A 123483-nucleotide genomic window follows, 5' to 3' on the forward strand; every position below is an offset into this window, starting at 1 on the left:
ATCACTGGAGGCTTCGTGCCATGGATCATCACTGGAGGCTTCGTGCCATGGATCATCACTGGAGGCTCCGTGCCATGGATCATCACTGGATCATCACTGGAGGCTTCGTGCCATGGATTATCACTGGAGTGGAGAGACACACAGGAGGCCTGGCTCTGGGAGAAGGCACAGGACTCACCAAGCTGGAGAGACATGCAGGAGGGTTAGAGTTTATCACAGGCACAGGACTCACCAGGCTGGGGAGACATGCAGAAGGCCTTGTCCTTGACCGAGGCACCGGATGCACTGGACCGTGGAGGCGCACTGGCGGTCTCGAGCGCAGAGCTACCACCACTCGTCCTGGCTGGATCCCCCCTGTAGCCCGGCAAGTGCGGGGAGTTGGAACAGGCCGCACTGGGCTGTGCTGGCGAACTGGAGACACCGTGCGTAGGGCTGGTGCAGTATACCCCGGGCCGAGGAGACGCACTGGAGACCAGATGCGCTGAGCCGGCATCATCCCTCCTGGCTCGATGCCCACTCTAGCCCGGCCGATTCGAGGAGCTGCGATGTAGCGCACCGGGCTATGCGTGCGCACGGGGGACACCTTGCGCTTCTCCGCATAACACGGTGCCTGCCCAGTCACTCTCTCGCCACGGTAAGCACGGGGAGTTGGCTCAGGTCTCCTACCTGAGTCCGCCAATCTACCCGTGTTCCCCCCCAAAGAAAATATTCTGGGGCTGCCTCTCGTGCCCGTTAACCTCGCGCCAATTCCTCGTAGTGGCACCGCTCCGCTTTAGCTGCCTCCAGCTCCTCTTTCAGACGGCGATACTCCCCCGGCTGTGCCCAGGGTCCTTTGCCGTCCAAAATTTCCTCCCATGTCCAGGAGTCCATGTTCCCATGCTGCTTGGTCCTTTGTTGGTGGGTGTTTCTGTAACGATTCTCGTCTGGTGAAGGAGAAGAGGACCAAAATGCAGCGTAGTAAGTGTTCGTCATAATTTATTTGAAAAACTGAACACTACCCAAAATAATAACGAGGAGAAAACGAAACAGTTCTGCAAGGTGAACAGACACTACACAGAAAATAAACACCCACAACCAAAATGGGGAAAACAGGCTACCTAAGTATGATTCTCAATCAGAGACAATGATCGACAGCTGCCTCTGATTGAGAACCATACCAGGCCAAATACAGAAATACAATAACATAGAAAAAAGAACATAGACAACCCACCCCAACTCACGCCCTGACCAACCTAACACAAAGACATAAAAAAGAAACTAAGGTCAGAACGTGACACCCCCTTCGTGGCACCTGACCACACGACTGAACAGTAGTCCAGGTGTGACAAAACTAGGGTCTGTAGGACCTGCCTTGTTGATAGTGTTGTTAAAAAGGCAGAGCTACGCTCCCCATTTTAACTACTGTTGTGTCAACATGTTTTGACAATGACCTCAACTTGCTCAATTTCCACATTATTTATTGCAAGATTTAGTCGAGGATAAGGGTTAAGTGAATGATTTTTCCCAAATACAACGCTTTTATTTTTTTTTATATTTAGGACTAACTTATTCCATGCCACCCATTCTGAAACTAACTGCAGCTCTTTGTTAAGTGTTGCAGTGATTTCACTCGCTGTAGTAGCTGACGGGTATAGTGTTGAGTCATAGTGTTCAGCCTTTGGAACTTTGGTTTTCCTAGATGTGGCTACTGTATTGTGATCACTACATCAATGGATTTGGATACAGCTTTAAAGAAAATGTCTGCAGCATCAGTAAAGATGTGATCAATACATGTTGATGATTTCATTCCTGTGCTGGTTGTAACTACCCTGGTAGGTTGACTGATAACCTGAACCAGGTTGCAGGCACTGGTTACAGTTTGAAGCTTTTTCTTGAGTGGGCAGCTTGTAACTAACTTGTAACTAACTAGTAACGAAATAAATTGTCACTTTATGGCAATGATAATCATTTTTGGGACCAAATTATAAAGATTGTCTAAGTACACCAGACATTAGAGTTGTGTATATTTTAAATTGTTCTAAATACATTAACCAATGAGAAGCGATTGGGAAGAACTCTTAGATTTCATTGGTGATCTTATTTAATCAGACAATATTTTAGCTTGCCTAGCAATATGTCCTCTTCAGTATTTGTCGGTCTACTAGATCAGCGTTAGATTGTATATTACTCACTGTGATACTTCAGAGGGCTGTACATAAAGCTTTTGTATTATTATTATTATTATATTGTACATCTAGTGAAATAAGGCTTCGTTGTTGATGATGCTATTTATTTTTAACCTAGCTTTGAATTATGACAACATCAAGAACTGAATCGAGTGAAGTTAATCACATACAGTTGAAGTTGGAAGTTTACATACACCTGAGCCAAATACATTTAAACACAGTTTTCACAATTCCTGACATTTAATCCTAGTAAAAATTCCCTGTCTTAGGTCGGTTAGGATCACCACTTTATTTTAAGAATGTGAAATGTCAGAATAATAGTAGAGAGAATGATTTATTTCTGCTTTTATTTCTTTCATCACAATTCCAGTGGGTCAGAAGTTTACATACACTCAATTAGTATTTGGTAGCATTGCCTTTAAACTGTTTAACTTGGATCAAACATTTTGGGTAGCTTTCCACAAGCTTCCCACAATAAGTTGGGTGAATTTTGGCCCATGCCTCCTGACAGAGCTGGTGTAACTGAGTCAGGTTTGTAGGCCTCCTTGCTCGCACACGCTTTTTTCAGTTCTGCCCACATATTTTCTATAGGATTGAGGTCAGGGCCTGGTGATGGCCACTCCAATACCTTGACTTTGTTGTCCTTAAGCCATTTTGCCACAACTTTGGAAGTATGCTTGCGGTCATTGTTCATTTGTGACCAAGCTTTAACTTCCTGGCTGATGTCGTGAGATGTTGCTTCAATATATCCACATCATTTTCCTACCTCATGATGCCATCTATTTTGTGAAGTGCACCAGTCCATCCTGCAGCAAAGCACCCCCACAACATGATGCTGTCACCCCCGTGCTTCACGGTGGGGTTGGTGTTCTTCGGCTTGCAAGCGTCCCCCTTTTTCCTCCAAACATAACGATGGTCATTATGGCCAAACAGTTCTATTTTGTTTCATCAGATCAGAGGACATTTCTCCAAAAAGTATGATCTTTGTCCCCATGTGCAGTTGCAAACCGTAGTCTGGCTTTTTTTATGGCGGTTTTGGAGCAGTGGCTTCTTCCTTGCTGAGCGGCCTTTCAGGTTATGTCCATATAGGTCTCGTTTTCTTGTGGATATAGATACTTTTGTACCTGTTTCCTCCAGCATCTTCACAAGGTCCTTTGCTGTTGTTCTGTATGTTACTATGGAGTCTATGACTCCAGGATGGTCTAAATGAATAACACTTTAATGACTATTGGCTATGCAGCCTAAATGACAACCCATTAATTGTTAGGCTATAGCCATGATCTATTTGTTTAAGTAACTAACTGACAAGTGAACAAGACAACATGATGATTGCTATGATCTGGACAATTATTTTTGAATGCTCCCAGCCAATAAAAAGACCTGAGTTGGTGAGAAGACTTTAAATGGCCCATATGTGAAAAAAGACTGGGAGAGATCAAATGTCATGCAGCAATTGTAAATAAAGAAGTGCCTCTAGTCCTAGTTGGGCAATATATGTTGGACTTACTAATGAAATCATAAGTTGTATTATTATATATACATTTTGTATTTATACATGTTTCTCCTTCACACCACACCTTACATAAAATAGGACATTTATGGTTGACTTAAGTGCATTTTAGTCTGGCCAAGACTATACATTTTTTTATTTGTATTGCATAGAGACATGTCACTGACCAATCAATAACCTGCATGAATGACCACGGGTTGTGGATAATACTTAAGATATGACTACATTAACAATGTCATTAACAACGTCAAATTATACCAACATCTGTTTTTTTTACAATAATTTCACCTATGAGCAATATTCCTCAAGATCCAGAGGAGTATCAATTCTCATTGATAAAAAAAAGTCCCATTTAAGTCTACAGAAATGACTAAAGACCCAATTTACATTTTAGAATGGTAAAAGGAAACCTGGCACAAGAAAAAGTCACTTTAATGAATTGTCATTGCCCAATTGAAGAAGACCCAGTCCATTAATTGCCTTATACTAAAACTATCTCAATGTAACTGGAATTTTATATGGCGGGGTGATTTTAACTGTCTGCGGGATTCAACACTAGACAAGTCATCAACTAAACTATAACCTCTTCCTAATATGTCTAAGGTATTAAACCACAACATCCAAGAGCTGGGTCTATGTGAACTGTGGAGATAGAAACATCCAACTGAAATATAATACTCTTATTTATCTCATGTCCACAACTCATATTCAGAAATTTACTTTTTTATTGTAAACTTTTCTTTAATTGATTGTGTTTCTGAATGTATATACCTTCCTAGAATAATTAAGGACCATAGCCCATTGTCCTTCATGTTTAAGCTCAAACCTCCTATGCCAATAGCAAAGACATGGCGATTCAACACAATGTTACTTGGAGATAAGGAGTTTACCTGATATCTCAACACATAGATAGACATGTTTTTGTAAATAAATGTAGACAATGAAGTATACCCAGCTGTTCTCTGGGAAGCTCTTAACGCATATATGAGAGGTTGTATCATGTCTTACTCTTCACATAAGAAAAAGAAGACCCATGAAGAATTTAAATACTAAAACAGAAATCTATGACTTAGAAAGAAAATACAGTTTAGATAGAAATATTAACACTTTGAAGCTTGAATATAACACAAACTCTCGATCTGCAGAGATTGCTGCCATGAAATCCAAGCAACAATATGTTGAGCAAGGTGAAAGTGCAGGGAAAACGCTTGCTTGGCAAATTAAGAAAGAGGAACGTACCATCCATAGCATTCAAACCCAAGATGGTAGCATAACAACGGATCCTTGCACACATTATTAACTCAGTCTTAAGACATTTCATCATAAACTGTATCAATCCGGGGAAAAAAGTTCATAGGAAGTTATAGACATTTTCTTAATAATTCCATTCTACCAATTATAAGTGAACCAGAGAACATTTATATAGATGGAAACATTACCCCAGGTGAAGTGTCAGAGGCCATCAAAATGGGAAATCTCCTGGTAATGATGGATTCCCAGTGGAATTTTATAGACACCGTCTTCCCAAATTACTAAAGCCTATGTTACTTATGCTCACAGCAGCCCTAGAGAAAGATTTACTTCCCCAGTTACTACGTTTGGCTACAATCCCCCAACTTAAAAAGAAAGATAGGATCCATTGTCATGAGGATCCTTCCGCAAATTATCACTTTTGAACGCCAAGAGTGTGCCAAGCTGTCATCAAGGCAAAGGGTGGCTACTTTGCAGAATCTCAAATACAAAATATATTTTGATTTGTTTAACACTTTTTTGGTTACTATATGATTCCATGTGCTATTTCATAGTTTTGATGTCTTCACTATTGTTCTACAAGGTAGAAAATAGTAAATGAATAAAGAGGAACGTACCATCCAGTAGGTGTGTCCAAACTTTTGACTGGTACTGTATATATATAAAAGTGCCCCTTCAAATTAGTGGATTCGGCTAGTTCAGCCACATCCATTGCTGTCAGGTGTATAAAATCGAGCACACAGCCATGCAATCTCAATAGATAAACATTGGCAGTAGAATGGCCTTACTGAAGAGCTCAGTGACATTCAACGTGGCACCATCATAGGACGCCACCTTTCCAGCAAGTCAGTTCGTCAAATTTCTACCCGGCTAGAGCTGCCCCGGTCAGTGCTGTTATTGTGAAGTGGAAACGTCTAGGAGAAACAACGGCTTAGCCACAAAGTGGTAGCTCACACAAGCTCACAGAACAGGACCGCCGAGTGCTTAAGCTCGTAAAAATTGTCTATCCTCGGTTGCAACACACTACCGAGTTCCAAACTGCCTCTGGAAGCAACGTCAGCACAAGAACTGTTCGTCGGGAGCTTCATGAAATGGGTTTCCATGGCCGAGCAGCTGCACACAAGTCTAAGATCACCAAGCGCAATGCCAAGCGTCAGCTGGAGGGGTGTAATGCTCGCCGCTATTGGACTCTGGAGCAGTGGAAACGCGTTCTCTGGAGTGATGAATCACGCTTCACCATCTGGCAGTCCGGCAGACGAATCTACCTGCCCCAATGCATAGTGCTAACTAAGGTTTGGTGGAGGAGGAATAATAGTCTGGGGCTGTTTTTCATGGGTCGGGCCCCTTAGTTCCAGTGAAGGGAAATCTTAGCGCTACAACATTCAATGACATTCTAGAATTCTCAAACTCAACTCTGGACCTCAAATTTTTTTTTCATTGTTCCCCTCTAGTCAGGGACTGATTTAGACCTGTGACACCAAGTGTGTGCAATTCACTATCAGGTAGAACATAAAACTAGCAGGCTCCGGACCTCATAGGGTAAGAGTTGAGTACCCCTGTTCTAGAAGATTCTGTGCTTCAACTTCGTGGCAACAGTTTGGGGAAGGCCCTTTCCTGTTTCAGCATTACAATGCCCCTGTGCACAAAGCGAGGTCCATACAGAAATGGTTTCATGAGATCGGTGTGGAAGAACTTGACTGGCCTACACAGAGCCCCAACCTCAACCCCATCGAACACCATTGTGATGAATTGGAACGCCGACTGCGTGCCAGGCCTAATCGCCCAACATCAGCGCCTGACCTCACAAATGCTCTTGGTTGAATGGAAGAAAGTCCCCACAGCAATGTTTCAACATCTAGTGGAAACCCTTCCCAGAAGAGTGGAGGCTGTTATAGCAGCAAGGGGGGACCAACTCCATATTAATGCCCATGATTTTGGAATGAGATGTTTGACGGGCAGGTGTCCACATACTTTTGGTCATGTAGTGTATTTATTTTCTTTAGCCACAGAACCCTTAGTATCCATAATTAGAACTCATGGCTTAATCTGGGGCATAGAGATTGGTGGAGATCAACATGCAATATCATTGTATGCAGATTACATTTTATTTTACCAGAACATTCTCTCTCATTTATTTTACTACTGTTGGACACATATGGTGCTGTATCAGGACTCAACATGAATTGGGAGAAAACTGAAATCATGCCCATTTCTAATCATAACCGAGGGCACTATGGTAGAGGGCACTATGGTATTGAAGGCTGACCTGTAGTTGATGAACAGCATCCTCACATATGCATTTATTTTGTCCAGATAGGTGGGGGCAGTTATGGGATCAACATCATACCAAATGTATTCTCGCAAATGTAAATCACCAATCCACAAAGGTAAATCACTTTCCACAAAAGTAAATCACCAATCCACAAATGTAAATCACCAATCCACAAATGTAAATCAACAATCCACAAATGTAATTCACTATCCACAAATGCAATTCACTTATTCACAATTCACTTCCAAGATGGCATAGCAGTCAGACGTCCTTTGTCCTCGTCTTGTCGTGTACCGTGTATATACATATTTACATCTTTCTTCGCATATCTTTTATATATTTTCTTTTCCAAAAACTCAACTTCAAAACACTCTCCTGCAACCCGCCTCAACAATTTTTAAAAAAGTATTATTTACCTCAAATCTGAAATCCACAATAGAAGCTAGTCAGAAGCTAGCCAGAAGCTAAGCTAACCAGAAGCTAGCCAGAAGCTAACCAGAAGCTAACCAGAAGCTAGCCAGAAGCTAACCAGAAGCTAGCCAGTTTACTGGCTAACGTTAGTATTCAGCTAACCACGGTTTGTGGTCATCAGCTATCCTTTAGCTCGAAAAGCTATCACCAGTTTTGTACAACGCGACTCAGACCAGAACATACCGGACCTATTTTTCTCTCTATATACCCGGATTTCAACCGCAAGCTCTGGACATCTGAATCCTGGCTTAGGAAGACCACCAAAAATTCTGAAATCTCCATTCCTAACTACAACATTTTCAGACAAGATAGAACGGCCAAAGGGGGCGGTGTTGCAATCTACTGCAAAGATAGCCTGCAGAGTTCTGTCCTACTATCCAGGTCTGTACCCAAGCAATTTGAACTTCTACTTTTAAAAATCCACCTCTCTAAAAACAAGTCTCTCACCGTTGCCGCCAGCTGTGCTCTGGACACCATATGTGAACTGATTGCCCCCCATCTATCTTCAGAGCTCGTGCTGCTAGACGACCTAAACTGGAACATGCTTAACACCCCAGCCATCCTACAATCTAAGCTTGATGCCCTCAATCTCACACAAATTATCAATGAACCTACCAGGTACCACCCCAAAGCTGTAAACACGGGCACCCTCATAGATGTCATCCTAACCAACTTGCCCTTTAAATACACCTCTGCGGTTTTCAACCAAGATCTCAGCGATCACTGACCTCCACTCATCACTGTCAAACGCTCCCTGAAACACTTCAGCGAGCAGGCCTTTCTAATCAACCTGGTCGGGGGTATCCTGGAAGGATATTGATCTCATCCCGTCAGTAGAGGATGCCTGGCAAATTTTTTTTAAATGCCTTCCTCACCATCTTATATAAGCATGCCCCATTTAAGAAATGTAGAACCAGGAACAGATATAGCCCTTGGTTCTCTCCAGACCTGACTGCCCTTAACCAACACAAAACATCCTATGGCGTTCTGCATTAGCATCGAACAGCCCCCGTGATATGCAACTTTTCAGGGAAGCTAGAAACCAATATACACAGGCAGTTAGAAAAGCCAAGGCTAGCTTTTTCAAGCAGAAATTTGCTTCCTGCAACACAAACTCAAAACAGTTCTGGGACACTGTAAAGTCCATGGAGAATAAGAACACCTCCTCCCAGCTGCCCACTGCACTGAGGACAGGACACACTGTCACAACTGATAAATCCACTATAATTGACAATTTCAATAAGCATTTTTCTACAGCTGGCCACGCTTTCCACCTGGCTACCCCTACCCCGGTCAACAGCACTGCACCCCCCACAGCAACTCGCCCAAGCCTTCCCCATTTCTCCTTCTCCCAAATCCAGTCAGCTGATGTTCTGAAAGAGCTGCAAAATCCCCGTACAAATAGACAATCTGGACCCTTTCTTTCTAAAATTATCTGCCGAAATTGTTGCAACCCCTATTACTAGCCTGTTCAACCTCTCGTGTCGTCTGAGATTCCCAAAGATTGGAAAGGAGCTGCGGTCATCCCCCTCTTCAAAGGGGGGGACACTCTTGACCCAAACTGCTACAGACCTATATCTATCCTACCCTGCCTTTCTAAGGTCTTCGAAAGCCAAGTCAACAAACAGATTACCGACCATTTCGAATCCCACCATACCTTCTCGGCTATGCAATCTGGTTACAGAGCTGGTCATGGGTGCACCTCAGCCACGCTCAAGGTCCTAAACGATATCCTAACCGCCATCAATAAGAAACAATACTGTGCAGCCGTATTCATTGACCTGGCCAAGGCTTTCGACTCTGTCAATCACCACATCCTCATCGGCAGACTCGATATCCTTGGTTTCTCAAATGATTGCCTCGCCTGGTTCACCAACTACTTCTCTAATAGAGTTCAGTGTGTCAAATCGGAGGGCCTGTTGTCCGGGCCTCTGACAGTCTCTATGGGGGTGCCACAGGGTTCAATTCTTGGACCGACTCTCTTCTCTGTAAACATCAATGATGTCGCTCTTGCTGCTGGTGAGTCTCTGATCCACCTCTACGCAGACGACACCCTTCTGTATAAACCGATCGCTGCCTGCACCTGCCCGCCCGTCCAACATCACTACTCTGGACGGTTCTGACTTAGAATATGTGGACAACTACAAATACCTAGGTGTCTGGTTAGACTGTAAACTCTCCTTCCAGACTCACATCAAACATCTCCAATCCAAAGTTAAATCTAGAATTGGCTTCCTATTTCGCAACAAAGCATCCTTCACTCATGCTGCCAAACATACCCTTGTAAAACTGACCATCCTCGACTTCGGCGATGTCATTTACAAAATAGCCTCCAATACCCTACTCAATAAATTGGATGCAGTCTATCACAGTGACATCCGTTTTGTCACCAAAGCCCCATATACTACCCACCACTGCGACCTGTACGCTCTCGTTGGCTGGCCCTCGCTTCATACTCGTCGCCAAGCCCACTGGCTCCAGGTCATCTACAAGACCCTGCTAGGTAAAGTCCCCCCTTATCTCAGCTCGCCGGTCACCATAGCAGCACCCACCTGTAGCACGCGCTCCAGCAGGTATATCTCTCTGGTCCCCCCCCAAAACCAATTCTTCCTTTGGCCGCCTCTCCTTCCAGTTCTCTGCTGCCAATGACTGGAATGAACTACAAAAATCTCTGAAACTGGAAACACTTACAGTCGTATGAAAAAGTTTGGGCACCCCTCTGAGGCTGCATAATAATTTACTCTGTCGTCACAGAAAATGATCACAGTGGCATGCCATTCATTTTCTAACAAAAGCTGAGTACTGGGGTATTGTCCAGACAAAGATGTTTAGTGTAGCAATATTAAGTTGTATGAAATTAAATCAGATGTGAAAAATAGGATATGCAAAAATGTGGGCACCCTTGTCATTCTGTTGATTTGAATACCTGTAACTACTTAGCACTGATTAATTGGAACACACAATTGGTTTGGTGAGCTCATTAAGCCTTGAACTTCATAGACAAGTGCATCCAATCATGAGAAAAGGTATTTAAGGTGGCCAATTGCAAGTTGTTGTTCTCTTGGCCTCAAAACAACTCTCAAATGACCTGAAAACAAAGATTGTTCAACATTATGGTTTAGAGGAAGGCTACAAAAAGCTATCGCAGAGATTTAAGCTGTCAGTGTCCACTGTGAGGAACATAGTGAGGAAATGGAAGACCACAGGCACAGTTCTTGTTAAGGCCAGAAGTGGCAGGCCAAGTAAAATATCGGAGAGGCAAAGGCGAAGGATGGTGAGAACGGTCAAAAACAGCCCACAGACCACCTCCAAAGACCTACAACATCATCTTGCTGCAGATGGTGTCACTGTGCATCGTTCAACAATTCAGCGCACAAGGAGAAGCTGTATGGGAGAGTGATGCGGAAGAAGCCTTTTCTGCACACACGCCACAAACGGAGTCGCTTGAGGTATGCAAACGCACATTTGGACAAGCCAGCTTCATTTTGGAATAAGGTGCTGTGGATGAAACAAAGATTGAGTTATTTGGTCATAACAAGGGATGTTATGCATGGAGGTAAAAGAACACAGTGTTCCAAGAAAAACACTTGCTACCCACAGTAAAATTTGGTGGGGGTTCCATCATGCTGTGGGGCTGTGTGGCCAGTGCCGGTACTGGGAATCTTGTTAAAGTTGAGGGTCACATGGATTCCACTCAATATCAGCAGATTCTTGGGAATAATGTTGAAGAATCAGTCACAAAGTTGAAGTTACGCCGGCGCTGGACATTTCAACAAGACAACGACCCAAAACACTGCTCAAAATCTACCCGGGCATTTATGCAGAGGAACAAGTACAATGTTCTGGAATGGCCATCCCAGTCCCCAGACCTGAATATCATTGAGAATCTGTGGGATGATTTGAAGCGGGCTGTCCATGCTCGGCAACCATCAAACCTAACTGAACTGGAGATGTTTTGTAAGGAGGAATGGTCCGAAATACCTTCATCCAGAATCCAGACACTCATTAGAGGCTATGGGAAGCATCTAGAGGCTGTTATTTTAGCAAAAGGAGGCTCTAACAAATATTGATGTGATTTTTTCTATTGGGGTGCCCAAATTTATGCACCTGTCTAATTTTGTTTTTATGCATATTGCACATTTTCTGTTAATCCAATAAACCTAATTTCACTACTGAAATATTACTGTGTCCATCAGTTATTTGATAGATCAAAATGAAATTGCTGATCCAAACACCCAATTATTTATAAATGGAAATCATGGAAATTGTCAGGGGTGCCCAAACTTTTTCATACAACTGTATCTCCCTCACTAGCTTTAAGCACCAGCTGTCAGAGCAGCTCACAGAGTACTGCACCTGTACATAGCCCATCTATAATTTAGCCCAAACAACTACCTCTCCCCCTACTGTATTTATTTATTTAGCTCCTTTGCACCCCATTATTTCTATCTCTACTTTGCACATTCTTCCACTGCAAATCTACCATTCCAGTGTTTTACTTGCGATATTGTATTTACTTCGCCACCATGGCCTTTTTTTGCCTTTACCTCCCTTATCTCACCTCATTTGCTCACATTGTATATAGACTTATTTTTCTACTGTATTATTGACTGTATGTTTGTTTTACTCCATGTGTAACTATGTGTTGTTGTATGTGTCGAACTGCTTTGCTTTATCTTGGCCAGGTCGCAATTGTAAATGAGAACTTGTTCTCAACTTGCCTACCTGGTTAAATAAAGGTGAAATAAAATTTAAAAATTAAAAAAATCCCCAAATGCAATTCACTATCCCCAAACAAACAACTTTTGATTTCTATTTGTAAATGGAGGGCCTTAAGTAAAATGACTGCCATAAAGATTTGCACATAAAGTAGGAGAAATACGCAAACATGACAGATAAGGCAAACCTGCAACTCCATATTTGGAAGCGCTTAGGTCACCTGACTTTTGAAAGCGATTTCTAGAAATCGCTGGCAGCCTCTCGTTCGGCCTTGTTGATGACTTCCTTTCAAGGCTGCAGAAGTTATAGTATGGTAACCATAATAACCATAACCATAAATAAAAGGTTAAATAAAAAAATGAAATGTTAACCATATGTATAACCATAATATATCCAACGTAAATAATTGAAACCCTAGCCCTAGATTACTCTATATTTGCAACACTATTGCGGTGTACACCCGTTCATCACACAAATAGTTGAATTAGCTGGCCAGTGTGATAGCACCACTAAATGTAAAAGATATGTCATACATTGTAAGTGATTATAATCCATCCGCTGTCTCATGTTGCACAGACAATGAGCATTAAGGAGACATAAGTATTCCTGAGGCCTTTAACAGTTTACCCAGGAGAGGCATGCAAAAGGTAGAGAGGTGTATGACATGGGATCAGACTTTGTAACAGTATATAAATAAATAAAACATTTTCCTTCTCCAGAAGTTCCAGCTAGGCAGGCTAACGTTAGTTAGCTAATTCATTTGCTAGCTATCATACAGTAGGCGTATATTAATAATAATATATTTAATATAAGTAGGCACTCAAAATTGACATAAGCGCATATAAAGCACCCACAAGCTACTGGTGGCTGAAAACACAATCATCGCGGGATGAACGAGTGATGAATTTCCGACCATTACATAGTAACATACAAAACATTTTTGACATTTTGTTTTGAACACAGTTGAACTCGGAAGTTAACATACACATAGGTTGGAGTCATTAAAACTAGTTCAACCACTCCACAAATTTCATGTTATTAACAAACTATAGTTTTGGAAAGTTGGTTAGGACATCTACTTGGTGAATGACACAAGTCATTTTTCCAAAAATTGTTTACAGACAGATTATTTCACTTATAATTCACTGTATCACTATTCCAGTGGGTCAGAAATGTACATACACTAAGTTGACTGTGCCTTTAAACAGCTTGGAAAATTCCAGAAAATGATGTCATGGGTTTAGAAGCTTCTGATAGGCTAATTGACATCATTTGAGTCAATTGGAGGTGTACCTGTGGACGTATTTCAAGGCCTACCTTCAAACTTTGTGCCTCTTTTCTTGACATCATGGGAAAATCAAAAGAAATCAGCCAAGACCTCAGAAAAAGAATTGTAGACCTCCACAAGTCTGGTTCATCCTTGGAAGCAATTTCCAAACGCCTGAAGGTACCACGTTCATCTGTACAAACAATAGTACGCAAGTATAAACACCATGGGATCACGCAGCCGTCATACCGCTCAGGAAGGAGATGCATTCTGTCTCCTAGAGATGAACGTACTTTTGTGCGAAAAGTGCAAATCAATCCCAGAACAACAGCAAAGGACCTTGTGAAGATGCTGGAGGAAACGGGTACAAATGTATCTATTTCCACGGTAAAATGAGTCCTATATCGACATTACCTGAAAGGCCGCTCATCAAGGAAGAAGCCACTGCTCCAAAACGCCATAAAAAAGCCAGACTATGGTTTGCAACTGCAAATGGGGACGGAGATTGTACTTTTTGGAGAAAAGTCCTCTGATCTGATGAAACATAAATAGACCAGTTTGGCCATAATGACCATCGTTATGTTTGGAGGAAAAAGGGGGATGCTTGTAAGCCGAGGAACACCACCCCAACCGTGAAGCACGGGGGTGGCAGCATCATGTTGTGGGGGTGCTTTGCTGCAGGAGGGACTGGTGCACTTCACAAAATAGATGGCATCATGAGGTAGGAATGTTTTGTGGATATATTGAAGCAACATCTCAAGACATCAGTCAGGAAGTTAAAGCTTGGTCGCAAATGGGTCTTCCAAATGGACAATGACCCAAGCATACTTCCAAAGTTGTGTCAAAATGGCTTAAGGACAACAAAGTCCAGGTATTGGAGTGGCCATCACAAAGCCCTGAACTCAAGACATTTGTGGGCAGAACTGAAAAAGCGTGTGCGAGCAAGGAGGCCTACAAACCTGACTCAGTTCCACCAGCTCTGTCAGGAGGCATGGGCCAAAATTCACCCAACTTACTGTGGGAAGCTTGTAGAAGGCTACCCGAAACGTTTGACCCAAGTTTTAAAAAAATAAAAAACTACCAAATACTAATTGAGTGTATGAAAACTTCTGACCCACTGGGAATGTGATGAAATAAATTAAAGCTGAAAAAAATCATTCTCTCTACTAAATTGTAATTATTTTTGCCTTTAGGGCCTATTTATTGCCTACCTCCCTACTCTTACTACTACCTCCCTACTACATTTGCACACACTGTACATAGATTTTTCTATTTTTCTTTTGTGTTATTACGTTTGTTTGTGTAACTCTGTGTTGGTGTTTTTGTCGCACTGCTTTGCTTTATCTTGGCCAGGTCGCAGTTGTAAATGAGAACTTGTTCTCAACTGGCTTATCTGGTTAAATAAAGGTGAAATAAAAGATTTTAAAGAGACATTTCACAGTAAGAACCTCATACCAACGATCAAGCATGGGGGTGGTAGTGTGATGGTTTGGGGATGCTCTGCTGCCTCAGGACCTGGACAACTTGCCCTAATAGAAGGAACCATGAATTCTGCTCTGTATCAGAGAATTCTACAGGAGAATGTCAGGCCATCCATCTTTGACCTGAAGCTGAAGTACAGCTGGGTCATACAGCAAGACAATGATCCAAAACACACAATCAAGTCTACTTAAAAATGTCTAAAAAGCAACAAATGTGAAGTTTTGGACTGGCTAAGTCAAAGTCCAGACCTAATCCCAATTGAGATGTTGTGGCAGGACTTCCTCCACAGCGATGTGAGAGACTGATCAACAACTACAGGAAGCATTTGGTTGCAGTCATTGCAACTAAAGGTGGCACAACCAGTTTTTTAGTGTAAGGGGCAATTACTTTTTCACACAGTGGAATTGGGTGTTGCATAACTTTGTTCATTAAATAAATAAAATAATAGATTTTGTAAACTCAGGTTCCCTTTATCTAATATTAGGTTTTGGTTGTAGATCTGGTAACATTCAGAAATAGAGAAAATAAGAAAGGGGGCAAACACTTTTCTCACAGCTCTGTAGCTATGATCCCCCTTAAATCTTAATGTAATGACATGAAAAAAAATTGGCAGATTATTATCAATGACTTAACAGCTGTAACAAGTTGTCCAGCGTAGGAAATCCTCACTGGCACCCTAGTTTATAGAAAGACCCATTATTACTAGTAATTCATGTTATTAATAGTGTTAATGTTACTCATATTTATTCTAAAACTTTAGTCAATAAAATATTACAGTTCATTGTTGGGAGGTTCAGATTTGGTTGTGAGACCAGGCAGCATAGATTTGGATAGAGAGAACCTGGCTCAAAGCCTGTTTAGCATGTTTTTTATTATTATTTATTTTATTTTATTTCACCTTTATTTAACCAGGTAGGCAAGTTGAGAACGAGTTCTCCTTTACAATTGTGACCTGGCCAAGATGAAGCAAAGCAGTTCGACACATACAACAACACAGAGTTACACATGGAGTAAAACAAACATACAGTCAATAATACAGTAGAAAAATAATTCTATATACAATGTCAGCAAATGAGGTGAGATAAGGGAGGTAAAGGCAAAAAAAAGGCCATGGTGGCGAAGTAAATACAATATAGCAAGTAAAACACTGGAATGGTAGATTTGCAGTGGAAGAATGTGCAAAGTAGAAATAAAAAGTAATGGGGTGCAAAGAGCAAAATAAATAAATAAATAAATACAGTAGGGGAAGAGGTAGTTGTTTGGGCTAAATTATAGATGGGCTATGTACAGGTGCAGTAATCTGTGAGCTGCTCTGACAGCTGGTGCTTAAAGCTAGTGAGGGAGATAAGTGTTTCCAGTTTCAGAGATTTTTGTAGTTCGTTCCAGTCATTGGCAGCAGAGAACTGGAAGGAGAGGCGGCCAAAGGAAGAATTGGTTTTGGGGGTGACCAGAGAGATATACCTGCTGGAGCACGTGCTACAGGTGGGTGCTGCTATGGTGACCAGCGAGCTGAGATAAGGGGGGACTTTACCTAGCAGGGTCTTGTAGATGACCTGGAGCCAGTGGGTTTGGCTACGAGTATGAAGCGAGGGCCAGCCAACGAGAGCGTACAGGTCGCAGTGGTGGGAAGTATATGGGGCTTTGGTGACAAAACGGATGGCACTGTGATAGACTGCATCCAATTTATTGAGTAGTGTATTGGAGGCTATTTTGTAAATGACATCGCCGAAGTCGAGGATCGGTAGGATGGTCAGTTTTACAAGGGTATGTTTGGCAGCATGAGTGAAGGATGCTTTGTTGCGAAATAGGAAGCCAATTCTAGATTTAACTTTGGATTGGAGATGTTTGATGTGAGTCTGGAAGGAGAGTTTACAGTCTAACCAGACACCTAGGTATTTGTAGTTGTCCACATATTCTAAGTCAGAACCGTCCAGAGTAGTGATGCTGGACGGGCGGGCAGGTGCAGGCAGCGATCGGTTGAAGAGCATGCATTTAGTTTTACTTGTATTTAAGAGCAGTTGGAGACCACGGAAGGAGAGTTGTATGGCATTGAAGCTCGTCTGGAGGGTTGTTAACACAGTGTCCAAAGAAGGGCCAGAAGTATACAGAATGGTGTTGTCTGAGTAGAGGTGGATCAGAGACTCACCAGCAGCAAGAGCGAATTCATTGATGTATACAGAGAAGAAGGTCGGCCCAAGAATTGAACCTTGTGGCACCCCCATAGAGACTGTCAGAGGCCCGGACAACAGGCCCTCCGATTTGACACACTGAACTCTATCAGAGCTGTAGTTGGTGAACCAGGCGAGGCAATCATTTGAGAAACCAAGGCTATCGAGTCTGCCGATGAGGATGTGGTGATTGACAGAGTCGAAAGCCTTGGCCAGGTCAATGAATACGGATGCACAGTATTGTTTCTTATCGATGGCAGTTAAGATATCGTTTAGGACCTTGAGCGTGGCTGAGGTGCACCCATGGCCAGCTCTGAAACCAGATTGCATAGCGGAGAAGGTGCGGTGGGATTCGAAATGGTCGTAATCTGTTTGTTGACTTGGCTTTCGAAGACCTTAGAAAGGCAGGGTAGGATAGATATAGGTCTATAGCAGTTTAGGTCAAGAGTGCCCCCCCCTTTGAAGAGGGGGATGACCGCAGCTGCTTTCCAATCTTTGTGAATCTCAGACGACACAAAAGAGAGGTTGAACAGGCCAGTAATAGGGGTTGCAACAATTTCGGCAGATAATTTTAGAAAGAAAGGGTCCAGATTGTCTAGCCCGGCTGATTTGTAGGGGTCCAGATTTTGCAGCTCTTTCAGAACATCAGCTGACTGGATTTGGGAGAAGGAGAAATGGGGAAGGCTTGGGCGAGTTGCTGTGGGGGGTGGGGTGCAGTTGATCGGGGTAGAGGTAGCCAGGTGGAAAGCATGGCCAGCCGTAGAGAAATGCTTATTTAAATTCTCAATTATAGTGGATTTATCAGTGGTGACAGAGTTTCCTATCCTCAGTGCAGTGGGCAGCTGGGAGGAGGTGTTCTTATTCTCCATGGACTTTACAGTGTCCCAGAAATGTTTTGAGTTTGTGTTGCAGGAAGCAAATTTCTACTTGAAAAAGCTAGCCTTGGCTTTTCTAACTGCCTGTGTATATTGGTTTCTAACTTCCCTGAAAAGTTGCATATCACGGGGGCTGTTCGATGCTAATGCAGAACGCCATAGGATGTTTTGTGTTGGTTAAGGGCAGTCAGGTCTGGAGAGAACCAAGGGCTATATCTGTTCCTGGTTCTACATTTCTTGAATGGGGCATGCTTATTTAAGATGGTGAGGAAGGCATTTCTTTTAAATAACCAGGCATCCTCTACTGACGGGATGAGGTCAATATCCTTCCAGAATACCCGGGCCTGGCCGATTAGAAAGGCCTGCTCGCTGAAGTGTTTCAGGCAGCATTTGACAGTGATGAGTGGATGTCGCTTGACCGCTGACCCATTACGGATGCAGGCAATGAGGCAGTGATCGCTGAGATCTTGGTTGAAAACAGCAGAGGTGTATTTAGAGGGCAAGTTGGTTAGGATGATATCTATGAGGGTGCCCGTGTTTACGGCTTTGGGGTGGTACCTGGTATGTTCATTGATAATTTGTGTGAGATTGAGGGCATCAAGCTTAGATTGTAGGATGGCTGGGGTGTTAATTATGTTCCAGTTTAGGTCACCTAGCAGCACGAGCTCTGAAGATAGATGGGGGGCAATCAGTTCACATATGGTGTCCAGAGCACAGCTGGGGGCAGAGGGTGGTCTATAGCAGGCGGCAACGGTGAGAGACTTGTTTTTAGAGAGTTGGATTTTTAAAAGTAGAAATTCAAATTGTTTGGGTACAGACCTGGATAGTAGGACAGAACTCTGCAGGCTATCTCTGCAGCAGATTGCAACACCGCCCCCTTTGGCCATTCTATCTTGTCTGAAAATGTTGTAGTTAGGGATGGAGATTTCAGAATTTTTGGTGGTCTTCCTAAGCCAGGATTCAGACACGGCTAGGACATCCGGGTTGGCAGAGTGTGCTAAAGCAGTGAATAAAACAAACTTAGGGAGGAGGCTTCTAATGTTAACATGCATGAAACCAAGGCTATTACGGTTACAGAAGTCATCAAAAGAGAGCGCCTGGTGAATAGGAGTGGAGCTAGGCACTGCAGGGCCTGGATTGACCTCTACATCACCAGAGGAACAGAGGAGGAGTAGGATAAGGGTACGGCTAAAAGCTATGAGAATTGGTCGTCTAGGACGTCCGGAACAGAGAGTAAAAGGAGGTTTCTGGGGGCGATAAAATAGCTTCAAGGTATAATGTACAGACAAAGGTATGGTAGGATGTGAATACAGTGGAGGTAAACTTAGGCATTGAGTGATGATGAGAGAGATATTGTCTCTAGAAACATCATTGAAACCAGGTGATGTCATCGCATGTGTGGGTGGTGGAACTGAGAGGTTGGATAAGGTATAATGAGCAGGGCTAGAGGCTCTACATTGAAATAAGCCAATAAACACTAACCAGAACAGCAATGGACAAGGCATATTGACATTAAGGAGAGGCATGCTTAGCCGAGTGATCATAAGGGTCCAGTGAGTAGTGAGGTTGGTTGGGGTCACGGCGATTCAGACAGCTAGCCGGGCCATCGGTAGCAAGCTGGCAGAGGATGGAGGTCTGTTTTTAGCCACCTCGTGCGTTTCCGTCGGTAGATTAGTGGGGTTCCGTGTGGTGGAGGGGACCAATCAATTGGCAAAATAGATATAGTTATAGTGACCCAAGAAAATTGTCTGATAGACCTATTCAGATAGCAGCCGATAAGACAGCTAATGATTAGTGGGCCGCAGATGGGCGTTCAGGTAACGTCGCGACGGAGGGGCCAGTTGGATAACTCCCTCGAGCAGATAACGTCGGTAGTCCAGTCGTGAAGGCCCGGTGGGGTGCCGCATCGGCAGTAAAACGCGTCCGGATAGGTGATTGTAGCCCAGTGTGGAGTGCCATTGAGGGCTTTCACCATTTTGAAGTAGTCAACTACGTGGGACTTGCTATGAGTTAAGGAAGAATCACAGAATTCAGCAGGAGGGGTCAGACAATGAAAAATATACTCCTGAGCAAACATTCCATAACTGCAGATGTTAGTAAATCAGCAACCTTGTTTTTATTTCTGTTCAAACTATATAAACTCCAGCACAGTAGGTGGTTGTATGCACATTTTCAGTTTACTTACAAACTGCCAATACACTCATAAAAGTAAACAAAGAAGACTTTAAAATGGAGATAGCATCAATGGTGCTGCCCATGCTGTCACAGAAGCAGCCATTGCAAAGGTAAGAGATGAGCTCTCTAGTACATCTGTATGCACAGCAGCCTTCTATAAAACAAAACGTTAATCGTCACATACTCAGTTAAGAGCAGTTATAAAAGGTGCAGTGAAATGGATGTGTGCTAGCTCCCTCAACAGTATTACTGAGATTGAAAATTATTTTCATATCTGTCACATAATTCAACTGTATAATTATTGTCACTTAAGGTAATTTGTTGTCTATTTCAGGAGAGGACGGACATGCATGACTTTCTTTCTGTCTCCCCTCTCTGCTAAGACCGATCCGGCCCCTGCAGCGCAGACCTCTGCCAGCCACACCACCACTGCCCCTGAAAGCTTCTCCCTGGGCCCATGAAGACAGGAGTTTGTCCTGGACCACTGGTAGTGGACAGAGCCATTGAGAGCTGCTATTAATGGGCTACTGGCCAAGCACAACAGGAAGAAAGAGATCCAGAAGCAGTTGGATCTGCTATTAACACCAGCCCAGAGAACTCCTGGAGTCACTCAGCTCTGGCATTATGTTACTGCAGAGAGTGAAACGGTCAGTTTCCCAGTCACGTACACTGCCATCTGCACTTACAAAACAGAAGGCCTCATCAACTCAAGGATGCCATTTGAGGATTTTGCTACCTTCCTTCAGTGGAAGCTGGAGGCCACGAAGCAGAGGGGGGCAGTGTGGAAGGAGCAAACAGAGGAAATAGAAAATCCCCAGAACAGCATCCCTCCGGCCGTCTGTCCAGGTTCTGCCACCAGACGCTGAAACAAACCCCCAACAGCCCTCACACACATACCGGCTTTCCTGGAGTGGCAGGAAAATATCTACTTGCTAACCAAAGTGTTTTCCCTGTACCGGGCACAGGAATTGGAGGGAGCTTCAACAGTGTGCCTTCTGATAGACTAGAAAGCAGAAATGGATGGTGGAGAAGGTGGAGGGACTCTAAAGACACATCAAATTCTTTGGGTCAGATACACATGGTTCGCAGATGTTAATGCGAGTGTAGCGAAATTCTTGTGCTTCTATTTCCGACAGTGCAGTAATATCTAACAAGTAATCTAACAATTCCAGACACACAAGTGCAGAAATAAATAGCTGAAAATCTATTTCCATTGAGTGAAGTGGATTGGACTCGTTTGATTTGTGCTTATTTCAGTTACTTTTCATTCTATTACATTACTGTGCATACATTGCCGTTTATCTATTTTGTGTAAATGTTGAACAAAGACTAACATTTTAAGCTTATCGCTGTGATTAGGTCTTAAATTATAAACCAATTGCTATAGTTAGTATGTGAATGTTTGTTGAACAGAGGATTGCACTCCAACACTATCATAAATATGCCTTTGATTTCATCAAAGTAAACCATTCTTTTTTATGTTGTCTTTATAAGATAGACATATATACATTACGATTGTGCTCCAACATTATAAATATACCTTTGATTTCAGTAAAGTAAATCTCAACGATTTGAGAGAAACATGGTAATGTTTCACTGATTGCCCATAAAGGAAAATGGTTCCTACATGATAGTGCTGCTTTGTTACCCAACTGATCTGGTGTCCTTTCTGTCATCCTGTGAACCCTGTTCATTGCTGCTCGCAGCTATATTTCGATTCATTATATTTCTGTGGTTACAATTATGACTGAGGCATCAGAACAAACGCAGCGAAGTCAGAATCCTGAAAAGCTAGTTTTATTTACAGCAGAATATACTGTACATGAGAACAGGACTTTACATGACAAAGACAGGACATAGAATGAAACAATACACACTTTATTGCCTGTAAAACAAATTATATTTAAGGACAATGTAAGATAAGTTCATAAATACAGTATTTATTTTACAAGTTGCTATTCCCGACATACATCAAATTACTTAGCACAGATGACATGCTTCAATGAATAACACACACAGTATGTAGACTACCTACATTAAAATATAAACATTTACAGAGTATTGATGCTGAACATGAGAAAGAATAATAAATAGATACATGTATAACTTTCAAGTGGATTGCCCTGAAGATGTGGCTGTTACTCTGACTTGTAAGAACAGGAGGTTATTCTACATGGCACAGACACAGAGCCATGATACCAGACCTAAACCCTGCATAGAGGGGCTCAGCGAATTGTAAATTTCCATTTTAGTCATTTAGCAGATCCAGAGCGACTTACAGTTTGTGCTTAAGGTAGCTAAGACAACCACATATCACAGTCATAGTAAGTAAAACTTTTAAAAACAGCTATCAGCAAAGTCAGTGCTAGTAAGAAAAGACAAGTGTGAGTGTTAGTGCAAGAAAGGGAAGGTAGATGTTTGTTTTTTTATTTTCAAGGGGGAGGTGTGCTGGGGGCTTACTGGGCAGGGACTCTAAAGATGGGCAGGGACAGGACTCAGATGAATTGTAGGAACGGGCTATTCTATCTGGCACAGGGACACTGCGGAATCATGACACCAAAGCCGAATTCCTAAGTAGAGTGGCTCAATGAATGTGGTGTGGAATGTGTGCAGGTGGGTCAGTGTGTCAGAGGAGACACTATAGAAGGACAGAGTGCCGGCCGACCAGTCCAGATACACTCCTACTCTGTTGGTGCTGGAAGGAGGGATAGGAATGGTAGTGGGAGTCTTATCATGCCTGGTAGTGAAGTAGTTTTTATAACAACTGAGAGCCCAGGAATTGCCATTGTATCCAAGCCCACACTCATCACCCCGTCCTTGCCTGTCAAGTCCATGGTAAGCCACTCCTATGTGAGCCTCTAGGCCTCTCCACTCCATCTCCCAGTAACAGCGCCCAGTCAGACGCTCTCTGCACAGCACTTGTTTCCAGAACAGAAACCTCTCTGGGTGATCAGGATACGACTGCTCGTCTTCAAGCCGTGTCACTTTCCTGTTCTTCTCAGATAGAGTCATGTCATTGTGTGCTGTGTTGGGGTCCAGGGTCAACTCACAGGCATCTGATAGAGACACAAATACACATTTAACGTAAGACAACAGATTTGCACCTCAAATCTGAATAGGTAGAATAAAAACTGGATGATGTAAGGTTAAGAGTTTTGTTCAAATTTCAAGACTTAAATATAGTCATTCTTCACTGCAACCAAGACTTACATTTCTTGAGTGCTGATTTCAAATAACACTCTTCATTATGGTCCACACTGTGACAAAACAGAACACCACCATATTTTATGGTGTGAGACACCATTAGAATCATAGGGTATGTTTTGTCTATTCAAAAATACAAAAGATATCTTTCAATATCATACAATTGTTCGCAGTAGTTGTGTCAAAAAAGTACATTCATCAACTTTAGTTCTATGATTAACATCAATTACATTTCTACCTGAGTTTCTTCAGTCTGCAGTTTGGATCCCCTCTTACAGCAGTGAGCAGTTTCACTCCGAAATCGCCTGGGTGATTGTAGCTCAGGTCCAGCTCTTTCAGATGGGAGGGGTTTGTTCTCAGAGCTGAAGCCAATGACGCACAACCTTCCTCTGTGACCACACAGAATGACAACCTGCAAAAAGACTGGTCACTCTTAGAAATAGACCTATTGGTTCTGTGACATCCCAAGTATTATCCATACCATGTGAAAGGCTGCTACACATCAAGGTTATGTTCATTTATGTACAAATGGGAGAAGTACTGACCTCAGTTTCTCTAGTTTACAGTGTGGACTCTCCAGTCCAGCAGAGAGCAGCTTCACTCCAGAATCTTTCAGGTTGTTGTCAGTCAAGTCAAGCACTCTCAGCTGTGAAGAGGTTGAGCTGAGAAGTGAGGCTAATGGTTCACAGCATCGCTCTGTAAGGTTGCATCCATTCAGCCTACACAATGCGAATACGAAAACAACACAATATCACGCTTTTAAAGTTCCAGTCATATGTTAATATCCCCTTGCTGTGGTTTTTCAGCTATCTTAATGGAAATAATACAATGTCACTTTAAAGGAGTACTACCCTACCTACTCCTCTTGAGATCAAATGTGGTATTCCACAGGGATCGATTCTTGGACCTCTATTCTTTCTAGTTTACATTAAAATATCTGCCAAACAAAACTACTTTCAAAACTACTTTCTCAGATACCTTATGAAATCTGTCTCTATTTTAAAACAAAATATTGTTTCATATATGTATACTTACAGAGCTGTACTGGAGGCTTTGACCACTGGCAGCAGCCTAAGAAGACCTTCCTCTGATTTTGAGTATTTCTTCAGGTCAAACACCTCCAGCTCCTCTTCTGAAGTCAGTAATACAAAAACCAGAGCTGACCACTGTGCAGGTGAGAGTTCGGCTTCTGAGAGACTTCCTGAGCTCAGGTAGCTTTGGATCTCTTCCACTAGAGAATGGTCATTCAGTTCGTTCAGACAGTGGAACAGATTGATGCACCTCTCTGGAGAGGGATTTTGCCTGATCTTCTCCTTGATGTACTTGACTGTTTCCTCATTGGTCTGTGAGCGGTTTCTTGTCTGTATCAATAGGTCTAGTAAGTGAGTGTGATTGGACTCCATTGAGAGGCCGAGAAGGAACCGGAGGAACAGGTCCAGGTGTCCATTCCCACTCTGTAAGGCCTTGTCAACAGCACTCTTGTGGAGGATGGTTGCAGACGTGTCTTCAGACATCTGAAGTATTCTGGTAGTGGTTTCAGGTTCTGCCATTAGATTTACATTGTCATTGTTGAATGTGACAAACACATACACAGCAGCAAGAAACTCCTGGATGCTCAGATGCACAAAGCAGTACACCTTCTCCTGGTACAGCCCACTCTCCTCTCTGAAGATCTGTGTGCACACTCCCGAGTACACTGAAGCTTCTGTGACATCGATGCTACACTCTCTCAGGTCTTCCTCATAGAAGATCAGATTGCCTTTCTCCAGCTGTTGAAAGGCTAGTTTCCCCAGTTTTAGAATCATCTCTGCATCTGCTTTCATCTGTGAATCTGTCTCAGCTTTCTCTGGTCCCTCTGGATATTTCTGTGTTTTGCGCAGTATGTTGCAGATCAGGAAGTGGTTGTACATTTCAGTCAGAGTCTTGGGCATCTCTCCACTCTGTGCTTCCCCCAGCTTCTCTAGAACTGTGGCAGAGATCCAACTGAAGACTGGTATGTGGCACATGATGTAGAGGCTCCTTGATGTCTTCATGTGTGTGATGATTCTGCTGGCCAGGTTCTCATCACTGAATCTCTTCTTGAAGTACTCCTCCTTCTGTAGGTCATTGAACCCTCGTACCTCTGTCACCTGGTCAACATACTCAGGTGGGATCTGATTGGCAGCTGCAGGTCTGGAGGTTATCCAGAGGAGAGCAGAGGGAAGCAGATTGCCCTTGATTAGGTTTGTCAGCAGCACGTCCACTGAGGTTGATTCTGTGACATCACAACAGCCCTCGTTGTTGTTGAAGTCTAGAGGAAGTCGACACTCATCCAGACCATCAAAGGCAAACAGAACCTTGCATTTGTCAAAGTTAGAGATTTCAGATTCTGCGGTTTCATTGAAAAAGTGATGAAGAAGTTCCATCAAGCTGTATTTCTTATCTTTCATCAAATTCAGCTCCCGAAAAGGTAGAGGAAAGATTAATTGGATATTGTGATTTGCTCTTCCTTCAGCCCAGTCCAGAATGAACTTCTGCACAGAGATCGTTTTCCCGATGCCAGCGACTCCCTTCGTCAACACAGTTCTGATATGTTTGTCTTGTCCAGGTAAGGATTCAAAGATGTCGTTGCATTTGATTGCTTTTTCTTGTGCTGCTGGTCTCTTGGATGTTGTCTCAATCTGTCTCACCTCGTGTTCTTTATTGACCTCTCCACTTCCACCCTCTGTGATGTAAAGCTCTGTGTAGATCTTGTTGAGAAGAGTTGGGTTTCCTTGTTTAGCTATCCCCTCAAACACACATTCACATTTCCTCTTCAGATTGGATTTGAGTTTATTTTTACACACAGCAAGCTCACCTAGAAGACCTGAAAATGCAGACATCACTCATGTGTTACCTTAGTAAAGGGTTGAGAATCAAGTGGACATTTATGATAACCTATTCTCTTCATTGAGAAGAACATGTAAAAAGAAAATGAAGTATTAAAAGGGGAAGTTCACCCATAAACACTTCTGGGCCCTTTTGCCCACCCCCCCCCCCATCCCATGACTGAAATCGTCATTTTAATGACTAACTCGACATCATTTTTCTGCTAACTTATTTCAGTAGGCAAATATTTAACAATTTATTTTGTTATTTTTATATTGAAATCCAGGAAGTAGATTAATACGCACCATGAGTCGGGACGTAGGTCAGGACTACTTATTCGTATTATATAAGTAATGGAAAAGGGAATTTCAACACAAAGCAAAAAACTAAAAAAACAGTCAGTAGGACAGGATAACGTTACAGTAGCAAGCCAAATACATCACAAGCTACAGTAGCTCGCCGAATGGCAAACAAATAACGTTATAAATTACATTGTAGTGACTACAGGTGTTAGCAATTTAGCTTGGTAGCAACCTACTGTACCTCGAATGGTTGCAGATTTTCCGTCCATAGTGGAAAGACGGTAAACCCCCCCAAAAAATGCTGGGTTAAAAACAACCCAATTTGGGTTATTCGGTAACCCAGTGCTGGGTAAATATTGGACAGAACACACACGGTTATTTTGACCTAGCCTGTTGGGTTGTTTGGATTACCCAAACATGGGTTAATTTAATGAGGCTTACACAAGTGTATCAGTGTTCAACCTTAACATGTGATAACAATACAACAGAACAGATGAACTGGAATGACATCTACTCTCACAGGTGGTCAAAAATAACTATATGATCCATATCTCAATAACCCAGCATCAATAGCCAAGCGGTTTAAAAAAATTCAATAATAATAAATGACCCAATGCCTGCAACAAATGCATTTTAGGTCATTTCGGAAATGTACCATCTTGATATAAAAACACAGAAAACTATATACCAAAGCAATGGACCTGTGGTGGGGGGTAAGTTGAGCCAAAGGGGGAAGTTGAGACACCCTTGTTTCTAGGAAACCATACGCAAAAATTAATCGTTTGACCAAATATTTAGGAAGATTTCATGGAGTCTGTGATCATTTCAGTCTGTGAAGGAAGAAACCACATGGAAAAAGTGGTAAGCAAGTTAGGTGATTTTTTAAAATCACCAAGTCAAATGAATTTATTGCGTTAGAGGTTTCATGATGCTTGCATCTAAACCAAAGTAGATCATTTTAAGATTGTTCTATACATCAGTTGGAGTCTCTATAAGCTTCAATATGCGGTCTTAAACCTAACATGAAAGTGCACCGTTGTAGCTGTATGGGGCTAATATAGTCAAAATGTATGCCTTAGGGTAAGTTGAGCCAATGGCCATGCAATGTATTATCACTGGGATATGAGGTAACAACAGGACCTGGCCTATGTTAAACGTTTTCTTTTTTAAGTACCAAATGTTTGTGAGGTGTTAAGCCTGTGTTGAAAGATGCTTAAAATTATTAAAAAGACAAAAAAGCAATTGTGTTTCGGAAATAAAGATACACATGGTTTTAAAAATGTAATGGTAATATTCCATTCAGTACAGAAATTTGTAGGAGCTTAACTTACCCTGTCCCGTGGATCAACTTACCCCATACCCAGAGAGATCACTTTTTTTGGACAAGCTATGTTTTCAAAACTGTAATGTTTAAATGAATTCTGATTATTTCCAGGGATACACAAAATCCTGAAATATATGTAGATCTCTTTATTAGAAATAATACTATATTTCCCTCGACAGAGTGATGTTGAATAAAAAAAAAAAGGCTCAACCCTACTCTCCCCTACTGACAAACAGCCAGGCAAGCATTATAAATGGTCCAGAAGTATTTTGGGGTGAACTTCCCCTTTAAGGAATGAAGCCAGAAACCACTTACTGTTCTCCAGTGTGTCAGCAAGCTCCTTCTGGTTCATTTTCCTCAGAATGTGCAGTGTGATCTTCAGCGCCCCCTCTCTGGGAATGCTCTCCTGCTCCACATCTTCAGCGTCCACCAAATCCTTATCCTCCATCTGACTCTCAAAGCATTCTGGGAGATCTGGACACAGAATCTTCTTGAACTTCTTCAGCTCCCGTTTTACCAAAGCAATGGCATTTTTTTCAACCAACTGAAATGGATCAAAGGGTGTGAAAACTAATACAGTATGTATATGAATACAAAGATATAATACAAAATACTGAGGTTGGGAAAGTAAGGGAAATTGTAAGTAAGCATAAGTAAGCATTTCACGGTTGTATTCGGCGCATGTGACAAATAAAATTTTATTTCATATGCAACCAAAAATACATTATATGTTAATGAGATAGTTTGGGAATTTGGCAATGAAGCCCTTTTATGTCTCTGCATCCAGTATGAAGGAAGTTAGAGGTAGTTTCGCGAGCCAATGCTAACTAGTATTAGTGCAATGACGAAGTCTATGGTATCTATTAGCATGCTAGCAGTTACCACAGACTTCCAGCCATTGCGCTAACAGTAGTTAGCAACTGCGCTAACGTTAGCAAATTCCTTCAAACTGCATGCCGAGACATAAAAATGGTATCCACAAGTTCATCTGACTCTGGGGAAGTAGATTAAACACTGCCGAATAACACATGTGAGACATAAGCCAGCCCACCCTGAATATGGAAGACAGGTCTGTTTGATGACTCTGGGCAGACTGGCCACTGGGAACTTCTGACTCTGATCTCTTCTTTTTGTCTCTGTGGACAAAACATGAGATTTCACTTTACTACAACTGAAGGAAGGCCAGCTACAGTGGGTGGCACAGAGACGCCCCTGGCACTGCTCCGCCACCAATAGATGTACAAGGAGAAAAGCATTGAGCAGTGTTGGTTCCCTGGCTGATGACCATAGATGTCCAGAAGGAAATCACCCGCCCGGTACAAATAATTTTTGTGTTACATAAATAGTCCACCCACCATAAAAGGCTACAGAAAAGGTGTTTTGTAGTCCAGGAAGCGAAACATGTCAACATCATTATGTAGAAAATTTGATTAAGATGAAGAGTTTGACATTCAACTTGTAAAAGTTGCACATTAATTAAAATGTACATATTTGAAATCGTTTTGGGTTATTTCCCATAGCAACGTTAATTAGGTTGCCATGTTACATCTTGGTTACAATTGTTACACATGTTCCGTTGTCCATGCTTGCAGAAAGCAGTGCATGTACAATCCGTCCAATCAAAGATGGCGTAGCAGTGCAGACGTGGTTTGTCGTCCTCTCGTGTACTTTTGTATTTTTTGTATATATTTCAATTTATTTTCAATCTCTTCTCCATTTTTAAATTAGATATACCTTCCGGTAACCCGCCTCACCCAATGTGATACGGATCCGTTCATTTTTAGACCTTATAGCCAGAACCTCCATCAGAAGCTAGCCATCAGAAGATAACCAGCTAATTAGCTACTAGCTATTTAGTCATTGTTAGCCACTGCTAGCGGCCTTTACCTTCTGCACAGACACCAGACGTTTTTTTTAGCCTGGATAATACTTGCCAGGCTGCCAGTATCAGACTGTTTTCTCCACTACAATGCCGGATTCCTGCCGTAAACCCTGGACCATTACTCCTGATCATCACAGCTAGCTAGCTGCCACCGAGTGACCCAGCCCCGAAGCTAGCCCTGAACCAGGCCCACCTCCCGGCCTACTCTGTGATCACTCGGCTACACAGCCGATGCCTCCCGGACTCTACCCCAACACGGCTAGAATCCACTACTCCTCCGGATCCTTGCCGTAAGCTCTGGACCTTTGCATCGGATCATTGCTGCTAGCTAGCTGCTACAGAGTGGCTATAGTGGCTAACGCCCCTGCCCCGAAGCTAGCACCAGTTAGCCGCGAGCCAACTGCATCTCCCGGCTAGCAAACAAAATTACTACAACTACAATACCTCTTTCACCATCTGGCCTGGACCCTTTGTCGACACGGCGCCCCGCCATACCACCACGACTGGTCCGCCGACGTAACTCCATCCACTGTGCCCTCAACCGGCCTTTGCCGGACGTCGGAGCAGACGCCTCTACTTACCCGGGCCTGCTAACTTTAAACGCTGTGTGCTAGCGTAGTAACGACTAACCTGTACCCGGCTTCCCTGTTCCATCTATTGCTGTTCACTGGACCCTATGATCACTTGGCTACATAGCTGATGCCTGCTGGACTGTTCATTAATCACGGTACTCCATTTTGTTTATCTGTTGGCTCAGGCCCTGTGTGTAGTTCACTGACCCTCTCTGCCCATTCATCGCCATTTTACCTGTTGTTGTTGTCAAAGCTGATTAGCTGTTGTTGTCTTACCCGTTGTTGTCTTAGCTAGCTCTCCCAATTAACACCTGTGATTGCTTTATGCCTCGCTTTATGTCTCTCTCAAATGTCAATATGCCTTGTACACTTTAGTTTCGTTTACTGCGGAGCCCCTAGTCCCACTCAACATGCCTCAGATACCTCCTCTGTCCCACCTCTCACACATGCGGTGACCTCACCCAGCATAACTAGCACGTCCAGAGATGCAACCTCTCTTATCATCACTCGGTGCCTGGGCTTACCTCCACTGTACCCGCACCCCACCATACCCGTCTGTACATTATGCCCTGAATCTATTCTACCATGCCCAGAAATCTGCTCCTTTTATTCTCTGTCCCAACTCACTAGACGACCAGTTTTGATAGCCATTCGCCATACCCTCATCCTACTCCTCCTCTGTTCCTCAGGTGATGTGGAGGTTAACCCAGGCCCTGCGTGTCCCCAGGCCCTCTCATTTGTTGACTTCTGTAACCGAAAAAGCCTTGGTTTCATGCATGTTATCATCAGAAGCCTCCTCCCTAAGTTTGTTTTACTCACTGCTTTAGCACACTCCACCAACCCTGATGTACTTGCCGTCCGTGTCTGAATCCTGGCTTAGGAAGGCCACCAAAAATTCTGAGATTTCCATACCCAACTACAACATTTTCCTTCAAGATAGAACTGCCAAAGGGGGAGGAGTTGCAATCTACTCCAGAGATACCCTGCAAAGTTCTGTCATACTTTCCGGGTCTATGCCCAAAGAGTTTGAGCTTCTAATTTTAAAAATGAATCTCTCCAGAAATAAGTCTCTCACTGTTGACGCCTGTTATAGACCCCCCTCAGCTCCCAGCTGTGCCCTGGACACCATATGTGAATTGATTGCCTCCCATCTATCTTCAGAGTTCGTTCTGGTAGGTGACCTAAACTGGGATATGCACCCCGGCAGTCTTACATTCTAAGCTAGATGCCCTCAATCTCACACAAATTATCAAGGAACCCACCAGGTACAACCCTAAATCCGTAAACATGGGCACCCTAATAGATATTATCCTGACCAACATGCAGATATAACCCTTGGTTCACTCCAGACCTGACTGCCCTCGACCAGCACAAAAACATCCTGTGGCGGACTGCACTAGCATCGAATAGTCCCCGCGATGTGCAACTTTTCAGGGAAGTCAGGAACCAATACACGCAGTCAGTCAGGAAAGCAAAGGCTAGCTTTTTCAAACAGAAATTTGCATCCAGTAGCTCTAACTCCAAAAAGTTTTGGGACACTAAAGTCCATGGAGAATAAGAGCACCTTCTCCCAGCTGCCCACTGCACTGAGGCTAGGTAACACTGTCACCACCGATAAATCCACAATAATCGAGAATTTCAATAAGCATTTCTCTACGGCTGGCCATGCTTTCCACCTGGCTACCCCAACCCCGGCCAACAGCTCCGCACCCCCCTCAGCTACTTGCCCAAGCCTCCCCAGCTTCTCCTTCACCAAAATCCAGATAGCAGATGTTCTGAAAGAGCTGCAAAACCTGGACCCGTACAAATCAGCTGGGCTAGACAATCTGGACCCTCTCTATCTAAAATTATCCGCCGCCATTGTTGCAACCCCTATTACCAGTCTGTTCAACCTCTCTTTCATATCGTCCGAGATCCCTAAAGATTGGAAAGCTGCCGCGGTCATCCCCCTATTCAAAGGGGGTGACACTCTAGACCCAAATTGTTATAGACCTATATCCATCCTGCCCTGCCTTTCTAAAGTCTTCGAAAGCCAAGTTAATAAACAGATCACTGACCATTTCGAATCCCACTGTACCCTCTCCGCTGTGCAATCTGGTGTCCGAGCTGGTCACGGGTGCACCTCAGCCATGCTCAAGGTCCTAAACGACATCATAACCGCCAGTGATAAAAGACAGTACTGTGCAGCCGTCTTCATCGACCTGGCCAAGGCTTTCGACTCTGTCAATCACCGTATTCTTATCGGCAGACTCAACAGAGTTAGATTCTCAAATGACTGCCTCGCCTGGTTCACCAACTACTTCTCAGACAGAGTTCAGTGTGTCAAATCGGAGGGCCTGTTGTCCGGACCTCTGGCAGTCTCTATGGGGGTACCACAGGGTTCAATTCTCGGGCCGACTCTCTTCTCTGTATTTATCAATGATGTCGCTCTTGCTGCGGGTGATTCCCTGATCCACCTCTACGCAGACGACACCATTCTGTATACATCTGGCCCTTCTTTAGACACTGTGTTAACTAACCTCGAAACGAGCTTCAATGCCATACAACACTCCTTCCGTGGCCTCCAACTGCTCTTAAGCGCTAGTAAAACCGTTCAGTGCCCGCACCGGCCCTCCCGACTAGCATCACTACTCTGGACGGTTCTGACTTAGAATATGTGGACAACTACAAATACCTAGGTGTCTAGCTAGACTGTAAACTCTCCTTCCAGACTCATATTAAACATCTACAATCCAAAATTAAATCTAGAATTGGCTTCCTATTTCGCAACAAAGCCTCCTTCACTCATACCGCCAAACATACCCTCATAAAACTGACTATCCTACCGATCCTCGACGATGTCATTTACTAAATAGCTTCCAACACTCTACTCAGCAAACCGAATGCAGTCTATCACAGTGCCATCCGTTTTGTCACCAAAGCCCCTTATACCACCCACCACTACGACCTGTATGCTCTTGCCGGCTGGCCCTCGCTACATATTCGTCGCCAGAACCACTGGCTCCAGGTCATCTATAAGTCTATGATTGGTAAAGATCTGCCTTATCTCAGCTCACTGGTCACGATAACAACACCCACCCGTAGCACGCGCTCCAGCAGGTATATTGCACTGGTCATCCCCAAAGCCAACACTTCCTTTGGCCGCCTTTCCTTACAGTTCTCTGCTGCCAATGACTGGAACGAATTGCAAAAATCGCTGAAGCTGGAGACTTATATTTCCCTCACTACCTTTAAACATCAGCTATCTGAGCAGCTAACCGATCGCTGCAGCTGTACATAGCCCATCTGTAAATAGCCCACCCAATCTACCTACCTCATCCCCATATTGTTTTTATTTACTTTTCTGCTCTTTTGCACAACAGTATTTCTACTTCACATCATCATCTGCTCATCTATCACTCCAGTGTTAATTTGCTAAATTGTAATTACTTCGCTACTATGGTCTATTTATTGCCTTACCTCCTCACGCCATTTGCACACACTGTATATAGACTTTCTTTTTTTCCTATTGTGTTATTGACTGTACGCTTGTTTATTCCATGTGTAACTCTGTGTTGTTGTTTCTGTCGCACTGCTTTGCTTTATCTTGGCCAGGTCGCAGTTGTAAATGAGAACTTGTTCTCAACTAGCTTACCTGGTTAAATAAAGGTGAAATAAAAAATATAAAAAATATAAATGTGACCGAAGGAATCCTGAAATAATACAAGATAAGAAGCTGTTGAAACATGCTAAATATATTTTTTCTCAGATGCCAGAACAGCTCTTTATTTAGCTTGCCAGGACCTTGATTGTTTTGAGAGCTGGTCTAGCAAACGTTGTGCTGTCATTATACAAAAGTAGGCAAAAGCAATATGGCCCTTAAAGGCTAAATACAGCTGCAAAAACATATTATATTCACTAAGAAAATCATGGTAAATCATGTTTATTCGTTTCGCGGTTCCTCCGGATCAGTGAAGGTAACATGTTGGTTCTTGAGTAGATGCAAGGACAAACAAATAGTTCTGTGCACCAGTGTGAAACAAAAGTAACCAAGGTGAAACACGGGAAATTACCCAAGATGTGCAACTTTTACATGTTTTGAATCACAGTGTTCATGTTAATACAATTATCTATATAATGATGTTGACATTTTTCAGTTTACGCTTCCTGGACCACCGAACACCACAACAGGCCTCTCAGATCACTTACCGTTGTCTTATGGTGATGTCTCTGAACTCTATTGGATGCCCGATAGACTTGACACTCTGCATGGACACACAGCTGGGTGTAGAGGAGTCTGGTCTCTCCATCTGGTTCCTGTTGAAAGGACACAGTAATCAGAGCTGTTAAAACTATGTTCAGAATAAGTAAATATTCTGCTAGTTTCACAACATGGTAATAAGGAGAGGGTCGAGGAAATCGTCAAACACAAACTTGTGATCAGTAGAAACATCTCTCCTCTGGAACTCTATTGGATGCCCCATTGACTTGTCACTCTTCATGGACAGGCAGCTGGGTACAGGTGAGACTGGTCTCTCCTTCTGGATTGGGCTTTAACACAACAGAGACAGATCTTCAGATAAGCTAGTTTAGCACACTCTGAAAAGTACAGGCTAATTTAATTTCCATCCCTGCATATTATCACTGCTGAGCTTTGAGATGAATACACAAGATAACACCATCTCTTTTTTACTCACCTTTCTGTTACATTGGTGGAGTCAAGTTCTCCACAGAGACTCATTTTAGAGGCAGTGCCCCCCTCCTCTCTGTCCCCAGAAAGACTCATTTTAGAAGCAGTGTCACTCTTCTCTTTCTCCCCAGAGAGACTCATTTTACAGGCAGTGCTACCCTCCTCTCTGTTTTACTGTAGAAGAAAAAAAGGAACAAGTAAGATGAGATTCAGGGCAGCCTTGAAAATAAATCAAGAAAACAGTACAGCGTTTATATTGATAGTAAGCCATACCAGATACAGTAACTCGCAGCAATGCCTATACATTCAGCTTCTAAGTAAATTGGGTCTGGACAGTCAGACACTTGTACTGAGAGTGTTCTGACTGGGTGCATTACAGTATGTTTGGTATGGCAAATAACTGTAGCTTACACCGCCTTAAGGCTTATACAAAGGAATGTGAAAACAACACAGAAAATCACTGCAACAGAGCTGCTATGCATAAATTACCTTTTCACCAATCACTGTCACAGCAAGGCACTCGTTCTGTATAGCCTAGTTAAGGACGGCCATTCTCTTTGTATTGTTGTGGCAGAGCCCCACCTGTTTAGCTACACATATACATTGTGGTATCCCGGAAGGTCACCCTCTTGGTGATAGAGGGGAGGTACGTGCCGCGACGCTGGCTCCCTCTGCTGGGAGTACACGGGCTGGGCACCCCGACGCTGACGGCTCCAAGTAGAGGTAATTAGGGGAGTGTGCAGGCCACATAAAGGGAGCACCGTGGCACACCACGAGGGAAAACAGAGAGACAGACACGGAGCAGACCCTGAGAAGAACGACCGAGCCAAACCTACGTTATTTTGTTGTTATGTTTATTTTGTTGTCAAGTCGTGTTTTCTGACTAGAACCTCCCTGTCTCTGTATTAATCTTTGCGCGCTCAACCCAACACCCCACGGTTTACCACATATGGTGGAGAATGCGGGCATCTCAGTAGCTTTGGGTGCCGTGCGGTCGAGAGTACAGAGATTACCATGGAGGAACTGGTGGCTCAGTTTATCCTCAGCCAGCAGAAGCAACAGGCTCTCCAGGAGCGAGCACTGGAGGAACAGCACCAACAAAATCTCAGACTGGTAGCAGATGTAGCCCAGATGAAGGATGGGATGGCTTAGGAGTCTAGCCCGAATCAGTTCCTGGTTAAGTTAATGGAGGAAGATGATGTGGAGATGTATTTGTGCACCTTCGAGAGGACGGCGCAGAGGGAAGGATGGCCCGACCCCAAGTGGGCCAGCCTTTTGGCACCCCTCATAATTTGCTGCCTGGTCGGCGTTCAAGTCGAAGTAGACCTTCTGGGCTTTCCCGGAGAGACCTCTCCGGGAAAGCCCAGAAGGTCTACTTCGACTTGAACGCCGACCAGGCAGCAAATTATGAGGGATTCAAATGCGAAATCCTGAGCCGTTATGGATTCAGCTTTGCACGCCATGCACAACTGGTACACGACTGGGCCTTTGACTCCACCGTCTTCCCCCGCGCTCAGATGAGCGAACTGGTGCCCCTGACCAAGGGTTGGCTACGGACCGACGTACCGTCCCTCCCAATAATCGATAAGGTCGTCCTGGATCGATACTGTCGGACCCTCCCATATGAGATGAAGGCGGAGAGTATGCAGAATGCCCAGAGCCTGGAGGAATTGCTGACAGTGGTGGAAACCCACCAGAACACCCAGGACCTGCTGAAAGGGGCCCGGGATGAGAGAGTGGACACGGGGAGTGGGAAGAAAAGCACAGAGAGAGGCGAGGGGCTGAAGGGGGCCCGGACGGAACCAGCCGAGGCTGTGACGCGGGAGGGCAATCCCCTGCTGGACCTAGATCAGAGGCGCTGCTATGAGTGTGCCGTGCCGGGACACCTCGCGTGGAGCTTCCCCGGTCGGGAGGAGTCCAAGCCCTCTGCATCCCCCCAGCTCCGGGGTAACCCGAATGGCGAGTTAAGTCACCTCCTGTTGGGCACCCACAGACAGCCCCTCCGGTGGTTCCTGTACGAATCAATGGCATCGATGCCAGCGCTCTGCTGGACTCTGGCAGCATGGTGACCCTGGCCCAACCGCAGTGGCTCACACGAGAGGGGAAAGACAAACCAGGGGACGAGGAGGTGACAGTGTCCTGTGTACACGAAGAGGTACCCAGCCGTGCCAGTGTGGATAACCGCTCCAAAGGGGGGAGTGCCAGATGCGCGCAGGGGCTGTTCCTAACCTGCCCGTGCCCATTCTCTGCAGTAGAGATTGCCCTCTCTTCCAGGCACTGTGGAGGCACGCGAATGAGGTAGGAAGGAGAGGAAAAAGAATGGTCGCCTGCATAACCCCCGATCTGCCGCGGGAGGTGTCCACTGGGTCCGAGTCGAACTAGGAGGAGGGAGACAACACCGTGCCGGGAAGCGAGCCATCGTCTGAGAAGGACCCTTTATGGAGTTGGAGGAACCTGAAGGACCGCCTGACACAAGAATCACGGGCCAGTTCGGGATGGCCCAGTTAGAAGACCCCAACCTCCAGAACGCAAGGGGCCAGGTGATTGCGATGGATGGCGTGCTATTACCTGGGTAAGTGGGTGGCACTACCCCCACTTCGCAATCAAGCAAGATTTATTGTATCAGGTAGTAAAGCACAATGGAGAGATGAAAGACTTGTTACTCATACCCACCCAGTATGTTAGGACTGTCTTGCAGCTTGCCCACACCAACCTGTTTGGGGCACAGCTGGGATGGAGAAAACCAGGGAGAGGATCGGAAATCGGTTCCACTGGCCCAGACTCAAGCACGCCGTGAAGGACTACTGCCGTACCTGCCCGGAATGCCAGATCACAGCTCCGAGGGCACATTATAGAAACCATTTGGTTCCCTTGCCCATTATAGGGGTGCCGTTTGAGCGGTTGGCGATGGATCTGGTGGGTCCGTTGGTGAAGAGGGGACACCAATACATCCTGGTAATCGTGGATTACGCCACTTGGTATCCTGAAGCTATCCCGTTACGCACGGTGGAAGCGAAAGGTATTGCACAGGAGCTCTTCCATTTATTCAGCCAGGTGGGCATTCTGGGGGAAATCCTGACGGACCAGAGCACCGCATTCATGTCTCGGCTAATGAAAGATGTCTACAATCTGTTACGAATCAAACAGGTGAGGACCAGTGTGTACCATTCACAAACGGATGACCTAGTCAAACGCTTCAATAAGACCCTAAAGCAGATGCTGAAGGTCATCAATGGAAGAGATGAGGGAGAGGATGTGGTCATGGAGGAGATGAGGGAGAGGATGACTGCGATTTGGCCAGTAGTGAGGGAGCACATGGCCCAGGCGCAACATGACTGCTGATCCCCACAATGGAGAGCAAATTCCTGGCTACGTGGCATGGGCCCTACGACATCGTCGAGCTGGTAGGTGACGTCAATTATAAGGTCCGCCAACCGGGGCGCAGAAAACCCCTCCAGCTCTACCATGCAAACTTATTGTAGAAGTGGCATGCACAAGAAGTGCTGTGTGCAACGTGGACCCGACCACAGCAGAACCCGACCTCTGTTGAAGTTGCCATGGGGGAAGACCCCAACCCGACCCAACGACAAGAGCTCCGAGAGTTGGTCCAGCGGAATACGGCCGTGTTCTCCAAGGTGCCGGGGCGCACAGATCTCATGGGACATCATATCCACACACGTTGGGGTCTGAATAAAAACCGAAGCCAGACTGCAACATTTTAGTAGCCTAGCTAGGTCTGTGGCATGTGTCTGTACACTTTCCCTCCGCTGTAAATGGGACACGAAGAAGCAGCGCAATTGAATTCACTGATGTGAGCACATCGCACTGTAATTTCATAAAGTAGATGACTCAAATGTTAGCTCCTTTAGGCTCGCTTGTGTATCCTATTCGGCCCGCAGGCCTTGTTTGACATGTGCGCTAGCGTATTAGCCACGTAAAGACTGACTTGTGATCATTGCCCTTGCTAGTTTGATTGTATTGACATTCCCAGCCTTAGTTACAGTCGTCTGTTTTTGTTCAAAATATTGAGTCATTAAACCTGAAACGGTGCATCCTGAATGGGTGGAGGCAGCAAACAACGTACCAGGCCAGCTGGGATTTTTAACCTGATGGCAATGTTTTTTGGAGTACCAAGAAATGTATTGGTGAAATATATTAACCATACATTGAACTGCTTCCATCTTTTCTGCCAATATTGCCTTGCTGCATGTCATGGAATTTTTAGTCAAATATAACCTATTTTTAAACCTCTTAAAGTTGGGTTTGAAGCATAAACTGGGAATTTGATATATCTGAGGATTGTTTCTTATCTGCAAAGTAGTTAAAACGCTGTCAGTTCCACTTTAAGAACGGGCTGCATAGAAATAGCGCACATAGAACATATCTACTGCTTCTTAGACTTGCTTTCAATGATAATGACAGATCTACAGTGGCAACCCGTCATTCAGGGTTTTGAGCCCCACATTCTTAGCAAAAAATTAATTAATTAAAAAATTGGGTGGGGGGGCTTGCCTGTTTTGCATGTTATTTTGGCATTAATACGTGTCTCATATCAGTTAGCAAACAATGTAAAAATAACATATATCATTGAGTTAATGAAGCCACATACAAACATGGCCTCTTTTTTTCTTTCTTGAGTAAGGCAGCTTGAAAATGCAGGTGTTTCAACCTAGCTCAGTGCTTTCTGTGGTGGTGGGGCAAGCCAGCAGAAAATATGGAGTGTTGCGTCGTGATTGGCTCAGTGTTCTGTCACTCATGGGGACTTTATGTCACTGTCAAGTGTAAGAGGAGACATAAGGAATTTCTATCCCTTCGGATGCTTCCATAGTTACATTAGAAGTGCCCATCCAAAAAGGCTCAAGGTCAATGGCCACAGATAAAATGACGTCAAATGTACAGTAGCTTTGATTGGACTTATCATGTCAACGTCATACTTTCACAATCTTAGCTAGCAGTCATCATCATGAATCAAGTCGACAATCTACTGGCAAATCCTTTTTAATCCTTGTCATATGAAGAGAAATAATGAAGAGAAATTATAGATAAAATGTATCGGTGCTCATCGGCCATTGGACATAAACATTACACAACAAGTTGGAAATCGTAAATTCAATGAGTGGTTTGGAAGGAATCAGTGACAGTGGCTGTGTGGTCCCAAATCTGGGATTAAGGGTCTCTTTTCAAAGTTTAAAATGATAAACATTTAACATTGGCCATGCTGTCAACGAAGCATGATTTGTGCCACGCTCAAAACAACTGTTAACTCGGAACTGCGAAACTTGATTTCAGTGAGTTCAAGACAACTGGGAAGTAAGGAATAAACGCTTTGAATGGTCATCCAACTCGGAATTGTAAATCTGGCCTCCAGTTGTTTTGAAAGCACCATAAATCCAGAGAATGCCAGACTTTGATGACAAATTTTGCCCACAAAGGACCGCCGTTCCACCTTCCTGTTCAAGTGAGCACAGCACAACAAGGGGAGTCCCAAAATGTATTGTATGCTGCTGCATAATGTATGTAATATGCCAGGGAGATATGTATACTGTAGCTAAGAAAGTAATACTAAGTGTATGTTGCGTAGTAAGATGTTAGTAGCCCTTGTGCCTCACCCTAATAATTTGGTATATTTACCTTTCTTAATTTCGCCTACTGTTCTGACCGTTCTACTGTAGCCTATAACCTGTGTAAGAGAAATGTAATCATTGAATATTGTAAGAGCTTTCATTGTCTGATTATATGCCCCCTTTATTTATCCTACGGTTCTGACTTGGTGTACAGGGAGAACACTGTAAGAACGGCCCATGTTCTGAATTCTGTTGCTGTACATTTCAAAAGGGCTAAACAAATAGTTATTGAGTAACGTTACATCCGTCCTAGCTCGCTCATTAATGTCTTATTCGAAATTACGGATGCCTCTTATCCACTTGTCGTCCCCTTATGCCATAGTTTGTACATCTCAATTGTCATTAGAAACCACATTTGTTTAGGCAAGTCAACCATATCTGCTATGTTTTTTAAAAAGGCAGTAAATGAGGCTGAATGAACTGTTTCGCTGCCAGACAAGGCTCCGCATATAGCCAGTTGTTGCAGTGCTAAGATGTTGGGACAGCTTTATGTAGGCCCTAACAGTTTGTGGGCACCGTTTGTCACCGTTATAGTGCAAGTAATGTGTTGTGTAGTGTCTTTGCTAGTGTAACAGTATCATTTTAGTACGTCCCCTCGCCCCGACCTCGGGCGCGAACCAGGGACCCTCTGCACACATCAACAACGGTCGCCCACGAAGCGTCGTTACCCATCGCTCCACAAAAGCCGGGAACCACTACTTCTAGGTTTCAGAGCAAATGACGTAACCGACTGAAAGGCTGCTAGCTCGCACCACCGCTAACTAGCTAGCCATTTCACATCCGTTACACTAGCATGCATCCCACTTTTTTTTTGCCCCACCAAGATTTACATGCTAATATCGCAACTGCAGATGTTTAACTCCCATTTCTATGTGAATTTGGTCATAGTCCAAAAAGTTCTTGCAGCTTTGACCAAGTGATATTTGCTGTTATTTTAGAAATTGACATCTACAAAATGACTTCGACAGTCTATATTAGTCATATCTATTACTCAAAAGAGAAGTCGTTTTACAATCGGAGTAATTTTTATCTCTTCTTATGTCAAACACTGAAGGTAAATTATTTGTCCATATAAACCCACACCCTTAGAGTGCAGTTCTGCAGCAACAAACATTGACGGTTTTAATATTAAAACGTATTTTAAAGCCTACCTTTCATCGTGTTCGAGTGAAGTTTCACTTTCAGATGAATGTGTTTCTATGGGCGCACGTCATCAAACATAGGCGCTAGTGGAATGGAAAATAAAAAAAATAGGCTGCGGATTGTAGTTAGTAACCCTAACCATTTTATATTTCAACCTGAATGCTAATTCTTCAAATTTTACTGGTGAACCGTCTCAACCTGGACTCAGGGGTAGACGTAACATAGTAAAGTAAATCTGGGACAATCCATTTAGTATAGGTTACATATTAATTTGTGGATTTCCATCATCCATTTCGTATGCCATGTTATGAATTGCAATTCGTAGAATATGTTCCGAATTTGCTAAACTTATTTCTTACGAATTTCAATATGTTGTGGGTAATGTTAGCTAGGGGTTAAGTGTTAAGGTTAGGTTAATTAGGGGAAGGTTTAGCTAACATGCTCTAGTCTGAGACCAGGCTGAAAGTCTATGCAGCATCTGCATGCCAACCATTTGATCCCAATCAGTTTCATGGAATATGCATTTAGATCTTCTTAGTTATGTACAGTGTTGTTTCGAATTATATAGTGAGCAGACAGTGTTAACTGTATCATAGACTACCTGTGTTTTGTTTAATTGACAGCACATATTTGCCTAGTGGCACGTGTTGTTGAGTTGTGGCATCATGAGAGAAAAATGTGACCATTCACATAATCATCCTAAAATCTCATAAGATTTTATTTTTATTTTTTATGCATTCTTCCCAACCGAAACAGTAACGGGAGAGTTGTGACGTTTTAGACATCGGTAAGGGTTTTTTCGGCTGTTCGGACACATTTATTTTCTCGAGGCCAGCGGAAGATCGGGAGTCTACGCCCATTCGTAAGCGATTGGTCAACTTTAGGAATTCTTCAATAAAGTGTTTATCGTTCAACGAGAGACGACTCGTTTTCATTTAGAAATACTGCACCAAACATCGTAGTTTGATTTAAAATTGCGCGACTAAGATCTCCTAGCCAAAAACGTAAAAATGAATAACAGATGTCTTGAGTTATCTTAGATTAATGCTGACTAATTGAGGAAGCGTATACTGACTACGGCTTCTCAAAATGGACAAACAGAACTGAAGCATGCTGACGTCGTTAGGCTATGCTACTATATTTTCGGTTCTGTTATATAGAATACTATTATTATGATTGTACCAGTAAAATGAAATTGCGTTCGTTCTAGCTTGTGGTGTGGATAATTTTGATGTTCATGACAAAAACGTAATGTTGTTAATGTAGTAATGACTATATATGTGCAGTGGTAGAGCCAGGGTGAACTTTCCCTTTCGATCTATCCATAGTCACATTACAAATTACCTAACCTGTTGTACCCCGGCACATTGACCCTGTATATAGCCTCGCTGTTGTTATGTACTTTTCTTGTTACTTTTTGATTTTATAAAAAAAAATATATACTTTAGTTTATTTAGTAAATATTTTCTTAACTCTATTTATTGAACTGCATTGTTGGTTAAGGGCCTGTAAATAAGCATTTCACGGTAAGGTCTACTACACCTGTTGTATTCGGCGCATGTGACAAATACAATTTTATTTAATTTGACAAAAGCTGTAGTATTTCTAGCCATGGCCATCTTCTCTAGGCTACACATCGTTTTTTGTCTGCACAAGTCGCAAAGCGCATGTTTGTCAAAATTATTCTCCAACAGGTGGCGATGATGCTTCTTCAAACTCCCTGAGTGTGGCAGTGGTCTAAGCATTAACAGATGCATCTACTTGAAAAACTTTAACTTTCCAAACATACATACAGACAGTAGCTTTAGCTTACACTGATAGGCTACACGAATATGATATTGCTCCATATTAATTAAAACCGACTTCTTAAACGCAGCTCAATGTCATATGTCAAATTAAAACATGTGTATGCTAATAGACCCGCCATTGCACAATTTCATATTAAGTGTGAAAAAAGTGAACTGTCATAGCCGATCCAGATCCGATCATAGCCTATAACGGGGCGGCATGTAGCCTAGTGGTTAAACCGAAAGTTTGCTAGATCGAATCCCCGCGCTGACAAGGTAAGAATCTGTCGTTCTGCCCCTGAACAAGGCAGTTAACCCACTGTTCAAACTGTAAATAAAAATTTGTTCTTAACTGACTTGCCTAGTTAAATAAAGGATAAATAAAAATAATAATACTCAATATAGAAATGCAGTCAAAACAATAACATATGGTCAATTGTCTATGCTAAACCACGTTTGTTCCCTTATCTTGGACTGGTGTCTAATTTACAGTTAGCCAACCCCTGAGCAGGTGGGAGTTCCTGCTCTTGTTTCTTGGAACTGATGCAAAATGAGCAGCAGCAATGCAGCATCCATCCCAACCGGACGCTAGCGATAAGGAGCATTTGAGAGGTAAGCCACATATTCATTGGGCGTTTAAATCAATTTTTGCATTTGTGCAATCTAATTCTATTTGGCGAGCGGTGGCTGGTTTTGGTTAAGTTATACAGCTTTTAAAAAGTGGGCGGATTGACTGTTTTGATTGTAGCTTGATAGTAGCCTACAGCAGTGAACAGCTAATAAAACCAACGGAATCACAGAGGAAATCGAAAACCCTGTCTCCTCATGCATGCCAGAATAATCCACATTTCCCTAAAAGGTTTGATGTGCAGCACTGGAGAATTGATGAAGACATCAATCAATATGTAGGCTATTGGTTCATTTGAAGAACTTGTTGTAGTCTCTCGGTCTGTTAGGAAACAACTCTTTTTTTCATAAAGGACCTATTTAGTTACGATGCGTGCCAGTACGTCAGGATAATGTAATATTGTGCAGGAGTCAGTCGGTTAGTGCGACACTGAAGGTACATTGCAGAGATTTACACCACTGACAGACACACCCCTCACTATACCGTCGCCGGCATTGTGTTGATTAGTGCCCATGCACAGCCTGTTACTCTCGGGTCACTTTGAATACATTTAGGTTGAAGGCTATAACCTAATTAAATAAAACCAGCAACGGTTACATCAGCTTCTTCTTCTAAGATGTCTGATAAATGTGGTTTAGATTAGATTGCCATATCAGTGTGTTACTGCAATCACCAGTGGGATGTAAACTCAAACATTACCAATCCCCAAAGCAACATGCTAATTGCTACTCCACCTTAAGTTATTTTATGCTTGCAGTCACACACGAGGCATTGAGAAGCCATTATTAGCAGCCATTATTAGCCCCTTTCTTAATTTACTGTGATTTTTTATTTAACTAGGCAAGTCGGTTAAAAACAAATTATTGTTTACAATGACAACCCACTGTTTCTAGGCTAACTGCTTTGTTATTAAGGGGCAGAACGACAGATTTTTACCTTGTCAGCTCAGGGATTCGTTCTAGCAACCTTTCAGGTACTGGCCCAATGCTCTAACCACTACGCTACCTGCCGCCCCCTGCATTTGGAAAGTATTCCGACCCCTTGACTTTTTCCACATTTTGTTTCGTTACAGCCTTATTCTAAAATGGATTTAAAAAGAAATCCTCAATCTACACACAATACCCCATAATGACAAAGCAAAAACATGTTTTTAGAAATGTTTGCAAATGTATTAAAAATAAAAAACAGATACTTTATTTACATAAGTATTCAGACCCTTTGCTATGAGACTTGAAATTGAGCTCAGGTGCATCCTGTTTCCATTGACCATCCTTGAGATGTTTCTACAACTTGGAGTCCACCTGTGGTAAATTCAATTGATTGGACATGAGTTGGATAGGCACACACCTGTCTATATAAGGTCCCACAGTTGACAGTGCATGTCAGAGCAAAAACCAAGCCATGAGGTTGAAGGAATTGTCCGTAGAGCTCCAAGGAAGGGTTTTGTCGAGGCACAGATCTGGGGAAGGGTACCAAAAAATGTCTGCAGCATTGAAGGTCCCCAAGAACACAGTGGCCTCCATCATTCTTAAATGGAAGAAGTTTGGAACCACCAAGACTCTTCCTCGAGCTGGCCACCCGGCCAAACTGAGTAATCAGGGGAGAAGGGCCTTACTCAGAGAGGTGACCAAGAACCCGATGGTCACTCTGACAGAGCTCTAGAGTTCCTCTGTGGAGACAGACATTTCTGCAGCACTCCACCAATCAGGCATTTATAGTAGAGTGGCCAGATGAAAACCACTCCTCAGTTAAAGGCACATGACAGCCCGCTTTGAGTTTACCAAAAGGCACCTAAAGGACTCTGACCATGAGAAACCAAGATCGAACTCTTTGGCCTGAATGCAAAGCGTCACTTCTGGAGGAAACCTGGCACCATCCCTACGGTGAAGCATGGTGGTGGCAGCATCAGAGACTGGGCGACTAGTCAGGATCGAGGGAAAGATGAACAGAGATAAGTACAGAGAGATCCTTGATGAAAACCTGCTCCAGAGCACTCAGGACCTCAGACTGGGACCAAGGTTCACCTTCCAACAGGACAATGGCCCTAAGCACACAGCCAAGACGACGCAGGAGTGGCTTCGGGACAAGTCTCTGAATGTCCTTGAGTGGCCCAGCCAGAGCCCAGACTTGAACCCAAACGAACATCTCTGGAGAGACCTGAAAATAGCTGTGCAGCGATGCTCCCCATCCAACCTGACAGAGCTTGAGAGGATCTGCAGAGAAGAATTGGAGAAACTCCCCAAATACAGGTGTGCCAAGCTTGTAGCGTCATACCCAAGGAAGACTTGAGGCTGTAATCGCTGCCAAAGGTGCTTCAACAAAGTACTGAGTAAAGGGTCTGAATACTTATGTAAATGTGATATTTCAGTTTATTTGTAATAAATTAGCAAAAACTTCTAAAAACCTGTTTTTGTTTTGTCATTATGGGGTATTGTGTGTAGATTGATGGGGGGGGGAACAATTTCTTCCATTTTAGAATAAGGCTGTAACTTTCGAAATGTGGAAATAGTGAAGCGGTCTGAATATTTTCCGAATGCACTAGGCCTATATATAGAGAAACAGTGCCCTAGAATGCATCACATGTGATATGCTGAGATGTAAACTCAGAAAAAAAGAAAAGTCCTCTCACTGTCAACTGCGTTTATTTTCAGTAAACTTAACATGGGTAAATATTTGTTTGAAGATAGGATTCAACAACTGAGACATGAACTGAAGAAGTTCCACAGACGTGACTAACAGAAATGAAATAATGTATCCCTGAACAAAGGGGGGGGTCAAAAGTAACAGTCAGTATCTGGTGTGGCCACCAGCTGCATTAAGTACTGCAGTGCTTCTCCTCCTCATGGACTGCATCAGATTTGCCAGTTCTTGCTGTGAGATGTTACCCCACTCTTCCACCAAGGCACCTGCAAGTTCCCGGACATTTCTGGGGGGAATGGCCTTAGCCCTCACCCTCCGATCCAACAGGCCCCAGATGTGCTCAATGGGATTGAGATCCGGACTCTTCGCTGGCCATGCCAGAACACTGACATTCCTGTCTTGCAGGAAATCTTGCACAGAACAAGCAGTATGGCTGGTGGCATTGTCATACTGGAGGGTCATGTCAGGATGAGCCTGCAGGAAGTGTACCACATGAGGGAGGAGGATGTCTTCCTGTAACGCACAGCGTTGAGATTGCCTGCAATGACAACAAGCTCAGTCTGATGATGCTGTGACACACCTCCCCAGACCATGACAGACCCTCCACCTCCAAATCGATCCCGCTCCAGAGTACATGCCTCGGTGTAACGCTCATTCCTTTGACAATAAACGCGAATCTGACCATCACCCCTGGTGAGACACAACTGCGACTCGTCAGTGAAGAGCACTTTTTGCCAGTCCTGTCTGGTCCAGCGACGGTGGGTTTGTTCCCATAGGCAACGTTGTTGCCGGTCATGTCTGGTGAGGACCTGGCCTACAAGCCTTCAGTCCAGCCTCTCTCAGCCTATTGCGGACAGTCTGAGCACTGATGGAGGGATTGTGCGTTCCTGGTGTAACTCGGGCAGTTGTTGCCATCCTGTACCTGTCCCACAGGTGTGATGTTCGGATGTACCGATCCTGTGCAGGTGTTACATGTGGTCTGCCACTGCGAAGAAGACGCGCTGTCCGTCTTGTCTCCCTGTAGCGCTGTCTTAGGCGTCTCACAGTACGGACATTGCAATTTATTGCCCTGGCCTCATCTGCAGTCCTCATGCCTCCTTGCAGCATGCCTAAGGCATGTTCACGCAGATGAGCAGGGACCCTGGGCATCCTTTCTTTTGGTGTTTTTCAGAGTCAGTAGAAAGGCTTCTTTAGTGTCCTAAGTTTTCATAACTGTGACCTTAATTGCCTACCATCTGCAACTTGTTTGGAACGGTCGTTAAGACACACAGGTGCATGTTCATTAATTGTTTATGGCTCATTGAACAAGCATGGGAAACAGTGTTTAAACCCTTTACAATGAAGATCTGTGAAGTTATCTTATCTTTGAAAGACAGGGTCCTGAAAAGGGGAATTTTTGTTTTTGTTGCTGAGTTTATTACTGTGACTCCTCTCTTCCAGTCATATTTTGAAAGCCCCCAAACCCTCCCCCATTACCTGTTCAATCTGTGGAAATCAAATATTTTTCACAAACATCGTGTGATTGTGTAACGTCCTCCTCTGCTCTTTTTTTTTTTTGTATTACCGTTAGGGTTGCAAAGGGTCGGAAACTTTCCAGGAAAATTTCCAGAATCTTTTTCAGAGATTTTCCATGGGAAGTTAAGCCTGGGAATTTTGCTTAAATTCATCAAAAAAGTTAGCTTATAATAGTGAACCTTTTTTTGTGGGATACACAAGGCAATTCTAGGTCTTGTGACATATATTGGTTAAACTATCCCTAATTCAATGGAATTGCAACCCTCTGCATGTGCAGTCCATTCTTCCATCACATGTACAGCTGATTCTCAAGATCTTGCACACTAATGAGATGCTATTGAGCCCACACTACTACACTGTCTGAGACAAGGACTACATGCTTTCTGGTAAGTTTTGATTATTTTACTGGGTGGGGTGAATATATTTTATGACATTATTTTTTTTGTTAACCAGTAAATGGTAGCCTACAGCAAAGTGTTTAAATCATTTCTAACTTGTTATCAATTTCTGCTAGATAGTTTTTGCTACCATGTGGGTTTTAGCTTGCTTGAGCCTGCTAACTGAGGAGCGTTAATTCCCCTGTTTCCATACATGTTTCATTTTAAAACATTTATCTTACAAAGGAATTGTTTAATCTAACTGCTTAACTATTTATCTGTACATGGAATTGTATTTGGGGTTTTTTACCCCCCAAAATTATAATCTTTTACAGGAAAATGCCACGGGGAATCTGATGTGTGGAGACACTTCACTGCAGCTAATGTAGAAGGAAAAGCTGTGTACATTTGCAAATACTATGCCAAATCATATGTGAAGAATGCAACAAAGATGCAGAATCATCTGGCCAAGTGCATAAAGTTCCCTCAGCGCTCACAACAAGCAACCTCTGACAAAAGTCCCTCTACTTCTATTTGAGGTGAAAATGATGAATCAGACACCTTATCGATAGCAACAGCTCATGGTCCTCCTGGAATCAGATTTTTTTTGACTCAATGGAGGAACGTAGTCAGAGAAATACTGATGAATGTCTTGCTCGAGCTGTGTATACAACTGGTTCACCTCTGCTCACAGGCAATGTGTATTGGAAGAGATTTCTGAATGTTCTTCGCCCAGCATACACCCCTCCAACCAGACATGCTTTATCTACTCATTTGCTGGATGCAGAGTTAAACAGAGTTCAAGTGAAGGTCAAGCAAATCATAGAGAAAGCAGACTGTATTGCAATCATCTCTGATGGGTGGTCGAATGTTCGTGGGCAAAGAATAATTAACTACATCTCTACCCCTCAACCAGTGTTCTACAAGAGCACAGACACAAGAGAAAGCAGACACACCGGTCTCTACATTGCAGATGAGCTGAAGGCAGTCATCAATGACCTTGGACCACAGAAAGTATTTGCACTGGTGACAGACAATGCTGCGAACATGAAGGCTGCTTGATGTAAAGTGGAGGAGTCCTACCCTGACATCACAACCGTTGGCTGTGCTGCTCATGCATTGAATCTGCTACTCAAGGACATGGCACTGAAAACAATGGATACAATCTACAAGAGAGCCAAGAAAATGGTTAGGTATGTTAAGGGTCAGTAAGTTATAGCAGCAATCCAACCTCACCAAGCAAAGTAAGAAGAATAAGAGCACCACATTGAAGCTGCCCAGCAACACCCATTAGGGTGGTGTTGTCATCATGTTTGACAGTCTCCTGGAGGGGAAGGAGTCTCTCCAAGAAATGGCCATATCACAGTCTGCCGATATGGACAGCCCCATCAACAGGATCCTCCTGGATGATGTGTTTTGGGAGAGAGTGGTAAGCAGCCTGAAACTTCTGAAACCTATAGCAGTAGCCATTGCACGGATTGAGGGAGACAGTGCCATCCTATCTGATGTTCAAACTCTGCTTGCAGATGTAAGAGAAGAAATCCGAACTGCCCTGCCCACTTCACTGTTGCTCCAAGCAGAGGAAACTGCAGTTCTGAAATGCATCAAAAAACGTGAAGACTTCTGCTTGAAGCCGCAGCGTACATGTTGGACCCCAAGTATGCTGGCAAGAGCATCCTGTCTGGTGCAGAATTCAACACCTATGGTGTCATCACTACCGTGTCTCGCCACTTAAGCCTGGATGAGGGCAAGGTTCTTGGCAGTCTGGCGAAGTACACTTCCAAGCAAGGGCTTTGGGATGGAGATGCAATATGGCAGTCGTGCCAGCATATCTCATCAGCCACCTGGTGGAAGGTACTTTGTGGATCTGAGGCTCTTTCCCCTGTTGCCTCCATCATCCTCCAAATCCCACCAACATCAGCCACCTCAGAGTGCAACTGGTCCTTGTTTGGGAACACACACCAAAGCACGCAACAGGCTGACCAATACAAGGGTTGAGAAATTGGTGGCCATCTGGGCAAATTTGAGGCTTTTTGAGCCTGACAACGAGCCATCTTTAACAAGGTTGGAAAGTGACAGTGAAGATGAGGCCTTAGCATCTGATATTCAAGAGTTGGACATTGAGGAGGTCCAGGGAGAAGACATGGAAGCATGAGAGGAAGATAACCAAAGCTTTAGTTTCTAGACTATCATGTATGTTGGAAACATTTCTGGGAGATGCGATGGGTCATTGGGATCATTCAATATTCCCTTTTGTTGTTCAAGAGTCAACTCATTTAATTAAAGTTCGATTTGTAACTAGATTTTTGTTTCTATTGGAGGGATTTAATAATTTGCAATTGTCTACTTATGATAAGGTAAAAGGTTTATGTTTCCGTCTCCATATATGGTATATATTTCCAATGCAAAAAAATCAACATTTAAATGGTATTAATATTAATTTGCATATATTTCTGTTAATTCCTGTTAATTCCATGGAAAGTTTCCACTTCTGAATATTCCCCAAAATGTGCAACCCTAATTACCATATAGCTTCCCTGTGACATTTCATGCTATTCAATAGGAATGCACGATATATCGGTGAGCATATTGGAATCGGCTGATATTAGCTAAAAATGCCAAGATAGGCATCGGCCCAATGTCTAGTTTAACAGCGATGTCAAAACTGACATGCATACCTAACGTAAGTAGATGCCGTAATGACGCCATGAAAAATACAGCGCTACACAGAACAAAAGCAGAGACAGAAACATACTAAGGGAACACTTCCAACAACTAAACAAGTTCAAGTCGAGCAGTCATTTGAAAGAGTAAGAAAATTTCAGCGAGACAACTCAAAGGCGAAATCCATTAACGCCAAGATAATGGAATTCATTGCCCTTGACAATCAACCTTCCTCTGTTGTGGATGATGATGGTTTTCGCCAACTGGTCAAGCCCCGGTACACACTATTTTTCAGATGTTGCCCTACTTGTGTTACACAGTATTGTTGAAACGTACAGCCATGAGCTACTTGCTATGGGCGTCACTGCTATTAGCTTCAAGACTGACATTTGGACCAGCGACGTCAGCCCCATGAGCATGCTGAGTCTGACAGCACAGTGGTTCGACGAGGATTTCGTACTGAGGAAAGCCGTATTGCATGCTCATTAATGTGCTAGTTCTCATACCGCTGCTGCCATTTCAATGGTATTTGAGGACATGTTTGAAACTTGGAAACATGAACACACTCCTAGTGCCATTTGAACAACTGACTCGAGAGATGAGCTAATCAATTGCGTCTGCAGCAGACGTGAGCAGACGCTGGGCCAATTGTGCGCCACCTTATGGGACTCCCAATCACGGCCAGATGTGATACAGCCTGGATTCGAACCAGGGACTGTAGTGATGCCTCTTTCACTGAGATGCAGTGCCTTAGACCGCTGTGTGTGTGTGTGTTAACTATTTAACTGTACTAGAATGCTTAAAAATGTTTAATATCGGTTTTGTTTTTTGGCAAGGAAAATATTGGGTATCGGCCGAAAAAGTCATATCGGTACATCCATACTATTCAACGTGGGTCCTCAGGGACTCCTTCCATCACAACCCAACTCACAGTTAGCATGATTACTGACAGAGGGGAGGTACAAACACTATACTATAAGCCTACAAACCAGAAATGTGTTTCTCGTAAATCCCCTATTTTTACTCAAACTTCCTCTCTCATCAAATATATCCCTTTTCCCCATAGACATGTACCGACAGTGTCATGTATCTACCTCACATTTGCCTTTGGAATGATACTTATATTACCCTCTCACAGGTCACAAAATTCCCAATCCATGACTCCCTACTGCCTAGGGCTATGCTGTCTGTATTGGACTGACCCCTCTGCCTCAGACTTGTTTAGGCCTCATATTGGGGCTTGGTCTAGTTCTGAACTGTGGGACTCTGCTCCACTCACAGAGATGCAGTCAGACAGCCCAGGAGCCCGGAGAGAAGCCTGTGATTTGTGGGTTTTACTGAGTGCCTCGAATTGGCTTCATTCATGTAATTCATCTGTCTGCCTGTTACATGGGTGATATGTGAGTTGTGTTGATTAAAAACATTAATGAGATTGCTTGCCAGTGCCATTTTTTTAAATATGTCATTTGTTTGATCATAATCTCTTGATGTCTGGCAGATTTGATTTAGACATCACTGACTAGGAACAGAACTCTCTCAACAGAAATGTGTTATGAGGTTGTATCGCCACTGTTTCTTATTCGAATCTAAGACAGTATATCTAGATGTTTATGTAAGTAGCCTCTAGTTTTTATAGTAGCATGAATGATCTTCCTTTGTAGCCTACAAAATGAGAGCTACTTAAACTGCCAGCCTGGCCATAATTATCAATGGCATAGTCTATACAGCAGGCTGGGTATACACACAGTGACAGTGCTCCTTAGGGAGCCTACTGAGCATGTTCAGTGCAAACAGGAAACAGGTGTTCAGTTTGCTGAACAAGGCCAGTGTGTGCAGTCATCACTCCAGTCACGTTATGGATCACCCAGCCTTCAGTAAGAGGCTGCCTTGGCCAGAAAAGTCCTTTCAGCAGCCATTCTGAGTGTGTGTGCATTTGTGTATGAGAGAAAGAGTGAGAAGGTAGTAAATAAGGAGAAAGCCCCCCTCCACCCCCACTTTAGAACAGGTGGAACAGCAGATTGTATCCCATTTGCCTCCTCCAGGCTGGGCCTCTTAAGGACTCCCTGTCTTCCCCATCTCTATGGACAGATGGACGTTCCTCAGTAGCCTGTGGTCTGCAGACAACCAGAACTGCTCAGGCCTAAACCAACTGTGATACAGAAATAAACCGGACATAAAAACTAGCTTTATAACAGCCTTTTGCCTTTTCCAATAGAACCTACAGTATTAGTAGAAAGATAGTCTTATGGCTTTAAATTCAATTGCATAACTAATGACCATTAACATAATAGGAGCTATTAGGGCTAGATTCAGTCTTTATCACAAGCTGTGTGATGCTGGTCATGCGTATATCACATCCTTCTGTTATCAGAGCTCTGCTGCTCTGTTGCTTTGATATGGCAATATTCACTCATCTCAATTCTTTCATTTGAGAGGATTATCGAAGGGCTTTACTCTGACCTGTGAAAAGTGAGCGATGTCAGAAACCACCCCCAGGAGTCTTTTGGTGTGTGCTTCAAAATCACTCTTTCATTTCAATTAGGGTGCTTCAGAACATTTCTGTAGCCTGTGGGGAGGATGGGAGTGGTGAGTCCTATGGTCTGACGGCATGCCCATGTCAGCAGGATGTCACTGGCTGGTTGATAGTTCAATGGACTAGAAATACAGTGAATTGAGAGGGGCTTTTTAAGAGTGGCTATTTGAAGGTCTTTTTTTACATGATAGAAAATGCTGAGGAAATTTATCAGAATCGTAAATTGAGGTTTATAACCAAATTCTGAACATTCCTCATCTTTCTCTTTTATTAATTCTAGTGTATTCATGGCACCAAAGACACATCCCATTTTGACTTCACCTCAGTGATTGTAGCTTTTCAACCATGAGAATGGGAGATATATATACCTCTTTTCCCAGCTGTAGCCTTTTCCAGGAAAAGGAAACAACTCCCCCCAACATAAACAAACAGTGGCAGGGCAAGAAGGCACAGCATCTCTGGATCTGCTATTGTTTTATTTATGCTAATTGCAAGCCCTCGGAGAGTGTCCTTTATCCCAGAGTGACAGACAGTTGTCGGTGACGAAGGTGGTTGAGTCCATTTGAGTTCACACTTTATTTATGTTTAATTTCTCTGCCATGGCAGGACTCTCTTCCCCTGGTGACATCTGCTCGCTGAAGCAGGTCGCGTTAATGAATCTGGGTCTGACAGAAGGTTTTACTGTCTATGAATCCTTCTCTTTATTTTAATCTGCATTTAATACGTTAGGCAATGTCAGATACTGCATGGAGTCAGGTGTGGAGAATTAGTTTATTCTTTGGGCGCAGTATGTCTTTGATCTGCCGCCAAAATGTTTCAGCACTGTTGTTACCCATGGGCTGACCCTTTGCAACATGTACAGTATTTGTCATTGTCATCACTGTCATGTACAGCTATATTTTTGTTGACCTCTTTAGAAGTGAGATATGCCTACTGTATATCAGTGCCTTACTTATAAGATGAATATTGATTGGGCACATCTCAGAATCGTTGGCTGCTTTGTGTGATACGTTTTGAACATCACTCTCTGCTCCTTGTTCTACTTAATTTAATGATTGAATCAGATTCAGATGGCATGCCTACTAATAATTCGATATTAAACTGATTTATGGCAGAATGCCGAGTGTGGCATTAGTCATGTAAACACCTTACTCTGCTTATCTGGTTTTCTGAGCAATGTTTTGATTTATTAGGACATATAAACAGCTTAATCGGTGTTCCAGTTGTGTATTTGATCTGCGCATGTGCCAGCACCGGATAGCGCAAGCTTCCCTCTTATGCGCGACTGAAAGGTTGCGTCTTATAAATTGTTTCCACACACAAACTTTATATAACCAAACTTAACCAAGTTTATTTTGATTTATCAAAAGTCCCATCAGTAGACAAGATTATTAGGGAAATCGTACTTCTTACAAAGCATGTAAACATTTTAAACAAACTATTATATTAACCTAACTATCCAAAATATTTGCATCATTGTGTGTTACTCTCATGCACTGGCAGAAACATTGATCAGAAAACCAGTCATGATTACAACCCACTCCAACTGAAAATTGCTTTCAATCAGTATCCTGAGGTACAAACATGGACTAGACCTACCTCAGTTGGCCTTTGTAACATAATGTGCTGTTTGCTGGCTTGATTGTGTTTCACAATAACCTATTGAAGGGGTACTCTAATTGGAATGACACAGCTGTTGGTCAGAGATGCAGATAATGGATTTCAGAGAATGATTTGACTGAACTGGTTGTGAGTAATGGGTAGAAGCAGACCCATTGAACTGTTTGCATTGCAGGTTTAGTGTTACCCAGATTTACCTTTTCAGGGTTTGTTTGTATAAAGTATTTTTCTGAGCATCATGGCAGCAAAACCTCAGTTGAGCGCGCACGCACACATCCACTTCTGCTGTTTTTCTGGTGCATTGAGCAGATTAGCCGGTCTGAGCTAGCGTTGCTCTTTTTTAAATTGCCTCCTCGCCTTAAACTGAGGTTTCAGGATCAGCTCTTTGCCCATCCACTGTTTGATGCTCCGGCCAGTAGAGCCTCTGTTCCTAGTACTGCCTGCCAGCCAGTCATGGCACAGAGGCACTTTTATAGCCAGAGCCAAAATCCAGATTCTAATCTGCTGCATTGGCTCATTGTTCTTATTCGGGAATGAGGATCAGAGGAACGACCAGAACACCCAAGGCTCTAATATTCCCACAGCAGGCAACAGAATCGGAAGGACTTATAGGAAAATGTTTGTACATTTTACTTGATTGCCTTTTTTTAAACCAGGCTGCCGTTTTGGAGGTGGTAATTATAAGTGAGTGTGTGTGTTTGTTCATTTGTGAGGGGTGGGGTGTAGTACTGTACAAAACAGTGTAGCGTATTCTGCTGAGTGACCCATGACCTGACACAGTGGGTAGCCCACAGCATCCTGCCCTGTAGTGTGGCGCTTCTGTACAGTACAGTAGAGGAGTCACACTTCACATCAGGAGCAGGATCCAGCCCTCTGATGATGAAAGACTCAGGAGGGATGCTATAGCTAGCAAGGAGTGGCTATGGAGGAAGGGGAGGGACATCTCAGTGAGCCGATGCAGGTCTGTCTGAACTACAGTATGTTAAGCTCTTATTTGTTGAAGAGTGAGTATCTCTACCTTAGATTGTCGGGCTGTTTCCCTGTGTATTGTATACCTCTATTGTATATCTCTCCCTGTGCACGGGCGTTCAGGTTTGTGGTCTGCACTTGCTCACCAAGTGATGCAGTCACAGCTACTGTCTTTAGGGAATGCTTATTGGTTATGCTTATTGGTTATATTTAATTTATGTAATATTCACCATCCTCTCGATCCTTATCATTTCATCTATAACTAGTATGATAGAGCATCACCATTATACACTAAGGTAATAGAAAATATAATTTTAATACATGTCATGCAATTCTCTCTTGTGCTTTTGGTTACTGATAGGTTGGGCCACAGTTGGGCATTTGTGTGTTATTCCATCATCTTGTTTGTGTTTGCATAAACAGCAGTGTTCATTGTTGGATAGCCCTTTCTGATATCACATTACTGTGTCTCTGGCAGTATTGCTTGTTGGAAGAGAGCTTTTGCATCAAGTCTGTGGGAAGCTTATTTTTTACTGTGCACGGCTGTACTGTAGTTAAGTGGTTAGAACTCTTATTGGAAGTGAACACTCATTTAACAGATAATGAAAATGACATGCTGGGACAGTGAGGAGGGCAAACTCGATCACTAGTGTAGAAACGCATCTCCTCAGAGACACCGTGTTGGGTCTGATTTGGTCCTGTATCCATGGGAACTTCCCTCCCAGTGTTGTCCTCAGAGAAACCCAGATGCTCTGGGTGGCAGACAGATGCTGCACAATGATCTGAAACCAATCTCTTCACAGATAGCTCTCTACATGAGTGCGCCCAGTGTGAAGTATATGCCTAGTGGTCTTATAGCTTTTAATGTAATTTTCAAATCTCCATTCATGTAGCCATGTCCCAGTCTGATTTTTGCATCTGCTAGCAGTTCATCAGCTCGCCCACTGATGCTTGCAGGAAATATCTGCTTGTTGCTCCAGCTCTCCATCTACACAGCGAGCGCCCCATGGTGCACTCTGACATCACATACCGTAAAGTGCCCGAGATTCACAGGAAGTGACGTCATTGACGCAGTCAAATCACACCAAAGTGCAGTCCGTTAATGTTTTGGCAGTTTGGATGCCTAATAGCGTTTTCTCGCTCTCTGCCTTTTTACTGCTGCAAATAACTGACTCGAGGTCTGAGGAACCTCAAAATTAAAGCATAACCTTGTTAAACATGTCTCCTACTCATGTCTAAGTATTAGTTTGCAGTACAGCAAGGTTCAGATGGGGCTCAGATGATGATATTGACTTTACTGTGGCCATTTGTATGGTGAAAAGTGTATACAAACACTGTAGAGCTAAGAGATTGGTCTTGTATTGATTGGTCAGAGAGCTTGGGAGTGTACGTAGCTGCAGTTAGCTTGCTCAGACCCTGACCGAGGCCACAGCAGCGTGAGTGATGTGCTTATTTGTGTTCTCATCCATACCCGGGGAAATCCACAGATACCGTCAATAAACTCTGTACCTCAGCAAGCTGCTCATGGATCAGTTGAGTACACAGTGAAAAGCCTCTAAGCTACGTAGTATCATGGATTGCTTCATTTTTATAATACCAATTTAGTGTACTTCACCTCATTTATTGGAAGCAGTGTTGTGGTGCATACTCTAATCAATATTTTCCTGCTCCTGTGGTCAAACGATTCATCTCCTGCTCATGATTTGCGGTTCTTTAACAAGTCTTTCTGCTGAGAATGAAGCTGTATCTGTAGGCTACCCCACTGAATTGTTCACAGCAGCCAGGCTATGTGACCTGTCCACTTCCTGTCTGTCTGTGGGCCGGTGAAGATTGACGGCCGCTCGTTATCTCCACATGGCGCTCCAGTCCACTGCTGCTCTGCGTTCACACGGCTTTATAGAGGCCATCCATGGCTTTTTAATAGACCTTCATGACTTCCTCATACTCAGCTCATGGTGAAAGCCACACGCTTGTGATACTAGGACTGGCATCACTCCGCCATGGCCTGCTGACAAGACCAGGGAATATCATTATTGCTTGATTACCACTCGGTGGGTGCTTCACCAGTCATAAATGTCATGATTGACTGTTGATGGGGTGAAAAATAGCGGAGGCACACGTTAAACCTATCCTAGTTTTTAAGATCAACTATAACCAGAATGTTTGATTTTCGGCTTAGTTTTCTCTGAGAGAGGAACAATAATAAGCCTCGGTATGATGACAGCCTACGGCCTTTTGACAGGTTGTCTGTTTTTATCACTGGGAAGATACTTTAGATGATGGCTGTGCTGTTTAGTAAGACATCCAGGCTATTGGATATGCACACTTACTGCAATATCCCCAAGGATAGAAATGACTCTACAGAGGGTGTTGGGTTACAGTTTCAGGAGTCACTTCTTGTTTAATGTGTGTGTGTGTGTGTGTGTGTGTGGGGGGGAGGGGGGGGTGCTCTGGAATCAGACTAACAAATAGGCCTTTGTATTGGGGTGAATGGAAAGGACAAACTACTATGGCAACAAGCGACATGAAGGAAGCACATGCCAAACATTATCTCATTGGATTAATGGAAGCTATTAGTTTTCACCGGGTCCTTTGTGACCTCCAGATAAAATGTGTAGGCACACAGACCAAGGTCAATGCCATGTCACTTGGGCCTGAAGGCATTGGAGGGATCCTCTTTGTGCATGTACAGACAAAGGCTGAGAGTGGCCCTTAGGGAATCCACATTGTTGTCCTATTTTATTAGTATTTTTATTAGTTGTATGTACAGGATACACATGGTGTTCACCGTCAAACTAAATGCTTATTTGTTGTTTCCTTCTTTAAAATTGCATACCTTTTCAATACTAATCACTTTACTGTTTCTCTCTTCTCAGTTGTGGTTGTATGACTTCAGCCCCTGAGACGTAGGCCGAGACTCACTCATGGCGGACTCTAAGCTGTTTGTGACGGGGGCGCCCCCTCTGGATGAGAGGGATATGGAGCTGGATGTGCTGGGCTTCCTGGACTCTCTGGGGGAGGACAACATCACTGCAGCAGAGAGGTGCTACCGCTCCCACTCCCGCAGCAGTGTCCTGCAAGGCCTGCCCTTTGGAGGGGTGCCAACGGTCCTCGCCATTAATGTTGTCATGTGGATGGTATGTTGCTGACAGAGAGATATGCACACACACACGGATACATGTATGTTTGCGCACGCACACTACAGTGCTACGACAATCTCAACCTTTAATTTGAAATCTGATGCCATGATAGTAAACATTGTTTAGTATCACGTTTTAGTACACTTTCTTATCCTTCCCAGATAGCGGAAGTGGTATCATATGAAAAGAAAGCCAATAAAAAGCTAAGCCTCTATCTTGACAACTCCACTTACTCTACCTACAAGCCTTCACATTCGTATGCACATGATGCATGATGCATAGACTGTACTCATTCTCCTCTCTCTAGCACAGTATGTCGCCATGCTCATACTGTTTATAAATATGCAGAAGGATTACCCTCCCCACTCCAGGATGATAATAATAGATATAACATTTGTGAATGGACACCTCTGTTCCACTGTCAGTTCTTGTCAAACTAGATTTCCTCTCTGTTTATCAGTCTCTCTACCAGCCCTGTTTAATTGACTCACTGTGATTGTTCCCTGGTTGTCAGGACAACACAGAAGGTTAATAGCAGTGTCTTAACGACGGGTCCAAATGAAGTCAACTTGATTACCCTCATGTGACGGCAGCATGCCTCTGCACCAATTAGAACTTCACACAGAATAATAATCTGTGGGGCATCAGCAGAACATGGACACCCACGCAGGGACAAGAAATAGAAGACAGTAGAGAGAGGCGGAGAGAAACAAAGGGATATCATCTATGCAGAGAGCTTGCGAATTGCATTTGGCTATGAAAGTAAAAGCAGAATTTATTATTAATCTCATCACAGTTTAGTCCAATACCTTGTTAAACATTGTCCTGATTACCCATGCATGGCTTTAGACCATTAGGAAATGTATTGTACAACCTCTTTAATGAGAGATCTTGCTTTTCTTCTAACAACATTATACTCATCCTTACCCAGTACCCAATATCTCATCTAGCCAGCAGATGATTTACAGTGCATTCAGAAAGTATTCAGACCTCTTGACTTTTTCCACATTTTGTTACGTTAAATAAAGCCTTATTCTAAAATGTATTAAATCGTTTTTTACCCTCCGTCAATCTACACACATTACGCCATAATGACAAAGCAAAAACAGGTTTTTAGAAATGTATCACAAGCCAGAAAGGTTTCCTCCAGATGTGACGCTTGGCATTCAGGCCAAAGTGTTCAATCTTGGTTTCATCAGACCATATTATTTTTTTTACTGGTTTTTGCTTTGTCATTATGGGGTATTGTGTGTAGATTGATGGAGGGGGGAAAATTATTTAATACATTTTAGAATTAGACTGTGACCTAGAGTGTAACAAAATGTGGATAAGGACAACGGGTCTGAATACGCTATTCATTTTATAGATCTATTTCACAGGATATTGTGTAAAATGAGAGATGATCATGTTTTTCCCATACAGTGTAATATGTGCTCTCCAACACATTCTCTCTCTCCTTCGTAATGATTCCCTGGTTCTCACTTCCTGTGTGTTTTGAGAGTAGGGGACAGGGGTCTATTCAGTTGTCTTGCTATTGACCAGTGAGCCCAGATGTTTTTGTTCCAGCCCCAAACCTTTATTTTTTTTAATGTTTTGTCTGATATGAAAAGACACATTTTAATGACAAAAATAAACAATACAATGTGCTGCGCTAGTCAGTAGCAGGCACTGCAAGAAGCCTCTTTAGTGACCTACTGACTGGTTGGCTAGCTGAGACCGAAGAGACGAGAACGTTTTTCTAACTGAAGTATATATTCTGACAGTGACACAGTGCCCTCCTGTGGACTGAAGCAGAACTTTACTACAACATATTTACCCTGTTTTTAAAATTAGCAATGTTGAGGTGGTAGAACTGGCTAAATGAAGTGAATCATAGAGGTCTTGTAACCTATTCCATTCTACAGGTAAACATGCATGGCTCATGTCTGTTATTTCCATATAGGCTATGTAACTATTTGTAAAAAAGAAAGAAAAAAAAGATCTTTATTAAATTGGTGAAATTATTTAATTGAGCATTTATTTTTGTTCCTATTTTATTCACTTAGTTATTTACTTTTTCTAGTGTTGCATTGTCGAGAGGGTAACCTGCAAGTAAGCATTTCATTGCAGTGAGTATTTCATGTGTATATGAAAAATAAACAAACTTGAACTTGGGGATGGGGAGGGCAGCCAGAAAGAGGAGAAAATATGGCCATTTTAGTGTGTTAGATTGTATGTGAACAGAATATTGAAAATACATAGGCCCTTAAGTTATGTGACCTCAGATGTTGTCATTTGAAAATCTCACACTAGCTGGTAGAACTGACGAGGTCTTATAACGTATCCATTCTACAGGTACATTTTTCAGGGGCTTATGTTTCTTTGTATTCATATAGCCTAGGTGCTATGTTGCTTCTTATCTGTCATGTTCAGAGTTGTGTTATGCGCACACTTGAATTTGTCTTTACAGTTGAGATGCCCTGGTCATGTCAGTATACAGTAACTTTAAAGAGCAACTGGCCCTAAAAATCAACTTCTCCTTTAGAAAACAGCATGAGGCTTCGATATGAGTCAGGATCATTTTGGTCAAACTGAGTTTTGTGAGACTTGTGGTCATGACTGCATCACAACGTAAATTAAGGTTGGTTTTGTTTCAATCCTGCCCACAGCTGGCAGCACACAAGTAATCATCAAACTTAAAGGTGTGCAACATGAACATATTGTCTTATTTCCATTGTAAGTTATTCACCATCTCTAACTAGCCCTGGAGATAGGCTATCCAAAGTCAGTCAGGTCGCACAACAGCCGGCTGACGCTATCAGGCGAAATAATTTGGCTAACTCTTCCCACCTGCGAACACACGAGACACCCACATCAAGCCACACCCCGAAACTTACTCACGTTTGAATTCAGTCGTGTGACCGCCAGTATTTCTTAATGAATCAAATTTAAAACGAGGACAAAGTGCATTTGCCCGTTCAAACTAGACAAGACACAGAGACAGCAACAGAAGAATAGGTGCTGGAGAAAAACCCCAGACAACACAGACCGCTCAGGCTAGTGTAGTCAATAGCAGGGGCGTTTCTACGATTTGAAGACATTGGGAGCTTAGCGCAAAGACAGTAAAAGAGACAGTTCCTTCATTCAGAGACCTATATTTGAAGTTGTCGAGTAGTTTTTGGCAATACACTATAGATGTATGTGTTCCAGAGTACAGAGACCCACAATAGCAACTAATTGAGTACTTCCAGTGTCTGCTGTGGGAAGGTACAAGTTACCTGAAAAATATCTAATCTCTCAATGTTCATCTCAAAGTGCACCAAATTCATGCATTTTGCTGTTGAAATTCCATACTAAGCTCCCAATGTCTTCAAATCGTAGAAACGCCCCTGCTATTGACTACACTAGCCTGAGTATACATGCTGACCTCTCCTTGGTAGTTTCCAAGACAACCAACCACATACAACTCTTTGGAAAATATATTGTTATTGCTGTTGAATAATATTTGTGCATTCCTCATTAGATTTATTCCATCTGCAAATCCATGATGTACATGCAAGTCAAAATATATATTTTTATGTTTAAGACTTAAAAGAGAGATGGGTGAGTGTTCTGAGGAGCTCCCTATGTCCTATAACTCATTCTTTATATTGCAGTTTCTTTTGCTGATCTTCTCCTGTTTGAGGAAGGCTGCTTGGGACTATGGCCGTCTGGCTCTATTGATGGAGAATGACAGGTACAGTAAAGCCTTTGCTCTCATCCTCCATTCATACTCAGTATGTTATAGGTTTGGTATATGAGTTCAGGCAACACTCAAGATCTCCATACCAGACCTATAATATACTGAATATATTGAAAGCATAATTCATGACCACTTGACAATGCTCCTTGATATTAGCTCCCCCTCCTGAGAAGGCATGGTACTGCTCAGGCATTCTCATACTAATAATAGCCATATCTGCAAATAGTCATATCTAGGAAAACCAAAGTTCCAAAGGCTGGGCCTAATATAGTGTATATGAGGTCATACAAGAAGTTTTGTAGTGATTCATATGTTGATGATGTAAAGAATATTTGCTGGTCTGCAGTGTGTAATGAGGAACAACCAGACGCTGCGCTTGATGCATTTATGAAACTACTTATTCCAGTTACTAATAAGCACGCACCCATTAAGAAAATGACTCTAAAAACTGATAAATCCCCTTGGATTGATGAGGAATTGTATGGTTGAGAGGGATGAGGCAAAAGGTATGGCAATTAAATCTGACAGCCCAACTGATTTGGCAAACGTACTGCAAATTAAGAAATCATGTGACTAAACTAAAAAGAAATAGAAAATATACTCTGAAACAAAGATGAATGATAGTAAAAAGCTTTGGAGCACCTTAAATGAAATTTTAGGACATTTTTGGTTCCTTCATTCATTGAATCAGATAGCTCATTCATCACAAAGCCCACTGATATTGGCAAGATTAGCAAATTTAGGGACGACATGCCAGCAACAAACGCTGACACTACACATCCAAGTATATCGGACCAAATTATGAAAGAATTGTACTTTTGAATTCCGCAAAGTCAGTGTGGAAGAGGTGAAAAATGTGTTGTCTTTCAACAATGACAAGCCACTGGGGTCTGACAATCTGGATGGAAAATGACTGAGGATAATAGCAGACAATATTGCCACTCCTATTTGCCATATCTTCAATTTAAGCCTGCTAGAAAGTGTGTGCCCTCAGGCCTGGAGGGAAGCTAAAGTCATTCCGCTACCCAAGAATAGTAAAGTCCCCTTTACTGGCTAAAATAGCCGACCAATCAGCCTGTTACCAACCCTTAGTAAACTTCTGGGAAAAATTGTGTTTGACCAAATACAATGCTATTTCATAGTAAACAGATTGACAACAGAATTTCAGCATGTTTATAGGGAAGGACACTCAACAAGCACAGCACTTACACAAATGACTGATGATTGGCTGAGAGAAATTGATGATACAATGATTGTGGGGCCTGTCTTGTTAGACTTCAGTGCCGCTTTTGATATTATCGATCATAGTCTGCTGCTGGAAAAACGTATGTGTTATGGATTTACACCCCCTGCTATAATGTGGATAAAGAGTTACTTGTCTAACAACTCAGAGGGTGTTCTTTAATGGAAGCCTCTCAAATATAATCCAGTTAGAATCAGGAATTCCCCAGGGTAGCTGTTTAGGCCCCTTGCTTTTAATTTTTTTTTACTAACGACATGCCACTGACTTTGAGTAAAGCCAGAGTGTCTATGTATGTGGATGACTCAACACTATACACGTCAGCTACTACAGCAACTGAAATGACTGCAACACTCAACAAAGAGCTGCTGTTAGTTTCAGAGTGGGTGGCAAGGAATAAGTTAGCTCTAAATATTTCTAAAACTTAAAGCATTGTATTTGGAACAAAACACTCACTAAACCCTAAACCTCAGCTAAATCTTGTAATAAATAATGTGGAAATTAAACAAGTTGAGATGACTAAACTGCTTGGAGTAACCCTAGATTGTAAACTGTCATGGTCAAAACATATTGATGCAGTAGTAGCTAAGATGAGGAGAAGTCTGTCTATAATAAAGCGATGCTCTGCCTTAACAACACTATCAACAAGGCAGGTCCTACAGGCACTAGTTTTGTCGCACCTTGACTACTGTTCAGTCGTGTGGTCAGGTGCCACAAAAAAGGACAGGAAAATTGCGAAAAAAAATGCAAATTGCAATTGGCTCAGAACAGGGCAGCACGGCCCTTGGATGTACACAGAGAGCTAATATTAATAATATGCATGTCAATCTCTCCTGGCTGAAAATGGAGGAGAGATTGACTTCATCACTACTTTTATTTATGAGAGGTATTGACATGTTGAATGCACCGAGCTGTCTGTCTAAACTACTGGCACACAGCTCGGACACCCATGCATACCCCACAAGACATGCCTCAAGTCCAGAACAGACTACGGGAGGCACACAGTACTACATAGAGCCATGACTACATGGAACTCTATTCCACATCAGGTAACAGAAGCCAGCAGTAAAATTAGATTAAAACAAACAGATAAGCACATTATGGAACAGCGGGGACTGTGAAGCAACACAAACATTGGCACAGACACAGGCAGATACACACGATAACATGCGCACTATACATACACATGGATTTAGTACTGTAGATATGTGGTATTGGTGAAGTAGGGGCCTGAGGGCACACAGTGTGTTGTGAAATCTATGAATGTATTGTAATGTTTTTAAAATTGTATTAACTGCCTTAATTTTGCCGGACCCCAGGAAGAGTCGCTGCTGCCGGGGATCCGTAATAAATACAAAATACTCACAAAATACTTTGTTTTCCCTGGCTTTCTTGCTTTGAATGAGCTGTTACAGTATTGCATTGCTTTACTATAATTCGTTTTTAATCACTTTTTACACACATCACAATCTGTGAGTATCTCTATTTTTGTTCCAAGATCTCCAATGTTGATACCATAATATTCATAAAGCATTCATGGCACAGGCAGACACACACACACACACACACACACACACACACACACACACACACACACAGTAGCTCTGTAGGAGGATTCTGATTTTTCGTACTTTTAGGACCTTTTTTGCTTTCGAAGTGGTCTGAGGTCCAGTCAGTAGTCTGTGTGGGTCTGCAGATTGAGGCACTGCAACAGCTTACTTCTGACCTGGAGCCACACTCCAGCGAGCGTGGGGTTGATTAGTTCTGCCTGACCAGCAGCGGCTCTCTGCCACCCCCGAGTCAGAGACATCTGCCGTTGCGCTAATTCAATTATGCCGCTTAAAGTGTCTCGCTGTAGAGCTATCTGCGACGTCGCAACGAGAGAAACGTCACCAAACTTAATCATCACAATGCTTCATTGGATTCCAGGAACACTGTCTAGCCCCTTTATTTCCCCTCCTATCATTGATATGATCTCAGCTGTGCTGGAGAATCCTCTGTTTCAGTTTGACTTGAGTTCTAAGAGGTGTACAGGGGCCTGCATGGAAAAGCTATTAGACCCAGCCAACACTATTAGCACTCATGCTGTCTGCAGGCTCTGTGCCCACCTGTCTGTGGGAAGGAAAGGATATTAACTTCCCACAGTCACTCAACGCTGTCCATGTGACTGTCTAGAAATCATCCTTCCAAGAATGTGTTTAATGGCTGTAGTCTCATATTGCGCCGACTTGTTGCTCGTACAGTATCTTCCCTCATAGGATGGCAATCTACAGAATAAGCTTCCTTCCCTCCTATTCTGTAGGAAGGAACACATTGTCCATCAATGTGATAATCCTGGTATTTCTTCTGTTTCTCAGCCTCACGTCGTTGTTCTACGGAGAGCAGAGTGAGAAGGAGAAGTCCCCGTCAGAGTCCAGCCCGTCAGACTCCGAGACCAAGGACTTGGTGAGTCCAACTGTTATTATGGATCCAACTCCAGACCGCAGGATGGGTCTAGGGGGTATAGCTTATTAAGGGTGACCTTTTTGAGTGTGAATAAAAGTGGGGCACACCTTTTTCTGACACTGACCAAAGCACTTGTCCTTAATTGAGTTGATAAAACGTCCAACTGCACAAACAAAAACAAAATATGAAAAGGCGGACTGTTCAGACAATGACTTCATAGACACCTGCGTGACTGTTTAGGGTCACCACCACCATCGATGTGACACACCATGTTTATGATGGAGTAGGACTGACTCAGACATGAGGTCTTCTCCAAGAGTTTGACAGCAGTAAAGTCGTTTATGCCTCAGACTAGACCTATTAAAGCCCCATTACCCTTTCAGCTCGTAGGCCTTAATGTTATACAAATGACAGATGCGTGGCGAGTCAGGCGTGCTGTGCAATGCCTACCACATAGTCTGTCATCGATTTGTATTTAATAAGCGATCCACTGAATGTTTTATGTCTTTGCTCCATCTCTAGGGCTTCTGCTCTTGGCTTACAACAATCTATCATATGAAGTAAGTGTAAAACTCTTGACCCTTTAACACTCAACCCCATCCTCGCTTCTATCATGTTTTATTGCTCTTCTCTTCAATGTTGATATGTATAACTCATTAAGCAGCGAAAACAAACGGGTGTGTGCTCATGGGATCATTTGTGCCATGATTTACCATAGAGTATTTGCACTTGCTCGAGTCTGACTCACTTTCACTCAACAAATTTAGGCCCGTAAAACAGTGACTTCCTCTGTGTCCATGGTTTCCAAAGTATTATGGTGGAGTTTGGGTGCATCTGGGTGCTGTTTTTAGTCCTTGTGTTAGTAGCTGACTGTATACCTCACCCTGGGATCCCTGGAAAAGTGCTAACCCACCCTGATAGCTCTGTGTGGCCTAGCCTGCCTCCCTGCCGTGGGACCAGCAGGCACCTCCTGTTATTTCAGAGACAAGTGGGTTTTCAGACCCTCCCGCTTGGGCTCCCCTTAGCCACCACAGGTTTGGCAGGAGTGTAGTGGCATAGTTACACTGAGGCATGAGGAGCAGGCCCCATAATATCGCTACCGTGGAGTACCTCTGAATCCGTCTCGGCACGGAAGACAATTCTACCCTTCCCTCCACAATCCCACACTCTTAAGAAAGAAGGTGCTATCTAGAACCTAAAAGGGTTCCTCGGCTGTCCCTGTAGGATAACCTTTTGAAGAACCCTTTTGGAACCCTTTTTTCAAAGTATGTTTTTTTATTTATTTTTTTATTTCACCTTTATTTAACCAGGTAGGCCAGTTGAGAACAAGTTCTCATTCACAACTGCGACCTGGCCAAGATAAAGCAAAGCAGTGCGACACAAACAACAACACAGAGTTACATATGGAATAAACAAACGTACAGTCAATAATATAAAAAATCTATTTGCAGTGTGTGCAAATGAGGTAAGATTAGGGAGGTAAGGCAATAAATAGGCCGTAGTGGCGAAGTAATTACAATTTAGCCATTAAACACTGGAGTGATAGATGTGCAGAAGATGAATGTGCGAGTAGAGATACTGGGGTGCAAAGGAGCAAAAATAATAATAATATGGGGATGAGGTAGTTGGATGGGCTATTTACAGATGGGCTATGTACAGGTGCAATGATTTGTGAGCTGCTCTGACCGCTGATGCTTAATGAGGGAGATATAATTCTCCAGCTTCAGTGATTTTTGCAATTCGTTCCAGTCATTGGCAGCAGAGAACTAGAAGGAAAGGCGGCCAACGAGGTGTTGGCTTTGGGGGTGACCAGTGAAATATACCTGCTGGAGCGCGTGCTAAGGGTGGGTGCTGCTATGGTAACCAGTGAGCTGAGATAAGGCGGGGCTTTACCTAGCAAAGACTTATAGATGACCTGGAGCCAGTGGGTTTGGCGACGAATATGAAGCGAGGGCCAGCCAACGAGAGCATCCAATTTGCTGAGTGTTGGAGGCTATTTTGTAAATGACATCGCCGAAGTCAAGGATCGGTAGTATCGTCAGTTTGACGGGGGTATGTTTGGCAGCAAGTACATGCTGTCCCCTGTAGTCCCCTTCTCAACAACAAACTGCTTCTTTCTAACTTTGGGTTTTGTCTCTTTAGGGTGAGTTTAAATCCCAGCCTACTGAGTCTGCCACCCTGGGAAGATCCTCTCTTCCTCCCTCCCCAGTTTTGGATCCTCTCTCTCTGTGTTGTCTCTCCAGGGATGATGAGATCAGGAGTAAATGTGGCATCGACGCTACGACCTACCTGTCCTTCCAGCGCCACATCATCCTGCTCATGACCGTGGTCTGCCTGCTGTCTTTGGCCATCATCCTGCCTGTCAACTTTTCCGGGAACCTCCTAGGTAATTTAGAGGGAGGCCTTGGCCCGTGTTGGGAGGCCCAGGGATATCCTAAATGGCAGGGGAGGTAGAGGGGCACCTCGCAAGGAGAGACCAGGCCACACATGCATATGCAAACACACAGATGCACGCATACACATACACATACACATACACACACACACACACACACACACGTGGGTGGGCTTGCACTCACACACACACACATATACACCACAGTTATAAACACAAACTGACAGTCTGCCCAGGGATATCCGAAACGTAGGCCACACAGTCAAACGCGCACACACACACCACAGATACAAACACAGACGGACATTGTCTGCAATTTGACTTAGTGCTCAATTGAGTTACATTAGTGGTATTTAACTTAGACCTTCCCCAAGAAAAAGAGTATGAATATGAAAACTTTAATTTCCTCCCGACATACACTTTGGTGTCAGAGGTTGTTAGCTGTAATGGATAGTAGAATAAATGACAGTTGGCAGTTAAATGTTGAGTAAGCTCCCATATAGAATGTAAAGCAAACACGTTTGAGGTCTGGGGGGACCAGGGTTCTCCATAGCCACTTTATTACTGTTGGCTGTCATCTATATGGACCATTGTGTCACCCCGTCGTTAAATTAACCAACACCCTTATATCGGTCACCATAGAAACAGTACATAAATGGAGCGAAACTAAAATAGAGGGTGGAGACGTGACTAATCTCGCAATTCTGTCTTAAACTTTTCACTGAGTTTTTACTAAATTGGATGAGACAATCCTCTGTTTGATCCTATTGCCATCTTAACCATATAAAGATGAGGGTATTCCTCTTAAAGTCCATTTAAAGTTTGAAGTCTCTTTCTTCCAAAAAAAATACTGTTACACATAACTGTCATATGTTTTCTTTTCTGTAGGGGATAATCCTGAAAATTTTGGAAGAACGACTGTGGCTAATCTTCCTGCAAAGTAGGTCAAAGGGCTGGGTCTTCTATTTTTGACAACTTCAAGAAATGTTCATGAATATCTTGAGACCACCATGGTTATTCAAGAGTCATGTGAAATGCCTTTTCTTTATCTTCTCTTAGGGACAGCTTCCTGTGGCTCCACAGTATCTTTGCTCTGCTCTACTTCATCATCACAGTGCTGTGTATGGCCCACCACTCCTCACGCCTGGAGTACAGAGAGGACGAGAAGGTGTGTGAGGGCTCCTCAAACCTGGCCAAATGCAGTGGTGTAAAGTACTTAAGTAGTAATTTAAAGTATTTTTTCTTAAGTAGTTTTTGGGGTATCTATACTTTACTATTTATATGTTTGACAACTTTTACTTCGCTACATTCCTAAAGAAAATAATGTACTTTTTACTCCATATGTTTTCCCTGACACCTAAAAGTACTCGTTATATTTCTAATGCTTAGCAGGACAAGAAAATGGTCCAATTCACTCACTTATCCAGAGAACATCCCTGGTCATCCCTACTGCCTCTGATCTGGTCGACTCAATAAACACACATGCTTCGTTTGTAAATTATGTCTTAGTGTTGGAGTGTGCCCCTGGCTATCTGTAACTAAAATAATCAAGGAAATGGTGCCATCTGGTTTGCTTAACATAAGGAATTTGAAATGATTTATACTTTTACTTCTGATACTTAAGGTTATTTAAAACCACATACCTTTTAGACTTTTATTCAAGTAGTATTTTACTGGTTGACGTTCACTTTTACTTGAGTCATTTTCTATTAAGGTATCTTTACTTTCACTCAAGTATGACAATTGGGTACTTTTTCCACCACTGGCCAAATGTGTAATGATTACTAGGTAACATGGTCAGGTTACTGTCTCTGAAAACTGAAAGAGACACCTTTTGATGTGTGTAATGCATGGTTACCATCTTACTTTTATTATTGGCAAACGTATTGTTGTTTTTTGTCAGGTGGCCAGGACTCTCATGATCACCTGCATCCCAAGAGAGATCTCAGACCCAGGCCTCATCACAAAACACTTCCAGTAATATTATGTTTACTTCTCACTTCTTTACACACTCAAAATAATGCTGATTAGTAATAAACCTAGTCTCTCTTCCCTCCACTCTAGTGAGGCTTACCCCAGCTGTACTGTCACTGACGTCCGCTTCTGCTTCAATGTACACAAACTGATGATGCTGGACTCTGAGCGGTACAGTAACTATGACAATATAGAGAAATTAATCAGTAATCCAATACAATCATTGTTTTGTTGTTTTTTACCTCTGTGCAGATTTTAATTGTTGTGTTTCAGACGGAAGGCGATGAAAGGAAGGCTGTATTTCGCCACTATGTCCCAGAAGGAGGGGAAGATCATGATTAAGACCCACCCCTGTGCTACCATATTCTGCTGTGACGTGTGCGGCTTTGAGCAGGTACTTTTGTAACAGAAACGTTAGTGAACCTTGGTCATAGTAATTATGTTGCATTGATTGTGTTTTGCCACCGGATGGCACTAAAAAACTACATTTGATTTGAGCGGCAATGTGTAGTTTCAACTGTCTGAATAGAAATGCAGTAAGGGACATGACTAGACTTGATGAATAATACTGGTATGTCGCTAATCTATATTTTCAACTCTTTGCAGGTGGATGCAGAGCAGTACTACAGTGAGTTCGAGGAGAAACTGACTGATGAGTTTAATGCAGAGAAGCATCGCATCTCGCTCAAGAGGCTGGGCATCGCCTTCGTGACTTTTCGGGATGAGAGGATGACTGCTGTGTGAGTGAACTATGACCCCTGACCTCTGACATGTTAACGCACTGTTCTGCAGTCTCCCGCAGTGCATGCATGGCACACCAATATAATGATATGTTACAGGGTTTGATTGAATGTGTTCATGAGTGTGTCTCTGCCTGTTTTGTGTGATGACTTTGTGTGTTGTGTTTCTCCCTACAGTATTGTCAAGGACTACAGCCGGCTCCGTTGCCGTCGGAGACCCAAGCAGTCTAGCATCACCACGGTAGTTCAGTCTCACAGGTGGGGTGTAGGCTATGCCCCAGCTCCAAGCGACATCATCTGGTGAGTGAGGAGGTTATCTGATAGCAGATCAAGGCTAGAAATTCCCTCCCATTTGGTTATCTAACTGTATTGAGGCATATTAACGAGCTGTGCCCTGCCACAGACTTTTAAAGCTGTTTGCAGAGGTCGTTAATCTGTTACTTTCTCTTACAAGAGCACCGTCTCTAGTCACTGCCATGTGGCCGTTCCACTCAACCATTTAACCATCTTAATTAGATGGATTTTAGAATTATATTTGTGTGGGTTATCTTAGATGATGTGTTTTATTTTTTTACAATGAAATTGTTCGTTGGTAGTTTAGTGTATTTGAGATCAGTTATAAAATGAAGGGTTTAGATGGTAACCATCAGCCTCTCTGAGGTTACATGGTAACCATCAGCCTCTCTGAGGTTACATGATAACCATCAGCCTCTCTGAGGTTACATGATAACCATCAGTCTCTCTGAGTTTACATGATAACCATCAGCCTCTCTGAGGTTACATGATAACCATCAGTCTCTCTGAGTTTACATGATAACCATCAGCCTCTCTGAGGTTACATGATAACCATCAGCCTCTCTGAGGTTACATGATAACCATCAGTCTCTCTGAGTTTACATGATAACCATCAGCCTCTCTGAGGTTACATGATAACCATCAGTCTCTCTGAGTTTACATGATAACCATCAGCCTCTCTGAGGTTACATGATAACCATCAGCCTCTCTGAGGTTACATGATAACCATCAGTCTCTCTGAGTTTACATGATAACCATCAGTCTCTCTGACGTTACATGATAACCATCAGCCTCTCTGACGTTACATAATGTGAGTGTTACATATGTATGGTGGGATTAGCCGATGAGGTATCCCTGCCACACGTCGCTCGCTGTTTGTGTTTCATGCCTCCTTGGCTGTGTGTATAGCAGTTTGTGTGGAGGGAGTAGTACTGCTTCCTGGTGCAGGTAGTCTAGACAATTGTGGGGCTCCCGGTCACGGCCGGCTGTGACACATTGCCTCTGCATGTCGCTCTGGGTAACCGACTGTTTCCCTTCTTTAAAAAGGAGTGTGATGTGTCCAACCTGTTATCCACTCCAGAGTAGTCAGTGCGCTGCAGCATACTCCCTCTCACGTTAGGGGTTGCTTTTGTTGTATTCATACTTTGTGGGTTTACACAGTAGTACATATTAGTGGCGATATGACGTGAAGGCTTTTGGATAGATGAGTATCTGACTTCTTGTTTACTTCTCTGTCTCCAGGGAGAACCTGTCGGTGTGTGGCTCCCGCTGGTGGCTGCGCTTTGTCCTGCTCAACATCCTCCTCTTCCTCCTCCTCTTCTTCCTCACCACGCCCGCCATCATCGTCAACACCATGGACAAACTCAACGTCACCCGGCCTGTTGACAGCCTGAGGGTCAGAATTCATTTCAGAATTACAGTGTTTGTGGTGCTGTACCAAAGCAAATAAACTCCAGAATGAACTATATTAAAATGAACTCATGATGTTTTGGTTTCTCCCCATAGAGCCCGATCATCACTCAGTTCTTCCCTACCCTCCTGCTCTGGGCGTTCTCTGTCCTGTTACCCTTCATAGTCTACTACTCGGCCTTCTTCGAGTCTCACTGGACCAGGTAGAGTACTGGACTGCTGCAGGCCCCAGCAGACACTGTCTGACACTTAACCTATATGGCCTAGTTCTGTCCCTGAAAACACTTTCTTCAACAGTTCTCTCTGTCTCTCGCTCTCGCTCTCTCGCTCTTGCTCTCTCTCTCTGCGTTCTCTGTCTGTCTGCCTGCACTACTTCTCTAGTCAGGTTGTCATAGTGATCTCTGTGGAGATAATGATATGCACAATGGTCACTATGCACTGAGGAGCAGAATAACTCTGCATCCGGAGGAGACAACCTCACACGGCACCTATGAGCACCGTCTCTTTACATAACCGCCCCCACCACCCACCCATGTGTTGTGAAGGCGTGGTGTGTGAACGACTTAATGCAAATCAAATGTTTACAGTTATTGGTGTGAAAAGCTCTGCTCGTGGTAATGAGCCCACTATGAAGTCCTTTACATTTGAAATAGAGTAATAAAATATTTTAATGTTGCTTATTGAATGTGAGGGAGTGCAATTCTAACATATACTGCATGTTTCAAACATGTGTTTTGTAACTACATGTCCTCTGTTGTAATGTGGTCCATGTTGTGGGGTCCTCAGATCCAGTGAGAACCAGATCACGATGCACAAGTGCTTTGTACTGTTGGTGTTCATGGTGATCATCCTGCCCTCGCTGGGTCTCTCCAGGTATGGATATAGAAACATACATGCTGACCTAACAGATCATTTATAGTTTCCTGCTATGATCGTTACACAGATTACACATGATCCTATACTTATACTCCAATGTACCTGTGGTTCTTTCATCTCTAGTCTGGACCTGTTCTTCAGGTGGCTGTTTGATGTCAATTTCCTGGAAGACAAGAATATAAAATTTGAGTATGTTTAATTGTTCTGCCCTCTAATGCCATGGTACCATGCTTAGCTGGCATAACTGCCATATACAGCGCACATGCACCTAGGCTTTGCTTCCTCTCCTCTATGTGCAGGTGTGTGTTCCTGCCTGATAACGGAGCGTTCTTTGTGAACTACGTGATTACGTCCAGCCTGATCGGCACGGCCATGGAGCTGCTGCGTATCCCAGCTCTGATGGTGTATGCTCTGCGTCTCTGCTTGGCCAAGCCCGGGGCCGAGCGCATCCACGTCAAACGGGTGAGAGGAGCAGTATTTGACACTATTATTTGTGTGAATTATTGATGTAACTTTTCTTTTCAAGTGTGTGTTTTGTCGGTCTCTCCAGAGCCAGGCCTATGAGTTCCAGTTTGGTCTGCAGTATGCCTGGACCATGTGCATCTATGCTGTTAGCATAACCTACAGTATCACCTGTCCCATCATCATGCCCTTTGGTGAGTGTGTGTTTGTCCGCTCAGTGTGGAGTGGAAGCCTCTCTCCTGCTACTGTAATGTTGGTCACCTCTGCTGCCAGCCTGGTGCAGACTGTGTGAAGTGAATGTGCTGTAGTCCCAGACAATCAGACACAGCGAGCTGGGAGCCAGACGCCCACTTTACTCCTGACTCTGCCCAGAGCCGCAACAATCCTTTATTTACTACTACTCTCCAGGCCTTGACGCATGCCTTCCACATTGTATCAGTCCTGGGCTCAACTGCATGCTGTCTTTAACCTGTGATTCACTCTGTAGCCCAGAGTTGGGGTCAGTTCCATCTAAATTCCAGTAAATTCCGAAGTCAACTGACAGGAATGGGAGTTGAATTGACCTCAACTATGCTTTAGACAGAAGTTAACAATATTATAATAGGTGATTGGCTGCATATGTCCTCATCAGTCAGCTCTGTAATGTCTCTCTCTCAGGGCTGCTCTACCTGATCCTGAAACACATGGTGGACCGCTATAACATCTATTATGCCTACGTGCCCACCAAGCTCAACCAGCGCATCCACACTGCAGCCATCAGCCAGGTCATCGTGGCGCCCATCCTCTGCATGTTCTGGCTTCTGTTCTTCTCCGTGCTCAGACTGGGTGCGTACTTCCTGGTTCCTGTTACCGTAGTCTATCAAACGGACCAATACATTTGGGCTAGCCACTGTTAATCAGATATAGCTTAGTGGCTGCTAGAGTGGTCATATGGTGGTGAGGTCTTGATTGTGGTTCTTCTCTTTCCTTTGAGCTCCAGGCCCAGTGCATCCCATCACCCTCTTCACCTTTGTGTCCCTGCTCTCCTGCCTCGCCTTCTCCCTCCTTGGCCTATGCCTTAGGAAACAGCCTGACAAGTCATCAAGCTACCAGGTCAGCTACAGTATTAACAATGGAACATAGTGGAGTTTTTAATTTACATTTTATTTGACCTTTATTTAACTAGGCAAGTCAGTTAAGAACAAATTCTTATTTACAATGATGGCCAAACCCGGACGACGCTGGGCCAATTGTGCGCAGCCCTATGGGACTCCCAATCACGGCCGGTTGTGATACAGCCAGGAATCTAACCAGGGTCTGTAGTGACGTCTTTAGCCTCTAGGCTAGCAGAGCCTTAATAGTTTTTTACGATTAACTCTAACGTCATTGATTAGGCCTAAACCATATGCAATGTCTTTATGTGAAGTGGTGTTTAAGCATCTGCTGTGGCTGTGCTGGTGAGATTGAATCCCTATCATTACTTAAGTGAGAGATTATTCTTGACCCCTCCTGGATTTCTGGTGGGTGTAGAGCACAGGCCCTCAAAGGCTAAATGACTTCTGTGCCAATGTGTTTCAGATGTCAGACCAGGTGTCTGCTGACCAGCCAGCAGAAGGGGCCTTCGCTAATGCAGAGAGAAGCTCCACCCCCTCCACCACCCCATCTAATGTACCTGCCTCCCTTCAATCACACCACTCTCTCAATTCCTCACAGAGTTGTACAATATTCTCATAACAAGAAGATCTGTATGGGTAAAATCTCAGTTGTAGTCATTAGTAACTTGTCTCTGTGTCCCTCTCCTCAGCTGTTTGTGGCATCTGTGTTGCTGGAGCCGGAGCTAGGCCTGACCCCGATGCCCTCCCCAGCTCACCAGAGCTACGGGACCATGGCCAGCTCCCAGGACCGAGAGGAGGAGGAGGAGGAGGAGGAGGACCACGTTGAAACCGTTGAGACAGAGCTCCAAGAGCCCCCAGACCCCTACTATGCCATGGACAGCCCAGTGGGTAACCAGTGACCCCCCCCCCCTCCACCTCCATGCCTACGCCTGTGATATAAACGTGCCACAATGCTGCATATTTACCTTTTAACCTCAGAATCACATCCAACTGCCTCAGCCCCTCTGACTGGACCATGTTTGTGAGACCATTTGGATTGTGTCTTTGGCGGTTCTTTGGAACCCAAGGCTGAAATAATTTCTTCCTCAGCCCTGTGGCGGGGATGTGGAGAAAGGATGCAAGTGGCCTTCTCTCCCTCGGTGTACAGAAGTCAAAGTGACCACACCACAACATCTCTCAAAGCTGTCATCATAAATGAACCATACGGAGGATACTTCAAACAAAAGTGCTGTCATTTTCTGACTTACTGCTTCATAATTTTCTCCCTTTCTTCCCTCTATAAGTTGCATGGAATGAATTAACTAGCGAGGAAGGACACTGGGACAGGAGTAGGGGTGAATTTCACCAACTCAGTGGGTTTTAACCGACTGACCCTACTAGACAGAGTGGTCTTGGCTCTGGTGTGGTAGAGCTCCGTGAGGCAGAGGGTTAGGGTTGTAATCAAGCCATCTGCAGTGAGAGAACAGGACAGATGGATGGAGGGCAGAGTGGATCTCAGAGCTCTAACACTCCCTATGGAGTAGAAGGCACAAGGAACCCAATGGGACCTGATACTATTGTATTTTTTTGTCAAGGTTGTTATTTTTGCTATTCTGTAGTTGCCCGTTGTATGTGATATTATTGTGCTGAAGGGTGAGGGGCAGGCTGTTTATTGTTTAACAATGTATTTATGGTGCCATCCCTTTATTGTTTATTATTGTTTATAATTATTACTGTGAAAAAGGTGTCTTCTTGTTGGACAAGTCCAGGTAGTCAACCATTTCAAAACATGATCTCCAATTTACTTTGGTTTTATGTTTTGCATAAATGTCCGGCAGCAAAAAATAGTAAAGAAAAAATACTAATCTTACTCTATTGCATCGTGGTTTCAGTAGTCCAAACCAGTCCTCTCCACTGCATGTTGAGAATGCTGTATAAGAGAAAGGATTTGTCTGTACATTGAGGGTGGACATGGAGTATAACAAACTTAACAGCTTTCTCTAATGCTGCATAAGACTCAGCTGACACAGTCATACAGTAACCTATGCTAGTGTTGTAATGCGAGTGTTTTGCTGCTCGAAGGAGAGGTTTCCTTGCGAAACTGAATGTAAACTGATTGTGGTTAGTAATTGTGCTCTCTTGCTGTGCCTTGAAGAAAATCGCCCTTTCGTCTAGCAATCCAGCATGGCCTGAAATATGCTGCATGGACTGAACTAAAAACCAGGGAAAAGATGGAGACAGATTTAAATTAACAAACACACATAGAGTAGCGTATGGCCATAGTTCTATCAAACGCTACCCATAACCAGCTATAATCTTATTCCCATCATTTGTGTGAGCAGCCATCTTCCTATGAATAGTTCCCTCAGCCAATAAACAAGCAGGGTTTAAATAAGTATTTAGGTATTATGCAAAATACTTATTTTCTGTGTAATTTGAGTATTTTCAAATAATGTGGCCAAAGTCAGTTCAGGCCAAAGTTCTATTTCAAGTCAGGCCAAAGTTCTATTTCAAGTATTTTCAAATAATTTCCTATAAATTGCTTTTTATTTTAAACTATTAAAAATGGCAAATTAAAATAATACCTCTAGGACCAGGTTCAAATGCATGGTATTAAAATATTTGTATTTGAAAATACAATTGTCTGCATTTGACTATTTTCAAATACTTAACAAATGTATTTCCAAAATACATTCTAATATTCAACTGCTTGTTTTTCCATAACAAAAACATCTAAATACCTACTTCAAAGTGTATTTGAAAGTAATTGAAATACCCAGATCTGACAAGCAGTGTGCTCCACAGACCACTGAGCTAATGATGTTGACTCATTATGTGCTGACTGGATTTGCTTGTCTCAGATGTCTTAGAATGTTGTTGTTTTTCCAATGGAATCATTTGGATTGTGGCTTAAGGTGCCTTGTTGTGGGTGTCACTCTCTCTGTCTTTGCAGTTTCTAACTGCTGTATTCTGTGATCATATAGCCACGCTCTTTGTAGATGAATTTGAAACTTGTTTCTCTGGTGTCTTGGCCCTTCCTACAATGTTATGATAAGTTATTATGTTTGTCATCATGCAGAAATTGTGGTTCCTGGTTTTTCCTGAACCCAAAGAAAGCTAGAGAATATATAGAATAATACTCCAAAATTAGAACTGTAAAATTGTTCGCCTAAGAAATGTCACCCAAAGATACAGGTCCATTGTACTTTTTAGTGCATCCCTGGGAAGGTTGTCATTTTATAGTCATTGAAGTATATTCTTGATATACCCTGATGTCTTTATTTTGTATAATTTTTGTTATTATTATTATTATAAATAGTGTTTGTTAGAAGTGGTTTTGTGAAACGGACAGAATATTATAGGATAAATCTAGTGTCTTATAAAATCTAAGTTATTTGTTTAATTTCAGGGGGAAATAGAATTGTTTTATGAACAAATGTCCAGCATAAAAACAGAAAGTGATCATCCCAAAACGAGTCACTGTGTTATGTTCACAGTGTAGGCCTACGCTACCAGTTTGAACAGCACATCACAGAAACCCTAAACAAAAAAGTGCCTAAGCTCACCAAATGTGTGCTCTGGAGCTTTAGCATATCGTTTCACAGGCCATGAAGTTCATATGTAGGCGCTACTTGGTCAATCCGACGTCTGCATTGGCCGTGCAGCATTTACAGCGGTACGGCCTCTTCAGAAGTCAGGGCATTCATACTTCTTGCGCTTCGTGGAGCAGCGCAGAGCTGTTGTCAAGGAAGTGAGCTTGTGTTTATACAGGACCTCCCGCCCTCACCTACCGTCAAACAATCATGTAAATGCGGAGCTATATGGAGCTCTCCATTGTTACAGAATTTGAGAGGCTACGGCGATGCAGTACAGAGCTCATTTTGGCCTCTGCATTCCTCCGTAGGCTCCGCAATTGCGTCACATCATCCATACGGTGCGTTCTACCACATTTTCAGATCAAGCATAAATTGTCTCTTCCTATTAAAACATGTTAATCAATTTATTTTTTATGGTGGTCACAACGGTTGAGTAAACATCAAAAAGAAAGCTTGGTTCTTTATGTTCCAATAACAATGAGTGGGGGAATGTACGTGTAAAACTCACTGATATTTGATTCCAAATTAGCTCTGTTGTACCTCTGTCATTTGTGCTCATACATCAAATGCTCTTCACATGGATGCCCCGGCTCTATTTTGGGGATACAGTGGTTTTCCACTTAGGCCAAGCTCTTATTTTCATCCTTTACAGGAAACTGGTGTGTCCTTACTGAAGTACTACTTATAGATTTCTCTGAATCATTTACTTTTGCAGGGAAATAAAGTAAAACAAACATTCTGTCATCTTGATGTAAATGTGTGGCTTGTTTTTCTTTTTAACCTGAGGTTGAGGAACAGTGGGAGAGTGTGTAGCACTGACCTCCAACCGGACAGGCCTGAGCTGTTCTGTGTCAAATGTCTTTGAAGTGCTGTGAGTGCAATTCAAGTTGAATCCATTGCCGCTAGTGCCCCACATCTTGTCCTACAGGGAACAGGCTCCCTTTTCTCCTCTGTCTCCTGTGGTCTGCAGGGAAGGGGACAGAGTCACAAGTTCAGCAGAAGGCACGGCGCTTCCGGTCAAGGAAAAAGCCAAGGGGGACCTGCTGAGAGTTGACCAGGCTTTTATAGTGTTTTTTTATATGGTGTGGTTTTCATGCTGGCCATGACAAAATGTAGCCTACAATTGACAGAGGCTCGTTGTCCAAGCATGTTTGGATATTCAGCAATGAGTGCAAGTTTCTCACACAGGGTCCAAGAGAGAAGGTTAATCTATAGTACATTGGTCAATTTGCCATCATTTAGAAACATTTTCATAAATGGGTATTGTTCTCAAACTATTGTCCTCAAATGTTCTGATTTGTAATGTATGTGCCATACTAAAATTTTTGCATCAAAAATTATATTTTACACTTTTCAAAATCCCCAGTTTTGTCAAAAATACATTTGAATGGTCAGCCTGTTGGTGCTGAATCAAGGTTGTGTGGGGAATGAGTTTCTCTGCTGATCAGATTTGTTCACAATGACCATGAATTTGCCTGGCAGCACTATGTCCCATTGTTAATAGGAAAGACTGCGCCCCGGTCAGAGCTGCAGAGACAGGTTTAATGCATGCAGGTGCTCACCTCCCTGATGACCCACTGTTTGGAGAAGTGCTTCTGCATACAAACTAGCCCTGGGACAAGCCTGTGTGCATACTGGAGACCTCATTGGTCCTGTAAGCTTCATGTGGGGATTGTAGGTCGAATGGGAGCAACTCATTGAATGAGGCTGCCTGTCACCAGAGCAGGGTAGAGGAGGAAAGCTGAGTCTCCAATACCACTGAATAACATCGCCCTTAGTGCTGTTTAGGACAAATGTCCATCAGCATCCCTAAAATCTGCGCTTAGTGCGCTATCAATAATAATTCATTTACAGAGACTTTAATATGGGGAAGATAAAACCTATTATTCTGACGTTTTTGTGTGGGATAAATCACTGCCATTATGACCCTCATGGAGAGAGAGAGGGCGAGCGAGCGAGAGATATAAAACGCCTGACATTTTCCCCTGTCACCACAGGCAACTGCTTGGAGCACGCTTCTTAGTGAAAGGTGAATTCCTTTGGGTGTGTGGCACAGAGCTTTTCCCCTCATCTCAGATGCTCAGAATAGAATGTCTCTACCTCCTGCAGCCCACCATATTGTAATTTCCCCCACGGCTTATGCGGCCTCCTTATTTCCACATGCAAATTCCGCTTAATCAGTTGCTGCTGTTTTATATTTACATATCTTTAGTTAAAAATTATGTAAAGAAAATATAAGCTGTGCTTTGTTTTTCACCCCCAGATTGCATAAGTTTACAGTAGAATTGTAGACGCAGGCTATAGTTGTGAGTGTACTCAGACAGATGATCAGTGTGTTCCAGGCCAGGCAGGGCTTTGAAGGCCAGACAGGGGGGGACAGTGTCTTGCTCTCAGATCTTGGAGGAGATCGATGTGAGATCCAGTGTGGAGCTGTGAAGGTCTTGGCAGGCAGCGTGTCACAGAAGGTGGAGCTCATTAGAGGAACGTCGTCCTCATGAAATGCCACTGTCTCCATCTCCCAGAAGAGGTGTCAAGACCTGTTATCTAATGCAGGAGAACAGTGCCATTAGAGGGTGGCTTCATCTGAGTGTTACCATGGCTTCATACTTCAATTAGAATATAACCTTTCTAATGTTTAGACTGCAAGTCAGGCAAGAGAGAGAGATACTACCTTACTGGAACAATGTTCTGTATCCCTGCCTGTACTTTTTAGTGGAGCAGTCTGTACTAACTGAATAACATAACAAGCACTATATGCCAATTGAGACACCTCAAGTTAACTGGGAAGTTAAGCTTTCTAAGCTTTCAACTGAAAATCTTCACCTGTTTATGACATGTTAACAACACTGTAATAAAACTGTCATGAAACAGCAGACAGAAGTGCTTTTCCTCTGGTTGCTAAGGTAAGTGTTGCTGTGCAGCAGTGGTGGAGCCATCAGTGCTCAGCTGCCTCCAGGCTGGATGATCTTAGAGTGCTAACCTGATTAGCCCCAGTCTGCTAGCCCCCTCCATCTCTCTACAGCCCCTTCTCCTCTGTATCATATATCAGCCGCCCGCCAGCCAGCACCACTTGAGGAGAGTGTCTGTCTTCCTTCCACTTTGGACCTTTGCTTAACAGTTTCCATGACAACATCCAATCCCCCTTCATTCCAAAACACATTGAGTGTCTGTTGTCTTTTCTGCCTGCTTTTCTCCCTCAAAGTCTCAGGACTGATCCTCCAGCAGCTGTCAGGTATGGTACTGTACAATGTCCTCAAGTGGCCTCATGGGACAACTGTTGATCACTCTGGAGTACAGATACTTACCTCAATTATTCTGTATCCACCCATCTGTGTATACTTTACCTATGGCAAGTGGCCAAACCGTCTCTATATCCCTACATATGCCACTGGGTTGTACAGCTGCTGCCTCACAAGACCTTTATATCCCTAGTGGAGGTGAATGTGCCATAGCAATCCTCAGCACAGCAGATCATCTCCATGTTATGTGATGTGATGAATCATGTGTTAAACTAAATGTTTTTCTCAGCTCAATCCCCTGAATTTACACCCCAGCCTAAGTGTTACTCCCTTTGAGTCACAGTAGGACAGGCAGTGACTAGCATCAATCAACCAAAATCTCAGACAGAGAAGATGGAGAGCGCTGCAGAGAGACAGATTTGGGACATGTCAATTACTGCTTTATCACCAGAGCAGACAGCCAGCTCATGGATGTGACTTTTACAATGATGCAAGCAAATTGAATATGCGAATGCTTTGTGGGATAAATTAACCTAATGTGTTGAATGGAGTTCGGGCAATCTGATACAGTACATAACAACTTAGTCCCCATCGCTCTGTCTCTCATCTCTCTCCCGTTCCCTCACGCACACACACACACAAAGCTTCTCTTAATAATTAAAAAAATGTATACGTCTGCATTTTAAGGGCAAGAAAGCACATTAGCAATGTAGCGGCTAAGAGTTCTTGGAATCCTGGAGATGTGATGTATGTGACATTTGCATGATTAAGTGGGATGATATTCACTCTGCTCTCTGGTTTTCAGATGAAGTCCCTCTCATCTCTATAGCCACAGGGAAGGGGCCAGCCAGTACACTGATGTTACATAATCCCAAGGAATAGCCAACCGGAGCGAGAGAAATTGTGCATAGTGTGATTGATTACAAACCCTGAACTCAGCATTACTACCATCGCACTGACAAACAAACCAACATAGTGGAAGAAAAACAATAAACATTGTCATCTTTTTTCAGTAGTATGTCCACAAAAGATCACCTTTATTTACTATTAATTGAGTAAGCACACAACACATTACATAAGTATTGGATGGGGTCCATTTTACGAGCTGTTTGGTTGAGGGAGTATGTATTTGCATTAAGTGTCACGTGTTTTTGGTTAAAGGATAGTTGAAATCATTGCTGTTCGCAGCTGAGTTGATGAGGTAGACATTGAGACACTCATAAACAGAATATCATGTTATTTAAATGTGCCAATGCAATTCACACATACACACAAAACAGGCCTACTCTCAGATCTTTGAAATAGAGACAATACACACAGCAATCTGCCTAGTGCCATGTATAGACATATTAGAAAATGTGTTCAACTCATAGGTCTGGTTTCCTAGACTCAGATGAAGCTTATTCTTGAACTAAAAAACACGTTCAATGTAGATTCTCTATTGATAATGCTTTTTGATTCAGGAGAAGGGTTAATCTGGTAAGGGAAACTCATTATGCTAGTTGGAAATTGGGAGAGAGGAACAAATCTGAATTAATAGTGCTGCCATGGCCTGAAAATAAAGCTCACAGGTGATTGAAAGGAAAGATAAAGTGAGACCTCCTTTAGAAATGGTAATGAAATGGTTGTGTATTCAATGCCAACAGACATCCTTTTAGGGATCACACATTGATAATATGGCAATTATACTGATTGAGGAGAAATGTCTCTTTTACATTTATCATGACTTAAGGATAAAACCTCACTCATCAATACTTAAAACGCTTAACAGCCTTGTGCTGCAAATTAAAAGAAAAATATATGGATTTTACATAAATGTTGTGGTTAACGTAACAGTTTGAAAAAACTGTGTTCGCAATGGCATATAGTCATTCACATACGTAAAACACTTGAAAATACAAAAATACATTGTATAAAAGTAATCTCAGACTGAAGCAATATTCACCACATATCATCAGATTGGATATACAGTAGTGTAGTGTTATTATTAAATACTTGGTGTATTATAGCTAACTTGGCATTGTGACTTTCAATGTACAGGAAGATAACGACTGATACACACTGTATAGAAACATATAGGTAAATGTGTTCATAGCAGCAAAAAGGACGTACACATCTCTAAGTATCATCTCTATCATCTCTAACTGTCATCGCTAACTATCATTGCTTACTATTTCAGGTAGGATGTAGTAAAATTTGTTTATCAATAAATGCTTTACGGTCGTCCACAGAAAGATACTCCAAGCTCCAAAAGCTCTTAACTTTGCAGTACTATGAGCTAAATAGGGAAGGAAAAAATGTATGAATAAATCCTGGCTTTGTCAATTACCTACTGGGTCCAAAAAGCCAAAATAGATTACTACTATATTTCTGGCCTGTTTACAACATATGATAGCAGTATTTACAATATATAGATAGAGTATGTGGTTCAACACCACTTTACATTTACAATTAGTGAAAACTGAATGAGCCTAAACTAAGTCAAGCCCAAAGACCCTCAAGCAAGTAATCTACTGTTGAGTTCCATTACATCAATTAGCTAGAACTCAATAGAGGAGAATAACCATTTATTTTAGAATAAGTAACAGTCAGTTGAAGCCTATTGAAATATTATGGTAATACGCATATGGCAACGTGGGCTTTACAACCTCTACTGTCAGAGGAGAGGAGAGTGCCACATACACATTTCAGACAAAGGTGCACATGGACACCCTAACAGTCATAGAGATCACATAGAAAAGCTTTAGAATACATGAACAGTTCTTGTCATTTTCTATTGAGCATCATCAAAAGTAATGTGTTTGTTAATAATACCAATGGCTTTAAGAATCAAGATGACCTCTAAGGATTGTTACACTCCAGGTCATGGACGCACACAGAGAAAGGAGATCATTAGTATGTGCCATTATCAGGTACCTAGCTTAACTCAAAGATATAAAGATAGAATCATGACAATCACTCTAAACAATAATCTTGGACATACTGTACTTTTGTGATCAATGTTTCTATATCACTGGTTTGATTTGGGAGAGGGCCCATATCGTAGCTGCCCATTCCAGCCAAGTAATACAGCCAATATAGCCAGTGTTTGACAATTGTGTGACTCTAAGATACATCACAAAAACCACCACAATCATTGTAATTACTTGAGTAGATACATCAAGGCATTATTTACAAAGCAATTTCAGTTATTACCTTAATTTAACCCTATGCTTCCTCTAATATGAGGAACTCAAACTGCAGATCAAAGATGGTTGACCCATAACATCCCCACAACGTTATAGCAGCACTCTGGCAGCTACAACATCCACAGCAAAAACAGTTTAACTCTGAACACCAGGTGATTCGACCATTATTTGTTGTGTCAAGTGTGATAACGCCATTCGTTCACCATATACAGCAATCAAACCTTTATGCTGTGAGTTATACAACCTTACTCCATAGCAACCATGAGGGTGATAAGACAGCAACTGGTAGCAGACCCCAAGCGTATGTTTCAGTCAGTCTTGTGTTCTCCGTTCTTGGCCCATCCTCTGCTCATGGCGGCCACTACAATGGTGTACATGTTGAGCCAGGCCTGACGCAGCGGGGCTGTGTACCCCTGACCCAGACTGCACTGCAACATGTAGAGAAGGGACTCCCCCACCACCTGCAACATACACACACATGCATGCAAATATTCTGAATATTGGCATAGATTGATAAATTGTTGCAAGTTGTGTTTCTTAAAAGTTGTAAAGTGTACAGTACACACAGTATGACAGTAATGTATTAGAGTGAGTGATCAGAGTGACAGTAGTCCTACAGCGAAGGACTGGGTGTTAACCCCGACTGCCTGGTGCTTCTTCCCCAGGTTGAGCAGAAAATCCTCCAAGGTATGGAGGTTGTCCAGGTGACTGACTGCTGCATCGATCACCAACATTACCTGGACACACAAGCACACACACACACAAGCACGCACAAGAATGTACGCACATACACACAAACACACACAAAACAAAGAAACGTGAACATACACCAACATGCAGCAAGAAGTTAGACTTTTCCGTGGATTTGTTTCCATGAATTAGCCATTTAACTGTCAGTTTTAACAGTGATGGGCTGTGCAAAGTTACCTTTGTGACATGGTCCAGGAACTCAGGGCTGGAGAGGCAGTCTTGTGTGGTGCCACAGTTTGTGTTGTAGTGAAAGAGGTTGAGGAGTGCAGGCTCTAGTTCAAACAGTCTGCACAGACACAAAACACAGTGCAGTACTGTAGGTGCAGATACTGTAGATACACGTAGTCGTAAGTCACACAATAGTTATGATTTTAATGTCTGGTGTAAGGAAATAGGACTGTCGGCAACAGTTCTTCTCTAGCATTTGTTTTAGTAGCAGCAGTTCCAAAATAAAGACTATTGCAGCCAGTCGCCAAGCAACAAGTCAAGCCTCCAGTCCCGGTATAGGGAGTGTACGATGCAGTATCTGTGTTGGTTAAGTGTATTTCTCTCTCCAAGTACTGTTTACTATGGTGACTATATTATTTACACTATGTTTGCAGTATGCCGGGATATTTTCAGTGTATACAACTGCAAATTGTAGTGAATGGTTAGATTTCAGGAAACTTTCTTACAAAACAAAATGCTGCAGATATCAACAAACACTCTGTTTTGGTACACATACAGTAAAGGCTGATGTACGAATCACCATGAAATCTTCATGGAGGAACACATGCAACTTCTCCTAACTCCTTTATTCCCTCCATTCCTAACTGCTCAAATAAAAAGCTTTAGCTCAGAACTGTACCTGGAGAACATGATGACTCCGTGTGGAACTTTGTTCTTGCCAAGACTCTCCCAGCTGACTCGGATCAGCTCCTTCTCTTTCTCTGTCAGCTTCTCCATGCCCAGGGTCGCTCAATGTGAGGACTAGTTCTCGTTGCAGGAATACGCCAACCTCTTTGCAGGATCAGAGGAAAAGCCTCCGGTCTGGGCAACCCATTACACTGTTGTAGACTCGGCTTGGGAAACCTCTGACGACCCACCTGGAAACTAAGTGTAAGTACAAGAGGGAAGACATAACATAGAAAAACCAAAACAATAGAAAGAGGAACTTATGATCGTTGTATATCCCAGCATACCTTCGTTGTGAGACTCTTTTCTCCTCACACGCTACCTGTCTGTGCCAGGCTGTGGAGTCTGTGTGTGTGTGTGTATTTGTGTGTGTGTGTGCAGAGCTGCTTTGGCAGGCACCCTTGTGCACTTACTTGCTCACGGTGCATTCAGAGAGAGACAAGTCATCCGCCGCTCTTATCTGTCACACTGACTGCTGTCTCTGTCCCTCCCCCTTTCTCTCTACCGCTATGCTCTCTCTCCAGCGCTGTGGATTTGTTCACCCCACTAAAGAAGGAAAGATTTCTCTCTTTTTATCTGTTGAGTATGTGATGAGCTACAGCTCCTCCTGCAGGTGAACCAAGGGCTGTCAAAAACATCAACCTCCCCATAAATAAACAAACACATATAGGGCACACCTTGACTTGCACTGTCACCTCCAGAGGAGGGTGAGAGGAGCTATAGGAGGACAGGCTCATTGTAGTGGCATGGAATGGAGTCAAACATGTGGTTTCCATATGTTTGATGTGATTGATACCATTACATTCATTCCATTCCAGCCATTACAATGAGCCCACCCTCCTATAGCTCCTCCCACTGGTCACCTCATATAAGGTTAGAGGGCAATGAACTAATGCAGGATAAGTAAACAGTTAATCATAAGCATGATGTTGCATAATGGGGAATGTCAGACCCCAATTGGGGGCCAAAATTAACATTTTAGAGTTGTTCTTTAACCTTGCTATGAATCTTTCTAACATCAGATAGTTTTATGCCCCAAAACTACACTGAATGAAACTCTGTAGTGCTTCAACCACAAACACTTAATCTGGAGCACTTGAATAATGAAATGTGTGGGAATTTTTATATTGTAGCTGAAGTAATAACAGACTTGAGGGCTCCACCTTTGCAAAAGTATATGGTTATTGTTTAACTGCTTGGAGAGGCGTCTTCTCAGACACTCAGATGACCAAGTCTGGTGGCCAAACTTACAGCATGTCATTACCCCACATAAGAGATGGGTTTTTTCTCAGCCATGCTATTGCCTGTTTTATTGGAATGCTTGCTCAACCGTTTCATTACATAGGTTTTTGCCCACACCTTTAAAGTTAGGATGTAATTAAACAGCCTTGCCCTACTATTCTCTGGGCTAGAGAGGTGATAGTGTTGTATTCCATATGATCTTATGCTGTTCGCCATGGCATTCTCTGTGTTTATAGTAACTTCTGTATGGAATACCCAAGATGGTACAAAGCAGTCTCCTGCTGGACCACTGGGGAGTGTAAAGAGGGGAAACATGGTTTCCATGACAACCTCACTGGAGCCCTTGAACCTCTGTCATGTGATGCTTGAGCTCTCTTGGAGGTGACTGTATCTGTCATTCAAGCATCTCCAACCGATGTGAACCTGGTTTGATTGATGGGATTTCAGCTGATTGATGGGATTACAGCTGGTTTGATTGATGGGATTTCAGGCCTACTGTACAGTGTAAAAGACCATTTAAGGTCACTCAATGACTTCCATAGCCATCTTAATCCGAATACAGCCAAACATTTGAGGTGGGACTTCACATCACGGTCCTGTGATGAAACCCTCCAAATGACCATATAAGCTGGTCTCCATGGAGACAACAAGGTATGGCTCTGGAATGGGTCCTTGCTATCCGGGGTCCTTGGGACGTCACTACCCCATTGAAGTTGAAATGTAAAATGGTTATGGTAAGGGTCAAGGTTAGGGTAGGGATTAAGGTTTTGGTTAGGGTTTAGGGTTTAGGGTAGAGTTGTCCCTAGGATTCCGGATAGCTGTTAGCCTTTGGAATGGTGGCCGGCTGCCAGCTACAGTGTGTAGGGATCTGCTGTCAGCTTCTTTGAGTGTGTTTCATCAGCCAACTTAAAAAATTATATCCAGTAATGTACATACATATTCAGATATTTTCATCTGGTTAGCAAAATCCCATAAATACTTGGCTGTAAACTGCTTCAGCTCACAGTGGAGGCCAGTATTAAACCCCATTTGACGTGGAAATGGGCAAAGAGCAGTGCACTGACATAACTTTTGTGATGGCAGATGAATGTCTAGACCTATATACTTAACTGGCACTATGGCTCTTGAAATAGCCAGAGACCTTAACCAAAGCATCAGAGAAATGTCAATTTCTGACGTTTCCTGTCCTTATAGGACCTGTCCATTGGCAAAATATTTATGGCCTTGCATGACAGATTTAATATCGTACTATAATATCCCTTAGATCACTGTCAGCACTTTGATTTATCAGTGAGGGATGACATACTAACTACACCAGGACCATTCAGAATCTGTAGTATTGTACTGTAGGCCTATGTTTTGTTTTTAAACTCTTTTTTTCCATCTGGTTACTAAGTATCTGTTCTCCTTTGTAATGCCACGCGTATCCCGGCAAAATTGTATAAAACCAAATAAGCCTTTGATAGTCAGTTTTAATAAGGTTGAAATATTAATATTCCATAATACCCTGCCATTGTAAAATTCAAAATTACTAGTTATATAAACCTTTATTCATTTTCTCACATTTGCTCCAGCTAATATCAATTTAAAAGCTCCAGAGGCCACATGTCCCTGTTTAGAAAGGTCATAATCCATAACAAACATAACAGACAGTCAAAGACTGGGTCAACATAGTTAAATTAGACTAGAATTATTTTAGAACATAGTGCTCTTTGAAACAAAATGGCTATATGGAGTTCCATGCCGGGTCGACCTTTTTGATCATACATTTATTTCCACTCTGGTTTTCACGCTCTCTTCCTCTACCTCTTCAATTTTCTCCCAGACGTCTATGTTTCCATCCCTAAATCAGACATGTCGGGTTAGAAAATGTCTATATTGTAATTACATCAACGTTTTGCTTGGCTGCAGTATTTGTCATCTCTTCACTAAATACTTTATGACAGTCTCCCTGTATTATGTAATGCAACATTGTATAAATTACCAAACCACATGGCGTCCTTGGAGTTCCAGCTGCAGTGGTATTCCTAGTGGTATTACATATTGTATGAATACAACTAACAGTTAGTGGGTAGACACTCTGCTACACACCCTTGTTGTCATTGTAGGTACCTTTTCTCCATGTTACTCTCAATACTTCGGTCATCACAATCGTCATCAGATTTAAAGATCGGTGTCATTTCAAACTCTCATTCAAACCAGCTTCCCTCTGCATCTGCGTCAGCCTTGGCGTTTTTCTAGAGCAATTACATCAAAAGCAATGGAATAGAAAAGGGGCAGTTAACAGTTCAAAGGCTCTTCTCAAGTGTTTGCAATTCCATAAATGTAGTTTCCAGGTCATTGCAAGCCCATAAGTTTACCTGTGACACCTGTTCAAACAGGTAAGGACGGTCAGTGACTCTGGTCTTCATATCCTGTAGCTCCTTCTTATACTCTTTCATCCTTTGTTGCTCAGACTCCCTACAAGTACAGAGCCACAGACACATTAGGTAAATAAATACAGTACAACTCTTTAATCAGTCTGTTCTTTTTAGTATTCATCTAAGGAATTTCCATGTACTCACCGGTGCTGTTTCAGCTTCTCATGGTACACCTCTTTCAGGCTGCTGTGAGGGTCCATGACCTTGGCACGGACAGCCACTGTCTTCTTCATGGCCTGAGATCTCATCCTGTGTTTCCTCATAAACTCTGCACTCTCCTGCTCCGTGCTCTCCCTCTGCTCCACAGACCTTCTGATGGACCAAAGGACAGAGAGAGTAATACTCATCTTTACTGTGATCTGTGCGAATGAAAGAGACACATCTGATAGTGAAGTTCACAGTTCCCTCTTACCTAATTGCCATACAGCGTTTCCTTGCTGCATCTGTAATGTAGGTGGGAAGCGTATCTGTAGACAGCGATGTTAAACCACCAAAGGAATTGCTTCTCTTCAAAAAGGCACTGACTGTGGATTCCTGAGAACAAAAATAATACGAGGAAACAAACCAAAGCAACAAACATATCATTTCTATACTGAACTAAGTTATATTTGCAGAGTGCTACAGTAAGCTCACTTGTTCTTTTTCAGAGCTGCTCCTGCTTGTTCTTGAGGGCAGGGTTGATGTCCGCAGGTGGAAGGGCTGACACTTGGTCACATCTTTCCTCTCGGCCCTCCTCAAGGCTTCCCTGTGGAAAGCCTTGTGCAGCCTATCAAAGTCAGGGACCTGGGAGGTGGTCTGATCCAGGAAGGCCAGGACCTCCTTCTTAGTGTGCTGGGAGCTGTGAGGTTCAGGGTTCTCAGTATGAGTTTGGTTCTCTATAGGTGCTGTGGACTTCCTCAAGTTCTCCTGGGCCCTCGGCTGGATGCATATCGCCCTGCGCAGCTCCTCTACAGAGCATGCAGAATTCAGTGAGAAAAAAAACTAGATTTAGAGAGGATAATAATACATTTATAACACCATTTCCTGTACCTTAGCAACATCTCAAGAGATATTTTTTTAGGCAACTCACCTTTCAAATGCTCAGAGACTACAGGGTCTTTGATTGCTTTAGGTATTGATTTCCTGACATTGGTGGCCTTGGGTTTTTGAGTCTGTCACCGTGCTTATCATTTCCATCAGCTTCTCTCTCTTCTTCTCATCTCTCTCCAGGAAGCTGAAGGGCATCTGCATGGAGAGCAGGAAGTCCTTCCTCTGTTCATGGCCTTCCTTCCTCTCCCTCTGTCGCACCTGCATCATCTCATCATAGAGGTGCAAAAACACATGGACAAGCACAGGAACAGCACGGAACTTCCTCGGACACTCCGCCTCCTCTTTCTCCTCTTTACTTAGTTGGTGCTGCTCTGTTTCTGTTGGCCTTGATGCTGAAGTTGCTGTGATCCTCTCTGTGTAACAGTTGTGACGGATGCCCAGGCTGCAGAGGATTTGATAGACCTCTACGATTGTCTGACCTGTTGAGAGGTCCTGGAGTACTAGACCACCTGTCGACGCCTGCTGACAGCATAGAGTTCTGCTGGATCCTTCTCTCCAGGCCCTCTCTCTGTCTCCTCTATGTCTCCTGCAGCTGCTGCTTGTGGGCCTCCTTCATTGCTTGCAGCTGGTGTTGGAGCAGCACCTCTGATCTCAGGCCATCCTCCAGGAAAGCCTGATGATCTACAATGTTCCTCTGCTCCTGCATCCTGGCAGCAGTGTGTCCTCCTGAACCCAACACTCACCAGACAGCTATGGAAAGAAGAAAAAGGAAGACATTTTGATTATATTCCAAAAACACCTCTTCAAGAAACACCTCTCACAGTGAGAAAAACCCAGCTATTTTTATTTTCCACAGAACTGACAAATATCAGGAAAAGTTATCTAAACTCCAGCAGCACATGATGTGAGCCTGCGCAAGGGTTGCCCTAGCAACCAAACTGCTTCTCCTAACATTAGCAAATGTATTCTTATGTCTATGGTGTTAAAATAGTACATGCTAAACTACTGTTTTAGGGCAGAAAAATAGTATTGTTTCACAATGCATAACTACAATCAATTATGAGATGAAAATATAGTGGAATGTTGAAAAATAGATATTAGAAAATAACCTGATGCTCGTGCACGATAGAACTACCGCAGATGTATTCCAGCGCAACATTCTTATCCCCCTCTTCCTGCTTCACAGTAAAGACAGTTATATATTGACGTCATATATCCACACACACTGTTACAATGTTATAAATTTAGAATTACTGGATAATGTTTAGCAAAACCAAGATATTTGACTCCACCCCCTGCAGCCCTCTAACGTTTGATTGGCTGAAGTAAACGCTTGAGGAATCACGTTCATACATTTTAGGAACACATTTTTAATTCAAGCGGCGTGTTAACTGTATCTCTTGTACATTGTCCTTCTGAATTCGGTTTTGAATTATGTTTTAATATGAATAGCACCAAAGTGCAGATAACTTGTGAATAAAACTAGTGCGGTTCCTTGTTGTGATTGGTTAAGCAGTACAGGAAGTACCTGCCTCTGTTACATATATATAAATATACAACATGGCTGGATTATAGAATGGCCACCGCTGCGATTAGGACATATGCAAGGCGAGTTTAGTCCTGATTAAGAACATCCCAACAATACAGTTGGAGTTGTTTCAGGGTTAGACGAGTCCCACGTTACGTTGTTTTAAAGATGCATAGTCTCACTAAAGCAACGCTGGCTTTAAATGGAATTGGGCGGCGGTGTGTTGCTGTGATTCGTTTTTCAGGAGCAAGAATCATTTGCAGGGGACTCGCGTGTGCAGCAGAACATGGGGAACATGAAAATGAGCTTTATGATGTCATATCTGGAGGAGGAATGGTTGGGACCGCTATGGCTTGGTCTTTAGGTGAGTCGAGGTGATCTCCTGAAGCTGCCAAGAGACGCAGTCCAATCTGCCCCTATAGTTGCCCCCTCTAAACTTCTTTCTATAGCCACAACATCATAAACCCCGCCCATGTCTACAATTTATCTACATAAAATACAATTTTAAACTAAATCTTAACCACACTGCTAACCTTAAACGAACCCTAACCTTAAATGAAGCACATTTTTTTTGCCAATTTTTACTTTGTCGCAGTGTCATCTGATTTTGTGGCTGTGTCATCTGATTTTGTGGCTGTGTCATCTGATTTTGTGGCTGTGTCATCTGATTTTGTGGCTATAGAATTTAGTGGAAACCCCTTTAAAGGAGGAGCCATCATTTTGATGCTGATTTACAGCATACAGTATTTGTTTTAGTTCTATGTTGCTTAAGTAAGGTATAATTAAAACAAACATGGAGAGGAACTTTTTAATTTCTTGTTCTCTTTAAAACCACAAGTGGTGCCAAAATGTAGGCTATAACAATGCTTCACTGCTCTGAACATCATATCATTAGATATTCTGTCTGTTTATCATTTTGGACGCAGCATCAATCAATTTCATAGATCCTCATTATTTTTGACAGGCACGGATCCAAACTTGGAGGGGAAGAAGATTCTGCTGCTTGAGGCAGGCAAAAAAAAAGTGATGGACAAGGTCCCAGACGCCTACAGTACCAGAGTCAGCTCCATCAGCCCGGGCTCTGCCACCCTCCTCAGTGGTACACAACCATATTACAAAACACTATTATCATGTTCCCTGAGAAAGTAATCTCTCTAATGGCATTAGCAGCTCTGTTTTCCATTGGCAGCTAATAGCATCAGAAAAATGGAGGAAACCTCTCTGCCAGCAGATACACATGGCTACAATAGTATGAGGTTCATAAAGAACAGTAGGAGTTAATAGTTGTTTATATCCAGTTTGGTAGTCAATATTATTGTCAGGGTTGGTTTATCCAGTTAAAATGGACAGCATATCTTATCCAATGACAACAGAGCTCTTGTTTAGGTGGCCAGCTTGCTGTCTGATTAAGCCTATTTGTAGTGTGGCTCAGTAGAAAAGGTTGTCAGGAAGTCGGTTAGGGATCAGTCCCATTCTGTCTAGTCACACATGCTTAGCAGGGATCATATCTAGCCTCTAGTCTACATCAGTCATTGATGGGATCCTCTAAACTATTATTCATGTCTCCTTGGGTTTTACTTGACTCACTAATGATGAACTGCATGTCAATAAGGAAGTGAAAGTAGTGATTTGGATACCCATCGCTATGTCATGCCCAGTTAAATTGACTTTGCCCACTTCATATCTCATTTGATCAAATTCCTTTAACAAGTCATTATGGGGCTTGTATGCCTCATACATAACATTCCTACATTTTATAGATGAGCATCTTGTATTATATAAAAGAGTGTGTGTGTGTGCCTTTCAGGTGTTGGAGCATGGGATCACATTATGAACATGAGATGTAAGCCCTATCAGAAGATGCAGGTCAGTTTTTGGAAACTCCACTCTACCACAAGCACTAAAGGTATTTTTTTAATTTGAAAAACCCTTTTATGTAGATCGTTAGAGTTACACCACTATATACTTATTTTCCTTCTCCTTGCGTCAGTAGATTCTGTTCTGCTATAGAATTTCAGGAAAATGTCATCTCCACTGCCATTTAACCTCCACTCAATTATGTACTTTGCTGAACGTGCTGTACAATGCCATTTTCCTCAGGAATGTAGTTGTTCACAACAAAAAGGCAAACCCAATAGTGGTTTAAAACACGCATTTCGTTCATTCCTCTGCCTAATTTATACATCCTCATAGGCCATGCAAATGCAAGGGTTCTCGCAAACCCAAAAGACAGGAGGAGGTACATTTAAAAAGATGACCAAAACTCCCTGGCTTGGTGAAAGGTTTGGTTTTTCTTCTGGCCACAGTGGCAGAGTGTTTATTTATTAGGAGCACATTTAATAGGAAGAATAAATCTATTTGGCAGCTTTGACTAGGCACTCATTCTCTGTGTCTACTAATTATAAAGATTCATGTGACAAACAGGAGCCAGGAGATGAAAGATGACGGGATGTATGGATGTCAGCAGCAAAGTGACCCTGTTTTACAGCTTTGGGCACAGGCTGAGTCCCTTCTGTAAGATGTGGTCAGTTTGTATCAAAGACCAAACCACAGGGTTTCACTCATGGCCAAGGATGTCATCATAAAATGCCATATGGTGATTGTGGTGATATACCTCTCCCATAATACCTTAACTGCTCTGCTCCTTTTTCTGCTTGTTTGTTTGCTGATGCATATTACAAGGATAGAGGAGCAGTGCGTTGAGGTTAACCTAAAAAAAGATCTTCACTATCCCAAAAAGTTAACTACTGCCTTAAAAAGGAAATATAACCTGAAATAGGGTTTTGAGCAAGGAAAGGTTTCCCTATGAGTCATTAGTAAGCCATTTCCAATGGTCTCTCCCTTGTCTGAGTGTTAGGATGGAAAGATAAACAGGTTTTAAAGCTCCCGTTTGGGTATTTCTCCTAGCAAAGAGGACAATAAGTACATAGCAACAAATTTCTTATCAACAGAAGTATTATTTTTCTCCAACTTAAAAACTACTTGTGGTTTGGTTTCATTAAATCTTTCAAGCAGCCAACCACTTGTCACAAGTTGCAAACCCACCACCATTAGTGGTTTTCTGTAGAGTAAAACCCACTACTTTATGTTGGAAAAAAGTAGTTGAGCTGTGTTACTTCTGAAAGATAAGGTCTGTCACCTTGGTAGCAAGCCATCAGTCCAACATAAGCATAATCACTTTTCTGCGTTGCATGAACCGTTTCAGAAACCATCTCAGACAGTCTCAAACTCGATATGAGCCACAATTATGTTTTCTTTCTGACTCTCAACTGTTTTGGGATACATGAACAAATATTGCTCAGTAATGTTAACTAATGTGTTACTGTAGCCTACTTATTTGTTGGGCCAAAAATATTGCCATAAGTCGACATCACTAATGACCTTTCATCGTGCTTCAGTAAACTTCCATAGAACCAAGTCAACCATAGAACCAGAAGGGTGTTGGTGACCTTCCTAAAACTTAGTTTGGTACTTGAAGTAGTGGCTGCCAAGTTCTGGCTGCAGATGAACAACTTTGATGTGTTCAGTTCAATGAGGCTGTGCTTCTTTGGCCGGCTAAATATAGGGAAAGGGGTTGCATTTAAAGATAGAGTTGTAGACCACAGGGATAATTGGTCTCTCATTTAGGTTTGGGATGCCTGCTCAGATGCCCTGATTACATTCGATAAGGAGAACCTGCAGGACGAGATGGCATACATTGTGGAGAACGACATCATTGTGGCAGCCCTAACAAAACAGCTGGAGAATCTCTGGTAAGAAAAGCAGCTTCATGTACAGTCCAGTTGCATTGATGATTTTCACATGAAACCCTCTCTATGCACCAGCAGTGATGTGACTCTCTCCTTAGAAGACCTCTTGATTCCATTGACATCCTGTTAATGAGCACTGGGTCTGGCAGCTCATGTAATGTCACCACATTTGTTCCATCCTGTCCCTGTGTTTTATTTATTTGTACTTTCCCCAGTGTCTGTTTTTAAAGACCAGTGCAGCTCTTGGACACATCCAGGTTTTTCCTGCTATTTCAATCAAGTGCCATATTCCCTGTGTGCCAGTTAAAGCACTCCATAGACCCAGTGCCATGGGAAGACACGTGCAGTGGTCCAGTGACCTATTTAATATTGACATGTGCTTCCACACCATGAGGATGCTAAAGTGCTGACGTTGTATTGTTGCTGACTTTTTTGAGGTTCACAAATGAAACTTGAACACTGCCGTGTGATCGACTGTAAAACTACGTATTTATAAACAGCCTTTTTAACATTTTGCACGAAACAGATTTTCCTTACGTGCATCACGTTGGTCCTCTACTTTCTTTTTTCTTCCTTTGTTCATGATGTTTCTCTGCTTCTGAGGAAGTACATGAAAAGCATGCACTGAGCCAGCTGGTTTGTAGTAACTCTGCTCTCCAATCACTGCAAGCCAATATTTGTCACTCGTGTTCAGGACTAGTAGTCAATCTGCGGATGGGAACCTCTTCAAGGGGGCAAAGCCAAGTGTAATTCCAGATCCTTTCTTGTTCGGGATGACTGGCTACTGATATTCCAAGAAAGTAGGAGTTTTTAGTGCAACCCCAGCATGCTGGCAGCAAGCGGAAAGTGTGGCATGGTCTGCTTGTAGATAAACACTATTAGTCAATCCTATGCGGCAAGCCAAGACCATTTAGAAGATTGTCAATGTGAGCCTCGGCAACTGGTCCCTGCCAGAGAGGGAAACCAGTGGTGTTTTACGAGGTGGTTTGTAGATCCTCCACCGCTTTAGTCACTTACAGCCAAACCTTACTCTCTTTTTTCCTTTTTGGAGGAAACAAGTAGCAAAGCCTTAATTAGTGTGACCAATGCTGGTCCCTTTCTTGTTTCGTGAAAATAGGGGTACGCATTTGACCTAAAACAATTCTCTGTGGCGAACCCAGGCTCTGCTTTTGACCAGCTTTTTCTCTGTGTTTTGTCTGTCAGATCAGGTGAAGGTCCAGTACAAAACCAAGGTGGTGATGTACACTTGGCCCAAGTCCCACCAGGTAGCTGAATCCATCCCCTGGGTTCAGGTCACCCTGGCCAATGGACAGACGTTTCAAACCAAACTACTGGTCAGTCCAACAGCTGAGTAGTAACTCTTTTATTTTATGAATATTGTGAATGTTATTGTTTTTTAGCATTTGACCATGATGCTCTAGGCTATAACCACTGTGATTGGCTGTTTTTCAGATTGGAGCAGATGGGCCAAATTCGATGGTGAGGCGGGGATACCCACGGTCAAGTGGAATTACGACCAATCAGCTGTTGTGGCTGTCCTGCATCTGTCCGAAGTGAGATGTACATCTTACAACCTGTCAATTTCACCAACACACCCTGTTTTACCATATAATAACACCTAGAGGGGATACTCATTATTTTCATGTTTTACAGTATTTATCAAATGTATTTATGAAGCCCTTCTTACAACAGCTGATATCTCAAAGTGCTGTACAGAAACCCAGCCTAAAACCCCAAACAGCAAGCAATGCAGGTGTAGAAGCACGGCGGCTAGGAAAAACTCCCTAGAAAGGCCAGAACCTAGGAAGAAACCGAGAGAGGTTCCAGGCTATGAGGGGTGGCCAATCCTCTTCTGGCTGTGCCGGGTGGAGATTATAACAGAACATGGTCAAGATGTTCATAAGTGACCAGCAGGGTCAAATAATAATAATCACAGTGGATGTCGAGGGTGCAACAGGTCAGCACCTCAGGGGTAAATGTCAGTTTGCTTTTCATAGCCGATCATATGCCCTTCTTATACAGCCAACAGAGAACAATGTTGCGTGGCAGAGGTTCCTTCCAACAGGACCCATAGCAATGTTACCGGTAAGTGTGTATGTTCAAAATGCAAATTAGCTTTTTGCTGTTCCTTCTTTTAATCTGACATCCCCCTTCTCTCCTTTGGCTGTAGTTGTCGGACACAGAGAGCTCTTTGGTGTGGTCGACCAGCCACCGCCTTGCTAAGGAGCTACTGCAGCTAGATGAGAAGAGCTTTGTGGACACCATCAACTCTGCCTTTGTGAGTCAGGCCTGACCCCACCAAATCAGCTAATGACAATGAGGAACAAGTGCCAAAATACAGCAGAGAAAGAAATGGATATCTGATACATCCATATGTGATATGAAAATAACCATTATGAATGGAAATGCTCTTGTTAAAATACCAACATATGCACACTGTAAGTGCACCAATGAACCAGTTAGCCAATACCAATGGGTGCACTTGTCACTGTTCTTTGTCTACGCTACATCATACATGTAGACAATGCCAACGTTGCCGGCCTAAAGTTGCTTTCCCAAGCCGGCTATTTTTACTGGTCCTGCCAATGGGGTCACCACGGTTCAGTCATGCTTGCTTTCAGGCCTGGTTCGCTAATTAAACCTGTGGTCTGCCGGTGTTGGTCATTACTGCATGGAATGGTTTTCAAACTAAGCTAATTCAACAGCATGGCCTGACCAGCTTCTTCTTTTAATTAGCAAGGCTCCTGTAATGCCGCCAAACCATTTTGTTAGAAAGGAAAAGTACACCCACTCTGCATTTCTGCTCTAGTTTGCATCTTTGTTAACTTCTTCTCTCTAATTGTCTACCACACCCCTCTATCTTTTCTGTACCGCCCCCTTCTCTGTCGGTCTATTCCTCTACCCTCTGTTTCTGCCTCTGTCTTTCTCTGCCTCTTCCTTTCTGCCTTGATCTCTCCCTCCGTTTCTCTCCCCCTCTCTCTTCCTCTCTCCCTTTGTGTCTTCGTGTCTCTCTCTGTCTCCCTCTATCTGTGTCGTCTCTGTCTGCCAGTGGAGTGGCACGGATCGGCCCAAAAAGCCGGGTCATGTTCCTCCTGGGCATGGGCCACGCATCAGAGTACATCAGGCACGGGGTGGCCCTCATCGGGTAAGTCAACACTCATCCCTGTGGGACATTGAGTTATTGAACTTCACATCCTTCACAGCCTTGGAAAACCGTGACTTATATTTCACTTGGAATCTTGTAAATGGAAGGTTTATATGCCCTTATTCTGTAAAGGTATAAAAGGGTCATTAAAAAAATCATTATCGACTGCATCTAAAATTATTGTTGGTTAATTCCTCAACTCAATCATTGGTATTTCTGTCTATTTGAAGGGAATGCTTGCTCTGGTCCTACCCCGTAGACGTAGGGACTAGGTCCTACCCCGTAGACGTAGTGACTAGGTCCTACCCCGTAGACGTAGTGACTAGGTCCTACCCCGTAGACGTAGTGACTAGGTCCTACCCCGTAGACGTAGTGACTAGGTCCTACCCCGTAGACGTAGTGACTAGGTCCTACCCCGGAGACGTAGGGACTAGGTCCTACCCTGTAGATGTAGTGACTAGGTCCTACCCTGTAGACGTAGTGACTATGTCCTACCCCGTAGATGTAGTGACTAGGTCCTACCCTGTAGACGTAGGGACTAGGTCCTACCCCGTAGACGTAGTGACTAGGTCCTACCCCGGAGACGTAGGGACTAGGTCCTACCCTGTAGATGTAGTGACTAGGTCCTACCCTGTAGACGTAGTGACTAGGTCCTACCCCGTAGATGTAGTGACTAGGTCCTACCCTGTAGACGTAGTGACTAGGTCCTACCCTGTAGACGTAGTGACTAGGTCCTACCCCGTAGATGTAGTGACTAGGTCCTACCCTGTAGACGTAGGGACTAGGTCCTACCCTGTAGATGTAGTGACTAGGTCCTACCCCGGAGACGTAGGGACTAGGTCCTACCCCGGAGACGTAGGGACTAGGTCCTACCCTGTAGATGTAGTGACTAGGTCCCACCCCGTAGACGTAGTGACTAGGTCCTACCCTGTAGATGTAGTGACTAGGTCCTACCCCGGAGACGTAGGGACTAGGTTCTACCCCGGAGACGTAGTGACTAGGTCCTACCCCGGAGACGTAGGGACTAGGTCCTACCCCGTAGATGTAGTGACTAGGTCCTACCCCGGAGACGTAGGGACTAGGTCCTACCCCGGAGACGTAGGGACTAGGTCCTACCCCGTAGATGTAGTGACTAGGTCCTACCCCGTAGACGTAGGGACTAGGTCCTACCCTGTAGATGTAGTGACTAGGTCCTACCCCGGAGACGTAGGGACTAGGTCCCACCCTGTAGACGTAGTGACTAGGTCCTACCCTGTAGATGTAGTGACTAGGTCCTACCCCGGAGACGTAGGGACTAGGTCCTACCCCGGAGACGTAGGGACTAGGTCCTACCCCGTAGATGTAGTGACTAGGTCCTACCCCGGAGACGTAGGGACTAGGTCCTACCCTGTAGATGTAGTGACTAGGTCCTACCCCGGAGACGTAGGGACTAGGTCCTACCCCGTAGATGTAGTGACTAGGTCCTACCCCGGAGACGTAGGGACTAGGTCCTACCCCGGAGACGTAGGGACTAGGTCCTACCCCGGAGACGTAGGGACTAGGTCCTACCCCGGAGACGTAGTGACTAGGTCCTACCCCGGAGACGTAGTGACTAGGTCCTACCCCGGAGACGTAGTGACTAGGTCCTACCCCGGAGACGTAGGGACTAGGTCCTACCCTGTAGATGTAGGGACTAGGTCCTACCCTGTAGACGTAGTGACTAGGTCCTACCCCGTAGATGTAGTGACTAGGTCCTACCCCGTAGATGTAGTGACTAGGTCCTACCCTGTAGACGTAGGGACTAGGTCCTACCCCGGAGACGTAGTGACTAGGTCCTACCCCGGAGACGTAGGGACTAGGTCCTACCCTGTAGATGTAGTGACTAGGTCCTACCCTGTAGACGTAGTGACTAGGTCCTACCCCGTAGATGTAGTGACTAGGTCCTACCCTGTAGACGTAGTGACTAGGTCCTACCCTGTAGACGTAGTGACTAGGTCCTACCCCGTAGACGTAGTGACTAGGTCCTACCCCGTAGACGTAGGGACTAGGTCCTACCCTGTAGACGTAGGGACTAGGTCCTACCCTGTAGATGTAGGGACTAGGTCCTACCCTGTAGATGTAGTGACTAGGACCTACCCCGGAGACGTAGTGACTAGGTCCCACCCCGTAGACGTAGTGACTAGGTCCCACCCCGTAGACGTAGTGACTAGGTCCTACCCTGTAGATGTAGTGAATAGGTCCTACCCCGGAGACGTAGGGACTAGGTCCTACCCCGGAGACGTAGTGACTAGGTCCTACCCCGGAGACCTAGGGACCTGTTCCTACCCCGTAGATGTAGTGACTAGGTCCTACCCCGGAGACGTAGGGACTAGGTCCTACCCCGGAGACGTAGGGACTAGGTCCTACCCCGGAGACGTAGGGACTAGGTCCTACCCCGGAGACGTAGGGACTAGGTCCTACCCCGTAGATGTAGTGACTAGGTCCTACCCCGTAGACGTAGGGACTAGGTCCTACCCTGTAGATGTAGTGACTAGGTCCTACCCCGGAGACGTAGGGACTAGGTCCCACCCCGTAGACGTAGTGACTAGGTCCTACCCTGTAGATGTAGTGACTAGGTCCTACCCCGGAGACGTAGGGACTAGGTCCTACCCCGGAGACGTAGGGACTAGGTCCTACCCCGTAGATGTAGTGACTAGGTCCTACCCCGGAGACGTAGGGACTAGGTCCTACCCTGTAGATGTAGTGACTAGGTCCTACCCCGGAGACGTAGGGACTAGGTCCTACCCCGTAGATGTAGTGACTAGGTCCTACCCCGGAGACGTAGGGACTAGGTCCTACCCCGGAGACGTAGGGACTAGGTCCTACCCCGGAGACGTAGGGACTAGGTCCTACCCTGTAGATGTAGTGACTAGGTCCTACCCTGTAGATGTAGTGACTAGGTCCCACCCCGTAGATGTAGTGACTAGGTTTACATGGCGGGGGTCTTTAGTTTTCTTTGCAGGGATGCAGCACACCGCGTCCACCCTCTAGCTGGCCAAGGAGCCAACCTGGGCTTTGGGGATGTGGCCTGTCTCACTCAGGTCCTGAGCCAGGCGGCCTTTAACGGGAAGGATCTGGGTTAGTGACAATACTAAACGGACACAAAACACAGCAGACATAGCCAGTGGTTTCTCATAAGCTTTTTCCCGTAACCCAGGCTAGGACGCATGCTGTTCTTGATTATAAAAAGAACCGTCTTTCCTCAAGTTTATTATTTTTTTTAAATCTCCCATTCTGCCAAGGACTGTATGTACATTGCTTTTTCATAGAAATGGAAATCCTGTTATGTGAATCTTTTATTTGTTTTATTTTGAAGTCAGAATAGCTCCAATGTATTGACTGAATGCAACAAAAATTTAAATAAAATGTTCACAGGTCCAGAATATGAAACTCTTTGCTCCATGATATGTAACCCCTGGTGTTTTGCTTTACTCTGTGCTGCGTTGTGCAGGGGCCATGTAACCCATGGTGTTTTGCTCTACTCTGTGCTGCATTGTGCAGGGGCCATGTAACCCATGGTGTTTTGCTCTACTCTGTGTTGCGTTGTGCAGGGGCCATGTAACCCATGGTGTTTTGCTCTACTCTGTGTTGTGCAGGGGCCATGTAACCCATGGTGTTTTGCTCTACTCTGTGCTGCATTGTGCAGGGGCCATGTAACCCCTGGTGTTTTGCTCTACTCTGTGCTGCATTGTGCAGGGGCCATGTAACCCCTGGTGTTTTGCTCTACTCTGTGTTGCGTTGTGCAGGGGCCATGTAACCCCTGGTGTTTTGCTCTACTCTGTGTTGTGCAGGGGCCATGTAACCCCTGGTGTTTTGCTCAACTCTGTGTTGCGTTGTGCAGGGGCCATGTAACCCATGGTGTTTTGCTCTACTCTGTGTTGTGCAGGGGCCATGTAACCCATGGTGTTTTGCTCTACTCTGTGCTGCATTGTGCAGGGGCCATGTAACCCCTGGTGTTTTGCTCTACTCTGTGCTGCATTGTGCAGGGGCCATGTAACCCCTGGTGTTTTGCTCTACTCTGTGTTGCGTTGTGCAGGGGCCATGTAACCCATGGTGTTTTGCTCTACTCTGTGCTGCATTGTGCAGGGGCCATGTAACCCCTGGTGTTTTGCTCTACTCTGTGCTGCATTGTGCAGGGGCCATGTAACCCCTGGTGTTTTGCTCTACTCTGTGTTGCGTTGTGCAGGGGCCATGTAACCCCTGGTGTTTTGCTCTACTCTGTGTTGCGTTGTGCAGGGGCCATGTAACTCCTGGTGTTTTGCTCTACTCTGTGTTGCGTTGTGCAGGGGCCATGTAACCCCTGGTGTTTTGCTCTACTCTGTGTTGCGTTGTGCAGGGGCCATGTAACCCCTGGTGTTTTGCTCTACTCTGTGTTGTGTTGTGCAGGGGCCATGTAACTCCTGGTGTTTTGCTCTACTCTGTGTTGCGTTGTGCAGGGGCCATGTAACCCCTGGTGTTTTGCTCTACTCTGTGTTGCGTTGTGCAGGGGCCATGTAACTCATGGTGTTTTGCTCTACTCTGTGTTGTGTTGTGCAGGGGCCATGTAACTCCTGGTGTTTTGCTCTACTCTGTGTTGCATTGTGCAGGGGCCATGCAGCATCTGTTGGAATATGAGGCGGAACGGCAGCGACACAACCTGCCCATGATGGCCGCCATCGACCTGATGAAACGACTCTACTCAACTAACGCTGCCCATGTGGTTCTCTTACGCACCTTCGGTCTGCAAGCCACCAACACACTACCAGCCATAAAAGTATGCTTTCTCTTTACTAAAGTGAACCCCCAACTCTTCAATCACACAACACTTGTTCAAGTAGAATTGATCTCTTCTTGAACCCCCAAGGTTGGGTCATCTCTCAGCAGTAATCCCAACCTTGGCTTTGCCCATGACCCCACCCCACCCTCTTCTGATTACATGGCTTTTTACTTCAGCACTGCCTATAATTTCCATGGTCGAGAACCTACTACTACGGCAGCTAAGTTTAGCCCCAAATTTAGCGTTACCGAAAGTGTGTGGGTGGGGTGCAGGGCTGGCCCCGGGGCTGCGTTACGGCGGTATTGACTTGTGTTTTCACACCCCTTTTATTACAGACCGCTCATGTGAAATGGCTTTATTTCATACTAAGTGATTCAGACCAAAGCAACCGTATCTGGTTGTAAAGGCATTTCCCCCCTGGAGACCCAAAGTTATGCTTGACATTTTTCCATGTTAAATGTTCAGTTTCCCAGTTTACAGATACAGAGGTTTGTTGTGCCACTTTTTATGCAGACAGGAAAGATGCTAGTCATTGGATTTAGTAACACTTGCTAGTGCTATACGCAGATGGATAAGTATGGATGGATGGATGGAAATGGATGTTTTAGATTTGTGAGTTGATCTGTTGATCTCGTTCTTTGTCTCTCCAGGAGCAGATCATGGCGTTTGCAAGCGAGTGACACGTACACTGGTCCTGCAGTGGCAGTTTGACGGGACTCCAAAGATGATATGCCACTGACTTTGTGAATGGAATGTAAAAGTGTAAATTAATAAAGTTATATATTATGCTCTGTTATTACATGAACATTGCTATACCTGCATGTCTGTCTTTGTGTGTTGATGATTTTGGGAACTTCCAAGCATCATTCTGTAACACAGTTTCACAATCTATTGGAATATTTGACAGAATTTGTTTCAGAATACATGTATTAAATTTTTTTTGCAAATGTATTGAGAATGAAATGCATAAATATTTAATTTACTTAAATATTCACACCCCTGAGTCAATACTTTGTAGAAGTACCTTTGGCGGTGATTACATCTTTGAGTCGTCTTGGATATGTCTGTATCAACTTTGCAGTTTTGGGGATTTTTCTTCCATTCTTGCTAATTTTCTCAAGTTCTGTTAGATGGGGAGCGGCGGTGAACAGCAATCTTCAAGTCTTTCCACAGATTTTCAATGGGATTCAAGTCTGAGCTTTGGCTGGGCCACTCAAGGACTTTCACTTTCTTGTTCAGAAGCCATTCCAGCGTTGCGTTGGCGTCATTGTCCTGTTGGAATGTAAGTCTTCACCCCCAGTCTGTTTGCACTCTCAAGCAGGTTCTCATCAAGGATTTGCTTGTATTTGGCTCCATTCATTGTTCCCTCTATCCTTACCAGTCTGCCAGTCCCTGCCACTGAAAAGCATCCCTATAGCATGATGCTGCCACCATGTTTCACGGTAGGAAAGGTGTTAGTCGGGGGATGAACTGCCTGGTTTTCTCCAGACATAGCGCTTTGCATCCAGGCCAAATGGTAACATTTTTCTCTCATCAGACCACAGAATCTTTTGCCTTATCTGTCTTTCATGTGCCTTTTTGCAAACTCCAGACATGCTGTCATGTGCTCTTTTTTTCAAGAGTGGCTTCTATCTGGCTCTCTCCCTTAAAGCCCAGATTGGTGAAGTGCTGTAGATATTGTCCTTCTGGCAGGTTCTCCCATCTCAGCTAAGGAACTCTGTAGTTTGGTCAGTGTTCATTGGGTTCTTGGTCACCTACCTGACCAAGGTCTTACTTATCTGTTTGATCAGTTTGGTCTGAATGCCAGCTCTAGGCAGAGTCTGGGTAGAAAGAAAATACACAGACAGGTGACCAAGAACCCAATCAAGTTGTTGCGACATCTCACGGATGATCAAAGGAAATTGGATGCACCTGACTCCAATTTGGAGCTCATAGCAAAGGGGTGTGAATACTTGTTTAAATTAGATATGTCTGTATTTCATTTTCAATAAATTTGCTAACATTTCTAAAAATAAGTCTTCATGTTTCAGCCTTTCGTGTGTAGATAGGTGAGATTTTTATTTATTTTTACTCGGGCTGTAACGTGGAATAATTCAAGGTATGAATACTTTCTTAAGGCACTGTACCTGTACACCAAGTACACTTTTAATATTTTATTGAAACATACATGTATAATGTATACATGCATTTTACTTGCACCAGGTTTTCATAAAACATGATTTACATGATCAGTTATCAAGCAGTTCACCTTAACTTTGTGAGCATTATGCAGCAGAAATAAAGTTACCTTTTGCAAAGTCAAAGCAGTTAGTCTGGTAAGTATTTTACTTATACAGGTTTACTTTGTAGTATTATATACAGCAGTAGTTATTGTACATATTTGCTACTGAACATATAGCGGCTATTGTTGAATAGGCTAATACATTGCATTAGAGCAGTTATACAGCGAAGTTCATTTTGTACAAATTGCACCAGCATTCAAAATAATCAGGATCTGGGATTTAAATATTTGTACAGTTCACAAGAAAATTCCAAACAGTATTAATAAGCATTATGTGTGTGCCTTGCACCTAGAGCTATATCCGCACAACTGAAAGAGTTATGGGTTTAAGGTCTTTGATATACCTGACATGCTTCTTAGGCTGTATGTATCAGTCTATGGATGATATAGTACTAGAGGGATATTGAAATGATGACTGGTTGCTGAATACAGCAACAAGCCAAAGCTACATTTTAATTTGGAGAGGGTCATGTAGTCTTGCCACGGTTGATTGAACAATGACCATTTAGTGCTCCACTGTAGACAACATAAATAACACAGACTTTACCAACAGTCAGAAACACAAAGCACTCACTTTGATTCAATTCAACTGGCCCTTCTACACAAGGCCACATCTACTAAGGCTGCACTTTCAAAACATAGGCATCAACGTCATACATACAATAGTATTCATATATCAAATGCAAGACATACTCAATGAGAACACTACCATCTCACCCTCTGTGCTTTACTTGCCCCCTGAGTTGTGGCAAATTGGTCACCTCCTTTAACATTGATGAATATGTACAACTCTGTAGACAACATCCAAGCAACAGTTCTCAGCTACAGCATCGGCAGTTAAAGTGTTATGTGCAAAGTATGAGGGGGAAAGTTTCTGTTTACTTAACTTCAATGATATATTGCTTAAGTCTTGTGAGGGAAATATCTTGTTCACCTGTCCTACAGTATGATGTACTGGAAATATATTTCCAGATAGAATGAGTTGCAGGCATTCAGAGCTATGACTGAAGGTTGCATTCCTGCAACTTATTTTCTCTCCAAATATTCCACTGTACTTTACAGTGCACTCCAGGACCACAGTAAGCACCAAAGTTCTCTAAATACCTGACTAGTTGCAGTGCTTCTAACTACTCTACATGCTCAAAGGTAGCCAAATAAGACTGCATTTCAGGTCAGACACCCCGAAGAAAGCGTATATATAAACGCTTGCTTTACAAAAATAAAGTCAACTCACTAATTATGGATGAAACATACAGTAGAAATAGCTGTCCTTCATTATAAAAAATATAGTGATTTCTTTGTCAACAGTTCTTGGATTATTTGCAGGAGGGTGCTGGGAACAGAGGGGAGGGGTATGGTTGGAGAAGCTTGGCAGTGCTGCTGAGCATGTGGGAGGGGGGGTGCCCCCATTAACAGGCTGTCCCTCCCAGTGCCTGCAGGCAGGTAGAATAGCTGCCCTTAGTGGATGTTGAGGTTGTTGAAGTGATCGAATGTAGCTCCCAAGGCCCAACTTGTCTCAACATTGTTCACCTTCTTGGCGAGCTGTGGATCAGAACAAGAAAAAAAACATACAAAATAAACCATCATGTTAAGTTTTGACCTATTAAAACCTCTTGTTGCTTGTCCCCTCCCTGTGTGCCCAGTGACCTGTTCCTGACTGTCTCACCTGCAGCACTGTGTTGTCCTTGAAGCCAAAGCCCTCCTTCAACAGACATGTGATATATGTCATATCCATGCAGAGGAAGGGGCTGATGGGACGGTACTTGGTCATCTTGTTGCACACTTAAACAAAAACAAGACGGCACTACATTAACAACAACTCACATACCACTGACAGAAAGCAGAGAGCACGGGTGGGTGTATTTAGAGATATCTTGTGTCATGTTCAAAGTGGGGTCAAGCAGCAGACAACCTCTAACCTGTATGCCACATTATAGAAAGCTGGTCATCTTGTTTTGTTTATTTAGTTTGTTTAGCTGACTGAGCAAGGGGGTGTGAGAAGAGTCAAGGGTCTACACATGTTGGTGAATCTGGGGGTGGGAGGCCGAGCCAAACAGACTAGCTGTACACAGCGTGTCTTTCTCAGTCTCAGCCCCCGGGTCGGGTTGGGTGTTGTGTGGCTGTCAGGTACAAGAGACAGAGCTCAGAGCTGCCCAGGTCAACTGCCTGCCAACCTGTCCAATGCCAGACGTGTTCATTGAGACCATGTGAAAGTGTTCTCACAATGCAAATAGACTTTACATAACACACCAACTCACTCCTGCTAGCTGTAAATCTAGCACAACACGGGCATTTATTTTGCCACATACTCTAATGGATTAACCAAGGCTATATGTCCATCTAACGTGTCAGGACACTTTTCACATCACATTACAGTCAATTATGTGTAAATGTCCAAGTGTATATAGAATATTAATGTATTTGTGTATGCTCCAAGAACAGTTAAGAATCAGACATTTCATCTAATGGTCCTTGGTTGTATTGGAAATGGCAGAAAAATGTGCCAATGTTAGGTTAGCTGTGTCAAGAAGAAGTTTGGCCACAAACAAGGTTGAATATTTGTGTGAGTTCAAACAGCGTGTATTTTTGCAGGCAAACTTTGTGGGGTAAGGAACTGATATTTTTTGAGGCCTTGTGAGATTGTTGGAGTCTAAAATAAACACCAACATTTCTGGATTGTACACTGTGTACTGTATCAATATAGTCAACATGTGTCTAAGAGAAAAGCCTAGGACTCTCTCACCTTCTTTGGCTCTCTTCTTGAAGTCCCTGACTTCTACCATACCACCCCGACTGCCATCTGGAAAACCAAAACAAGACTAGCCTACTTTTAGTGATCTGCTACAACAGTTGTCATTTCAGTTTTCCAAGCATAATCATGAAAAATGCAGTAAATGTATTTGAATAGAAAACAATTAAACCATTCTTTTTATTTAAACACTTCATATCATTGAAGTTTTACTGGATGCAGACTGAATGGGGATTTTGCAGCTGTCATGCTCTGTGTGTCTTCTCACCAATGAGGCCTGACTCCACAGCTCTGTCGAAGTAGTAGGAGAAGGCGTAGAAGATGCTGCTGCCCTTTATCTCGAACGGCTGGTGCACGATGCCTTTCACCACCCTCATCACCTCATAGTAACACAACTTGTACCCTGCATAGCCTGGAGAGAGATCTCATCATTAGTATCTAACACAAGCTGTACTCAATCTTCAAGGTAGGTATCATATTTAGATTACAGCGTTATGTCAGCTTTATGACAACAAAACACCCAATTCAATTGTTAACAAGAATAATTCAAAATCAGCACCAACAATAAAATATTTATTTCCATATGAGAGTAAATTAACTGAGTTTGCTGCATGCTTGTGGTGGAATGCACTGGGAGACCCTGGAGCCTCTTTATGATGTCAAAATGGGGTTGAGGCTATGGGCTCTCAAGAGCGCGACACTCGAAAAACCCTAAAAGTACACTCACAGCACCCTGGGATTGGTTGGTTACAACCAGGGAAACCAAGTGCTGACAAGAGTAGCACTTAGCATAGGCCTGTTGGGTGATCTATTTTTACCACATAATTGTGAGCGGTCAACATCAAGCCTTTCGTTACACAGAGAAATAACATCTCTGGGACTAACCCAGTATCTTTTGGCTACATGACTGTGGTATGGGAGTGTTGCATTATTTGCGGAGTTAACTGACAATTTTCCTCTCATTTAAATACAAGGTTTGCTGTATTATAACTGTTGAAAGTCTGAGTGCAGAGAGAAAGAATGACAGAACATGCATTTTGCACCACAGTGCAGCTGGCTCCAGTGGAAAAATGTTCCCAACTCTTACTCAACTAAACTCTTACATTGAGCTATCTGAGACAGAATAATTGATTTCTAGATTAGAGGATTATAAGAAAAAAATGATGTTATCGAAATGGTATGTTTTATTTTGCGCTTACCATCAGGAATTCCACTAACTTTGTAAGTGATTCCACCAAAAGTCCAGTCCTCTCTGAACTTCTTGGGTAGACAGGAGCTTGTGAAAACTTTCCACTCCAGACCTGAAAGAATAAACCAAATTGGTTATAGGATTGTCCATTGTCCCCCCGAGGATGACATTTAAATAGTGTGTCTGATTTATAGAAATCTTTAGTGTGTCTTGTAGCATTATACAAATCTATTCATTTGTCATGAACAGAAGAATGACTGTGCAGTTAAGCTTGCATATCTAAGTAAATATGCCCATTTTAAATTACCATCAGCTCCCAAAGCCCCAAGAGTTGCCAATCGAGCAGCTACAAGTCCATTTCCAAGGTAGCTGAATGAGGACAGAAATTCAGAATACATTCATGACAATGCCAAAGTAATGTGAGTATACTGTTTTGCATTGTATGCCATATAAAGTAACTGCTGTACCAATGGTTGATTACTCACCTGTGAGTGTAGAGCTGTAGAGTGTTATTGAACATGTTGATGTTGGCAATGTAACTGGCTGGGGCGGTGAACACTGTTTTCTATGGGAACAGAGAGAGGTGTTCAGTAATATGTCATTAAATAGCAATAGTTCTCTCAATCTTTGCAAAACGTCACTAACAGTGGAGTTCAGTTGAACATTTACCTTTGATTTTGGAAGGAAAGTGATCTGGGTAGATCCTCCACCCAAGTCCAGGATCCCCACTGTCTTCCTGGTCTTGGCATACAAGTGACCTAAAGCAAATAGACGGAAAGTCAAACACACAGAATTGAAAATAGAAAATTATAGACAGGATGCTATCCATCATCAACATTATAAACAGAAAGTAGAACATACACGTACTGTACATTGACCACATACTGCATTCATTCATATTCCAACCACCCGCCTGAGACAAAGACTGGCATTCTAACAGATATACAGGGCATTCAGATCCCCTCCCTTTTTCCACATTTTGTTACGTTACAACCTTATTCCAAAATGGATTAAATCGTTTTTTTCTACATCAATCTACACACAATAGCCCATATTGACAATGCAAATGTATTAAATAAAAAACTGAAATATCACATTTACATAAGTATTCAGATCTTTTACTCAGTACTTTGTAGAAGCACCTTTTTACGCAGCGATTACAGCCTTGAGTCTTCAAATAAAATTTTATTGGTCACATACACATGGTTAGCAGATGTTATTGCGAGTGTAGCGAAATGCTTGTGCTTCTAGTTCCGACAGTGCAGCAATATCTAACAATTCCACAACAACTACCTAATACACACAAATCTAAGTAAAGGAATGGAATAAGAATATATACATGGATGAGCATTGACCGAGCGGCATAGGCAAGTTGCAATAGATGGTATAAAATACAGTATATACATATGAGATGAGTAATGCAAGATATGTAAACATTATTAAAGTGGCATTAAAGTGACTAGTGATGCATTTATTAAAGTGGCCAATGATTTCAAGTATTTAGGCAGCAGCCTCTCTGTGTTAGTGATGACTGTCTAACAGTCTGATAGCCTTTAGAAGCTATTAGTCAGTCTCTCAGTCCCAGCTTTAATGCACCTGTACTGACCACGCCTTCTGGATGGTAGCGGGGTGAACAGGCAGTGGCTCAAGTGGTTGTTGTCCTTGATGATCCTTTTGGCCTTGCTGTGACATCGGGTGATGTAGGTGTCCTGGAGGGCAGGTAGTTTGCCCCCGGTGATGCGTTGTACAGACCGTACCACCCTCTGGAGAGCACTGCGGTTGTGGGCGGTGCTGTTGCCGTACCAGGCAGTGATACAGCCGGACAGGATGCTCTGAGTTGTGCATCTGTAAAAGTGTGAGGGTTTTAGGTGACAAGCCAAATTTCTTCAGCCTCCTGAGGTTGAAGAGGTGCTGTTGCGCCTTCACCACACAGTCTGTGGGGGGACCATTTCAGTTTGTCCGTGATGTGTACGCAGAGGAACTTATAACTTTCCACCTTCTCCACTGCTGTCCCGTCGATGTGGATAGGGGGGTGGTCCCTCTGCGGTTTCCTGAGGTCCACGATCATCTCCTTTGTTTTGTTGACGTTGCGTGAGAGGTTGTTTTCCTGACACCACATTCCGAGTGCACTCACCTCCTCCCTATAGGCTGTCTCGTCATTGTTGGTAATCAAGCCTACTACTGTTGGGTCGTCTGCAAACTTGATGATTGAGTTGGAGGCGTGCTTGGCCACGCAATCATGGATGAACAGGGAGTACAGGAGGGGGCTGAGCATGCACCCTTGTGGGGCACCAGTGCTGAGATTCAGCAAAGTGGAGATGTTGTTTCCTACCTTCACCACCTGGGGGCGGCCCGTCAGGAAGTCTAGGACCCAATTGCACACGGCAGGGTTGAGACCCAGGGCCTCAAGCTTAATGATGAGCTTGGAGGGTACTATGGTGTTGAATGCTGAACTGTAGGCAATGAACAGCATGCTTACATAGGTATTCCTCTTGTCCAGATAGGATAGGGCAGTGTGATGGCGACCTATTGGGGCGGTACACAAATTGAAGTGGGGTGACAGGTAAGGTGGAGGTGATATGATCCTTGACTAGTCTCTCAAAGCACTTCATGATGACAGAAGTGCTATGGAGCGATAGTCATTCAGTTCAGTTACCTTTGCCTTCTTGGGTACAGGAACAATGCTGGCTTTCTTGAAGCATGTGGGGACAGCAGACTGGGATAGGGGGAGATTGAATATGTCCGTAAACACACCAGCCAGCTGGTCTGCGCATGCTCTGAGAACGTGACTAGGGATGCCGTCTGGGCTGGCAGCCTTGCAAGGGTTAACATGTTTAAATGGCCAACTCATGTCGGCCACGGAGAAGGTGAGCCCACAGTCCTTGGTAGCGGGCCACGTCGGTAGCACTGTATTATCCTCAAAGTGGGCAAAGAAGGTGTTTAGTTTGTCTAGAAGCAAGATTACATTTACATTTACATTTAAGTCATTTAGCAGACGCTCTTATCCAGAGCGACTTACAAATTGGAACGTTCATACATATTCATCCTGGTCCCCCCGTGGGGAATGAACCCACAACCCTGGCGTTGCAAGCGCCATGCTCTACCAACTGAGCCACACGGGACAAGATGTCGGTGTCCGTGACGTGGCTGATTTTCTTTTTGTAGTCTGATTGTCTGTAGACCCTGCCACATACGTCTCGTGTCTGAGCCGTTTAATTGCGACTCCACTTTGTCCCTGTATTGACATTTCGCTTGTTTGATTGCCTTGCGGAGGGAATAACTACATTGTTTGTATTTGGCCATATCAGTCACCTTTCCATATTTATATGCGGTGGTCTGCGCTTTCAGTTTTGCATGAATGCCGCCATCTATCCACAGTTTCTGGTTAGGGTAGGTTTTAATAGTCACAATGGGTACAACATCGCCTATGCACTTCCTTATAAACTCACTCCTTGAATCAGCATGAATAGTCCTTATCAGGGGTACATCCTGTTTGAGTTTCTGCCTATAGGAAGGGGGAAGCAAAATGGAGTCATGGTCAGATTTGCCGAAAGGAGGGCGGGGGAGGGCCTTATATGCATTGCGGAAGTTAGAGTAGCAGTCTTCTTGAGTATGACGCTACAAGCTTGGCACACCTGTATTTGAGGATTTTCTCTCATTCTTCTCTGCAGATGCTCTCAAGCTCTGTCAGGTTGGATGGGGAGCGTCACTGCACAGCTATTTTCAGGTCTCTCCAGAGATGTTCGATCAGGTTCAAGTCTGGGCTCTGGCTGGGCCACTCAAGGACATTCAGAGACTTGTCCCGAAACCACTCCTGTGTTGTCTTGGCTGTGTGCTCAGGGTGGTTGCCCTGTTGGAAGGTGAACCTTCGCCCCCAGTCTGAGAGCAGGTTTTCATCAAGGATCTCTCTGTACTTTGCTCCCTTCATCTTTCTCTTGATCCTGACTAGTCTCCCAGTCCCTGCATCTGAAAAACATCCAAACAGCATGATGCTGCCACCATGCTTCACCGTAGGATAGGGCCAGGTTTCCTCCAGACGTGACGCTTGGCATTCAGGCCAAAGAGTTCAATCTTGGTTTCATCAGACCAGATAATCTTGTTTCTCATGGTCTGAGAGTCCTTTAGGTGCCTTTTGGCAAACTTCAAGCAGGCTGTCATGTGCCTTTTACTGAGGAGTGGCTTCCGTCTGGCCACTCTACTATAAAGACCTGATTGGTGGAGTGCTGCAGAGATGGTTGTCCTTCTGGAAAGTTATCCGATCTCCACAGAGGAACTTTGGAGCTCTGTCAGAGTGACCATCGGGTTTATTGTCACCTCCATGACCAAGGCCCTTCTCCCCCGATTGCTCAGTTTGGCCGGGCGACCAGCTCTAGGAAGAGTCCTGGTAGTTCCAAACTTCTACCATTTAAAAATGATTGAGGCCACTGTGTTATTGGGGACCTTCAATGCTGCAGACATTTTTTGGTACCCTGCCCCAGATCTGTGCCTCAACACAACCCGGTTACAGAGCTCTGCAGACAATTCCTTTGACCTCATGGCTTTGTTTTTGCCCTGACATTCACTGTCAACTGTGGGACCAGACAGGTGTGTGCTTTTCCAAATCATGTCCAATTAATTGAATTTACCACGGGTGGACTCCAATCAAGTTGTAGAAACATCTCAAAGATGATCAATGGAAACAGGAAGCACCTGAGCTCAATTTCGAGTAACATAGCAAAGGGTCTGAATACCTTATTTTTTTTATTTTCAATACATTTGCAAAAATTTCTAAAAACCTGTTCTTACTTTGTCATTGTGGGGTATTGTGTAGATTGATGGGGTAAAATATGTATTTCATCCATTTTAGAATAAGGTTGTAACGTAACAAAATGTGGAAAAAGGGAGGGGATCTGAATACTTTCTGAATGCACTGTAGGTCTGTGGCCACCGAGAGGAAGAAGGCTATTGTTTGGGCCATAGGATAGGTTTGAAAAGAAATCTCCTCTTATTACACAAACACTGCGTAAAAATTGAGGGAATTTTACATCCCATCGTGACCAGATGGTGGCCAACATGACTCAATACAAGACAGTCAGACAAAGACAGGAGTCTTTCACTGCCCGGCAACTGTGGACAGTGTAAACCTCAGAAATGATCCCCCTGACCATTAACACCACCTTAGTAAAACATGAGCAATACCTTACCTGTCAAAAAGTTCACCGTTACCCAGGCCAGGACTCCTACGAGAGAGAGTAGATGGAGAGAGTAAAAACATTCACTTGAACAAAATCATGTGCAATTGTTGCCTTTGTAGTCGGAAGTTACCATACATATTGCCATTTGAACACATACATAGAGGACAGACTGAACTGTCAGTTCAGAGATTGGAGTGTTTTTAATATAATTTAGCAGCTGTGCTACATTAGTAATATTTGTCTGACATGCATAGACCAACCCAGGTAATTACTACTGTCTCAGATCTCATGTTATGGCTCTCATAAAGTGAGTCTAATGAATTGCACATCTGATGAAACAGGAGTTAGTACGGGTGTCTTAATGAGTGATGTGGAGGATCACTTAATATTGGGCGTGGGAAGGGAACTTAGACAAGGTTATTTAGTTGCTCTATGATGTAGCAATAGAGCTCTTATAAAAACATGTTATGAGGACAGAGTTGGTATATACTAACCACCTGGTTTGACAATACTGCAGTGTTTTGCTAATCTAACCAATGTCTGCAATTAAATGATTGAATGAGTTTCACTCTTTACCAACATAACAAAAATACCACAGTAGCGTAAAATAAAATTAGAGAGATGTTGGTGACATACCAACAAAATGGCATACCTTCATTTGTTCCATTCATTATGGAGACACTGTTGTTTGGTACAAAGAAGGGGGACTCGCCAAAGACTTCCCGAACCTACATAGACAATTTATGATGACAGTGCATTAATTTAATTTAATAATTCAAATGACATATTCCACTACATTTTGCACAGTGATGGCGACCAAAAAGTCGGAAGACTTTTCCCCGTTCTTTCAAGGACACTTGGAAGCACTTAGCGGTTTCTCGTCCCTATCCTTGGCAGGACAGGTCATCCCTGTGCCAAACTGTCTGAGGGGAGAGAAAACGTGCATACCTCATCCAGCAGAGCGTTAGCCTTCTCCTCGGGTAGGAGGCGGAGCCCGGCTGTGGCTTTCAGGACCACCGGGGTCTGCTTCCACTCATGCTCTGGCACCGTCTTCTTGGCCACCTTCAGCAGTGCTCTGATCGTGTCCCCACCCTGAATGGGATAACAGGCATTAACAGATGAGCATGGTCGCCACTGGAACACTCAGCATATCCGTGACCAAACTAGGCTGATATGGATATTTCAACAGTGAATTAAGTATATAACGGCATTAACATATTCAGTTGATTAAAGGGTTGATATGTTTGTCCACATATGCTGTTCACATCATCAGGTTTGTAAAATGTAGATCAAGAAAGTAAAGATCAGACATAGTGATAGCATCAGCATAATCAGTTCATGTAATTATACGGTCTACATCACATTGCAGACTGTAATGTGGACTGTGGACAAACCTCCTAATTCCCCCAATCCCTAAATGAGAAAATGATAGACATGATACATACCTCTTCAGGCTTATCTTTATAGGCAGACAGACCAGGCTTCACTGCATGATACATCTCATTGTCCAGAACTGGTAGCTCAACTAAAAAAAGAAAGTGGATGCATTCAAATGTCAAACAAGATATGAACATGTGAAATAATAGAACTCTGTTACATTTATGTCTGCTTTTAAATTAGCTTCGTTGCTTCAATCACTTCATTACTTTACAATCGCTGATGTTTAGACAGTAAATACAAAAACAACAAATTCCATTGGAGGTCTGTTTTTAGGTATTTCAGTCACACTAACTACAACTCAGCTGCCTCTGGGTTCCGTTTTGCCCATGCTTGCTCTCTCCCCATGCTGACGGCACATGCTTGTGTTTACACCACTGAGCGAATGACCCAACAGCAAACAGACTCTCTGGGAGACCGCTGAGTGTAACGCCCTATTGGCTCCTGAGGCAGAGTGAATGAGATACACAGAAAGAGAGAGAAAGCACTCACCAGGGTCTTTCTGAATAAACTTGTAGATGTGGATACGGGTGCCTGTGCTCCCAGCATCGAACATGATCCCATAGAAAGTGCGGCTGTTGATAGGTTGGGAGACCTCAGGCAAGACTTCAGGCACAACTTCAGGCAGGAGATTTTCGGGCAGGAGGTTTTCGGGCAGGAGGTTTTCCATGTTAGCAGAGTGTTCGTGGTGGACTGTCTGGCGGTGATAGTAGGTTGCCTCCGCTTGGAAGTTCCAAGCCAGAACCCACATACACATTACTGTAAGGATTAGCATCTGAAGAGACATCGTTTAACACCCGAAGAAACACTGATGTTTTTGTAAAAGCTAAGCAAAACACGTTACAGTGCCTTTTTCAAGTTAGTCTTCTTCAGAGGAGCAGAACAAAATGCAGTGGCAGCAGCTTGCAGAGGTGATGAGAGGGAGGCAACCGGAGAGGCAGAGGCAGAGTGGGTAGCAATGCACACTCAGGACTGTCTGGTCATCTGTTTACAGTATATAAAGACATAAGGGCTTGGTGTGGGGCCACACCATCACAGGCCATCCACCAATCCTGTTGCGTTCCATCTCAGTTCCTTCAAGAGTCCCCCTTGCTGGATACTGAATACCTGCTTATCAGAAGATTTTATTCCTAAACTGGGTAACACTAAACCATTTCTTTTCTTAATCTTTAGTGTGCAAACTGGAGCCAAAAATCCCCCTAAAAGAAGAGGATATATCAAGACATCAAAACGACTGGCTTGCAGAAACTTGCAGCAATGTTCTTAAAATAAATTTTATTGGTGTATTTAATTAAGACTTACATGCAAACTTGCCGATTACAAACATTTCTTTCCTTGATCTTGACTTTTACATGCACACTTCAGTTACTTAAATTTGCCTGAATTTGCTTAATTAGCATGATGTCAGAAATAAGTTATTTTAGAGTAGATTACTTATTTTAAACTCATGTTGCTTGCACTCATTAGTATTTTGAAACAACTTTAAACTAAATATAAATATAATAGTTATTTCATAACTGATTAAAATGTTTGTTTTTCTAGTCTTAGTTTGAAAAAAGGGTATAAAGAAAAGTAGACATAATCTAATATACTTTGGGAGTTTCAAAGTAAGGGTAGAAAGAAAAGTAGATATAATCTAATATACTTTGGGACTTTATGGTGAGGATATAAAATGGCATTAAAATCATTAAAATTAGGAAACACCAAATGCTTTAGCAGAATTTTGAAATTCAGACAGAAAATATTAGTCATTGCGGGGTAGAGGAGTTGCAAGATGGATTGTGCATTTCTACCTGACAACCAAAGTTGCGACAGGCAAGAATTTTCTCTGGATATGCACAAGTCATTTTTTGTATGTATTACATTCCAAACCTATCATGACATGTGTGAAAATGACCACATTAAACCTTTAAACCCCAACCAACCTTTCACAAGAGATGTGCAGATGCAACTTGCACTCCAACTTGCATAAATGCTGAAAGAATGTAAGCAATAATCTCACTCCTACTCATCCCTGTGCTAACCACAAGCTTTCCTAGGAAAGAAATTTAAAGCAAGTTTCACAGGAGAGACCATGAAAAGCATGAGTGGCTGCTCTCAGTTTTAGGTGTGTGGTTGCCTGGTTGGCAGGCGTCTTTAACCAGTCTATCAGCAAAAGTATTCTAATGTACTGTTCAAAGTTTCCAGGTGGGAGAGAGGCAATAACGATGTGCTACTGCAGCTCAGCAAAGAGGCCCTTCTAACTCAGAGACCTCATATGAACTGAGCTTTGCACCAGAGTGAGATTTCCTTCACTCAGTCCCCACAAGAAGCTGCAGCAACAGTGAACAAAGACTGGGCTGAAACATGTAGAATTTGTATATTTCTAGATGCAGGCTTGCTGAACTGGTCTCACCCAACTCTGCTTCTGCTACTAATGAAACTGGTTCACCACCCAGTCAAACAGAGGGTGAGTGAAGCACAAACTGTGGAGGCATGTGTCAGCTAGCTCAGCTGGCAGGGTGAAATTGAGCGGGAATGGGGGCGGCCAGTGGTCCTGCAGCAGGACTTGAGGGCAGATAGGAGGTCCACAGAGAGGACATTCCAATCCCGGGACACTCCGCTGTGCAATGCACTGTTCTAACATTGTAATTTGGACTAAAAATATTGCACTTTTCTCCTTCCTTTTTTTCTAAATACTGTGGGTTCTTTTTTCCAATCCTGTGGCTCACCAATATGGTCCGTTCCCCCTATCAAAGCATGCATGTGCTGGACCTCTCATTAACTTTGTGTCAATTTAAGAATATTCTGATCTGGCATGCCATGACAACATTGTAATGCTTTATGAGCCAATTTAACAGGTTGCTGGCTGCTCACACTCAAAAACACAAGATGTCATATTAGAGTTACTAAATCCAGTCCTTACGAAAGCCATGACGCGTGTCTGCTGTCCCCCCATGCTGCCATCTCCAAAGTCCTTTATGGGAAGACGAATCTTGCCCTGACAAAGACAAAAGTATTCTACTTTATAATTAAGTTTGGCATTCAGACATACAGTAACCAACAGTAAGTACTACTATAGAAAATGATGTCCAGTATTTTGATCATTTGCAGTGTTTTGATGGATCTGACACTTGGGAGCTTACTACTTGTACTTATTACACACTGTGTTTACAGCATGAGTCAAAACATACGCCATACCTACATGATCCAATTACAATGATTTCAGAGGACAGCCATCGTCTGACGAGTTCTGACCAATGGAGGTCAAATGACTAATGTGAGCTGAGCTGCAAAAAGCGAAACTAGAACTGTTCAGTGGTTGTGGTTGAAAACCATGATAAAAATTATATTTTGTTTCATTGACATCTGTTCATTTTTTGCTGTTGCTGAAATTGTTGAGAAAAACAGTAACTTGTAAAGCAAGGTAATTGGTAAATAATATAAAAATCTATATGAGAAGTTTCGTTAGCCTATATGGCTTTAGGGAGGGAGGCATAGACCTACAGAAATGAGGCGGCAGTATGACACAGCACATACTAGTCAAAGGTCCAATAAGAAATCCTCAGTGGTGGCCTATCTTAAATACAACTTTTGATGTTTTGTTGCAACTTAAACAAATGCTTTAAAGCATGAGAGGTGACCCGGGCTTTGTAATCCAAGCCTTGCAATCTATTATTAATATACCGCAATGTTACCCTCAGGAATTTCATGTTTGTGGGTGTCCTACACCAAAACTCGATTGAAGAGACCTAAACCTTGTCATTACAATTCCAATGATAATGACAGCTTCGAAATGCTCAGGGTTATTTCAGTTCTCTACTCCCTGTCATAGCAATTAGCTTTAAATTTAGTCCTCAAACTCTGTGCATGATGCCAGTGCAAAAAATATATATTCTAAAATTTACAGTAACTACACCCTGAGATTTTATGATATACTTTTTTGTTCAATGTTTAGTTAAATATTGTTCCTTGGGCACCCTCCAGTTTCTCCAAAAAGCAGAATTTGGAAGCCAGTTCAGCAATGTGGGCTTTGGATTCAAATGACCTGCAATAACTTTACATTGTTTATTTCAGTTGGTTGAGGTTCTCAAAATCTGCAAAGTCAACTGCAATTTGTTGAATTTTTGTGGATTCTCTGCAATTTATGTAATCCAACAAAACAGCTGTGTGATCCTGATGGCTGTGTAACCTGTCAGAGGTCCAAGGTTCTTCCCAGGACACACAGAACAAATATCCTCTTAGAAGGGGTGCAAATGTCATTCCATACCAGGGGGTGCACCTCATTAAACATAGACCTATGAACAGATCCTTGTGTCATTCGGAAAGTATTCAGACCGCTTGACTTTTTCCACATTTTGTGGAATACCCATAATGACAAAGCAAAAACAGGTTTAGAAAATGTTGCACATGTATAAAAAATAAAAAAACAGAAATATCACATTTACATAAGTATTCCGACATTTTACTCACTACTTTGTTGAAACACCTTTGGAAGCAATTACAGCCTTGAGTCTTCTTGGGATGATGCTACAAGCTTGGCACACCTGTATTTGGGGAGTTTCTCCCATTCTTATCTGCAGATCCTCTCAATCTCTGTCAGGTTGGATGTGGAGAGTCGCTGCACAGCTATTTTCAGGTCTCTTCAGAGATGTTCGATCGGGTTCAAGTCTGGGCTCTGGCTTGGCCACTCAA

The 123483-nt window shown here is 43.2% G+C and overlaps 3 protein-coding genes and 2 pseudogenes across 6 annotated transcripts; 1 reads left to right on the plus strand and 4 right to left on the minus strand.

Annotated features, from left to right (window-relative positions):
- Nucleotides 1-22136: 22136 nt before the first annotated feature.
- Nucleotides 22137-42122, minus strand: LOC139553564 (NLR family CARD domain-containing protein 3-like; annotated as a pseudogene).
- Nucleotides 42123-44196: 2074 nt separating this feature from the next.
- Nucleotides 44197-80771, plus strand: LOC139553566 (calcium permeable stress-gated cation channel 1-like). 4 transcript variants are annotated; one of them, XM_071366037.1, is made up of 23 exons: nucleotides 44197-44321; nucleotides 59532-59792; nucleotides 63431-63510; nucleotides 67114-67201; nucleotides 67724-67761; nucleotides 69445-69587; nucleotides 70485-70536; nucleotides 70656-70764; nucleotides 71500-71573; nucleotides 71661-71741; nucleotides 71844-71964; nucleotides 72177-72310; nucleotides 72488-72610; nucleotides 73847-74000; nucleotides 74111-74217; nucleotides 74801-74887; nucleotides 75014-75079; nucleotides 75190-75352; nucleotides 75441-75546; nucleotides 76010-76177; nucleotides 76326-76444; nucleotides 76910-76999; nucleotides 77136-80771. In XM_071366037.1, the coding sequence occupies exons 2-23, from the start codon at nucleotides 59580-59582 to the stop codon at nucleotides 77343-77345; spliced, it is 2526 nt and encodes an 841-aa protein (XP_071222138.1). In that variant the 5' UTR covers nucleotides 44197-44321; nucleotides 59532-59579; the 3' UTR covers nucleotides 77346-80771. The 4 variants fall into 4 exon arrangements, with proteins under 4 accessions (XP_071222138.1, XP_071222141.1, XP_071222139.1 ...); XM_071366040.1 differs by having other exon boundaries at nucleotides 76332-76444; XM_071366038.1 differs by lacking the exon at nucleotides 44197-44321 and adding an exon at nucleotides 56109-56370.
- A 3491-nt stretch (nucleotides 80772-84262) lies between these two features.
- Nucleotides 84263-88177, minus strand: LOC139553584 (neuroglobin-1). The gene is made up of 4 exons (XM_071366077.1): nucleotides 88046-88177; nucleotides 87376-87484; nucleotides 87066-87185; nucleotides 84263-86909 (listed from the first exon to the last, which is right to left on the minus strand). The coding sequence occupies exons 1-4, from the start codon at nucleotides 88141-88143 to the stop codon at nucleotides 86757-86759; spliced, it is 480 nt and encodes a 159-aa protein (XP_071222178.1). The 5' UTR covers nucleotides 88144-88177; the 3' UTR covers nucleotides 84263-86756.
- Nucleotides 88073-94138, minus strand: LOC139553058 (protein FAM161B-like; annotated as a pseudogene).
- Nucleotides 94139-108087: 13949 nt separating this feature from the next.
- Nucleotides 108088-120110, minus strand: LOC139553571 (ectonucleoside triphosphate diphosphohydrolase 5-like). The gene is made up of 13 exons (XM_071366054.1): nucleotides 119302-120110; nucleotides 118818-118897; nucleotides 118321-118464; nucleotides 118025-118100; nucleotides 117382-117417; nucleotides 112868-112956; nucleotides 112684-112763; nucleotides 112506-112567; nucleotides 112209-112310; nucleotides 111278-111421; nucleotides 111004-111060; nucleotides 109927-110042; nucleotides 108088-109802 (listed from the first exon to the last, which is right to left on the minus strand). The coding sequence occupies exons 1-13, from the start codon at nucleotides 119594-119596 to the stop codon at nucleotides 109719-109721; spliced, it is 1365 nt and encodes a 454-aa protein (XP_071222155.1). The 5' UTR covers nucleotides 119597-120110; the 3' UTR covers nucleotides 108088-109718.
- Nucleotides 120111-123483: the final 3373 nt, after the last annotated feature.

This window comes from Salvelinus alpinus, chromosome 25, assembly GCF_045679555.1.
Source record: "Salvelinus alpinus chromosome 25, SLU_Salpinus.1, whole genome shotgun sequence".
NCBI lineage: Eukaryota > Metazoa > Chordata > Actinopteri > Salmoniformes > Salmonidae > Salvelinus > Salvelinus alpinus.

Excerpts from the sequence above, each read along its gene's own strand:
- LOC139553566 (XM_071366037.1), top strand. The coding sequence starts at position 59,580 with ATGGCGGACTCTAAGCTGTTTGTGACGGGGGCGCCCCCTCTGGATGAG. Across the intron at positions 74,888-75,013 it reads CCCTCGCTGGGTCTCTCCAG|TCTGGACCTGTTCTTCAGGT; the intron begins GTATGGATATAG and ends TTTCATCTCTAG. Across the intron at positions 76,178-76,325 it reads CTTCTCCGTGCTCAGACTGG|CTCCAGGCCCAGTGCATCCC; the intron begins GTGCGTACTTCC and ends CTTTCCTTTGAG.
- LOC139553584 (XM_071366077.1), bottom strand. The coding sequence starts at position 88,143 with ATGGAGAAGCTGACAGAGAAAGAGAAGGAGCTGATCCGAGTCAGCTGG. Across the intron at positions 87,485-88,045 it reads GGAGTCATCATGTTCTCCAG|ACTGTTTGAACTAGAGCCTG; the intron begins GTACAGTTCTGA and ends GTGTCTGTGCAG. Across the intron at positions 87,186-87,375 it reads TCCTGGACCATGTCACAAAG|GTAATGTTGGTGATCGATGC; the intron begins GTAACTTTGCAC and ends TTGTGTGTCCAG.
- LOC139553571 (XM_071366054.1), bottom strand. The coding sequence starts at position 119,596 with ATGTCTCTTCAGATGCTAATCCTTACAGTAATGTGTATGTGGGTTCTG. Across the intron at positions 118,465-118,817 it reads ATAAAGATAAGCCTGAAGAG|GGTGGGGACACGATCAGAGC; the intron begins GTATGTATCATG and ends TATCCCATTCAG. Across the intron at positions 109,803-109,926 it reads AGGACAACACAGTGCTGCAG|CTCGCCAAGAAGGTGAACAA; the intron begins GTGAGACAGTCA and ends TCTGATCCACAG.